Source organism: Biomphalaria glabrata, chromosome 9 (genome assembly GCF_947242115.1).
Source record: "Biomphalaria glabrata chromosome 9, xgBioGlab47.1, whole genome shotgun sequence".
Taxonomy (NCBI): Eukaryota; Metazoa; Mollusca; class Gastropoda; family Planorbidae; genus Biomphalaria; species Biomphalaria glabrata.
This window is the reverse complement of record NC_074719.1, coordinates 19,800,901-19,945,079: the sequence shown is the minus strand read 5'-3', so window position 1 is coordinate 19,945,079 and position 144,179 is coordinate 19,800,901. Positions and strand designations below refer to the sequence as shown.

At 38.3% G+C, this 144,179-nt stretch overlaps 1 protein-coding gene across 1 annotated transcript; it reads left to right on the top strand.

Annotated features, from left to right (window-relative positions):
- Nucleotides 1-56,483: 56,483 nt before the first annotated feature.
- On the top strand, nucleotides 56,484-130,742 carry LOC106069092 (homeobox protein Hmx-like). Its single transcript, XM_056040453.1, has 4 exons — nucleotides 56,484-56,920; nucleotides 75,126-76,560; nucleotides 96,740-96,968; nucleotides 128,286-130,742. The coding sequence occupies exons 2-4, from the start codon at nucleotides 75,201-75,203 to the stop codon at nucleotides 128,548-128,550; spliced, it is 1,854 nt and encodes a 617-aa protein (XP_055896428.1). The 5' UTR covers nucleotides 56,484-56,920; nucleotides 75,126-75,200; the 3' UTR covers nucleotides 128,551-130,742.
- Nucleotides 130,743-144,179: the final 13,437 nt, after the last annotated feature.

Here is a 144,179-nt window from a genome sequence, read left to right as displayed (position 1 = left end):
CAGTCATTCATCCTTGCAGTGACACGGAGGATATCAGTAAAAGTACTTCTTTCCTTAGCGATGTTAGGACTGGACATTGAATGAGATTCGCCGGACATGTCCGATGACAAAATAAAACACTTTCCACAAAAGCAGCAAAATTGAGGTGGTCAAAATGAGGAAAATCAGACAAGGTCGACATAGTATAAGATGGTGCCGTACCTTTATGGTAGATTCAAAACTGTGGACAGATGAGAGGAGGTTGCTGAGGACGTCCCTGGTGTCCGGTCTCGGTGGAAATGTAAATAAACAATTAAAATGTTTTTTTTAAATCGATATTGACAGCATACCGAGTAATTAGATAAAACACAGTAATACTATGAGCTAGGTCGTTTGTTTAATTTCTTATTCACTTATTGCATTAAGAAAGGATCACACAATTTGCGGATATCCAATTGATTATCTCATACCTAGCTTTTTAAAGTTTTATGGACTAAAAAAGAATTAAACGCCAAATTAGCTGAATCGATCAGACGCTAATAAGTCAAATCGCGGAATTCATCAAAAGTGGTAAACTCACTACTATTGTAAATTGTTACAATAATACAGCAATTGTGATACCATACAATGGAAATGAGATATATATATATATATATATATATTATATATATATATATATATATATTATTAGAGATTTTCATCTATGGTGGTACACTTAGAATTAGCTAGATTTTTACAAAGTTTATATCAACTCACTCTGCCTGTCTGTCTGTCTGGTACAAACATGGGCGTCTGTAGGGGGGGGGTGCAAGGTGGTGCAGATGCTAAAAATATGAGATTGCGCTAAACTAAAACAATATTTCCAATATATTTCCAAAACTTTCCAATCGCATAACATGATAAACTTATATTATTGTAACTCTAGATTCTAGATCAGGGGTGGCCAACCTTTTGTTATGAATGTGAGAGAGCTTGATTAAATTCAAATGCGCCACTTATAATTTTAGAAAATATGGTATTTTTATAGTATGGTCATTTCTATATATTTGCTTTGTTATACACATTTGTGTATAGTACTACATGAGTTTTAAGAAAAAGACAAACTTTTACTTATTAAGTTGTTTTTTGTTATTAACATTTTTAGTTTTCATTTATGATTTAAACTTATTATTTCTAAATGATCTATAGAAAAATTATAATTTATGCAAACTATAAGAAGTTTTTATTAAAAAAATACTCTGTAAAGTTCTTGAAAAATACGTAGGAACTACCACACAAAATATTGAAAAAGGGGGATAACTTAGATAACTAAGAGGAAAAACATATTAAATACGTAGTTTTAATGGTTGCATCCCTTTAATCATTTTTTTTCTTGTTCAACGTTTTAAGTCAAGTAAATATTTTTTAACAGAATATATTACTATATATCTTTGGTTCTAGCTTACATCCTGTTAATATTTGGGAGGGGCAAATTCTATGCATCGGCAACTTTGTTGACACACGAATAACCCATCCATTACAAAGATAAGGGAGAGAGAGAGAGAAACAATGGCAGATGTCAGAGGCATACCTAAGGGGAGGGGGGAGGGGGGAGAATATTAAGACCCCCCCTGGCCCCCACCTGGGGGGGGTCACCAAATGTGTGTCCGAAATTTATTTGTAAATACATAAATTAATATATTTGATTGACAAATAATGTCAACGGGTATTTTTTTTTCAACATTTGTGGATTAAATTTATAACAAAGACTAAACCTAGATCTAGTTCTATCAGTATGTTGACTTTGTTGACATTTTAAAAATATTTTTTCCCACAGAGATCAAAGTTTTTCTTTAAAAGTTAGTTTTACATTTTAAACTTTGTTGCCACGAATAAAACTGCATGATATACAGCGAATTCCAGGTATCTTGTTACCTTTACAAATAATAGATCTAAATGGCGAGTATTTTATGGCTACACCAATTAACCTTGAAGAGCAAAATTTACAGAATCGAGTATAACAGATCCAAAAGTTATTCTTTATAATGCTAGAATAGTCCGTTATTCGGGTTTGGCGTCTATAATTTCAGAATTAAACTTCACACTCGAGTTATTACCCTTCTATTCATCTTTCCTCAATCCAATGGAAACTCTCTTTTTATTCCCATCTAATCCTTTTGCTTTCGCACAAAACATAAACAACAAACAATGACGTAATATCATATAATATTAGCACATCCTTCCTTTTGAAGTTATTATCACATCCTTCCTTTTAAAGTTCTTAAGAGTGATATCTACTAGGAACTTTGACAATTTGTCCAATTCTGGTTGTCTTGACTGGCACAACAAGTTCTCTAGACGTTGGTCTATAACTGTCTGTTTCGTTTGTTCCAACAGTTTGCAGTTCATTGTCTTCATCGGTATTATAGTACCCAGAGATGTCTTCATCGAAACTCTTATTAAAAAGCGTTGATTTCTTCTGTATGTTTTTCCATCGTTTGTCTTTATGATGTAAGATCTGGGTGCTGAATGTTTTTTTTATGACAACTGCTTTCTGCCATGTTTGGCCTAGACGAACTCTCCGATAGAATAATCTTTAGGTAGTCTTGCTTTTGCATCGTATTTCACTTTGCTTTTCATCTGTCGTTCGTTGAGTAATGTCTCTGCATTTTCAGCTACCGATGGTTTCAATAGTTTGGGATCAGTTGGAATGATTCCCTGAGTGTTCTACTCGTCAGCAGTTGTGATGGTGAATACGGCAGTCCGCTTATCGGAGTATTTCTATACTCGAGCATAACGAGATATGGATCTTTCCCACTTTTGTATGCTCTGAATCCTTTTGCTTGCGCACTAAACAAAAACAACCAACAATGACGTAATACCATATAAGCACAGAATCTTCTTCATGTAGTGGAAAATTAAGAATTTTTTGCCTATCTTGAATTCTGGTCAAAGCTCCTACGCCCAATTAATATAGTTCAGAAGAAACTACAAAAGTCTCGACTGCATATACGGGAAGCTGCTGAAGAAATTAGTACCCTTTCATGCTTTCTGCAAAATGATGAGAAACTGACAAAAACCCAATCTATCAAAAAAGCCAAAGAAGGTAGTGGATACTATGGATTCCCTGTAATCAAAACAACCAGAAGAAAGAAAAGAGTTGATGGGAAATTGAGTTCCAATGTAGGACTGTCAATAGAACTGTAATTCAAACGTATTGCGACAGAAGTGCTGGACAGATTTCATATGGAGATGAAGGGCAGATTCCAAAGGCTGGAAAGAAAATGGATACCTTTGGGTTTCTTCTTGAACCAAGACACCTGTTAGATGAAGACACGCTTATGACAAACTGTGCTACTTTTCCTGTTTGTATGATAAAATAAATGGCAAATCGCTTTTTCAATGATGTCATTGATGCACGAGCACTTTTCATCAACAAACCAGTAATACAATCACCAATAGACATATTGAGGAAACAGGCTTCATATGGTAATTATGTGTGCTCAAACCTTGCAACCTCCTCCGAATACCGCTAACTTAGGCCACTTCTATTACGTCATGTGAGAGATCATTCTCAAAGCTCAAATTCATCAAAAACTATCTCAGGAGCACAATGACGCAAGAAAGGCTTATCATGGCTTTAATTTCAGTGAAGTCACAAATACTAGAAAGTATCGATGTAGATGATGTTATAAATTTCTTTGCTGCACAGAATGCACGACATGAAGCGATATCAATTGAGATTTGTCACTTGTGCATTATTTAACTAATAAACAACGGTATTATTCATTAAAAGAGTCTTAATGATTATTTTTTGTTAAGTTTACTGATATACTGAACCAATTTGATTTTGGGCTTATATATTTTTGCGTACATTATCTCATGTCATATGTCGAATGTCAAAATGCAAGGGGCCCCCAAAGTGGTCAATCCCTCCAGGGCCCCCAAATCCCTAGTTACGCCCCTGGCAGATGTACAGACTGACAGATATGAAGTCATAAAAGTTTTCAACGTAAATTGATTATAAATGTATCTGTATCTGTGTCTGTATCTGAATCTGAATCTGTGTCCGTGTCTGTGTCTGTGTCTGTAAATGTATCTGTATCTGTGATTTTACATCCATTGCATTTTATCAGTGAATTGAATCTGTCACATTTTCTGGCTCCAGCATACTACGGGCATGCTATTCTGCCTTATAGTGGTGCCTGGGTGGAAACTATCTTAAGAGAAAATGATTAGACTATACGGGTAGGAGTGATTAAAGGGGTACGAGAGTATTCCCATTGCACTGTGCGGGGTTGTAAAAGTGTCCCCAAGACCTTGTCAACAATCCAGCCACTGTTCCTCAAGGGGCCGTTTCATAAATGGCGAAACCAGCAAGGTTAGCCTGGTACAGAGATGGAAAATGGCGGAGATTCCCGGTGTATTCGGCCTTCGGCCGCGTCTCTCGTCCGCGATTCCGGAGTGCCAGAATCACTAGAAATGATAGTGTTAATCTAGACACTAGTAAGGTCCTCTTCAAGACATATTCTCTATTCAATCAGGCCGTTGAGATGGAGCTCTTGTTCGCTTTTGCTGGCCTAGAATTTCAAGAGCCTAAACAAAAACACACACTCACACACACATAAACATAAAAATAGTATTCCTAACATTATTGTTAAAATATCAGGAAACACTTCGTAATTGTTTGAGGTAATACGGTAAAATTCATTTCAATAGAAATACAGATAATCTAACAAACTCAAAATTTTAACAACAAAATCGATCCAATTACTTCGTATTTTTCTTACAAGTAATTTAAAGTCTAGATTTTTTTTAAAGACCAATCGAAAGAAGTCACGTGCCATTCCTCCCCCCTCCCCCCGTGGTCTAACTTAAAATTAGTTGCTGGACAACATGTGCCAGACTTCTTGCGTGCTGCTCTAGCCTGGGGGTAACAGAAACTAACCCTCAACCCATTTGGAGCCATTTCCGCCGTCAGAGGAAGACGCTTCACGGTAGGTGCTCACAGAGCGGCTAGTCAGTCATGGAGTCGCTGTGTTCAATGTCCGGTTTTCTAAACTTTGCTTTTTCACACACGGTCTGGAATTGAGGGGGGCCAGATTTATGAGTTTTAGTAGAACTTTGGAGGACTATTTAAGGATGTGATGATAAAGAAGAACTAAAAAAAATGTTTTTATTTTAATTTGTTGTTACCAAAACATATAAGTTTATTGATATATATAAATTCCATAACTTTTTGTTTGCATCCGATACATCGATACTTTCATAACATCTAGCATTACTCACCTGTAACAACCATATAGTTGGTCCCTAGGTTATACAGTTTATTTAACAATTGACTCATTTTAGTTACCTAAACATGGACAGGCACGTAAATTAGAGTATCACTTTACTCCCTCTCGAAACTCTCAACCAAAATAGTCTGTTTTTTTTTTTTTTTACTATCTGTCTAAATTTATTTAGAAACATTTGATAGGCTCTAATATATTTTTGGGCTGGTCCTTTTTTAACTTTTTATGTCCTGCTTCGCCAACCCCCCCCCCCCTTCCCTTTCTTTAAAAAAAGTAATTTTGTATCTGTTACTTCAATGGCACGGCCTGCTATAAAACGCTGCGCATCTCAACCAAATATTTTTTTTTAAATATTTAATGTTTGTGAGTGATTTATGTGTTGTCTTGGACTATGAAAAATTGTGCACAAGCGTATCCCGAACTTTCTTTCTTTCTTTAGAGTGGGGCGATTTTTTGTTTCCAAACCCTAACCCTAATACCATGTAAACTCTAAACCTAAGTATAAACACAAGCACTTGTGAGTGTATAAACTGTATATATATGTATCATCCAGAAGTCTTTCCTTGGAGGTTCTAGGTGAGGGCTTGCCATGTTATGTTTGATGCAGGCTTGCGGAGGGTGCCAATCCATCTCCGGAGTCTCTGAAGGATATCTACATCAATGGGCTGCCGCTTTGTTCTTTACCACAGTTCCTCATTCGAGATCCTGTGTAGCTAGCGGATCATAAGAATCTTCCTCAGGCAGGTGTTGATGAATACCTGGATATTTTTGTTTCATGGTGGTGATGGTGGTTCTCCAGGTCTCTGCTACTTAAAGTAGTATTGGCTTAACGATGGTGTTGAAGAGCCTGATCTTGGTGGTGGTGGCGGCTCTCCAGGTCTTTGCTACTTAAAGTAGTATGGGCTTAACAATGGTGTTGAAGAGCCTGATCTTGGTGGTAGTGCTTATTTCCCTAGATCCCCAGGTTATGTTAGTAAATTTAATACTTCCAAAGGAAGCCTCATCTCAACTTTTTTGCAGAGTCTAATCATATCGAAATCATCTCACGCTATGTGTATGTTTACACTGTAGTTGTGTATAGATGTAACTGTGTTATTAAGAGGTCACATTGCGCATAAGAAAATCCGAAATAAAGAAGTAATTGAAAAGAAAGTAACATTAAACCAAATGTGTATCTTATCTTATATGAGACAGATAAGATAAGTGTAAGTGTCGTTGAAATATGCTTTTAAAACACATTGGAAAATAAATTGTATTATTAAAATTAGTTTATTAGTTCAATAATATGCCTTTATTATTCGCGCGATATTATGACCTCTGACCTTTTTTTTAAATTTGTATCCCTGCGCGCTGAGCATGTGAGGTGGGCGTGATATTAAGAATGGAGCTTTTAAAATAAAGTCGCAGTTATGGCTACCGAATTTATGTAAAAATATTTTTGAAACACAAATTTGTAGGTACTTTTTTTTATTGAATAATGAATTGACAATATCTCATATGTTCATGTGTAAAAGAAAACAAAATGCTTTCGAAGAGTAGATCTTGGAATTAGATCTAGCCTTGGCCAATGAAAAGATTGCAAGATGTACTGCTCTGCACGTGCGTGACCTTTCGGTCGTGTCTCATGTAAACATGACTATCAGACCTAGATCCATGAAACTGTAATACTTTCATAGATTTGAGCAACTTTTTTTTTTTTTGAGGGTCTTCGGTTTGTTGTAGGGTTACTCTACATATGTTAGTTTCCCCGTTAGTATCCAAGGAACATTTATTCAAATTTTTATCAAGAAGGGGTATCTTGATGAATGTTGACATGATCATTTTTTAACTGCATTAAAAAAATTTTCACCTAGGGCTCAAGAGTCCTCAAGGGGACTAATTCAATTTATACCACCACATATTTAAGTACGATTTCTTTCCCTTGTTCAAAATACCACAAATTTGTTTTTATTAATTACCAATAATTAATTAACCAATTTTTTTTTTTAATATTTTTGTATTTTCAGGTCAAAGAAATTTCAGCGTGGGAGAGAATGACGTGTACAAACTTTTTACCAGACGGACAGACACAAAGACAGACAGACACAAGGACAGACGGACAGAGTGAGTTGATATAAGCTTTGTAAAAGAAGGCTGCCTTGATGTTTTTATCTGATCCAGTTCAAGCCAACATGCCCAATCTCCATTGGGTTTCGAACTTGGGCCCCATCAGTTAGGTAGATCACCCATTCATGACACTCTTCCACATTCACATAGTCTAGTATAACGCCCATGTATTCGGGTATTTTATAGTTACACATCTCTCCAATCTCTGTACCTCACTCATTTCTCTTTTTTTCCTCTCTCTACCACATACCTTCTCTTTCTTTGTCCCTCCACTCTTTATCTTTCTCTCTTTTCTCTTCACAAAACTTCTCTTTCTTTCTCTCTCCAACATGCTCTTGTGCTCCTAGGCCGTATCCAATGACAAAGAGAATAGTTCCAAAATCAAAAATTGGGAAGAGAGGGGAGGCGACTCACAAAAAGCTAGGGGGGAGACTACTCCAGTCATCAGTTCCCGGAAATGGCTCAGATGCCATGTTTTTCGACAAGCCATTAGCCCTTTTCTGGCACAGTTACCCGTATGGACATGGCCGTGAACCAGGCAGACGACAACGGCTATCGATTTATGCCATTTAGTACCGGTTTCGAATTCCGGGTTTCTTCAAGACTTGGGCCGTGATTTGAATAACAGACCTCGGCTCAAATTTAGCAATGGGAGTAAAACTCAAAGGTTGACTTTCAGCGGTTCTAAACATATAAACACAAAACAAAGCAGGTGGTATTTGTACTTTTGTGTGGCCGAGATCGAGGCTTACTTCTGAAGTCTTATAAAGATGTGTCTTTTTGGTGGACTGCCATGATGTTCATTAAAGTCAACACATACATAAGCCTATCTATGTATCTGTGCATCTACAAAAACATATAAATATATATATATATATATATATGTATATGTATATATAAATATATATATATATATATATATGTGTGTGTGTATGTGTGCGTGTGTTTTGCATGTGTGTTAATCGATAAGTAAAATTGATAAATTATTGATCACAAAAAAATTTAAAGAACGTGTACAAACATTTTACCACGCAGACAGACAGTGAGTAGATATAAGAGCTTTGTAAAAAACGCATTGAAGCCTGTTCCAGAGAAGTGACAATGTTATCATTTCTGTCATGACCACCAGGGGCGGCAAAGTCGGCCTTGGCTTTGAAGTAGAATTCTGGCTAAGAATTGTGTGACTTATGAAGTTATGATGAGTATCCATTTGTACCTGCCGAAATATGTTAAGTTTGATAATGCATCACAAACTGAACACCTGCATTAATAGCAAAAACTGTGTATGTAACTGTAAGCTGTTAATCTTTAATTAATTTAAGCTCTGCAGTTTGCAGTATCACATACCACACTTCGTAACATGTTCTAATTGGGTAATATATATATATATAAAAGATCTTTAAAAAAGTCTTATTCGACTGTCGGTCACGACCGTCCAGTGGGACAATTTTACAAGAAAGTATATAATCTTTTATGGGCTCTCTTATCGTTCCCTCATTAGAATTGGGTGGACACGCCGTCTTCCTATAGGACCAGTTCTAATGGTTACTTGACATTAGCTTGGGAAAAGTAAAGCTGGTTGGTCATTGTACTGGCCACACGAGACCCTCGTTAACAGTGGGCCACAGAAACAGATGACCTTTATAGCATTAGCCCCATAGATTGCAAGGTCTGAAAGTGAACTTAACTTACTTTTTGACTTACTTTTTGACTTACTTTTTGACTTACTTTTTTACTTACTTTTTTACTCAACTCATTGAAAGCAAACATTAGAGGGCGGCTCCACCGGCACATTGGAGGGCGGCCAACCGGGCATTTTCCCGAAAGCCCATATAACCGGTCTTTCTCTGATGGCCACCAAGAATCAAAGTAAAATTCAAAATAGCCAACATAACCAGCCACATGTAACTTTAGCCGCATAACCAGTCCTATTTAACGCCATTCGTTTAACCAACATAACCAGCCACATGTAACTTGAGCCGCATAACCAGTCCTATTTAACGCCATTCGTTTAACCAAAATAACCAGCCACATGTAACTTTAGCCGCATAACCAGTCCTATTTAACGCCATTCGTTTAACCAACCTAACCAGCCACATGTAACTTGAGCCGCATAACCAGTCCTATTTAACGCCATTCGTTTAACCAACATAACCAGCTACATGTAACTTGAGCCGTATAACCAGTCCTATTTAACGACATTCGTTTAACCAACATTACCAGCCACATGTAACTTGAGCCGTATAACCAGTCCTATTTAACGCCATTCGTTTAACCAACATAACCAGTCACATGTAACTTGAGCCGTATAACCAGTCCTATTTAACGCCATTCGTTTAACCAACATAACCAGCTACATGTAACTTGAGCCGTATAACCAGTCCTATTTAACGCCATTCGTTTAACCAACATAACCAGCCACATGTAACTTGAGCCGTATAACCAGTCCTATTTAACGCCATTCGTTTAACCAACATAACCAGTCACATGTAACTTGAGGAGTATAACCAGTCCTATTTAACGCCATTCGTTTAACCAACATAACCAGCCACATGTAACTTGAGGAGTATAACCAGTCCTATTTAACGACATTCGTTTAACCAACATAACCAGCCACATGTAACTTGAGCCGCATAACCAGTCCTATTTAACGGCATTCGTTTAACCAACATAACCAGTCCTATTTAACGCCATTCGTTTAACCAACATAACCAGCCATAGTTACAATCATTGAATAATTTGCTGACATGATAATCCATCTACAATCATCTTTCATTTAACCGGCACTACAAACAATCAGTTTATTAATCTATTTCTTAACAGACCATAATATGGTATTCCATTACCTTATGTAATATTCTATTTAAAAAAACAACAACTTTCTATTACCTTATTAAATAGTCTATTTAGAAAAAAAAAATTAACTGCCACTGACATCAATAATTTATAACAGCATGGCGACAATGCTATCAATCAAGCAATATTTCAACTTCTCAAATTGAATAAATTGGCGTAGAATAGTTAATACTATCAAACAAAAGAATACAAATTGCCAACTTTTAATTGAAAACTTTTCTGCACTCCTTTGCTTCACGTTTAAATTGTTAAAATAGATTGACTATTGTAGCAGCAACTGTTTGCTTGTTGAATACATTATTTTTGTGGTCATTTATTTTCATTTTACATCCCACACCCCGTGGTGCTCCGAGCGCTAATTGAAACAAATATTATCTCTTAGTGTCACATAGAGTAGTTTATGCTATTCGGACACCTATAGGCCCAAATGTGAAAGTTTGATTTTGACAGCGCATTATTTGGCAATTGTTCGACATAGAAAAAAAAAAATGACGTATCAAAATCTTCTTTAGTCTAAGGAGAATAATGATGCCTACTTATATTTGTACCCCTAACCTATATTTGTTATTATATTTAAGGTCAAAGAGGCCGTGTGTTTTCATTTAATTCGGACAAATTTGACCCACATTATTTGATTCCGGACACCATAATGTATTTCGGACAGTCTCTATATTTAGGCATCAATAAAATCAGATTTTAATTCTATATTATTATTAACTAAATTTTAAGATCCCCAGGCATAGCCCCTCACATTAAATCATTACGATGCTTTTGGATGATCTTTTGTAGTCTAGTACAGGTTAGGACTATAGCCATTCTTGCCTAACTGAATCCTCTATATTCGCTCTATATAAATCTAGATCTATCTAGTAGGTCTAGAACTAGGCATTTAACTTCATTCAATGAACCAAGCTCACTCCAAACATTTGCCCATTTATTCTCTATAAAAAAATAACAACAAACGAACAAATATAATATAAGATCATTTTTATTGATGTCAAAAACTGGCTGTCCGAAATAAACTTTGTTAAGAAAATCGTAATTTAATTCGGAGACCCTTTCAATTTTTTTTTTGTATGGAATCAAACAACTTGGCTTATAAATCAAATAAATCAGCTCCAAAAACAGAATAAATCTTGCCGGTTCATTAGTATAGACTTAGCCAATCAAAAAATATAGTCTTAACCCTAGGAAGAGGTAAAGTCATCCGGGTAACATAGGAAAAAACAACAACCTGACTAACAAATTTGAAATTTGTTTTTCTTACAGAAAAAGACAGCTAAATGAAAGGATATTGGGTCAGAATCATTGAAAAATGGACAAGCACATTATACAGCGCGCTAGTTTTATAATAAATATTAAAATAATTATTCAATGACCACAAAAACAGCGAATGTCCGAATTCATGTAATGTCCGAATTGAATAGACAACTCTATACAATGTCACTTAAAACTGAATCTTAAGGCCATATGATTCGAACAAAGACTATGGTTTGCAGTAAGTGTCTATATTAACTTCATAAGAGTCTATTTGAAAACGTCTCTATAAGAATCTATTTAAAGCCACGCTTGAGTACGGAGATTAAAAAGGAGTGCAGTCCTAGCTGTGATCTATATAGTTTGTCACATCCAGCCCAGACATAACCGTTGTCTGCAGTGGACTGTTTAGGTTCTCTTTAAGGCGTCTACGCCTGTCCTAGGCAGTAGATTTCCTTTCGGTATTAAAGATAAAAGCGTCTAAAATATTTTATTTTAAAAAATATAGATAAATAAATAAAAAATATTTAAAAAATCACAGCAAAACAAAAGTTGATCTGCATTCATGCTTTCTTTCTGACGTCCTGTCTCGGTTTATATCCCCACATTTCTGAAAGCATGCATTACAACTTCCCCAGGCGGAAATGTATGTGAAGGGAGACAATGGACCTCGTTCATCAATCGTAAACAAACAACATTTAGCCACGTGATTCTCTATATATCTTCTATGCAAAATATTTAATCCAATAAAGGCTGTCACGTGATACTTTTTTTTTTCAATGTTTTATCAATATTATCACTTGGCTAAATGTTGTTTGTTTACGATTGGTGAATGAGGTCCATTCCCACTACAATACAAATGAAGATAACTCATAATTAAAACACTTTCCCCAGCATTGATTAAGACACCAACTTATTTAAGAGGGGCGATAGGGGCGATCGCCCCCCTTCCCCCCCCCCCCCCCCCGACGACGAAATTTAGTAAAGAAATCATACAATTTGTATACGAATTTATAAGTTATATTAATAATATATGCTACTTATTTATATTTCAACCTATTTTTAGATTATTCCTCCCCCCTTTTAGTATGTTGGCCAATTTGGGGTGGGGAGGGGGGCTAGCTGCGATGACTACATCCCGCCCCCCCCCCCCCCATTAACTTTCGAGAGAGGGGGTCCAATTTATTTGTAGAAATCACAGCTTGTTAACAGAATCAATTAAATATCTAATATTAAAACTTGTTATTGTTTTTAAACTATCTTCTGTCGTTTCACTGTTAGCCGATTGGTTGGGGTGGGATCAAATACATCTGCTGCCCTTCCCACCTAAACCCTTTAAGTGGGGGGGCGGTCCTACTTTTATGAAAATCATATGAGAAATCATAGTTTGTGAACAAAATTTGTTGAATTAGTTGAATTACTATATAATTTATATCGCTACACTTCTGGTATCTTAGCCGATTCTGTGAGGTGTGTGTGTGGGGGGGGGGGGACGATTGCTTCTACTGTCCTTCCCAATTTAGCCTTCTGGGTGGGGGGGGGGGGCGGTCCTATTTTAATGAAGAAATCATAGTTTGTAAAAAAAAATTGTTGAATATCTATATAATATAAGGAACTTATTGATGTTTTAACCCATTTGTATATTATGTCGCACACAGACTCTAATCTCAAATTTTATCATTAGTAAATATAAAATGAAAAAGGGTTGTACCAGGTGGAAGAGGCGGTACATGTAATCGCCTTCCGCCCGTCAGACAAACCAATACTTTTTTCTCTTTGTATTGTAGTTATGAAATTACAAAATTTAAAAACAAATATCTCAGTAATATAACTTTTTAATGCTATAGATGAAATTCTTACATCGAGTCGCCCCATCCCCTATTAATGTCAAATGGAATCATAAAAAGGAGCGAGGATTAATCGTTTTCACTCTACCGCCCTCCCCCCTTTCCAGACGAAAACAGACGTTTTAAAGCAGAATAATCAAATATGGCGACAGAGTTTATGCAATTGCACACTAATTTATCTTAGTTATTTTAAGTAAGACTTTGTTTTGGAAAATTTAGAATTCATACGAAATTTTTCATTATAAGAGTAACAATGGAGATGAGTTCTGAATCCAAGTATTATTTTCCTAGTCGCATTTTTTCAACAATTACTCATACTGATATTTTTCTATTGTATAAAAAAATTTGAGACTATAAATCACAATATATGCTTGAATCTTAAAAATGCAAAAAAAAACTAGAGTAGAATCTAATAGGCCTACTTAATTTCTCCTCCCACTTCCGAAATGATTTTGTTTAGAGCTTTGAATTATAGTTCTATAACAAAACAAAGTTACAAATATGCCTATTGAACAAAATTTATCGCTTAGAAATGAGCTTTTTTAAAAAAAATATTTTTTCGAATATTTTTTTTCGGCGGCGATCTTCAAAGTCTAAATTTAAATATGTGGAGTATCGTATCTTTTCAAAGAACTAATCGGTTGTATTAGCAATGTAGTAAGGGCCTGTAAATTCATATTAGAATATTTTTTAAGTAAAACATTTTTCAAAAGGTAATTTTTGAAAAGGATGAACAATGAGCTGTAGATGTCAGGAGAATGCTTTTCTGCAGTGAAGAATGCAAGAAAACGCTTTTGGCGTCGGGTCTTTGCCACGGACCCCACTGGGGAAGCTTACAGCGCTCAACCAAACCCTCTAGCTTTCAAGAGAAAGGCCTCAATATGGCTGTTTTTTTTTTTTTTTTCTGTTTGATTCTTTTTTTTTTCGCCAAAGATTGAGAAACTCTGCTTTTTAAACAAATCTAATATATATATATATATATATATCTGTGTGTGTGTGTGTGTATGTGTGTGTGTGTGTGTGTGTGTATACGCGCGTTTATGCTTAGTGTTAGGGTTTACTGGACGTTAGGGTTAGGGTTTGAAAAAAAATCGCCCTCCCCCACTCCAAAGTTCTGGATCCGATAGTGGATAAAGACAATAATGTGATGTCAATAGTGTAGTTGACAAATATGTGCAGGCTAAGGGCATTATGAGAACAGAACAAACATACAAAACTAAAGAGTACAAATGAGATATGAAACATAATCAAGTTGAAACAGTTAGATCTTAATGTTCTTAATATTCCTATCGAATGTAATAACGTATGGGGCTCAACATGGGAGAGAATTCCAAATCTTTGGTCCGCACTGTAAAGATTCGTAGTCTGTAAGTTTTATTGAAATAACACGGCACAACTAGCAGCGTCCATGCAGCACTCAGATTTCTGCGGGACCAATGCAGTGATCAGTTCACTAAGGTACGAGGGGGTTTCATTGTTCTAGACGCACTGATGACAAAGTGTGTGGCCACCTTGTGATCGAGGAATCAATGGAGTGCATGCAGTGCATCAGTAGCGGACTCGCAAAACTAACCGTGCAGCGTTGTTCTGAATTCACTGCAGCCTATCGACTGTCATCTGGTATAACCGCCAGCAGTTAGCAGCATTGAAGTAGTCAAGTAATAAGAGTGCTAATAGAAGCTTCTTTGTTGACTGTGTCGTCAAATATGATCCGATTAATTAAAACATACTGTGTCCTCTATTTTATCATACTATATACGCATGTTATACAGAGAAAAAAAAAAAAACTTTTTGAAAAAGACTATACCTTCTTTATGCAACTTATTGGGCGATTGTTTTTCTCTTAACAATTAATGAATATTAGATTTAAAAACATTTTTCTTGACCCCATCCCACTTTCCCATTCTCCCCGAGAAAAAATCCTGGTAAGACGAATGTATTGATCTAGTACACCTTGTCATATTCCAATGATAAGCATTTAGATCTAGAATTAGAAGACGATGCGCAAAATTTTCCTGAACACTAATTTATTAAACTCTTGAATCAATAAAGCCTTACATTCGGAAATTCCCGAACGCGTTAGTCCTTTCAAGAACGCGATAGTCCTTTCAAGAACGCGATATTCCTTTCAAAACCGATGTAGGATCTAGATCTAGATTTAGTCTCTAGCCAAATTTACATTTATTAATTTTTACTTCGAAAAATTATAGCAAACTGGAGGTTTCCCGGTGTGGCCAACGAGCTAGTAATTCTTTTCTTAGCGATATTCATCAACTGTTAAATTTCTTGGAAAATCGTTAGAGACGTTTTTGAGATCAGCTGTCCGCCCACTCTCCTTGAAGGAGTGGCTTGAATAGCGGTATTGTAAAAGAATTCAAATGACCTCACCATTAATTCGTTCCGAAAGTAAGACGTACATATGGTACTCAGTTAGCTATGGTACATATAGTACTCAGTTAGCTATGGTACATATAGTACCCAGTTAGCTATGGTACATATCATGGGCGTAGCCAGGGGGGGGGTTCTTGGGGTTCAAACCCCCCCCCCCCCGAAATGAAATCCCCCCCTTGGGGGGGGGAGTCGGAATTTAGTAACTGATTATCTGCTTTGATTTTGTTTATTTTAGGTGAGATTTTAATACTAAACCATCACTTGCCCTAGCACAACAAAGGGGTTTTGAGTTTAAAACCCCCTACCAGGGGGGTTCGAGTTTAAAAACCCCTACCAGGGGGGTTCGAGTTTAAAAAACCCTACCAAGGGGGTTCGAGTTTAAAACGCCTACCAGAGCTGTTCGAGTTTAAAAACCCCTACTAGGGGTTTTGAGTTTTAAACCCCCTACCAGGGGTTTTGAGTTTTAAATCCCCTACCTGGGGTTTTCGCAGTTCATTCCCCCTCTTCTATAAAACAAAACAAAAAAAAAAATGCAAACGAAAATCCCCTAATTCCAAGAGCACAGTTAAGGAAGATTTTGATTTTAAAACCCCGTCTAAAATTTACGATAAACCCCCTCTTTAATATAAAAAAAAGCTAATTACGCACTCAAAATGTTATGAGCGTAGCTAAATGGGTTTTGACTCAGTTTTGAGTTTAAACCCCACTTCAGTGGGGTTTGAAGGTAAAAAATACATCTTTTTAATAATAATAAAAAAGCAAATTATACGCTAAAAATGTTATGAGTGTAGTCTATGGGGTTTTGAGTTTAAACTCCCTTCCAGTGGAGTTTGAAGCTAAAAAGTACCTCTTCAATATAAATAAAAGAAAATTACTCACTCTAAAATCTATGAGCGTAGTCAAAGGGGTTTTGAGTTTAAACCCCCCCCCCCCCGCAATCTTCAGTGTAAGAAAAAAAGCAAATTACGCACTCAAAATGCTATGAGCGTTGCCGAAAGGGGTTTTGAGTTTAAACCCCCATTCAGAAGGGTTTGGTGCTAAAAATACATCTTCAATATAAAAAAAAAGCAAATTACACACTAAAATTATTTGAGCGTAGCCAAGCCAATCGGGGGTTTTGAGTTTCTTCTATAGATGGCTTTTTTTTTAAAGTTTAAAACCCCTCCAGATGGTTTTGAGTCTAAGATCCCACTACAGAGCATTTTGAGGGTGGAAAACCCCCAACAGAAGATTTTGACGATAAAACTTCTCTTTTCGATATAAAATCTAAAGCAAACTACAGTCACTTAATTCCAAAAGCGTATTCAAGAGAGGTTACACATTTTTACCAGTGGCAGGGCTCCATTAATAAACTGCAGTGAATAGTCATCTACCGAAATCGAAAAACACTAAATGTAGCTCAACAAAGATGGCTAAGACAGATTTCAGGAGTCAGTTATAGAGATCGGATCTAAATCAAGGAAATCCTATGCCGAACTGGGAGACGACCCCTTAGTAAGATTGTGAGAGAACGACGCATGAGGTTTGCGGGACATGTTCTCCGACAAAATGAATTACGCATAGGAAGAGTTGCAACGATATCCTAGTACAACTTGACGTTACGCCACTCATTCATGGAGGTCCTCATGGTAGGTGGGAAGAGGCTTCAGACATTACCAGTGACAGATTTTTATGGAAACTGCTTTTTTTTTTTATGTCAAATGCTCCGAACGGCGTGGGAGGGTCTAAGTCAGTAAGAATAGCACATTAGGTTTTTGAAATAAAACTTTTTAATAGCATTAAAATGCACCGTAGATACCTCAGAATATGCATTTTATTGGTTTTCAATATCAGAAATAGTGCTTGGCGGCGGGGCTTCGCCCCGCGCTGGGGGAGCTCCTAGCGCTCCCCCAGACCCCTTTGCTATTAATGTCAGGGAATCTACAATTTTTTCATTAACTCATGGAAGAACCTATTCTAGGGCACAATAAACGTCTTCCGAAAGAATGAAGGGTCAGAATGCAATAAAGATTATGTACACGAACACACACACACATAAATACATATATTTTTTCCCGGGGGGGTGGGTCGGGGGGGGGAGAAAAAAATTAATTACCCCCCCCCCAAACCCCCCCCCCCCGAAAAAAAATCCTGGCTACGCCCATGGTACATATAGTACTCAGTTAGCTATGGTACATATAGTACTCAGTTAGCTATGGTACATATAGTACTCAGTTAGCTATGGTACATATGTATCTATGAATCTACTACTACATATTCGTTGTATAGTTAGTTAGGAATTGTTGAAGTGCACGATTAATAATAAATTCCCAAATCTATTTGAAATTACCGATGACAAAGTGTGTGGCCACCTTGTGATCGAGGAATCAATGGAGTGCATGCAGTGCATCAGTAGCGGACTCGCAAAACTAACCGTGCAGCGTTGTTCTGAATTCACTGCAGCCTATCGACTGTCATCTGGTATAACCGCCAGCAGTTAGCAGCATTGAAGTAATTTAACTCCCTTATTACAATATCCTCTCCAGACACTCTGTACATTTGAGTTCTACACAATATATGGCTCCTTGTGTCTCGGAAGACAATGGATGCGCCCAGGTGAATCAATGGCTTTGGTTTCGTCTTGAGACGGAGCAGAATCTGGTGTGACTGATCAAGCCGATTCTGGAGCGGCAGAGTTTGCCACAGTTCGTGCATGTATATGCATCTGAACACCTAAATAGCTGATTTCATCTCTTAGAGATAACTGCATACTCTCAGCAGGAAAAAGTAAGGACAAAAAAAGTCTGTAAAAAAAATAAAGGGCCTAAAAAAAGACAGTCTTTAAAAAGACTAACAAAGTATTTGATAAAACATGTAGATAAATTAAAGATTGTAGAAGAACTATATAACGTATTCAAATTCTTAAAAGACTTTATGCAGTGGTTCATCGTTCGCGAGGAACTCTACTCACGAAACGTGTGCACTTCAAAGCTAAAATGTCCATTAAACGTTAGTTTGATGCCCTGGATCCAATAAATACTTGCTAAAATTTCTATTATAACGTCAGTTTGATGCCCTGGATCCAATAAATATTTGACTCAACCTTTAAGTTCCATAGTACCAGACATTATGTCATTTTAGACTATCACCTTTTTTTTTTCTATCTCGAGTTTTAATAATAGTCCAACAGTTTGTTTTTTCTGCGCCACAGATTTGAATGTCAAGGTCGATCCCAAAACTATCCGGGGTACATTCTCATTTGTCAACAACTCGCTCAGTTTATTCCCCCTTTTTAATTTCCTCAGATCACACTATTATTTTCAAATTAAAATTGACCGGAAGCTGTCTGCAATAATGTGACAAATAATTTCCTTTACACGCATGCGCAACGTCTGATATCAATATTTTAAAAACTCTGGCTTTCCTTTCTCTTGCTTCTCTCCCTCTCTCTCTTTCTTTATTCATGTTCTGCCAACTCTCTCCTTTAGAGTTCTTTCTCAATTTATCTTCTAAAAATCAGTTTAAGAATCGCTTAGGTCTGGTGTGAATGATTTTAAAATTCTTGCTGTCTCTCACTCTCCTTTCTTTCATCATTTCACATTTCTTTCTATTTCCTTTTTTTTCTTTCCCTATTTTATTTTTTCTCTCTTTTCTTTTCTCTGTTCTTTTTTGACTCCCTCTCTGTATTATACTCTCATTCTCAATTTCTTTGAGTCCCATTCTCAATATCCAATCTCTATCAATTGAAATAAATCATTTTAAAGCAACATATGAGAAATCGACAAAATTAAAGACGCAAACTAACGGGTTGTTTTTTAGTTTGCCTCCACCTTCCCGCCATTTTTTTCAGGATACTCCAAGGAATTCAAGCCTAACAGCAGACGGCTTCACGCTAGAGCCCGGATGTGACGTCAGTGAAGGCAGTCTGGGAATGAGATAAGAAACTGCAATGCTAATGTCTTGTTTCACATTATTTAATCTTTGAATCTCTCCGGCTGCCACGATGATCGTTTTATAAATAAAAGAAAGCGTGTTGGATAAAAGAGAAAGTGTTAATCCAACGGACAAACACAAAATATTTTTTTTTTATTTGCAATTTTCTACCAGTTTTTAAATTGTTCTTTAGGCTTTTTTTTTTTTGACAATGCTGATCATGTAGATAAGAATCTACACCATGGGCGTAGCTAGTTTTTTTTTTCGGGGGGGGGGGTTGGGGGGATTTTTTTTCTCCCCCGCCCTCCCCCCATCGCGAAATTTTTTTTTATATGTATTTATGTGTGTGTGTACATAATCTTTATTACATTCTGACCCTTCATTCTTTCAGAAGAGGTTTATTGTGCCTTAGAATAAGTTCTTCCGGGAGTTAGTGGAAAAAGTGTAGATTCTCCGCCATTGCCAGCAAGGGGGTCTGGGGGAGCCCCGCCACCAAGTACTATTTCTGTTGGGGGTTTTAAACTAAAAAAATCTCTGGAGTTTTTTTTTTTTTTTTATTCAAAACCCCATTTAGCTACGGTAATAGAATTTAGTAACTGCAGTTTGCTTTAGAATAATATTGAAGATAGAGGTTTTCCACCTCAAAACACTCTGTATGGGGATTTTAAACTAAAAACCATCTGGAGGGGTTTTAAACTTAAAAAAAAAAGCCATCTGTAGGAGAGGGGTTTAAACTCAATACCCCATTTGGATTGGCTACGCTCAAATAATTTTAGTGTGTTATTTGCTTTTTTTATATTGAAAAGGTATTTTTTTTTTAGCATCAAACCCCTCTGAAGGGGGGTTTAAACTCTAAACCCCTTTTGGCAATGCTCATAGCATTTTGAGTGCGTAATTTGCTTTTTTTCTTACACTGAAGATGTGTTTTTTAGCTTCAAACCACGCTGGCGGGGGGGGGGGGTTAAACTTAAAACCACTTTGGCTACGCTCATAGATTTTAGAGTGAGTAATTTGTTTTTTTTTATATTGAAGAGGTTATTTTTTAACTTCAAACTCCACATAGGGGAGTTTAAACTCAAAACCCCTTTGACTACACTCATAACATTTTGAGTGTATAGTTTGCTTTGTTTTTATTATTATCCGCTGGCGAGGACAAACGCAGACGGCGAAAAGAAAATCTAAATCTACCACATGCGGATAATGCTTGCCCTGGATGTGGCAAATTATGTAGGACACAGCTGGGGCTGCGCAGCCACGGGAAATACTTAAAACTAAGTCAAAACCCATTTAGCTACGCTCATGACATTTTGAGTGCATAATTTGCTTTTTTTTATATTGAAGAGGTATGTTTTAACTTCAAACCCTACTGAAGAGGGTGGGGTTAAATTCAAAACCCCTTTGGCTACGCTCATCGAATTTTGAGTTAGTAATTTGCTTTATTTATATTGAAGAGGGGGTTTATCGTAAATTTTGGAGGGGGTTTTAACATCAAAATCTTCCTTTATTAGACTGTTTGCTTTAGTTGTATGATGCTTACCATTTCATTTGATTTGTCATAATGCTTACCAAGTTCCCACAGTATGTCATCTTTTATTCTATTTACTTTTAGATTCCATTCTTTGTTGTACTGACCATATGGTTTGATTTTTCTTTATAATAACAATAGATAGATGACAATGATAGTAAAATTAGTAATGATAATTTAATGTATATAGCGCTGTAACAAACATAATGTAGACTTAGGCCACGATGAGAACTGAACGGAATTAATATTAAGTCTTTGAGTCCGTAGATGAATGGGAATGAGAGTATTTCCCGTGTCTACGTACTCCTAATTACGATCTACCTAACAGACAATTAAATAATTGTCATCCAATTTTAAGGTTTAGGAACATTGCATGCAGTATAACAAATAACTAAGTAGTCTTTGATTTACTTTCTTGATTCACTTTCTTGATTCACTTTCTTGTTTCACTTTCTTGATTCACATTCTTAATTTACTTTCTCATTTCACTTTCTCATTTCACTTTCTTGTTTCACTTTCTTGATTCACATTCTTATTTCACTTTCTTGATTCACATTCTTATTTCACTTTCTTGATTCACATTCTTATTTCACTTTCTTATTTCACTTTCTTAATTTACTTTCTCATTTCACTTTCTTGTTGCACTTTCTTGATTCACTTTCTTATTTGACTTTCTTGATTCACATTCTTATTTGACTTTCTTGATTCACATTCTTATTTCACTTCTTGATTCACATTCTTATTTCATTTTCTTGATTCACATTCTTATTTCACTTCTTGATTCACATTCTTATTTCACTTTCTTGATTCACATTCTTATTTCACTTTCTTGATTTACTTTCTTATTTCACTTTCTCATTTCACTTTCTTGTTTCACTCATCTCACTTATTCGTATCACCCTCTAGTTCATACTGAAAGCTCCCCATCCCCACACACACACTCAACAATCAAATGGACCAGCTTCACGCTCGACTGACTCAATAATAAAGCTCACCTCTTTAATATAAAGTACAAGGCCGTTGTTGGGAATTTCTTTCTATCTCAAAGAATATTTGGTTTAATTTTCGCAATCATCAATTATTGACTAAACACAAAAACTAGAGCAGTTTGTGTGTGTGTGTGTGTGTGTAATTGTTCCTTCGCCAGAGCTAGTCAGAAAATTGCTCGTTTAGTTATTCTATCAGCCATTCAAGCCTATCATCAAACCACATGGAGGCCTCTCGATCAAATTACGTCTTACATAGAACACACAGAGTGGGAAACAAATATTAATACATATATACACACACAGGCGCGCGCTCGCACGCACACACACACACTTCAATAACTTATGTAGGAAGTTTGTTCAAATGATTCATTCTTCCGTCTGTCTTTTCTCTCCCCCCCCCCCTCTCCATTTTTCTCACTCTTTTGCTCCACTTTGTGAACTGCCTGCCCTGTCTGAACGATTGACCTGGAACTTCCTGTAATGGAGCGATTGCCGAGCTGTACGGCTCGTTGGGGGGGGGGGGGGGCGTATATAGAGGAAAACATTGCGCCAGGCTATTCCTTATAGAAGGCCTGAACACTGACCTGCAACGTCACAACCTGTGGGAAGTTTAGACCAATGGTTCCTTGCCACGTCGTACAGGCCTGTGATGGGATTGTGTCGCTGATTAAAGAACAAAGCAAAGCTTGAGTCAATCTCTTTATCTTTTTTTTTTATTTGGGAGACAAAAGAGTTGGGGGGGGGGGGAATTTTGGGAAATAATTTGGAAAACAATTTAAGAAGAGTTAATCTATTTTAAAAAATAAAATCATTTGTTAATGCTTGAACTACAGTCAATGTTCAATTTGGAATTTGTTTAGCTATTTATATAAATTGAAAATTTATCATTGGGATAAGTATGAACGTCTGTAATGTAGGAAATAAGAGCAGTTATTAAGATTGGTATTGTGAAATAAATATATAATAAGTAATGATATGATCAATTTTTTTTTTTAAATAGGAAACCTCAGAATTTGCGCTATTCAATTTTAGCTTTGTTATCATAGGAATCCTTAAGCCTTAGTCTTCTTTTCTTGGCCTCTTTTTTGGGCCCTCCTGCCTCTTTTGTGGGCTTTTTATTTATTTATTTATTTTTAATTTAATTTTTTATTTGTAAGTTCTCACATTTCACAAATATTAAATCGTAAAGAATTAAAGAGAAAGTTGTGTCCTTCTTGACACCTTCTGTATACATCTCAAGAGAAGACTTAGAACCATGGGAAACAACTCAGTAAACACCAATAGAACAAGGAATCAAACGAAGCCAACGGGGTTGGATTGGGCACACAATGCGAAGAACAGCAGTCGACATTGCGAGACAGGTTCAAGACTGGAATCCACAGGAGAAAAGAAAGTCTGGGAGACCAAAGCAGAAATAGAGGAGATTTGTAGACCAAGAGACAAAGACGCTAGGATGGACATGGGTCAAAATTTAGGGGGAAATCGCCCAGAACAGAGTCTGAAGTACTGCTCCCTTTGCTCCTGTTGGAGTCAGAAGGATAGAGTAAGTAGGTAAACACATCTCTCCCTGCCCTATATACACACACACACACACACTCATATGGAAAACGCTTTAAACGCAACAAGCGCTTGCGTCCACATAGAGTGTCATAGAGGAGAGCACCTGTCAGGAAAAGGCTCCACAAAAAGAGATATTGAATAAATACTCTTATACATTGCGCAGGACACATATACTCTATTCAAATGAAGAGCTATCGTCAGCGACAGATGAAGACAATGAAGGAGAACTTAAATGGACTTCCGAAATAAACTTAATTTGTCTGCGTTGAACGTGGAAAAGGTAGACATTAGGTTACATTTGGGACTACTTCGTTATTTGTTATACTGCATGCAATGTTAATTAACCTTAAAATTGGATGACTATTATTTAATATACGTAATATACGTCATTCAGAGTCTCTACAGGCGTCATACAAATATCAATTAAGTCTTACGCAGATTGGGGTCACGCATCGCCCTCGTTGTAATCAATTTGGCTTGGTCTTGTATACTGAAATCCATACGATGGACATATCTTATTGATAAGTTATTTTTAAAAAGTACCATTTCTAGTTTGTTATTTATGCTTCAGGGCCAGCCTTAGATAGTTGAGGGCCCTAGGCGAAGTAAATTTGGTTGCCCCAATTTTAAAAAAATAAATAAAAAGAAACAGGTAAAAATAAAATGGCATAAATTATTTTTAAAAATCTACCCACATCTAAATGGGCAAATAGCTGAAATTCATAGATCCCAATTTCCCTAGTAGAGATAAGAGTTAGCCTTGTGAACTTAGAGCAATAGTTCTCTACTCTATTCAGATCTAATCCATGTTTGCAATCTTTCTCTTTTTTTTTGTTTTGTTTGTCCTTTGCTAGGTCCCTACCGATTGGAGGCCCTAGGCGGCCTTATGGATCATAAAGATTATTATTATTATATAGAAGAACAACTGCTTGGAGGGCTGCCTTATCTGGATACCACTGCGCTGTTCCTCTCAGATAGCTAATTATCTGAACCCTCAAACATTGTAATGAGAACCCAGAAGAAGAAAATATGGAAATGGAAAGACATTGCCTAAAATTCATGTTTACTATTGTTCATGTTTACTGTTTACCTCTAAATTTAGTGTTGATCTAACGAATCGCAAACTAAAAGGCCAGTCAGCAATCGAAGACTGTGACTACAGCCGCCCTAGATAAAACTCACTTGATCCAGAACCAGTGCCCTGATGTATTGAAATGTGTTTTCTGAGTCTCGAGCCAAAGACTTTGCCTGCAGACTCGTACATCGATACCAGCGTTAGTATCGATGTCGACTACATCTATTAGAATCTATAGCATTTTCACCATGCACACGCACTTCTGTCTGACAGCTAAACGCTTTGACCCACGAACACAGGTCAGCCATTTTAGTTGTCTCTACGGTGTCATACGAAGTTTGTCACCCATAACTTTTTGCTCTTTGACCAAACTTAAGCGGACTGCCTTTTGTTGGCTTTAAGATGAAACACATCAAACCGCACAGGGCCACACATAATTAAATATGAAGCAATCTCCGCCCATGCATGTCCGCTAAATGTACACATTAAAGAGCGCTGTGTTTTAATACATTAGTGCTACCTGTCACACATTGTTCTGTTGTCCAAGACGGCATAATCGCTTACACAGGCTGGCAGAGAAGTCATGGCTTGCTACTTTTCTTCAGGACGAATTGTCAAGCCGCTCTATAATTAATTAGACTTTTTACCCGTGAAATAAATTCAATCGTCTGGGGTCGTTTTCTTTTTCTTTCTCTACCCCCTTTTTTCCCCCCACATTTAAAATATTTTAATGCGAGCTTTTAATTAAAACAATGACGTTGCTTCGGTTCAACCATTTTATTTTATTGTTTCCTCTCCTGGAATCTTAATTTTTCATTAACTTTATTTTAACATATTCTGAGGCATTTTTGATCGTCTGAACTGACGTATGGCCGCCATCTGTGTGTGTGTTGTAGAATATGACTGTAGATTATTCAAGTGAAAAAAAAATGATAGAAATGCATCCGACAAAACCTGTGTTCTCTTCACTCTAAAACAATGTTTGAATGTGGCCTGTGAATTCTAGATCAGATGAAAAGTACAAGTTAAACGCAGCCTGAATGTTGGACATCTATGAAGACTTTTCTTTGTCGGCCAAGAGATAACAATTGACTGGTTTTAATGATTAAAAAATATAAAGTTCCCCTTTCAGACCTTGCGATCTATAGAGCAGATGATGTAAAGGTCATCTGTTTCTGTGGCCCACAGTTAACGAGGGTGTCATTGGTCAGCACAACGACCAGCCGCATTTACTTTTCCCCAATTAATGTCAGGTTCCCATTAGAACTACGAGGTGAGGTGGCTGACCGGGGTCACGGGTTCAAATCCTGGTGAAGGCTGGGTTTTTTTAATTTCTGGATCTTTGTGCGACTCCGAGTCCACCCAGCCTTAATGGGTACCTGACATTAGTTGGGGAAAAGTAAAGGCGGTTGGTCGTTGTTCTGGCCACACGATAGTGTATTAGCCTATGCTGTGAAACCTGTTAAGTGTGTTAAGTTGTGCAGGCTCACTTTTATTATTTCTTACTACGTCTACTCCAATATATTAATCGAAATTATTGGGATGAAGTAGGTATCTAGGAGCAGTGGCGTAATGGGGGGGGGCGGGGCGAGGGGGGCGGTCCGTACCGGTCGACATCATGTTGGGGGTGACAACCAAGTTTGAAAAATTATAACTAGGCAATAGTAGACACATTTAAAAAGATAATAATAAAATCTCGAGATATATCTTGGAGCAGTGGCGTCACTACGGGGAGGGGGTGTGAGCGGTGCGGTCCGCACCAGTCGACACCATTTTGGGGGGTGACAACTAAGTTGAAAAAATTATAACTTGTTAAAAGCAGACACATGGGAAAAGATAATAATAAAATCTCTAGATATATGCCTAAATATGCCTTGACACATCTAGATGGTAGTGTAAGTGTAAATGATACAGCACAACGCTATACCATTTAAAGTATAACAAAAGAAACCTGTTCATATGATGTTAAGTCTGTTTATAATTTTGATTAAATATTATTGTAAAATATGCAATAAAATTTGAATAAATGTAATTAGCATTGGTACATTTGATTAAAAGTCAATAAAAGTAAATAATCAACTCACTGTATTGGTTCAACAAAAAAAAAAAAAAAGAACCAACTAGCAATAGTGTTCATTGGAACAGATTTCAAGAAAGTTGATGGGGAGGGATGACACCCTGAGCTACCTCACTAGGTGCCACGGACACTGTATCGGGAGGTTTCCATGCTGATCTTAGGTGATCACTTAAAGCTACTCTACTTATTCCAGAAGAGTTAGAAGTGTCTTATCAAAGACAAACGTGTTGCACTGTTTGCTTTTATGTGAAAAATAACGCCAAATTTCTTTAAACGATCAAAACATTGGTGAATTTGATGGGGGCCGCCTCTGAAATTGGAAACTCTCTAAGTGATCTTGTTATAAATTGATGTTCAGTAACATTTGCGCACTGTCTTCTATGTCTAAATCTAAAGGCCAATAATTAGAAAAGTGTAGAAGATGTATATATGTGCTTAGCCAGGATTTTTTCGAGGGCCAGGGGATTGGGGGTGGAAAAAATATTCCCGTTTAACTAACATCTAAATCTTTAGGATTAAACAAAACTATATAGAACACATCAGTCTGTCTATTCGCAAGTCTCTAGAGATAAAAAAAAGGTTGTCTGCTCGATTAGAAAAACATGGTCACTGTTTATTGGACATTGCAACCCAATTTGGGTGTCCATTGTCCTATCGGACTGAGAAACACAGACTAGGCCGACCATGGCGGGGCTCACTAATCGGTTAAAATCATTCCATGAAAAGGCCGCAATATTTTTGTTGTCCAGTCACCAGGCAGGTCTGATGACCTCTGTCCCCGCTCTCCAGCCTGTCACTGCTCCGTGCAGCTTTCTCGAGAAGCTTTTTTTTTCTTTTCTGAAACTGTTCGCAGAGATGCTGCCTTGTTACACGCTTCGGGAGATCCTAATCCGTAGTCTATTGAGATGGGGGGTAACTGCGACTGTTACTACAACAAACAATCACATACACACTCACGCAGTTACTGGACCTTGCCTGCTTTTCTAGAAAGGCCTCAACAGCAGTAATTCACAGTGTGTGTGTGTATGTGCGTGTGTGAAAATAGGGATGGGGTGGCGGGAGGGTGTCGCATTAAAAACTCTGTAGACAAAAGATTGTTGGGCAGGGATAGTGTTGTTTTGTTCCACATCCTTGCACGCCTCCCTCCCCTGTTTATTTCATTTCTTTGGCGAATGATGGCCTGGATGTAAAGATGGGAGGGGTACAAAACAGAGGAGCGTTGAAGGCCCCAGTGAATTGATTGCAGGTCAGTGTTTGTTGACTCAGAAAATAGTCTAAAGTTAAAAATGTCAAACTCAAGACCGAATCATCGCACAAGTCGTTAGAAGTAAACAGAATTTGGCTTTAGACTTTAAATTGGGAGGTAATGGATTGGATGGCTAGATTTAAACTGATAACAGAAGAGAGAGACATTGACGCGGTGGTGACAGAGATATTAAGACTAGCAATAGTAGGGGTTTCTTTTTCTCTCATAAATCTCAATGGTGACATGAGTGTATGTGAGCGTGAATGTTTTTTTTATGTTTTTATAGCCCTTTTTTTTTTGGGGGGGGGGGGGACATGTGAACTAAGTAAGTCTAAGACTCTAAGTAAGACTTAGTTACTTGATCTTCCTCTTTGGTCTGAATGTTCTTTATGTGCTACTGTGTCCACTATTTCGCTTTTGTAACGATTACGTAAGTACACAGATGTTTTTATCAGGCTTGATGTTCTGGTATGCTAAGTTTTCTTGGTTTAGCGGCATCGCTAAATCTCGGTTTTATTCTGTGTTACAGGGTGCCAATGTCTCCGCTCATAGAGTTGTTTCTGTTGGCTGTGGTATTGTGTTATGGTGTGAGAGGTGTCTTATCTATTCCCAAGTTACACTACATATTACAAAGTTTGATATGAACAACAGGGGCGTATCATCATTTGCATCATTTTGGTGCTGGGGTGCTTGACCTCAATGGGGGGCCCGACATTTGGCGTAATATTTAATATTTAATGCAAAAAAAAACACTCATTTGGGGGCCCACCTCAAGTGGGGGTCCGGGGGTGGGGTTCAAATTTTCCCCATTCCTCCCCCCCCCCACACACTAGCTACGCCACTGTTGTACAATGCATTGTGCTATACATTTATGTCCATGACTTGTTCTATGAAATGTTTGTTGATACAACGAGTGATGACCATTTGATTCACGTTTCTATTGGCTTACTTCAATGTTACTTTAATTTGCGCTCGTTCATTACTGCATCAGTCTGTCCATGGGGGGGGGGGGGGGGGGGGAGAGAGAGAATCCTGTTGAATTACATCCTCCCCTAGTAAAACCTCTAAAACTCACCTTGACACATGCGAACGAACAGTGGTAATTCCTCAACTATGTTTGCATGTCGGTTTCAATGCTAACAGAATAGTTAACTCGGCCATCGTACAAGTCTGTTCAGCTAATGTGAACAGAAATATCTTAGAAATGGTTAGGCGTTTAAACTGCCAATTATTGCTTTACTTGATTAAGTATATTCCCAATTGCGTTAAAAAAAAATTACCATTTTCTTTGTTTTGACTCGAACATACCAAAACATTGATGAATGAGGATTGTTCCAATAATCAAATTTCCAAATATATTAATATATAAAATATTGTATACGTAGTTGGGGGGGGGGTAGTTCTTCAGCTCGCTTCATTTGACCTTTCCCCTAAAATGGCTGCGTAGTGTCCGCGCAAAAAAAAAGGCGAAAAAACGTGAACAGTGTCCATCCCTCTGGCTCCTTCGTCGCTGTACTACTATATCTACTACTTCGCAACTACGCCATAACGAATAGTAACTTGTATTCCTTTTGTGCCTGTATCAAACCTGTTGTGTTAGGTAGGGCTGGAAGTCTTCAGTGTACAATATCAATAGATCTAAGTCGGACATTGAGTTTAGTTTTCTTAGTGATTTATTCTTCGGTGCTTATTTTGGATCAAGTTGAAACTTTGCATAATTACTGATTGTCGATGAACACAAATGAATCAATCAATAAATTTATCAAATATTAATGAATTCCTGGTAATTAATTAATTTTGTTTACATGGACTATGTACTAAGCTAACGGGAGATAAGCCTTGCAATAATGAGACATGGCAGCGATTGAACAGTGGTCTCCCCCACCCACCCAAAGCGCGAAAGGGAATCTGAACATGCAAGATAGCATAAGTTACAAGACCTGAAGACCAGGAGATTAACTAACAAAATTAATTGAATTATGTTAAGTTATGATTTATTTAAAAGTGTTACCATTTCAGTCAATTTAAACAAGGTTTCTAAAAAGTTTTTTTTAATTGCGTGTATATTGAATTTGTTGATCTGTTGATTCGATATATTTTGAGTCATGGATGTGACGTAATGTTTTTTTTTCCTTTCCCCCCGTAGTCATGCAAGAATTCTTTTTTTGTTTTGATAGTAAATAAGATTCAAAGCTAGGTCACCGCGCAGTATCTACAAGTGATTTGTATAACAAATTCTTTTCTGGAGCCTGTATAAATGGGATGAAAATCTGACACCCCTCTTGGTAATGAGCTCCAAGTTATGTATGTCTTGTCATGTTCAAAATATTTTAACAAATTAAAGAATACGCTTTTTACTACTCCAAGCAGAAGAGCAAATGTCATCTTAAATCCTATGGGTAGCTAATAGAAAAAGAGTGTGAGAAGCTTTGACATTCTTATAAGGAATATTTTGCCAAGTTTTTTATTTTATTTTTTAGATTTTCATTGATATTTCTCTGATCTCTCTAGAAAGCCAACCTGATGTTTTCATGCAATATTTGCTGGTCTCTGAGACAAAGACGTTGCATACATACAATGACATTAACTACATCGACACTTGGACCGACAAACGCGCAGGCGCAGGATCAACTCTGTTTGTAGGACAATGGTCTAGATCACATGTCAAAGGCTGCAGTGCTAGACATTACAAGGAGCTGACTGCGACGGCCAGTCAATGTCAAATTGTTTCAACCGCATTGACAAACCGCGGCTTTGTAAAGTCTGAACTCATCAACCAATCTAATTATCCATATAAAGGATACGTTCAAACATTGATTAAACGAGTTTCTATTGTGTCTGCCCTCCTAGTCACTACAAAAGTATATAAAAAAATATTAAAATAGGTCGACCTGAGGCTGGTGAAATAGCTGATATGTCGCGACTACTAATACAAAACGCTATAATTTCGCTTAGGCCAAACGTCTGGTGCTCGAAGACGTCTCGAGGCGTTCATGAATGCAGGATGGCATCATCGCCGAGGCTTTTTCAATAATAAATGAGGCGTCGCCTTCCAAGCGAAAACTTGAGAAATCAAGTAGGGAGGACGGACTGCGCATGGCAGGGATAAAGAACTATTACATTTGATCAAGTGATAGACGATCTCATCAATTTTAAAATCAATTCATCTCTGAAAAATTTACTAAAAAAAAAAACTACAAAACGATGGCTTCGATTTTATTTAGAATATTTTACTTCCATTATGATATATCATAATTTTTAATAGAATGAATTTTCAACATCGTGAAAGAAAGAAAGAAGAAAAATATTTTAAAAATAAATTTAAAAAACAAACAAACACCCATCATTAAACTTCACATATAATAAAATATATATTTTTTTAAATAATTGATTCAATTCAGGAATCAAACCCATGACTGTCAGATGCTTAAATGTCTTGAAGTTGATTGCACGCATTTAACTTTAAACCTACAGTATTGATTTTTGAACTCTGAAGATCTAATCTAGATATACTTCTAGATGGTAAATGTAATATACATTAGATTTATGTAAAATATAATCAACGTATATAAACGTTAATAAAATTGAAGCAACTTTAAATTTACTGTTATCGCATAATTACGGTATACGGCTGATTATGCCATGTTGGCTCTAGACCTAAATTTGTAACTTTCTAGTCAAATTTATATCTATTTATTTTTTATTTTTAAAAATTATAACACGCAAAATAGAGTTTTCCCCATGTGGCCAGGCCATCGAGCTAGTAATTCTTTTCTCTGCGATATACATTGTTAAATTTCAAGGCAAATAGCGCTGTATTCGTGATCAGCGTCCAACCTCCATGAAGGAGTGACATGAATATTGTAAAAAAGAAAAAAAAAAGTTGACATTTGTTACTAAGCTTATATCAACTCACTCTGTCTTGTCTGTTTGGTAAAAAGTTTGTACACGTTATTTCTCTTTCACCCAGTCTCGTATCAAGCTGAAATTTCGCACAATTATTTCTTTTACCTAACAACACAAGAATCCGTTTAAAAATTAACCAATTAGTTAATTAACTATTGGTAATAATAAACGACTTTGTTTGATATATCAAACAAAGGAAAGAAATAGTACTTGACTGAAGCTGAATTAGTCCCTTTTATATTAAGCTGCCGTCTTAGTCTAGATAAACACAAACATGAACTAGAAACAAGAGAGATAACTCTACAATCTTCCATGGTCATAGACTCTACGCTAATAGAGTGGTTACCGCCTTGGCTAGAGAAGCCTGAGAAGGCTTTAGTCCAAAAGTTCGAATCCAGGCCCTTCCCTTTTTTTTTAATACATTTAAAAAGGGATCACCCAGAAGCCCCGTTCTTTCTCCCACTTTACAACTGGTCCAGACAAGTGATAGGATCATGCGTAGTGAGAAAGCTAAAAGTATGAAATTGCGCTAAACAAAAACTATTGGTAAAAAAAAAACATTTCTAATCGCACACATTTATTATTGCTAGTCTAGATCTATTACAAATTTAATTAATTACATGACTGATCCAAACTAATTGATACACACACGGCCGGTCATAGGCCGCTGGAACCTATGCAGCCACAGTGGGCCCCGCACTTTCATAGGCCCCGCGCGAATTCTAGGTGTAAAATATTAAATTAAAACATTTTATATAATTATTAAAGGGTTCCTGGAATTCTCCTGAAATTGCAAAATATACGAAAAAAGTCATGAAAATCTACTGAAATTATTAAAAATTTTCTGAAAACTGATGCCATTCTCCTTAAAACAGACATAATTGTCATTTAGGGATGTCATTCAATATGAAAAATGCCAATTCCACTCGCGATTAAAAAAAATGGCATAGTCAGCTTTCATATAATAAAAATATAATAATAAGGCGAAATTTAACCAAAACAAGAAGTTCAAATACTTAATTTACTTTAATACTCACTGGCATATAAATATAGATCTGAATCTATCTCGAATTCTTAACAAAATACAAAAAACAAAAGGGATATTTTGCTAGTCGATAGTAAATCTAAAAGGCAGATCTGATTCCAAATAGTTATCAGCTTTTTGTTGGAAAACTACTATCTACTGTATATGGCTCGTAAAGTTAATTTTTGACAGTGATTTTGTACTTAGTAAAGTATGAATAAAATGCAAAGATGAATTTATTTTCTAATATAAAATCTTAATTTTCACTTATTATCCTTATCCCTACCCAGACTGGGCCCCGCGCAATCCTTTTCGAATAGGGTCCCGCAATCTGTAGGACCTGCCCTGGATACACATTAATATAAGCTTTGTTTTTTCAAAAGCAATATTTTGTATTGTGCTTGTTGTTCTAATATGCTTCAAAGTCCGTAGATTTCACTCAGTGGAAGTTACATTTCAAGAGAACCAGTGAAACATGAGGTCAGATTTGTACAAAGCTTAGATCAGCTCGCTCCGTCTGTCTGGCTGAGTGTAATCTTGTACACGTCATTTCTAACACTTTCCATTGTCAGATCAAGTTGAAACATAGCACAATTATTCATTATCGATGACAACACTTGAATCACTAAATTAAACAAGGAGCTAATTAATTGGTCGTAATTAAACAAAATAATATTGTTTTATAACAATATGCACTAAGTTTATGGGAGATAAACCTCGTGTAGAGAATTAGGTAGTTCGCAAAAAAAATACACTACAAAAATTCTATTTTTGTTGAAGTACTTGTGTAGCTCGGCTGGTTCCCGGATATTTCATCCCCGGTCACCTTATCCCCATTCACTTCATCCCGGTCACTTCATCCCGGTCGTTTCATTCCCGGTCATTTCATCCCCGGTCATTTCATCCCCGGTCACTTCATCCCCGGTCATTTCATCCCCGGTCACTTCATCCCCGGTCACTTCATCCCCGGTCATTTCATCCCCGATCACTTCATCCCCGGTCATTTTATCCCCAGTCACTTCATCCCCCTGTCATTTCATTCCCTGGTCATTTTATCCCCCGGTCGTTTCATCTCCTGGTCATTTCATCCCCGGTCACTTCATCCCCCTGTCATTTCATTTCCTGGTCATTTTATCCCCCGGTCGTTTCATCTCCTGGTCATTTCATCCCCTGTTATTTTCATCATCTGATACTTTTATCTAACAAATAGTAATTGTAAAAATCATGAAATGAGCAATATTTAATATAGTCATTTTTTTTATATAAATGACAAAAAGTGGTCATTTGATAAGAATAAAATTAAAAGCCAATAAAAACTATAAAACTTTAACATGTATAAAAATCTTATTTCAAGGTTGAAAATTGACGCTTATATATGACATAAAATAAAGTGAAACATAGTCGTACTTCCACCACACCTTGGCCTTTGATGATAAGTTATCAGCGGCATGGTCAAAATTATTCCATTCGCACTTCTATCTCTCAAATGATTTTCAATACTTCCACCAAACCTTGGACTTTGATCATTACGTCATGCGCAGGATAATATTATAATATTACATCCCCTACATCCAATAGAAGTGCTATAGCTTAGTACACACCCAGATGTACAGTATGTTATAAGATTTCTCATCAAGAATGCAAAGTGGAAGTGGAAACACTGTAAACGCATTATTAACATGTCAAAAAAATATCAAAAAGCATTCTACACAATCATATTTGTATATTAGATAAAATGAGGGCTTAAAGTCAAAGCCTTAACAGCACAATTAAACAATGAAAAATAAAACTTATTTAATTGGGGATGAAATGACCGAGGGATGAAATGACCAGGGGATGAAGTGACCGAGGATGCAATGACCGGGGATGAAATGACCAGGGGATGAAGTGACCGAGGATGAAATGACTGGAACCAGCTCGGCTAACGCGTCCGGCTTTTATAATGGACGTTTGAGACCTCGAAATTGAATTTATTCTCTAGCAACGGGTTTAAAAGATTGCTTTTGAAAAAGGAAGAACAGAAACCTTCTCCCAGATACCCCCCTCCCCTCAACTGATCCACAAAAGTGATTGGACCATGGCGCACTGAGCATTCTAAAAGCATAAAAGTTGCGCTAAACAATGAAAATATTTTAAATATTTCCAATCGCGCCAAGCATTATTGTTAGTCTAGATCAGCGGTTCTCAAACTTCTATTAGTTCTGGGATCCATTTACAAGCCATACGATACTAGTGGAACCCCAACGCAGCCTGAGAGATTAAGTGTTAATTTCTTTATCTGAAGTCAACTTTATAAAATAAATCATTCCTTGAAATCATACCGTAAAAGCATGAACTACTGACGGCCAATAAAACAGTGACATACGACAATCACAGGACCAAAGCCTGCTTAGCAAAAACACTATGAAACACACGTGTTCAATGCTTTCATATTATTGTATTAAATCCTTGTTTTTGTATTATTTTATCTGGCTATTATTATTTTGTCATCGTTATATGCATGGCTCTTGAAATCAATCTTTTATTTACCAAGTGTGACGTCATGTCCAATGGCAGCAAGAGTGAATAATGTATAGATATCGCAATATAAGTTGTGCAATCGAAATTCGTGCCTCGTTTTCAGAGCGATGTTAAGTTGAAAAAAAAAAAAAAGCACTAAAACATTTTATTGTACAAGAATGTCAAAACTTATAGAGTCCACAATACACAAGAAATGTGTGTATAAGGAGCAGACAAAACTATTCTATCGATACTGAACAAAAAAAATGTCTGCAAGTCTTCAGTGAATGTTGTGGAGCTCTGTTTACATCCACTACTCGAGGACATCTTGGTTTAAAAAGTGTCTATTGAAATGCACTGTTTGTCCAAAGCAATACGTTACTTAAGATGTATTGATTCCATTCTTCAGTTCCCTACTACATGTTGAAGTACTTTGAAGATGTGCTATACATTATTGAACCATCTTATCATCCTAGGTCACGTGTCAATCTTTGATGAACCCGAGAGGATACACTCTGGCAAGTGTTTATTTGTAGGATTTCCTTGCTGGCCAGAAACGTAATAGTATCATTATTTCATGTCGAGAAGTGTCTAGTTCTTACCACTCTACAAAACAGTGTGTGTGTGTTTATTCAGCAATTTAAAACTTTGTTTTAAAGACGGTATCAAATATCCATGAGTTTTTACGTTCTTCATAGAGATAGTCAACTTTTATTCGTGTAATACTTATTGTTCGAGACATTTAAGTCTTAAGGTTTGAAATTCAGTCGATCCACTCTTTTTGTGACCTTCCTCTTTTCATAAATTTAGTGAAGACGAGTGTACTCTTTTGCTGCCCAGATAGCTAAACCCAGTATATGTTTTTGTTATATATATATATATATATAATATACTGCGTTTGTATAGGAATCCAAGCCCCTGTAGCACCTTAATAGCTTTGAGTTGAATTCAATAAACGTCTTTCTAGTGCATTGTAGTCCTGTATCAGCAAGCTCTATCTCCTTTCTATATCCTTTCTATTGCTTCTATTCAACTGAGTGGTTACACCTGTTTCCTATCAGTGGTTCTCAATCGGGTGTGCCACTACATTAATTCTCTACGTATTCTTGTTTAGGTTGGAGGGGCGTGCTGGAGACACATTCTATGCACTGCCCTGTGAGATTTGTCCTCCCCCCCCCCCCGGGTCCAAGCCACGTCGTAGTTTACCACTGTGAGGCTGGGTAGATGGTCTTTAATAGAATGCCCTAGATGAAAGAGGCAGTGACTTCACGCCGTTAAAAAGATTAATGTGTGTGATCATCGTATGGGATAATGGGAGAAAAGGATGCCACCACCTGAGCGCTCGACATCCACCTCACCAAACAACTTACTAATCGCAGGGAGTGAGACTCTATACAGAGAGAGAGTTCACATCTTTGATCGACATTAGTCACCAGCTTTGTGCGCGAGAATCAAGACTAGCCGGCCAATTAATTTTTTTTCCCAAAGAGTTCGTCTCTCCACTCAAGTTTTCTGTCCGTCGCAATGTTTTCAAACACTGGTGCCTATGATATTTCTGTTGCAACAAATCGACTCCAGACAATTATGCTCCGAGAGATTGTCGAGCTTCTGGGAGACCGGGAAACAACAGACGAGAAAGGAAGAAAAATTGCAAGCTGTCCAGATAAAAAAAGCAGACACCGCTAGTGGAGTAGTTGGGAGTGGGAACAAGACTTTCAAATGAAGTTCTCGTGGTATGGGGAGAGGTAGATCAAAGTGGCGCCCTTGGAGGGAAAGACGTTTCCTTCAAACAGATTACGAGTTGTATTGTTGTATTCTTTTGTAGAAATTTGTACGATCTTTTTTTTTCGAATTCAAGACAGACTTTGAGTTGCGATTTACTCCAACAACTTAATGTCGTCTTGTGTTTAAGTTTGAACAAATTCTTCAGTCCAATATTACTTCGTGTTTCATTGGTTGTTTACATGGATTGACTCTTGCTCGGTATAGGCAGTGGCGTATCTAGGGTGTTGGAAAAGGGGGGGGGGTCCAAATTTGAAAATCCCCCTCACCTGAGGGGGGGCCCACAAATGAGTGTCTAAATTTTTTTGTTACCATAATTAAAATGTCAATGCATTATTATCTGGCTAGGCTTGTTGTTATGTAAATTAGTGACCATGTTGCTGGTATTCAACACATTAGATTTATAGGTTTATTAAGTACATTATCTCATGTCATGTCGAATGTTAAATTGCAAGGGCCCCTAAAGAGTCAAGCCCCCCCCCCCGGGCTCCCAAATCCCTTGCTACGTCACTGGGGAAAAGTAATGGGCAAAACTTATACATTTTTATTGGAGTTATCTTCTCTTCGTTTGCGCTTTAACATCTCATTTAGATTTAAAAGCAAGAGAGAAAGAAGAGAAATGAATCTGGAGAAATGAGCTGGATCTGTAATGGAAGCTTAAAAAAAAAAAAAAAAAACTTGAAATGAAGACTAATGGGAGATATTTCTAAATAGACACTTTAATCAATGTCAAGGCCTTATTGAAATATCACTGTAGCCAACGAAATAATAAACATTTCTTTGTGCTACAATGAAGGACATCTAATATTGATTCAACAGTACTGAAAACTGCTAAAAGCATTATATGGTATGGAACAAAAAAAAAAAAACTTCGTTTATTAATGCTTCCTTATTCAGTACGCCGGATAGACCAAAAAGTTGTATATCTTTGGATTTCTATCGATATGTCAAAATCACCTATAGATCTAAGAGCTCAGCGAAAATGTTAATGTCATTGTCTAAATCCGTATTCGAACTCAAACTCCCTTGACAGATATGTAATAACTTGTTTTCTATTCCGTCATATTTTAAATTGTGTGTATGATTAGAGTGGCCCCTAATGTAGAGATGTTTGTTAAATATGTAATATTTTGGAATATTAAAAGATTTCTAGAGTCTTTGTTTTCTTGTATAACTATATGAAATATTCACTTACAAAATTATACTTTTGTTTGGTAAATGAAAAGCAAAAGTGTTACTATTTAACATGTTCTCTTTATTTCAATACAATCGCGTTTTTAAGAATTACAAGTTTACAAAGACAGTTTGTGTGGAGACACAAACTCAAAATCGGTCCCCGATGTGGTCCACCCAAGAGGGTAAAAAGGCAGGTCTCAATATTTTCAGAAAGAACATCAGAAAGAAATTCTATCAAAGACAAATGATAGAGAACAATGAAGAAAGAATGTTGACGGATCTTGTGTGATGCCCCAGCGGTCCACAGATCAAAGGATAGGTGAAAGTGAATGTGAAGCTAGATGTGAACCTGGTCTAACTAATGTCTTATTGTGAATATCTAATTGATGCAATTGTTTTGTAAAGGGCAATTTTTCATATTCCTCAAGGAAAAAAAACATTTCCGAAAAAAAAAATCCTTTAGTTAAGTGTTCTATCGTTCATATCGCAGTTCACGCGATAATATAAAAAACTACTTATTAATTGTTAAAATGTATCAAAGTGATTAATTTTATGAAATTTTATGCTAAACCAGCACATTCTAGATGACCACAAGCCTGGGTGACTCGATACATTTGTTAAAAGAAAAGAAATTTTCCATTGCCAACTCTAAATTTCAGACACCGTGAAAGAACGAAGAGTCCATATTTCTTTTGAGTTGAGCCAAGTCTATTGACTCCAGCGTCACACACTGAAACCTTGCTGCTCATTGGACTTGTTCCAAAAGAAATACTATGATTCGAATACTCCGGCCCAAGACTAAGCTAGTTAGACACAATGAATGGAGCCACGGGGTACTACACTGAGAAGGAGTGCAAGGCGCTATAAGGGGCGTCTCCTGTGGCTTCCGTTGACTGGATCCTCTATTGTTCGACCCCGTTCACTGTATTGTTCGTTAAAAGGGTTTTTATTTGGTTGAAATCATTAAAGATGATAGTTCTTTTTACAGAGTGGACTTGAAAACCAGCAGTTTTGATTATTTCCCATTTTGCTTTGGACTTTTAAATAGTTTTATTTCAAAACTATTGGCTCATGGGATAGGTTAAGAACTGAATGTTCTTGTCATAGAATATAGGTCAAATGTTTTTTCCCACTAAGTCAGAGTTCAACTCTAGCTGCTTCTCTGTCTCCTTAATACTCAGTACCTTTAAGTTCGTTGTATCTTTGGGTTGATTGTCATTGTCTATTAATTGAGCAAATTTTAGGCAAGCTTGTCATTGTCTATTAATTGGGCGCATTTTAGTCAAGCTTGTCATTGTCTAATAATTGGGCGCATTTTAGGCAAGCTAACACACGTATCAAATAAACTTTCTTTTAAACAATATAATTAATTTGAAAAAATATATTTTTTTTAAAGTTTGCTTCCAGAAGATGGCAGAATACCACAAGGTCGACTCCCACAAGATCTAGAATAATAATAAATCTGTAAGATTAGAATATTATTCTTTCAATTGTTTTTGTTTAGAGCAAGTTCATACTTTTAGCTTTCTCAATCCTCTAGTAACCTATCACTTGCCTGCACAAGTTGGAAAGGGGTAGGGGAAGAAAGAACGGGGTAGCTGGGTGATCGCTTTTTAATTGTATTTATATAAATAAAAGAAAAAGGTGAACCACCTGAACTCGAACTCGAGCGGGTAAAGCCTCCTCAAGCCAATACACTAACCACTCTGCTAGCGAATCACTTATGAAAAAAGAAGGATTTGTAGTTATATATTGTTAGCTTCAAACTTTAAAGCGGCGGCCCACAAAATATTAATTTTTTGTTTTGTTTTGTCAGGTAAAAAAAATAATTGTGCAAATTTTCAGCTTGATCCGAAATAGGTTGAGTGAGAAAAAATGTGTACAAACTTTTTACTTGACAGATAGACAGACAGACAAATAGAGTGAGTTGGTATACACTTTGTCCTCGTTTATACAGCTGACCAATCTTTGTAAGCGCAATTCATTTGCTCTTAATAACTAATGAATGAAAGATTTTTAACAAGAAATTTTTTTTTAAAAAAAAAAGGTTATATAAAGTGTAATTGTGTCAACTAGTTTGAACCAGTAATGTATCTAAATATCTAGATTCTAGACTTAACAATAATAAATCTGTGCGAATATAACTATTCTACCAATGGTCGATATTGCGCAGACGCGTTTCGTTTCTTGAATCAAAGCTAGAATAGGCTGGAAGTACCTTTTTCCTTTTATACCTTTTGCAATTTTCATTTCTCTTTTTCAATTAAACTGACATTATTAGGCAAGGAATTTAAATGTAACTGATCGAAGAATAAATTCTGAACGAAAATACGAGGAGTTGGGATCAAACCCGATAGAGGCTGTAAAAAGAAAAGACCTGAAACTACACATTTACAGTACTTTATTTGATGAGTCTTTTACCCAAGATCTGTGTATTTTTTATTTTTAGGACTAGCTTATTTCAAGTACCCCTACTTGGCATTTTCCGATACACAATAACACACTGAAAAATAATTGTAGAAATGAAAATTGTCTTGATTTTAAAAATTGTATAAACCAGATCAGTCGTAAAATTAAAGTATATAACTTAAGACCTAAACATAAAAGTCTTCTTCATCATGACATCCGTTATGACGCTAGCAGCGAATTCTTTCTAGCATTTCTTTCTTTCCCACATTTCCTTCCTCGTCTTATCTTATCTTATCAAATACAGACGTTACTTAAGAAAAGAAAGGTGATGATAACGTCCTACGAGTGTTCCTAAGTCAATCTAGTCATGAATGTAAATCAATGACATAAACCCTGCTAAGTCATTGGTTATCCTGTCTGTTTCAGGCAACCCATTCTATGGCACTAGGGAAGAATGAATATTTGTACAAATTTGTCGTAACATATAGAACAAGGAATGGGCCTTAATCTTTGTGTTTTTTTTGAGTATTTTTATTAGGTTTTGTTTTTGCATTTTAAGATTATGGTTCAGTGTTTTTATGTATAATTGCTACTTTAGTTTTAAGTCTTCTATCCTGAAGGAGCATGTCTTTCCACCCAGAAAAATGTCAGTTGTTAAGAGTAACAAAAAAACTAAAACAAATTAATTCCACTTATCTTATTCAGTAACCAGTAACACAGACTAAAAACGCAAAATACCTAGGTTATAATAAATGAAAAACAGTCATGGAATCCACATACTCATGAAACTACAAAAAAATCAAACAAAGCATTAGGATTTATTAAAAGAAATTTCTATAAACCAAATAAGAACATAAAACTAAAATGTTATTTAACCTTGGTTAGGCCAATAATAGAATATGCATCCTCTGTTTGGGACTCCTCAACTCAAGAAAACATTAAGAAACTAGAACAGACACAAAATAGAGCAGTGCGATTCATAACAAACGAATATTCACATTTGACTAGAGTAACACCTTTAGTCAAATCACTAAATTTAGAAAGCCTTCAGGACAGAAGGCTCAAAAGTAAAGTAGCAATAATACATAAAACACTGAACCATAATCTTCAAATACAAAAACAAAATTTAATAAAATACTCTGAAAGACACAAAGATAAAGGCACATTCCTCGTCCCATATGCTAGGACAAATTTGTACAAATACTCCTTCTTCCGTAGTGCTATTAGAGCATGGAATGGGTTGCCTGAGCTAGCCAGGAAAACCAGTGACTTGGCAGAATTTAAGTCATTGGTTAATATGCATGACTAAATGCATGACGCGTAGGACGTAATCATCTTCTTTTTTGAAGTAACGTCTGTATTATATAAGATAAGATAAGGTTCCTAAATTTAATGAATTTTTAAAAGGCGTTACTCTAATGAAATGTGAATATTTGTTTGTTATGAATCTCACTGCTCTATTTTGTGTCTGTTCTAGTTTCTTAATATTTCCTTAAGTTATGGGGTCATGTTTTCTCCTAATGTTTATATTTGATGTCTCCTTGCCTTTGATAGACATTGGTCTAAAAGAATGCTATTTATTATATGCTTATGAATAAAAAAAAATCTCATGGCTGCATTATGATTCACCTACAGTGTTAGCTAAATGAATATTGTATATTACTACGTAACTAAAAATAACTCTTTGTATAAATAGACATACTTTTCATTATTTCTGTAAGACAAAGTCATGTGACTACTCTTTGTTTGTAGTACCTTTAGTCTAGATAGGAATAATAAATAGAATTATACAGGAATAATAATGCATAATTATTTTTATTTCTAATATGTTAGAAAGCTTGACTGACAAGACTATAAAGAGTGTTTTTGCACAAATTTAGAGAGGTCACACTATCTGTCAGTCCACCAACTTGAATTGTTCAGAAATGAGTGTAAATTAGGTCTTGACGTTGAAAAGTATATCTAGAAGTTCATTCAATAGTCAATATGGTATAGATAGTGTATCTACTGAGTCTGATCTAGACTAACTCTAGAATTTTTCTAGATCTATAATATAGAATAATCTAGATGGTAGATGTATTAATAAATTTAATTTCTGATATTGAAAGCCAACAAAATGCATATTCTGAGGTATCTACAGTGCATTTTAATGCTATTAAAAAGTTTTATTTCAAAAACGTAATGTGCTATTCTTACTGACTTAGACCCTCCCACGCCGTTCGGCGCATTTGCAGTCAAGCTGTTTCTACAAAATTCTGTCACTGGCAATGTCTGAAGCCTCTTCCCACCTGCTCTGAGGACCTCCATGAATGTGTGGCGCCAAATTGTACTAGGATGTCATTGCAACTCTTCTTATGTGTAATTCATTTTGTCGGAGAACATGTCCCGCAAACCACATGCGACGCTCTGTCACAATCTTACTAACGGATCGACTCCCAGTTCGGCATAGAATTTCCTTGATTTAGACCCGATCTCTATAACTGATTCCTAAAATCTGTCTTAGCCATCTTTGTTGAGCCACATTTAGTGTTTTTCAATTTCGGCAGATGACTATTCACTGCACTTTATTAATTGAGCCCCGCAACTGGTAGAAATATGTAACCTTTCTTGAATACGCTCTTGGAATTAAGTGATTATAGTTTGCTTTAGATTTTATATCGAAAAGTGAAGTTTTATCGTCAAAATCATCTGTTGGGGGTTTTAAACTAAAAATTCTTTGGGGTTATGTTGTTTTTCAAAACCCCATTTAGCTACGATCATAGAATTTAGTAACTGTAGTTTGCTTTAGAATAATATTGAAGATAGAGGTCTTCCACATCAAAACGTTCTGTAGGGGTATTTTAAACTCAAAACCATCTGGAGTTGTTTTAAACTTTTAAAAAAGCCATCTGTAGGAGAGGGATTTAAACTCAAAACCCCCAATGGTCTTGGCTACGCTTAAATAATTTTAGTGTGTAATTTGCTTTTTTTTTATATATTGAAGAGGTATTTTTTAAGCATCAAACCACACTGAAGGGGGGTTTAAACTCAAAACTCCTATTGGCAACGCTCATGGATTTCTGAGTGTGTATTTTCTTTTTTTTATATTGAAGATGTAATTTTTAGCTTCCCTCCACTTTAACTCCACTGGAGGGGAATTTAATCTCAAAACACCTTTGAATATACTCATAACATGTTGAGTGTATAATTTGCTTTGTTTTTAATATTAAAGAGGTATTATTTACCTTCAAACCCCGCTGAATGGGGGTTTAAATTCAAAACTGAGTCGAAACTCATTTAGCTACGCTCATAACATTTTGAGTGCGTAATTTGTGTTTTTTATACCGGGTATTGAAGAAGTATTTTTTTAGCTTCAAACCCTACTGAAGAGGGGGTGGGGGTTAACTCAAAACCCGTTTGGCTACGCTCATAGAATTTTGAGTGAGTAATTTTCTTTTTTTCATATTGAAGAGGGGGTTTATCATAAATTTTGGAGCGAGTTTAAAAATTTGGCGGATTGTCGTTTGCATTTTTTTTGTTTTGTTTTATAGAAGAGGGGAATTTAAATGCGAAAACCCCTGGAAGGAGGGTTTTAAACTCAAACCCCCCTGGTAGGGGGTTTTAAACTCGAATCCCACTGGTAGGGGGTTTTAAACTCAAAACCCCCTTAACCCCCTTGGCAGGGGTTTTAAACTCAAAACCTCCTTTGCTGTGCTGGGGCAAGTGATAGTTTAGTATTAAAATCTCACCTAAAATAAACAAAATCAAAGCAAAAAATCAGTCGATAAATACCGATCCCCCCCCCCGCAGCAGGGGGGGGGATTTCATTTCGGGGGGGTTTTGAACCCCAAGAACCCCCCCCCCTCTGGCTACGCCCATGAAATTTTTATATATATAGATCTTAATATACTTATATAAAGTCTTCTTTTGGTGAGCTAATTGGTGGTCGACGTAACAGAGGAGCCCCACAGAAACGCTTTAAACATCAGCTTAGGCGCCAATTTGCCTTAGCTGACATAGAAGAGAGCACCTGTTGCATGCGGCCTCAGAACGAGACAGCTGGAGGTCACTCACAAAGGCCGCGGGATACACATTTGAGACCAAAAGAAAATCTGATGCCGAGGTTAGACGCAGACGGCGAAAAGAAAATCGTAATCGACCATCGGCGGACAATTGTTATGCTTGCCCTGTTTGTGGCATAATATGTAGGTCACAGCTGGGGCTGCGTACCACGGGAAATACTGCATTCCTCGTTAATCTTCGGAACCGAAGACAAGCCTTATTATTATTAAATAGAGATGTTATTTAGATCTGCACGGAATTAGCGAACAGCGTTACACAAGAAACGAACCTGGGTTTTTCTAAATTCTGATACTTGGTGTGTAATAGTAAAACAGCATCTACCTAAATAAATCGTAAACAGAAAAAAAAACAACAACATCTTATGTTTATTGTAGTATATATATAGGTCTGTGGTTTTATATTATATAACTTTTGTAACTTCTTTAATAGAGAAATAACTTTTGTAATTTCTTCGACTAAAAATTTGGGCTATTCCATAGACATAAATAAATATAGACTGGCCGATAAAAGAGTTTTATGAAACAAAAATTTGTGACTTGCAATTTTGTGAACTTTATTATACAGCATTTATGAGCAGTATAGTTTTGTTTAATCTCTAAAACTGAAGATCATGCAACTTTTCAGAATTCGGAAATCCGACAACAATAGATATACATGTTTTCAAGATACATGAAGTTGCCGGTATTTCCTTTTTCCAGTCTACATTTATTTATGTCTATGGGCAGTGGCGTAACTAAGGGGGGGGGGAGAATTTTAAAATCCCCCCGGGCCCCCACCTAGGGGGGCCCCCAAATGGGTGTCCGAAATTTATTTGTAAATACATAAATTAATATATTTGATTCACAAATAGTGTCAACGTGTGTCTTTTTTTTTCAACATTTATGGATTAAATGTATCACAAAGACTAAACCTAGATCTAGGTCTATCAGTACGTTGACTTTGTTGACATTTTAAAAATATTTTTTCCCACAGAGATCAAAGTGTTTTTTTAGGTTAGTTTTACATTTTAAGCCACGAATAAAACTGCATGATATACGGCGCATTCTAGGTATCTTGTTACCTTTACTAATAATAGATCTAAATGGCGAATATTTTATGGCTACACTAATTAACCTTGAAGCAAAATTTACAGAACCGAGTATAACAGATTCAAAAGTTATTCTTAATAAAGCTAGAATAGTCCATTATTCGGGTTTGCCGTCTATAATTTCAGAATTAAACTTCACACTCGAGTTATTACCCCTCTATTCATCTTTCCTCAATCCAATGGAAACTCTATTTTTATTTCCATCTAATCCTTTTGCTTTCGCACAAAACATAAACAACAAACAATGACGTAATATCATATAATATTAGCACATCCTTCCTTTTGAAGTTATTATCACACCCTTCCTTTTAAAGTTCTTAAGAGTGAGTGATATCTACTAGCAGGGCCGGCCTTAGCATTTGCGGGGCCCTATGCGAAACGGATCGCGCGAGGCCTAGTCTGGGTAGGGATGAGCAAAATGTCAAAATAATTTTTTTTTTTAATTAGAAAATAGGCCTACTTTCGTCTTTGCAGTAAATTTTTATCAAATGAAAGCTCGCAATGCCACTTTTTATTTATAGGCACCCAAAATGTCAATTTCGTCTATTCTTCAGGAGATTTGAATAAATTCAAAAAAAGTTCCGGACTTTATCGTATATTTTGCCTTTTCGTGAGATTTTCTGGAGGCCCTGGAAAATCAGGAGGTCGCGAAAACCCTGTTATTTTATATACGTTATAATGGTTAAATTTAATAATGTACACTTAGAATTAGCGCGGGTCCTATGAAAGCGCGGGGCCCACTGCGACCGCATAGACTGCAGTGGCCTAAGGCCGGCCCTGTCTACTAGGAATTTTAACAATTCGTCCACTTCTGGTTGTCTTGACTGGCACAACAAGTTCTCTAGACGTTGGTGTATAACTGTCAGTTTCGTTTGTTCCAACAGTTTGCAGTTCATTGTCTCCATCGGTATCATAGTACCCAGAGATGTCTTCATCGAAACTCTTGTTCAAAAAGCGTTGATTTCTTCTGTATGTTTTTCCGTTTGTCTTATGATGTAAGATCTGGGTGCTGAATGTTTTTTTTATGACAACTGCTTTCTGCCATGTTTGACCTAGACGAACTCTCCGACAGAATAATCTTTAGGTAGTCTTGCTTTTGCATTGTATTTCACTTTGCTTTTCATCTGTCGTTCGTTGAGTAATGTCTCTGCATTTTCAGCTACCGATGGTTTCAATAGTTTGGGATCAGTTGGAATGATTCCCTGAGTCTTCTACTCGTCAGCAGTTGTGATGGTGAATACGGCAGTCCACTTATCGGAGCATTTCTATACTCGAGCATAACGAGATATGGATCTTTCCCACTTTTGTATGCTCTGAATCCTTTTGCTTGCGCACTAAACAAAAACAACCAACAATGACGTAATACCATATAAGCACAGAATCTTCTTCATGTAGTGGAAAATTAAGAATTTTTTGCCTATCTTGAATTCTGGTCAAAGCTCTTGCGCCCAATTACTATAGTTCAGAAGAAACTACAAAAGTCTGGACTGCATATACGGGAAGCTGCTAAAGAAATTAGTACCTTTTTCATGCGTTCTACAAAATGATGAGAAACTGACAAAAACCCAATCCATTGAAAAAACAAAAGAAGGTAGTGAATACTATGGATTCCCTGTAATAAAAACAACCAGAAGAAAGAAAAGACTTGGGAAGTTGAGTTCTAATGTAGGACTGTTAATAGAACTGCAATTCAAACGTGTTGCGACAGAAGTGCTGGACAGATTTCATATGGAGATGAAGGGCAGATTTCAAAGGCTGGAAAGAAAATGGATACCTTTGGGTTTCTTCTTGAACCAAGACACCTGTTAGATGAAGACCCGCTTATGACAAACTGTGCTACTTTTCCTGTTTGTATGATGAAATAAATGGCAAATCGCTTTTTCAATGATGTCATTGATGCACGAGCACTTTTCATCAATAAACCAGTAATACAATCACCAATAGAAATATTGAGAAAACAGGCTTCATATGGTAATTACGTGTGCTCATACCTTGCAACCTCCTCCGAATACTGCTAACTCAGGCCACTTCCATTACGTCTTGTGAGAGATCATTCTCAAAGCTCAAGTTCATCAAAAACTATCTCAGGAGCACAATGACACAAGAAAGGCTTATCATGGCTTTAATGTCAATGAAGTCACAAATACTAGAAAGTATCGATGTATTTGATGTTATAGATGTCTTTGCTGCACAGAATGCACGACGTGAAGCGATATCAATTTAGATGTGTCACTTGTGCATTATTTAACTAATAAACAACGGTATTATTCATTAGAAGAGTCTTAATGATTACTTTTTGTTAAGTTTACTGATATACTGAACCAATTTGATTTGGGGCTTATATATTTTTGCGTACATTATCCCATGTCATATGTCGAATGTCAAAATGCAAGGGGCCCCCAAGGAGGTCAATCCCCCCGGGCCCCCAAATCCCTAGTTACGCCCCTGTCTATGGGCTATTCACGTCTGACACATAATTTTTATATTATTTTATTTGAACACATTTCATGCTTTTACTTTTCTCAATGCGATACGACCCTGTCACTTGTTTGCATCATTTGGGGGCGGGGTGGGAGAGGGTACCGTTACCGTGATCGTTTTTTTAAATGTATTTCATAGTCTTTCAAAAGTTGTACGGCTGGAGGCCGAACTGGAGGGCTCAGCCTACTCAAGCCTACTCAGCCTACTCAAGCCTACTCAAGCCTATTGATTTTGTTATTTTTTTTTACAAATCTATTGTTAGTTTCAAACGGTAAGCTACAACCTAATCCTCTACTCTATGTATAAAGGGATCTAACTTATGTCATCAAATCTGTTAAGTACGATCTATTTACCTTGTTCGATACCAAACAAAATAATGTATTAGCGATAGGTAATTAACTAATTGTTTTTTTTTTTCTCTTTATTCTTGTTTTGTCAGGTAGAAGAAATAATTGTGCAAAATTTGTCAAAATTCCAACTTGACCCGAGACTTGAACTTGTCGGAGAAATAACGTGGACAAACTTTTGACCAGACAGAAAGGGAAGGAAAGTACACATAAGCTTTGAAATAATAAAAATGGAAAAACAAAATCCTGGTTAAGCGAATATTTAGTATATAGATATACTTAGCGTTAATACAATTCTAATAACAGGCCTGTAGAGCCAGACTGAGAAGACGATGAGCAAATTGTTCCCTAAAGTCTATCTAGTTATTTTACTCTTTTTTTTTTTGTAAAGGAAACCTCAGAATTTGCGCTATTCAATTTTAGCTTTATCATCATAGGAATCCTTGGGCCTTAGGCCTCTTTTCTTGGCCTCTTTTTGGGGCTTTATGTGCCTCTTTTATGGGCCATCTTGCCTCTTTAGTGGGCTTTTTTTTTTAATAGGTTTTTATTTGTAAGTTCTCATAATTCACAAGTATTAAATCATAAACAACTGAAAAGTGATTAACCTAAAAATATAATAATAGTAATAGAAATATTATTTAATATCAAAGACATACTACCTAACTATTGAAACCACTAGAGACAGAAAATGATACAAGTATCCTCTACCCCAGAACAATCAACACAATATCAAATATCCCTGACCCAAAACACACCATTTCTAGACTACTTTTTTAAAGGAAACCTCAGAATTTGCGCTATTCAATTTTAGCTTTATCATCATAGGAATCCTTGGGCCTCTTTTCTTTGCCTCTTTTTTTGGGCTCTATGTTCCTCTTTTATGGGCCATCTCGCCTCTTTTGTGGGCTTTTTTTTATGTTTTTATTTATAAGTTCTCATAATTTACAAGGCCGAGCCTAAATCTAATTGTTGATTTTTTTCCATAATATAGCTAAACTAATTAGTTCTAGATTCGTTTAGTACAGTTTACATTTTAAATAAGTTTCTTATCATCTCAACTTTTTATGATTGTTTGTGGAAAGACTGTTTCGAGATCACGCAAGGTCAATCACATAAAGTGTTACATTTTGATTTGTAAGATCCTGAAGTAATAAAAATAAAATAAAGTAGTAAAAGAAGAGAAAGAGATATGGGGAATTGTAGTGGTAACATGATGGAACCTAAACAAAAAACGTAATAAACGGAAACAATAAATAAAATGGCCAAAAGAAAAACAATGTTCATGACACTACATTGTACGATCACTGTTGTCAAATAATACTACTACCAAATGTATGTTAAAACTTAAGCGAAAGCGCTAAAAAAATTGACTCAACAGTTCTGAAAATTGGGGGAAAAAAAAGATCTATTTGTGTTTAAACATGACTGATGAAATCTTCCGTTATCTGCACACCAAGAAACTTGTTTTCATGCATTTTCCTACATTTATGAAAGTCCTCCATTCGTATTCCTTAGTATATCTTTCGACCTTACACTCTACCCGTGTGTACTTGTGTGCAATGGCTTAAGTGATCACGTTTAAATGTAGGCTGCAACGGAAATGAAGAGTGCATGAGATTAAACCCAATGATTGGGGAGACAGTTTCTAGAACTTTTGTATTTAGATCAATGTAGTACACCAAACGATCAGCCCGTCCAATGTTGGTCACCAACAGACATCTGTAGGCCAAAGGCCACTCAAGGAAAATATTCCCTTATATGCACCACTACAGCCCACCCCCAACCCCAAACACACAGGCCACTCATCGGCTGGTCACCAGTAATGGATGTTCACACACGATCTCATTTCTATGTCAATAAGGTATCGGGTGGAGCACCCCACCCCCTTTCTTTATGTCCCTTCGCTTCTGAATGAAGATGTATCAACCGGTCAGTTCGGTCAGTTGCTTCCAATCATTGGCCTGGGTCATAGCGAATTTCACGCGGATTTGCACAGGTGAGCCACGCCAGCTTCTCCTCCCTCGCATATCTTACCTAACAAAACTGGCCTACCATCGCCTGATCTACTCCAATATACCATCACAATATCTTACCTTAAGCAATGGACTACCATCGCCTGATCTACTCCAATATACCATCACAATATCTTACCTAAAAAACTGGCCTACCATCGCCTGATCTACTCCAATATACCATCACGATATCTTACCTAAGAAACTGGCCTATCATCGCCTGATCTACTCCAATATACCATCACAATATCTTACCTTAAGCAATGGACTACCATCGCCTGATCTACTCCAATATACCATCACAATATCTTACCTAAAAAACTGGCCTACCATCGCCTGATCTACTCCAATATACCATCACAATATCTTACCTAAAAAACTGGCCTATCATCGCCTGATCTACTCCAATATACCATCACAATATCTTACCTTAAGCAATGGACTACCATCGCCTGATCTACTCCAATATACCATCACAATATCTTACCTAAAAAACTGGCCTACCATCGCCTGATCTACTCCAATATACCATCACAATATCTTACCTAAAAAACTGGCCTATCATCGCCTGATCTACTCCAATATACCATCACAATATCTTACCTTAAGCAATGGACTACCATCGCCTGATCTACTCCAATATACCATCACAATATCTTACCTTAAGCAATGGACTACCATCGCCTGATCTACTCCAATATACCATCACAATATCTTACCTTAAGCAATGGACTACCATCGCGTGATCTAATCCAATATACCATCACAATATCTTACCTAAAAAAACTGGCCTACCATCGCCTGATCTACTCCAATATACCATCACAATATCTTACCTAAAAAACTGGCCTACCATCGCCTGATCTACTCCAATATACCATCACAATATCTTACCTAAAAAACTGGCCTACCATCGCCTGATCTACTCCAATATACCATCACAATATCTTACCTAAAAAACTGGCCTACCATCGCCTGATCTACTCCAATATACCATCACAATATCTTACCTAAAAAACTGGCCTATCATCGCCTGATCTACTCCAATATACCATCACAATATCTTACCTTAAGCAATGGACTACCATCGCCTGATCTACTCCAATATACCATCACAATATCTTACCTAAAAAAACTGGCCTACCATCGCCTGATCTACTCCAATATACCATCACAATATCTTACCTTAAGCAATGGACTACCATCGCCTGATCTACTCCAATATACCATCACAATATCTTACCTAAAAAACTGGCCTACCATCGCCTGATCTACTCCAATATACCATCACAATATCTTACATTAAACAATGGCCTACTATCGCCTGATCTACTCCAATATACCATCACTATATCTTACCTAAGAAACTCGACTACCATCGCCTGATCTACTCCAATATACCATCACAATATCTTACCTTAAGCAATGGACTACCATCGCCTGATCTACTCCAATATACCATCACAATATCTTACTTTAAGCAATGGCCTAACATTGCTTGATCTACTCCAATATACCATCACAATATCTTACCTAAAGAACTGTTCTACCATCACCTGATCTACTCCATTATACCATCACAATATCTTACCTTAAACAATGGACTACCATCGCCTGATCTACTCCAATATACCATCACAATATCTTTCCAGAAAAAAATGCGGCTAGTGTGGGGTGGTAATGGCGGTGCATGTTTCCAGGCAAATCATTAAGCCTCAGAATTTCACAATTGGTATGATCAGTATGTCTTGTCACCTTTGTATTGATATTGTGAAGAAAAATTCTCTTGACATATAACATTCAGATTAAATTTAACCAGGGCCGGATTGAAGTAGGTGGAGGCCCCTACACTCTTTCGAAAAATGTAATAAAGATCCACTTATCAATAAAAATAGTTATATCTAAAAGCAAACTATATTTTAGAACCCAGTTTGCTCTCCGCTATGGTTAACATATTTAGTGTATCGTACAATTAATGTCACTTTAATTCACCCACTGGCGCTGATTGCATTTGCGTTGCTTCAACCTATACATGCTTTATAAAATAAATGTTAATATAATGATATAATTAATAGTAATAGTGGTTATTCTAAAAATAAAATAATTAGAAGAGGGTCCTCGTAAGTATCCATTACATTGGGCCCGCAATTCGTAAGGCCGGCCCTGTTAATAGGGGTGTTATGGGGTCAGTGCCCTGTTCGGGCCTCTTGAAGAAACATGCAGTTGTGATGGACATGGTCAGCATTCTCTGGTGACACTCCACAAATTTCACTAGTGCCGGTATTCAGTTTCCTGAACAAATTTTGTCTCATTCTGTTGTGTCCGTAATAGTCTAATATATGTTTTTGAAACGTGGCAAGACATTCTAAAACCTTTACGTGACAGAAAGAACTTAGCACACTCTGTGTAAGAGAGAAACAGCGTGCTTTTTCTAACGTGACAGATAGAAACAAGCACATTAAGTGTCAATGAGAAATAGGAAGCTTGACTTAGTGACAGCTACAGCCAATCACGTCACGTGACAGCGGGACTTAACGCAGCAGAAGGAATCAAGTGCACCAACAAACAAATTACATTTTTATTTTGCGACATTTATTTGCCTCCAAGGACGAGATAACCCAGTCCTCTAGTTGTGGGGAAATCTTTCAGTCAAAATAATTATCATAAAATTTGCCTTCAGTGTATTGATTGACATTAGGAAGGTGGGGGGGGGGAGGGAGGGGGTTTAGACGGAACCCTTTTGGGCTAGTCTTCAACTTGTAGACAGGTCGGTCATCAAGTCTAAGTTTTGCTTAGACGCTTATGACGTCATCGCGTTTATAGACTTGTTGATTTGATTCTGTCACCTTATTCGACTTCTCAACTAATCACTTTCTCGCTGTCTTCACGCTGGGAAGGGGGGGGGGGTGAGAGAGAGCAAGCCGATGGTTCTCAAGTTGTGTTAGATGTAAGATTGTTTTGAACTGTGAGAGCAATAGAAATTTAAAATCAATAAGATGAGAACTAGGGGGTCGTGGTGAAGAGTGGTGAAGTGCTTGGCTTTCGAACTGAGGTGGCCTCGAGTTTGAATCCCGGTAAAAACTGAGCGAATTTATTGGGGGACGCCCCTGAGTCCACCTAACTCTGATGGGTGCCTGACTAACGTTGGAGAAGTAAACACGGTTGGTCGTTGTGCTGGCCACATGGCACTCTCGTTAACCGTTGGCCTTAGAAACATCAGCTGTCCCATAGATCTCAAGATGTGAAAGACGTTTTATTTGTTTTACCCTCTATATAACATATGCGACTTATTTAGAGTTGATGACTTTAGAACAAAACTAATTTGTCTTCCGTGACACTTGGATGCAGATGCTATTAGATTTTGGCGGACTCTGGGGCTTTCTAAAAATACCGAATCAAATCCAAGTCTTCATGGAGATTTGAACTTGCGACCTCTCAGTGCAGATATAAACAACTTTACCACTCGGCAACCAGGCTCTAGGTGACATTACATCTTGTTTGTAGAAATAGTGTGCTTTTTTTTTAGTAATAACGTTTGCATAGCTTAAGTTTAAAAGATGAGAACAGCTTACTATTGTTTCTTGGATCAGTCTGCAAAAGAGCTCACAGCTCAGCAGCAAATAGCTGGCTAGAAGAAGAAAGAAAATGTTTCACTCTCAGGAGATCAGAGGAAGCCGTTGCACCTGTTGTTGAGCACCATGCTGGCGATGGGGAAATCTCAAACTTTGGACATTTTAAAATGACAGACAAAACGACAATTTTTATTTGAATCTTTTATTTGTAAAGCATTTTTTTTTTAAAGTGATTCATCGCTGAAGTCTCATGCCTAAACTATTTTAGCAGACGTGACCCATTAAGCCTTCCCTATGACTTAGAGAACTAGGAAGTCTTCCCGCTAGCCCGCTTTTTCAGACACTGCCGCCAAACAAGAATTGCCTAGATTTAAAAAGTCGAAATAACCCAAGTTTATTTCCACGTTGGTTTGTTGTTGTTTTGTTGGCTCTGCCTAAAAGATATTGAATGTCCCTTGAGAGACTATGTTTCATTGTTTATTTCAGTGATGCTCAAACTACGACTCGCGGGTCGTATCCGGCCAAGGCAGCATACCATCCAGACCCTCGAAATGTCTGCACATAGTGCATAAATGCAGCTGCAAAGGGTCATTACCATCGGACTAGACCATTTTTTGTGGGGATCCGCTCCTGACACGTGGATCGGAAATTTATTTGACTTCCTGGCTCAGACTCTCTAGCTCTTTGGCTCTCAGGCTGTTTGTCTCTCAAGGTCTTTGGCTCTCAGGCTGTTTGTCTCTCAAGGTCTTTGGCTCTCAGACTGTTTGTCTCTCAAGCTCTTTAGCTCTCAGACTGTTTGTCTCTCAAGGTCTTTGGCTCTCAGGCTGTTTGTCTCTCAAGCTCTTTGGCTCTCAGACTGTTTGTCTCTCAAGGTCTTTGGCTCTCAGACTGTTTGTCTCTCAAGGTCTTTGGCTCTCAGACTCTCTTTGGCTCTCAGACTCTCTTTGGCTCTCAGACTCTCTTTGGCTCTCAGACTCTCTTTGGCTCTCAGACTGTTTGTCTCTCAAGGTCTTTGGCTCTCAGACTCTCTTAGGCTCTCAGACTCTCTTTGGCTCTCAGACTCTCTTTGGCTCTCAGACTCTTTTTGGCTCTCAGACTCTCTTTGGCTCTCAGACTCTCTTTGGCTCTCAGACTCTTTTTGGCTCTCAGACTCTCTTTGGCTCTCTGTCTCTCACACTCTCTGGCTCTCTGTCTCTCTTTGACTATCAGGCTCTTTGGCTCTCTGTCTCTCACACTCTCTGGCTCTCTGTCTCTCTTTGACTCTCAGGCTCTTTGGCTCTCTTTATCTCACACTCTCTGGCTCTCTGTCTCTCACACTCTCTGGCTCTCTGTCTCTCACACTCTCTGGCTCTCTGTCTCTCACACTCTTTGGCTCTCTGTCTCTCACACTCTCTGGCTCTCTGTCTCTCACACTCTCTGGCTCTCAGACTCTCTGGTATGAAAACGTTGAACACCACTGGTGAATCAGGTATACAACCTACCAAACAGACACGATGAAGGAATAACTGCAAGCTATACAAAAAAAAGTGTCCCTAGAGAGGGGAGGGGAGGGTGACACTGTCTCTCTCTCTCTCTTTCTTCATGGAATGGAACTCAAATCTTTTAATAGCAACAAGCAAGCTGTGAAAAAAAACAGAAATGTACCGAAGCTCCGAACCACCGCGGCGGCAAAAATTATCGATCGATGTCCACCTTTTTTTTTCCCTTTTCAAATCTCTAATCTAAATCGGTGTGTTTGGTTGGTCATTTCGACGCACCGATAGCCCCGCCTCTCCGTGGGCGTGGCCGCCCTGTCAAACCCGTCGACTTTATTGTCAATGTCAACTCGTTAGGCCGCTTAAAGGCCGATGAATAGATCTGTGGGTGGGAAATGGGAGACATATTTTTTTTTCTCTCTCTGATTCATCTGCACACCCCCCCCCCCCCGTTCACTTTTTTTTTTTCAATACTTGAAATTTATTTAATTTTTTTTTCTTTGCACTCAGTAATATGGGGTAAGGGCGGGGTGTTTGGGGAGGGGGGGCATCCGAAACGAAGACGCTGTTTAGGAAAAATGTTGGCTATAACTTTAGTTACAAATTTGATACATTTACAAAACTAACCACTGGGGAGGATAACCCTCATGGACCCGACATGTTACATGATAAGTTCTTGAGTACGCGAGGGTGGTAATCGCAGGATCGGAATATTAGTGCTAAAACTTAGCACCGGTAATTGGAGTCGGTAGCCAATGCAATTCTTGGCAGCTTTTTCTCATTAATTGCTAATAATTAAATATTTACGCTTGGGTTGGCCGAAAGGGGCCTGATAGAGGGGGGAGGTCAGTGTTTTTTTTTCTCTCTTCTTAATGGAACGGACATCACTGAAAGTTGTCACTTTCCAGGGATATAGCCGTGTTGACCACTAGTGTCCAGTCCTCAGAGCTTGTTGGATTCAGAGAACAGTTACACTATCTGAAAACAAAAACAAGGTTTGTATGGTGCTTTTTTTTTTTTTTAAATATCTATTATACTCAGTTATAGTAGGTTCTAGATGTTTAATTTTTTGTTCAATGATTGCTACATTAGCAAGCAGGAGTTGATTGACTGCTGTGTTTACACAAAGATCGGTATAAATTTATAAGAACAAAACATAATGAAAGGAGTTTGTGTAGTACCAACTCGTAGGCGGCCCTTGCGAGTCCGTTGTAGTTTCATTGTTGTTGATAATTGCAATGGTTGTGGATTAATATCCGGTGTCTTAAAAATCTTGTTTTAAAATTAGTATACATGTGTGTGCATACAAATATGTAAAATTTGTTTTTAAGAAAGCAAATGTGTACTTTTTCAGAGATATCAAATAAATATTTCTTTTGAAAACACAGACTTAAAACATTTAGAAAACAATTTTCTTTATTTTATCATTGACCAAAATGCTTAAAAATGACACATCTACGTTTCAGAATGGAAACCATTTAGCGTGTCACGATTGTCTAACTTAAAATTGTTTCTTATGTCAAAGCTTTATTTAAACTTGCACGGAGACTCAGTTCCGTTTTATAGAAACATTATTGTCTTTTCTTTAAAAAAAAAATTACAGGAAAAAAAAAAGCATAGCAACGAGATAAATACTTCCCACTCTTATCTGTTCTAGTCTAGTCGTACACATCGGAGAAGAACACGCTACTACGTGCTCTAGAGCACTTATTTGATTTTGTCTCTGTATATGGAATAAGAAAAGTGCCTTTATCTTTGAGTTTGTTAAAGTATTTTATTGTGTTTTTGTATTTGTAAGTTAGTGTCCATTTTTTATGTCTTATCTTATAAAATACAGACGTTACTTCAAAAAAGAAGGTGATTGCGTCCTACTTGTCATGCATCTAGTCATATATGTTCACCAGCATGGCCGGTCTTAGACCACTGCAACCTATGCGAGCGCAGTGGGCCCCGCACTTTCATAGGCCCCGCGCGAATTCTAGGTGTAAATTATTAAATTAATCCATTTCAACTTATTATTAAAAGGTTCCTGGAAATCTCCTGAAATTGCAAAATATTCGAAAAGGTCATAAAAATCTCCTGAAATAATTCACAATCTTCTGAAAACTCATGCAAATCTCCTTAAATAACAGACTAAATTGTCATTTCGGGATGTCCTTCAATATGGAAAACGCCAATTCTACTCGCAATGAAAAAAAAAAAAAAAAAAGGCGTTATCAGCTTTCATTTAATAAAAATGTAATAATATGGTGAAAATTTAACCAAAACAGGAAGTTCCAAATCTTAATAGACTTTAATAGTCAGCATGCAAATATAGATCTAGATCTATCTCGACCTCTTAAAAAAACAAACCAAAAGTTATTTTTTACTAGTCGATAGTAAATCTAAAAGGCAGATCTGAATGTTTATCGGCTTTTTGCTGGAAAACTACTAGCTACTGTAGATATGCACGGCAATTCATGTTTGTTGTCTTGATTTGAGAGTTTAAAACAAAGGACGAATATTCTAATTTTGGTCTAAGCATGGTTGAATAGCATTTAGTTTATGTTTTTGTTTGAATTATTGTGTTCTTTTTTTTTTTTAAATAATTTCATAAACATGTCTATTCCGCGCCTATAACCCACAATATCGTATAACATGAGTTCCAATTCAAGTCATTCAATTTTTATGTATGACTGTATTTAAAAAGCGATTACGGAAACATTGGCTCATATACTCCCTTCTCCCCCCCCCCCTTTTTCCTAAATGGTCCCGACAAGATCATAGCGCATTGAGAAAGCTAAAAGCATGAAGTTGCGCAAAACAAAACATTTGATAAAAATATTTCTAATCGCACAGATTTATTATTGTTAGCCTAGATCTATTACAAATTTAATGACATGACTAATGCTAGCTATTCGATACAATTACACTAAATGTAAGCTCTGCTTTTTTTTTTGTTTAATTGTTCTATAAATTCTCAAATCTTCTGCTCATAATTTCACTTGTCTACCCTCAATAGTCTCAGTTGAGTCGGCCCTATTGATGGCTGCCTGGTCGTGCGGTTTGCGCGCTGGACTGTCGTTCAGATTTATCGATGGTCCAGAGTTCAAACCCTGCCCGCTCCCATCCCCCGTCGTCCTGCGGGAGGTTTGGACTAGGAAGTAATTATCTTCAACTCTGAAGGAACATCCGAAACATGTAAAACATTTTACAAACAATGCGATTAGATTAGTTGGTGAATCACTATTCAGTTTCACCACCTGCTGTTCAATTTCATGCTATAGTGAACACACTGTATCTCACGACAAGAAATAAATAGAGACTGAATGCAAGAGTGTTTTATATTTGGAATGAAACCTTCACTTTTATCTAAGGACACTCCCCCCGCCACCCCCACTATACAAAGATGTTTATACACACTATTAGCATGACATTAGTAGAAGACTAAGTTGTCTTTGTATGCCAGTAGAAATAGACTAGCACTTGCTCTGACGCGAACCATGTTTTAGAAAGCAGAACTTGAAGCTCTTTGTCTTAGTATGTGGAACAAGAAAAGTTTGTTCGATTTTTGTTTTCAATAGTTGAATAAGTTCTTGTTTGGAAAGATGTTGATCTCTTAAGACCAGAACTAAACCTCTCACTCTCTGTTTCTCTGGTTCAAAGTTGTATAAGTTCTTGTTTGGAAATATGTTGATCCCCTTAGATCCGAACTAAACCTGTCACTCTGTTTCTCTGGTTCAAAGTTGTATAAGTTCTTGTTTGGAAAGATGTTGATCTCCTAAGATCCGAACTAAACCTCTCACTCTGTTTCTCTGGTTCCCAGACGTTTTAGACCGAAAGGAGGGGGGCATAGAAAATTTCAAACACGCATGACTATCTGATAATCAAATGACAAAATATCCAGATAAACAAATTTACAAATAATTAAAGCATTTAGAAAATCCAATTACGTATCATCAAAAATTGTCCATATAATCAAATTACCAAATGTTTTAAGTATCTAAATAATCCAATGGCATAACACCGTAACTATCCAGAGAGTTAGATTATACAATATATAAACTATATAGATATTTCAATAACTTCATATTTTTTTTCTTATTTACAATTAACAATGACAAATGTCATAATGATTATCACAAAAAAAATAATGTAATTATTTTTATTAAAATTATTATTATTATATTATCATGGTTATATAAACTATAATTTAAAAAAAAAAAGTAAAGTTCCCCTTTCAGACCTTTGTTATGTAAAGGGCAGATGATGTAAAGGTCATTTAATTCTGTTGCCTACGGTAAACGAGGGTGTCATGTGACCAGCACAATGACCAAGCGACCTTACTTCTCCCCAACTAATGTCAGGTACCCATTAGAGCTAGCTGGACCAAGAAGTGTCATAATGATACCGAAAATAAAAATCCTAGTCTTCACCAGGATTCGAACCAAGGATCCCCGAATCGGAGAGCAAGCGCTTTACCTATAAAGTTAAGTTTAATCTTGTTTTCAATCTTTATTTTTGTATCAAGCTTTACCCGTAGTCTCGTCCCCCTTCCCATCATGAATTTTTTTTAAGGGGGGGGGGGGGAGTAAGGTTGATAGTTTGTTTTTATATAATTGAGGATGATGCTAAAGAGTTTTCTCCAGACATATTGAAGTAACGCAATCCGAATGTTGGATTTTTTTTTTTTTTTTTTGGGGGGGGGGGGGGAGGAATAATTGGAGTATGTTTAAAGATGCTAGCTAGGTCAACACATCGAATACATCGGTGTTATACTATTCTACACTTTATATTGTACAAAACGTAATTCATCACTCCTTTTTTTTTTTTTTTTAAATATAAGATTGCTGAAAGACCAGTTCTTTGTGGAACTCGATAACACAACTTGAGAAAATAGCCTGGCCCAACACTTTTACACTTAGAGGTCATTTTCATTATGTGTCTCTAGTCATATCCTGGTAAAAGTGTGTATAGAGTGTATGATAATCCTAAAGACATTGTACGATCCTTTCCTATATTTACGTTGCAATATATAATGTCATGGTATTTGACAGAATTTTTTGAGCATTCTGAGTAAATGGTGACTCAGTTAGAACTCGTGGAAATCTCATTTGTAGAGTGTTCTAAATATTTACAGTCATCCTCTGTTGGGGATTTCCCCAATTAATGTTAATCACACGTGACTATAGTCAGCTCGTTGTGTACAGTTCTATTTCCTGATCCGGTCTATTTTCTTTAAAGAAACAAAAAATCTAAACAGTATTATAGAAAAAAAGAATGGAAAGGAACTTTGAGAAATGCAGTAGTGATGAAAGGGAATGTTAAGCAAATCGTTGGAAGCTCAAAGGATGAAGCTTGGGATAGCTTTCAAAATAAAACAGAGAAAATCAACAAAGTCAAAGTCGTAACATGGGAATATAACTGTGGTCAAATAGTCATCTCCAGAGTAACAGTGGATCTTTGTAATGACTCGGCTTTAGTACCGCTACAGTTGTTATGTATTTGTACGTGTTAAGTAGCAGCCCTGGTATTCAGCTTACTTCTAATCAGTCATCCATAGTGACACCAAAAGAAACATTCACTGCCGCGGACAGACGTAGAAGGTGAGAAAGTGAATCTATATCGACCATTGGCGGAGAATGATTATGTCTGCAATGGATGTGGCAAAATATGAAGCTCACATAAATAATAATATACGGCCTCAAAGACAAGCCAAATGATTTTATTATCATTATTTTTTAATCCAACGAAAGAGTTAAGTAATTAGGTTCCCTAAGGTCAAACTAGGATATACCTTTGAAAAGAAACAAATAGGTAAACAAAAACATCTACATAATTATCCGCCGAGCATGAACATTAATTGTTTACATTTTTAGTTTATCTTCCACTGCATTCAGCACGAAGAAGCCATGACGTCAAGTCTATTAGCAGACATGACGCCAAGTCTTTAAGCAGGTAGAAAACATGACGTCAAGTCTATTAGCAGCTAGAAGACATGACGCCAAGTCTTTTAGCAGGTAGAAGACATGACGTCAAGTCTATTAGCAGCTAGAAGACATGACGCCAAGTCTTTTAGCAGCTAGAAGACATGACGCCAAGTCTTTTAGCAGCTAGAAGACATGACGCCAAGTCTTTTAGCAGCTAGAAGACATGACGCCAAGTCTTTTAGCAGGTAGAAGACATGACGCCAAGTCTTTTAGCAGGTAGAAGACATGACGCCAAGTCTTTTAGCAGCTTGAAGACATGACGCCAAGTCTTTTAGCAGCTTGAAGACATGACGCCAAGTCTTTTAGCAGCTTGAAGACATGACGCCAAGTCTTTTAGCAGCTAGAAGACATGACGCCAAGTCTTTTAGCAGCTAGAAGACATGACGCCAAGTCTTTTAGCAGGTAGAAGTGACGCCAAGTCTTTTAGCAGCTAGAAGACATGACGCCAAGTCTTTTAGCAGGTAGAAGTGACGCCAAGTCTTTTAGCAGCTAGAAGACATGACGCCAAGTCTATTAGCAGCTAGAAAACATGACGCCAAGTCTATTAGCAGCTAGAAGACATGACGCCAAGTCTTTCAGCAGCTAGAAGACATGACGCCAAGTCTATTAGCAGCTAGAAAACATGACGCCAAGTCTATTAGCAGCTAGAAGACATGACGCCAAGTCTATTTGCAGCTAGAAGACATGACGCCAAGTCTATTAGCAGCTAGAAAACATGACGCCAAGTCTTTTAGCAGCTAGAAGACATGACGCCAAGTCTTTTAGCAGGTAGAAGTGACGCCAAGTCTATTAGCAGCTGGAAGACATGACGCCAAGTCTATTAGCAGCTAGAAAACATGATACTAAGTATTAGTATTTAGAGGACATGATGCCAAGTCTATCAGCAGCTAGAAAACATGCAGGTAGCAAACACGCGTGTCCAAACTATTTTGACCCCGATTGGGGGGGGGGGGGGCATATACATTTTATAGCACCAAAATAAAAAGACGAAACCAATGGAAGAGATTTTCTACGCCCTCATTATTCACTTTGGGCCAGAAAGCACTGCGTCAAAGGTCGGATATGGCCCTGAGTATGTGGGTTGGGCCTCTCTGCTATAAGACATGACGTCAATTTAAAACTTTTTTTACTTGTGTAAGTTTTTTTGGTTGAAGTCGTAAACTTCTTTAATGATCCAACATAAATATACTTTGCATTCACTCTCCGAAACCTTTTTATAATTTAATTAATAAATCAAAAAGTAATCAATCATAATTTTCCCATCAAATCTAAACCCAAGTAAATTTTTCGCACACGGGTAATAGCTTTGAATAGCTTCAATTTAGCGAAGCTTTCACGCTAGAAAACATGACGCCAAGCCTTTTAGCAGGTAGAAGACATGACGCCAAGTCTTTTAGCAGGTAGAAGACATGACGCCAAGTCTTTTAGCAGGTAGAAGACAAGACGCCAAGTCTTTTAGCAGCTAGAAGACATGACGCCAAGTCTTTTAGCAGCTAGAAGACATGACGCCAAGTCTTTTAGCAGCTAGAAAACATGACGCCAAGTCTTTTAGCAGCTAGAAGACATGACGCCAAGTCTTTTAGCAGCTAGAAGACATAACGCCAAGTCTTTTAGCAGGTAGAAGTGACGCCAAGTCTTTTAGCAGGTAGAAGACATGACGCCAAGTCTTTTAGCAGGTAGAAGACATGACGCCAAGTCTTTTAGCAGGTAGAAGACATGACGCCAAGTCTTTTAGCAGCTAGAAGACATGACGCCAAGTCTATTAGCAGCTAGAAAACATGACGCCAAGTCTATTAGCAGCTAGAAGACATGACGTCAAGTCTATTTGCAGCTAGAAGACATGACGCCAAGTCTTTTAGCAGCTAGAAGACATGACGCCAAGTCTTTTAGCAGGTAGAAGTGACGCCAAGTCTATTAGCAGCTGGAAGACATGACGCCAAGTCTATTAGCAGCTAGAAAACATGATACTAAGTATTAGTATTTAGAGGACATGATGCCAAGTCTATCAGCAGCTAGAAAACATGCAGGTAGCAAACACGGGTGTCCAAACTATTTTGACCCCGATTTGGGGGGGGGGGGCATATACATTTTATAGCACCAAAATAAAAAGACGAAACCAATGGAAGAGATTTTCTACGCCCTCATTATGCACTTTGGGCCAGATAGCACTGCGTCAAAGGTCGGATATGGCCCTGAGTATGTGGGTTGGGCCTCACTGCTATAAGACATGACGTCAATTTAAAACTTTTTTTACTTGTGTAAGTTTTTTTGGTTGAAGTCGTAAACTTCTTTAATGATCCAACATAAATATACTTTGCATTCACTCTCCGAAACCTTTTTATAATTTAATTAATAAATCAAAAAGTAATCAATCATAATTTTCCCATCAAATCTAAACCCAAGTAAATTTTTCGCACACGGGTAATAGCTTTGAATAGCTTCAATTTAGCGAAGCTTTCACGCTAGAAAACATGACGCCAAGCCTTTTAGCAGGTAGAAGACATGACGCCAAGTCTTTTAGCAGGTAGAAGACATGACGCCAAGTCTTTTAGCAGGTAGAAGACATGACGCCAAGTCTTTTAGCAGGTAGAAGACATGATGCCAAGTCTTTTAGCAGCTAGAAGACATGACGCCAAGTCTTTTAGCAGCTAGAAGACATGACGCCAAGTCTTTTAGCAGCTAGAAAACATGACGCCAAGTCTTTTAGCAGCTAGAAGACATGACGCCAAGTCTTTTAGCAGGTAGAAGTGACGCCAAGTCTTTTAGCAGGTAGAAGACATGACGCCAAGTCTTTTAGCAGGTAGAAGACATGACGCCAAGTCTTTTAGCAGCCTGAAAACATGACGCCAAGTCTTTTAGCAGCCTGAAAACATGACGCCAAGTCTTTTAGCAGCTAGAAGACATGACGCCAAATCTTTTAGCAGGTAGAAGTGACGCCAAGTCTATTAGCAGCTGGAAGACATGACGCCAAGTCTATTAACAGCTAGAAAACATGATACTAAGTATTAGTATTTGGAGGACATGATGCCAAGTCTATCAGCAGCTAGAAAACATGCAGGTAGCAAACACGGGTGTCTAAACTATTTTGACCCCGATTGGGGGGGGGGGGGCATATACATTTTATAGCACCAAAATAAAAAGACGAAACCAATGGAAGAGATTTTCTACGCCCTCATTATGCACTTTGGGCCAGATAGCACTGCGTCAAAGGTCGGATATGGCCCTGAGTATGTGGGTTGGGCCTCACTGCTATAAGACATGACGTCAATTTAAAACTTTTTTTACTTGTGTAAGTTTTTTTGGTTGAAGTCGTAAACTTCTTTAATGATCCAACATAAATATACTTTGCATTCACTCTCCGAAACCTTTTTATAATTTAATTAATAAATCAAAAAGTAATCAATCATAATTTTCCCATCAAATCTAAACCCAAGTAAATTTTTCGCACACGGGTAATAGCTTTGAATAGCTTCAATTTAGCGAAGCTTTCACGCGTATAACATTCTCGAAGCGCAAGGGTCCAATCAATGATCTAATCAAGGAAAAAGACTGATACCATTACTGGGTCACGGACTGCTGGCTGAGAACCGCTGCTTTAAGGAATCCATTACATGTGTAATGAGTGACTAGACTACCCCCGCTCCCGAATCATTCTATACGCCTTGTTGAAGGTGTGACACTTGTTTTCTTCTCTAGATCTAGTATTAGCATAATACAGTGAACTGGTAGGGAAACAACTCACAAAGGTCACATATTAAAGCACATTTAAAGAAAGTGTAGTCTCAAGAATGGAAAATGAAAAACAACCTGGGAGTCAATGCTGCCCCCCCTCCCCCACTACTTGTAGTTTTAATGAGCCTGTAAGAAAAGTGTGTCACTTCTGCATTCATTTTCTAGACGTCTATTGTTAGCACTCAGGCCTCAAACTTTTATTCACAACTCTACCGCTTTCTTTTTTTTTTTCTCTCTCTCTCTCATACCGATTTCTATTGTCTTTATTCCTTGTCATTGCATTCTCTCTCTCTCTCTCTCTCTCTCTCCATATATACATGTATCTATATATCTATCTGTCAGTTTATTTGTGTGTACATACATATCTATCTATCTTTATAAATATACACACAAATAAACTGACAGATATATATATATATATATATATATATATATATATATATATATATATATATATATATATATATATATATATATATATTGTACTATATTTATTTATCTAAATAGGAAGATAAATAGACAGATAGATAGATAGATAGATAGATAGATAGCTAGAAGCAAGGGAGAACAACTGACTAATGCATTGACTTTGACATGTTTAAAATCTGACACTATTATGGTCTGCCTGAGTACCCTCCCTTTGATTCTCTCCCTGTAACATGTTCTAACATGTCACTGCTAATAGCCCTTTAAGGGGACTTACTAACATTAATGTATACTGACGTTCTATAGGTGCATTAGGAGGAGGGGGGGAGAGGAGGCAGTAGGAACATGGAGACTGGGAGTGGGGTGGCGTGGCGCAGATGTTCAAACTGAGACTATGATATAAGCTGTGAGTTTATTTATGCTAATACTTACTTAAACTGATTAATGGGGCTCCCATGAATATATTAGCGTATGTCATTATTTTAAAGGCTAAGCAGGAACACACACAAAATAATGATGTAAACCAGAGTTTATGTCTGAAGTTTATTGATGGGATAGTTTAGAGGATGACTTCCCTTTGTCCTCAACTCGCTCGCTTTCAGAAGTATTAGGCCCATGCAAAAAAAGCAAGAACAAAGATTGAGTTACCTCTCTTTGTTTTAAACAAAGTAACTCACTCCGAAGAGTTTTAGTGAGTTGGTCATTTCGTTGTGCTGTCTTTATTAACAATCGATGTGTGTGTGTGTGTGTGTGTGTTTGCACCGCGTAACTTAAACGATCCTATATTAAATAATAGTGTGTGTGTGTGCATGTATAAAAGATAGGGGTGGGTACTGCTTAGAAAGGAGTGAAAGTTTATTGACAATTTACGTGGGTAATGAGGTGGTGGCCGTGCACAGGGTGGAGGGCGGGGCAGGGAGTGCTTGTTTAATTTTCAGAACAAAAGAAGACAGGAGACTCGCGATTCTATTAAGACTGATATCTATCATAGGACAACGACGTGTAACATTTCCTGGTATTATGTGTCGTAGGGAGCAAACTGTAAAAGACAGATAGGAGTGCTTGATAATGGATTGGAGAGGGGACACTGATCAGTGTATAAGCTGAAGGATATACATGATACGATACTCCGATCATGAGAGGTTTAGGGGCTGGAGACGTACATGGACGCCATATTTATTTTCATTTCATTTCGCCTTTTTTTTTTAAAGAAAAATTGAAGATACTTCTCTCTATGACTTTTCTCTATGACTTCTCTCGATGACTTCTCTATATGACTTCTCTCTATGACTTCTCTCTATGACTTCTCTCTATGACTTCTCTCTATGACTTCTTGTGTAAGCATTTACCGTTCAGTGCAAAATGCAATGTAGCTTCAACACCAAAAGAGCTTTTAATTATGTTGATAAAAACAGAATACATTCTAGTGATTCTACTGGTAGACCTCAGTATCCACACATTGAAAAAGCAAATTGAATATTACTGATACGACTAAGTTTAAACCTTTTCAAAATAAAATCAAAACATTTATGGTTGGTCTTCTATTTATCACAATTAAAGGGTGATGCCAAGGATTACTCTTGAGTCTATTACATGCCAATTTCTAGAAATAAATGTGGATTCTTACCTATTACGTAGACCAAGTTACACTTACTTAGACTAACCTAGACTAACCTTAACTTACTTAGACTTAATTAGATTTACTTAAATTTACATAGACTTAGATTCTCCTGTGACGTTTAGCGCTTCGGGCCGCAAGATGACTCCATAGAAATAGGTCTTCAGCAATGTTTGCAACCTCTTCCTTGCTGGAGTCCATTGCCCTGAGGTGAGGTGCCAAGTTAGGCGATGACGTCCCTTTTTGGGTCTTCCTCTCTACAGACTCCTGGTTGACATAGAAAAAAAAATATCATTCAAAAACATTCCTCTTTTTACCACAGGCAGGATTCTTAACAAACTTAAACTTCTAGCCAGACTTAATTACTAGCCATACTAAGCAAAATTAAATTCCTAGCCATATTTAGCAAATTTTAATTCCTAGACATACTTGGCAAACTTTAATTCCTAGCCATACTTGGCAAACTTTAATTCCTAGCCATACTTAGCAAACTTTAATTCCTAGCCATACTTAGAAAACTTAAATACCTAGCCATACTTAGCAAACTTAAATACCTAGCCATACTTAGAAAACGTAAATTCCTAGCCATAATTAGCAAACTTAAATTTCTAGCCATACTTAGCAAACTTAATTCCTGGCCATACTTAGAAAACTTAAATTCCTAGCCATACTAAGAAAACTTAAAAAATAAAACTTAGCAAGCTTAATTGCTAGCCAGATTTAGCAAATTTAATTCCTAGCCATACTTATCTAACTTAACTCTGGCTAAACTACACGTTATCTAATCTTCTCTTAAATAATATTGACGTTTCTTCAAAAAAGAAGACGATTACGACCTATGCGTCATGCATTTAGTCATGCATATAAACCAATGACCTAAATTCTGCAAAGTCACTGGTTTTCCTGGCTAGCTGTAAGGTTAAACTGCTCTCCGTAGCCATCTTAGTTAGACATGAGAGTGCCATATGTTATGGAGTGTATCTGTGTGTTTGTGTTTCCAAGGTGATGATGAAGAAAGGGAGCATTAATTGTTAATCTTATACAATAATGCAAGATAAAGGGCTCTGTCATAATCTATGTTTAGAACGAGAGACGACGCCCCCCCCCCCACTTTTCCCGTTTAATGACGTGTTTTTACAATGAGTTAGCTTCTTTTAAATATGAATTTATTTCATTTTATCTCCAATTGAATTTGTCTACATTCTAATACAAATTATATTTAGTTTTGTTCGCAAAAGAAGTTTATTCAAGTTAGTTCAAACTTTATAATTTAAATTTAGTTGTTTACTAGCAATCTGTTCAACGACGGTCATCCACACCGTATTATTGTAAGTATATGTAGTATATGTAGAAAGAAAGACCGTTTCCTTCTATCTTCAATTAAAGAAGCATATCTCTAGTTTATTCTGAACACATGGACACATAGTTGGTGTCTTTGAAATAATGAGACACGCACCCAGATGATTTGAAGTAAAAAACATGTACCCGGATTATTTTGAATAAAGAGCCTTACAGAGGATTATTTATAACAAGATTACAAAGATGGATTGTGTGGATACACAAACTCAGAGTCGGCCCACAAAGTGGTCTAGTCAGGCAGGTAAAAATGGCAGGACTCAATAGTTTCTATCATTAAAATCAGAAACCTTTGAACAACAAAATATCAATATCCACTTCCCAGTCTCCGCTCTATCTTTGTTAATACAAAAAGATTGTACGTATCGAAACTGTTGCTGATATTATTGTTACCAATGTACCGATGATTGTGAATGTGAGCCTGACCAAACTGATGTTATCAAATGATTATCTCATTGATGCTATTGTGAAGAGCCAATTTTGTTTGGTATCTCGATAAAGAGAAATAAATTGTACTTGACTGATAAGGTGGCATAAGTTGAATAAGTCCCATTTATTTTTTTTGTAAACCAATTTTCCTGAGCAGCCTCCCTGACACAGTGGCTACCGTATTGGCTTGAGGAGGCTGAGGAGGCCTTAGCCCTCGAGCCCTCGAGTTCGTTCTCAGGTCGCTCAATTTCTTTTTTCAATAAATACATTTTAAAAACGATGACCAGATACCCCCCCCCCCATCCCATTGCAACTGGTCCAGACAATTGATAGCGTATTGAGAAAGCTAAAAGGGTGAAATTGCGCTTAACAAAACAATTGTTTAAAATATCTCAAATCGAACAGATATATTGTTGTTAGTCTAGATTTCTTACAAATTTTATGACTGATCCAAACTAATTGATGCAACTACACTTGGTATAAACTTGTTTTTTTTTTGTTTTTTTTTTTGTTTTTTTTAAGAATGTTTTTGTATTTTTTTTTTCAAGCTTTATCTAGGAAAAACGTGTGAGGCTATAGTAGGAATTGAAATACAAATACTTTTAAGATTTATTTCAAGGAATAACCTCAATAGCAAAAGACAACACTTGAGCCATAGAGTCTTTTGATACGTCACTTTCATGACTGAGAAATCTGTAAAGCGCTTTATGACCATGGAGTATGTAGGGAAACTTAAATGAAATAGCAAAATATTAGAAAAGTCTTTTTTTTTTTTTAAACAAAACTTATCTAAGGAGAAAAACGCATAATCACTGCCATATAATGCAATACTCCTGGAATGAGCTCCCTTTTTCTGTATACAATAAATTATTTAATTACCACTAATTAATTAAATAATTGCTTTATTTTTTAAACTGGTTCATATATTGTCATCGACTATGGATAATTATAGAAAATGTCAAATTGATCCGAGAATGAGATAATAAAGGAAACAATATCAGACACATCTCTCAATAAATAGCATTTATTTCCCTTTATCGATACAAAAAAAATTAATTACCAAAAATTAATAAACTACTTAGTTTTTTTTTTTTTTATTGATTCATGTTTAATTAGGTACAACAAATAATTATGTTATGTTTCAACTTGATCCGAGAAAGCGTGTGGGAGAAATAACATGTACAAACATTGTACCAGACAGACAGACAGACTGACGGAGTAAGCTGATATATAAGCTTTGTTAAAAAAAAAGTTACATTAAAAAAAAAAAAATCCGACCAATCGATGGGTAAAAACCCGAAGGCAGGTTTCACACAAAGTTAAGATGAGGCGTTCCCCCCAGAGCATCAAGTCATCAATTGACTGAACACATAAACGTACGTAGCACTACCAGGTCGCACGTCACCCTGGTCCAAACGTGTCGCTAATCAAGCGAGTCACTTGCCACAATTTGCACATCCAGAGAAATTTGTTCTGCGCCTCGGTGTCTCTTCTCTCGGCAAAACGAGGTGTGAAACTTATTGAACGCTTAAGTCAAAAATAACAAATGCGACAATGTTCAATTTAAATATGATTTAAAAGCACGTTGTTGTTTTTTTTAAAGAAATACGTTGCATACATTTTTTTTTTAAATAGTGGGGTCGTAAGTTTAATGTTAATCAATTGAAAGCCCCTCCTCCCATGTTGAAGATGAGTACAATCTCTTTTCCTAGAATTAGCTCGAAGATGACCGAGGAGTTTGAACTAAACTTTCAAAAGCCGATTACATTCAATGCACAAGGTATGTTGGGTGAACTGATAATTTGTCTGAGTTTTTACTTATTTATCTTGTTTCTCTTCTTTCTAATCAATGAAGTTGTGATTTCATCTAATGACTTTCCAGAATATTTAAAGTATAGCAGCTTTTTTAAAATGAGGCAACTCTATAAATATATAGCTTTATGCTGTTCCCAGATTACAGAATGTTGAATATTTTGGCAAGCTAGTTGTTATCTAAAAGTATAACATAGTTTGTGTGTACCTCACTAACCTATACGCTATTTCGCTTGTAGCGTAAATTAATTTTGATTTTGTAATTAGAAACAATGATATTTATAAGCTTGGCATTGGTACATTATTTTATTTAATTGAAGCTAATTATTTCACCCACACACACCAACACACATATTTCTGCTCATGAATTTATGTTCTCTTGTATTTCTCTCTTATTGTATTTTACTAGTTAATTATTTCGGCATCTTTTGACTATAAACCTGATTAGAAGACCCTTAATGTTAACTAAGAACAGATTACTATAATTCACTTAATTTAAAAAATTTCTTAAAGAATCTTTAAAATATTTATTACTAGACAAAAAAAAAAGTTTCCTTTAAAACAAGGTTGTTTTAAATGCTGGTGAAGCGTAGTAGCGCTCCAGATTTTCGCTACGATGGTCCCAAGTTTGAATCCAGATACCATCTCTTAGCGTCTGAGCTAACACGTCATAATGTTCTTTTCTGAAATAACGTCCTAGACTTAAAATCATTTAATAAGACATCTTTGAAATAAGGTTTCTCAATGGTTTCAGATTTAAAGTGAGGTCTACTTTTACTATTATTATTGAAAGCTTATATCAACTCACTGTCTGTTTGTCTGTATGTCTAGTGGGATTCGTTTACACCATTTGTTCTACCACTTCCAATTCTCGGATCAAGTTATTCATAGTCGACGACAGTACATGAATCAATTAAAAAAATCTATCGAATCATTTAATCAATTAGAGGTTATTAATTTTTGTATTATATAGAAAAAGGGGGATAAAAATCGCCGTATTGAGAGATATGGCAGTGATTGTGCGGTGCTTTCCCGTATATAAGGTTTGTTTTGCTTGTTGCTTGTTGTTTCTAGTTTCATTGTAAACAGTATTGTTTTAGCTGCTCATCATTTTATAAAAGGAATTAACTAGACCTACTTCAGGAAACGTCTCAGTGGAGTGTATACAAGTTTGATCTCAATCGTATGATGACTTACGGATACATCAAACCACCATCCGTCTCCTGCTTTTAAAAGACAGCACCCCCACCCCACACATACACACATATAAATGCTTTATTGATAAAATATAATAATATAGAGTTATAGCATTTGAAGGTAGAACTATATACAGTTGAGCTAGGCTACGCTACAATCAATGATATCAAGTTATCTAAATTTGTACGGAATTACAGTTGTAGGACATTAGTCTTAAATCATTTCACGAAGAACTAACTCTGGAACGACTAGAGTCACATATACCATATATATGGATGCTATTGACCGGTTGAGTCTCATGTCACTATCAACGTAAGTAAGCCTCTAAGTCAAGCATTTTCTGTTTTCTGTAAGCAGCAGACTTCAACGTCTTCTGCGACATTTACATATTCAATCAGAGTAGGAAATGACGAGGGCGAAGTATGCCGGGAGGGGGGGGGGAAGACAGAAGCCCGCCATGAAACGTTGAACGGAGCTAGCATGTTAAGGCTTAAACACACACACAGTCTCTCCCACACGCACACACAGTCTGTCCCACACACTCACACACAGTCTGTCCCACACACTCACACACATGCTCTATCGACCCGAGGACACCGCTCACATGTCATCAATGGATGCTCAAGATCCTAACAACTCTGATTTTTATTGCTCCCTCACACGAGAGGGCCGCAGGCTTCGCTAAGTGGGCAGCCGCTCGGGTTACCAGTCTGTGTTGAGCTGTTGTTTTGAAACGGATTGAACATAGGCACAGGCATGTCAAACATGTGGCCAGCGGGCAGCATACGTCTCTATGAGTTCTCTGTGGTGGCCCGCTCTTCAAGATAATCTATTTGGTTAATTACATTACAAAAATTTAAAATAGATTAAAGTGTAAAGTTAACAAGTACAGCACACGTTTTTGTACCCTCTAGGGAACAAGTTTTTGTACACCCTTATAAACAAGTTTTTGTACACTTTAAGGAACAAGTTTTTGTACACTCTAAGGAACAAGTTTTTGTACACTCTAATAAACAAGTTTTTGTACACTCTAAGGAACAAGTTTTTGTACACTCTAATAAACAAGTTTTTGTACACTCTAAGGAACAAGTTTTTGTACACTCTAAGGAACAAGTTTTTGTACACTCTGAGGAACAAGTTTTTGTACACTCTAATGAATAAGTTTTTTTACACTGTAAGGAACAAGTTTTTGTACACTCTAATGAATACGTTTTTTTACACTGTAAGGAACAAGTTTTTGTACACTCTAATGAATAAGTTTTTTTACACTGTAAGGAACAAGTTTTTGTACACTCTAAGGAACAAGTTTTTTTACACTGTAAGGAACAAGTTTTTGTACACTCTAATGAATAAGTTTTTTTACACTCTAAGGAACAAGTTTTTGTACACTCTAAGGAACAAGTTTTTGTACACTCTAAGGAACAAGTTTATGTAAATTCTTATCATCATGAAAAAGTTGTTTTTTTAGCCTCCTTTGTACACACTTTGTGTATTGATTACTTGGTGTCGTGCTGGCCCTTCTGAGGGTGGTGAGTGCAATTCTGAATTTCTAAGCACAAGGTTTAGTGACTCAACATCCAAGTTTAGCCGGGGAGAGTAGAATTAATGAAACAAAGAGTACTAAATTCTCTTGAAGGGAAGAATAATTGACCGATACAAATACTACAAATTGAAACAATAGAAATCATACAAATACATATAACATACGACTATGTACAATAATTGAATTGAATTCAATGACAACAACCAAATCCACAAAAATAAATTATTTTTGACTTATGGAACGATCTCTTTCATTGACGTATATATCTACTTTTATGAAGTAACGTTTGTAATTTATAAGATTTTCTTTTCCCCCCTTTTTGTTTTAGCTCCCTTGAGCTATTTTTTGTACTTCCGAAATTTGTAAGTGTATTTTAGAAAAGTAAGTAAGTTTTTTTTTTTGTAGTTAAAACAATTGAAACAAACTGGACCCGTTTTTTTTACGTTACAACAGCTTAGTCAAAGTAAGTGTGGCTGATCATTGTCCACGTTTTAAAATTATTGTTAGTGTTGGCTTTCTTCCAGTGTAGGACGACCATGGTTGATCTCCTAGGAATGCGAATGAAAGCCCGGGTATTCACTATGATTGGAACTTTCATCATTCCCACACAGCAGTTGCCCGTTCTTCTCGTAGCTGATGTGTTCAAGAAGCGATACAGTTTACAATCAGCGAGGCAGCATCGTCTGCCAGAGTATAGTTGCGTTAGGATCACGGGCTCCTTTTTTTTCCTTCCAGAAGCCTTTCAGTGGTTGTGTTTAGCAGCAAGGTAGCAGAGGTTTGAATCCAGAGAGTATATCCTGATATTGGATCCAGCAGATAAATAGAAACAGTCAAAGATAGACAATAGACAAATAGAAACAGTCAAAGATAGACAATAGACAAAAAGAAACAGTCAAAGATAGACAATAGACAAATAGAAACAGTCAAAGATAGACAATAGACAAATAGAAACAGTCAAAGATAGACAATAGACAAAAAGAAACAGTCAAAGATAGACAACAAACAAATAGAAACAGTTAACAGACAGTAGTGATGTGAGATGTTGTGCTAGGACTAAATCTACAACTTAAACACAATCTAAACAAACTTAAATCAAGTTTCTGTTGTTTAAATTTCAGATTCAAAGACAGCACACGAGGATGTTGCCACGTGACCAGGCGTGATTGAGAGTATCAGCAGTGAGAGACAAGAAAATGCTGACCTCTAGAGTAGTGAAGAAAACCACCACGGCGACCACTCTGTCCGAAATGCTGGACGACGACGTCGAGATCAGCGCCTTGCACCCGGATGGCGACGATGCGGACAAATTGACCTGCTCCTCGCCTGACCACAGCTCACCGTCTAACCAGGTATCAAGCAGAAAGTGTGAGACGAAAATGGGTGACGATGCCTCGAGTGTCAACCAAGTGTCGAAGTATTCATCAAGCCACAAAGAGAAGCGCCCTCAGGTTGAAGCGTGCAAGAAAGAGAAACACTCTCACGTTGAAGCGTGCAAGAGAACCAGACTAGAGTCTAACAATGTGGAGCATAATGACAATAAAAGAATAGAGCTTACTTCCAGCGTTCCAGATCATTCACAATTGATTTCTGACGACGCTGAAGTTACATTATCGTCATGGCCGTCAAAAAAATCTTGTGATCCAATGCATTTTCTCTCAAATCCATTTGAGGGAGTTTTAAGAACTTCCACATCAAATCTACCGCCATATTTTGCCAATAATGACAATCACGATGTTTCATCAGCTGTGTCCAGCAAAAGGGATTCTGTGGATGGACACAGTCGGACATTTCCTTTCTCGTCTTCCACTTCACCTCCGTCCACATCGCCAAGCCGAAACGACGGAAATCTCGAGCCAACACCTGTAAATTTCAGGTTAGGTTCTTCGTCGCTCGGGCTCTTCCAGTCGCCTCATCTGAATTTCTTTCAGCGTGATCCTTCCAGGGAAAACCCTGGCGCCGAGCCCAGCAAACTTTTCTCGTACACCTCCAGCAGGCGAGCAGAGTCAGAACATGAGATATTGATCAGTGACTCCGCGAGGCGTTCGTCTTCTTTCTCGTCTGAAGACTTCAAGGACAGTTATGAGGAAAGACATGTAGAAGAAGGTGATTACCAAAGAGGTACTAGACTAATGTCTAGTCCAACATCTTCTTACCATCGCTTCACTCAGCAACAAAATAAGTCCAGTGACCGTCCCTCGGATATTGCGCAAAAGAAATCTCCTAGAACATCCTTCCTGATTTCTGACATTCTTGGAGATAAAGAGAATCCTAAAGACTCAGCAGTACCAGAGCCTCGCACGGAGCTCAGATTTCCTCCTATAAACCTGGGAGGACGCTTTTCCAATTTTACTCCAGTAAGACCTAGTTTATTTCATGCGTCCCCGTTTCTCCCATACCCTGGGGTCAGCTCACGGACTCGCGAAATGCACGCGGCAGCGGCTGCAGCTGCTGCTAGCTTAGTGGGAGACACCATCTGCCATGACGATGAGATGAATGGAGACAATGAAGATGATGATGATGATGATGGCCGAGACCATGATTCAGCCAGTGAAAGTAAGTAGACTTTAATGCCACTACTTAGAACTAGATTAACAAGGAGCGGCTTGGTGTAACCAATAGTCTGATGCTGGTTACAGAAGGTAATCCAGTTTTTAGGTATCTCTAACTTTAAGGTCCACCTAGGTGAGTGGGTGCATGCTACGGAAACAATGACTAGTTTATTTATGTGTGTGTGTGTGTGTGTGTAGCTATTACACTGCTCATTGCAAAATTGTCTTTTTTATGTCTTAATTTTAAAACAAGAAAAACATATAAAAATTTAAAGAATGACTGAATGAATATATGTCTTGTTTTTTATATGAATTTTTCACATAAAAACAAATATACTTGAATCCTATTTTAAGCATTTAATCATAATCGTCTACACTAATACATGCTAGTAAAAAAAATAAATTTTTCTTATTAATATTTTTAAAAAGAGTCTATTAAGATACTCTCAGAAATATATATATATATATTGTCATCAATTTGATAAATCGTTTTATCTCACGCCATCTGTCATGTTTTTTATATTTTTGATGTCCATCTAACAGCAATAAGATTTCTTAGACCATGTTATGCCTTCGTAAGTGGCCAAACTTCTCTAGTGAATGTTACACGCAATGTTCATATTTCCAATCGATGTCATGAAAATTACTAACAAATACATTTTTTAAAAAGTTAAAAAAAAAAACGCCTATATTAAAACACAATATAATAAGGCTTGTCTTCGAGTCTGAAGATCAATGAGGAATGCAGTATTTCCCGTGGCTGCGCAGTCCCAGCAGTGACCAACATATTTTGCCACATTTAAAACACATTAACAAGCGGAAAATCCGCGACCCCTTAGAAGGACAAAGCTTTTAGAAAGATAAATGTTTACTCTATATTATTTTCGCATTTTACTTTAATAATTTTCCATAACTTTTTCCATTTTGTCTTGGAACTTTGAGAGCGTCAAATCTTTCACGTTTGACTGATTCATTCCTCTTTCGCCTTGTTTTCTTTTCCAATAAATTAAACCTTTACACCAGGCTCTTCTACCCAGGACTTGGGACATTTTCTATATAAAAATAATTAATTACGACTAATTGATAAACGTGGTGGCTAAGCGGTTAAGCGCTTGGCTTCCGAACCGGAGCCCCGGGTGTTCGAATCCTGGTGAAGACTGGGACTATTAAGCTCGGGAATCTTGGGTGTACCCATCTCTAATGGGTACCTGACAATAGTTTGGGAAAAGTAAAGGCGGTTGGTCGTTGTCCTAGGACCATAGAAACAGATGAACTTCACATCATCTGCCCCTATAGACCACAAGATCTGAAAGGAAAACTTTACTTTTTTTTTCTTTAATTGATAAACTATTTAGTTATTTTCTTTTAAATTGATTCATGTGTCGTCCCCGAGCAAGAGTTCTACAAAACTCAATGACGATTATATGAGTATTTTAACAAGACATTGCTTTTAGTCAGACATAAAAACATCTGTACTACCATCTTACTAATTATCAATGAAAATGAAGCCCTATAGCAGTACAAAGTCAAAGCTGTTTTACAAAACAGGCTACAGGAGCTTGGGTCTACTACTACAATAGGACAATAAACTACAGCAGTACGGCACCATGCAGAAAATACTACTACAAAACTGTACAAGCTACATCAGTACTGCCCATAACAGGCTGAGGCTGTACAAGAGAACAATAGGCTGCTGCTTTACAAATCATAACAAGCTACAGCTGTACAAATCATATCAGGCTACAGCTGTACAAATCATATCAGGCTACAGCTGTACAAATCATATCAGGCTACAGCTGCGCAAGAGAACAAGAAGACAGGCTTCAACATTACAAGAATACAGTCTATTCCTGTGCCTATTCCTGTGTCTATGCCTGTGTCTAGTCCTGTGTATATTCCTGTGTCCAGTCCTGTGTCTATTCCTGTATCTGTTCCTTTGGCTGTTTCTGTGTCTTTGTCTGTGTCTATTCCTGTGTCTATTCCTGTGTCTGTTTCTGTGTCTATGCCTGTGTCTATGCCTGTGTCTATGCCTGTGTCTATTCCTGTGTCTAGTCCTGTGTCTAGTCCTGTGTCTATGCCTGTGTCTATTCCTGTGTCTATGCCTGTGTCTAGTCCTGTGTCTAGTCCTGTGTCTATGCCTGTGTCTAGTCCTGTGTCTGTTTCCGTGTCTATGCCTGCGTGTATTCCTGTGTCTATTCCTGTGTCTATTCCTGTGTCTATTCCTGTGTCTATGCCTGTGTCTAGTCCTGTGTCTGTTTCCGTGTCTATGCCTGCGTGTATTCCTGTGTCTATGCCTGTGTCTAGTCCTGTGTCTGTTTCTGTGTCTATGCCTGTGTCTAGTCCTGTGTCTATGCCTGTGTCTATTCCTGTGTCTAGTCCTGTGTCTAGTCCTGTGTCTAGTCCTGTGTCTATGCCTGTGTCTATTCCTGTATCTGTTTCTGTGTCTATTCCTATGTCTATTCCTGTGTCTATGCCTGTGTCTAGTCCTGTGTCTGTTTCCGTGTCTATGCCTGCGTGTATTCCTGTGTCTATTCCTGTGTCTATTCCTGTGTCTAGTCCTGTGTCTGTTTCCGTGTCTATGCCTGCGTGTATTCCTGTGTCTATTCCTGTGTCTATTCCTGTGTCCTTCTCAAGCAAACGTCTTGGTGAATGAACACTTTAGCCCCCCAGCGTTGCCCCCACTCCCTGTGTGTCTCTGCACGACCAGGTCTTGCTACGTGTGAAACTATCTACAACACTTACAGCTCAGTCAGACGCTCGCTAATGACATTCGCCTGTTGGGCTGGCATGGGCGCGACATGAATTGTCTTGAGGTCTACAGATGCTGAAGGTCTCATGTTCCTTCAACGTTTACAGTCCGCCCCTGGAATGTGTGAGACTGTCATCAAAGTCAGCCGCTGATCGGGCTAAGATTTAAAAAAGCGAAAAAAAAAAGACTCTCCAACAATGAATGGGAAAAGTTGCAGCGGTGTGTGCGTGTGTGTGGAAAGGGGGGGGATCTTTCCGGTCTTCGCTGCAGAACTGCCGAGGACCAACCTGATGTCTGGCTGTTTTTCTTTTAATCGCTTGTTTCGTGGAACGTTTATAACCCTCTCTTTCCCCTGTATGACTCGACTCCTAGTTTTAAATGTGGTGTTTAAAGTCTGTTTGTTTGGTGTTTATTTCAGGTGTTCATATTACATGCTGCTTGTAGCAAGAGCCCGATAACTGGTTGGTTTAGCATTCAGTGGACAGCTCCATTGTTCCTATGTAAATAGCTGTTTGAATCGAAAAAAAACAACAAAAAAAAAAACAAAAAAAAACCAGCTGACCAAGTTAAAACTCAACTTAAGGTGGGGGATAGAAAAGACCCATTCTGATTTATTTTTTTTGGAAAGAAAAAATAAAATGTAGATTTAAATTTCATAAAGTATATGTGACCGGCCCTATGTGGCTTAATACTTGGGCTCTCTTGGGGCAGGGTGGGGACTAATGATATACTCTGATATCATGTGGTTGGTCAAGAAACATGGCGTTGTAATTTTTCCAGACATACTTGAGAAAAAGTTGTGAAACTGTTTAGGGTTATTGTAAATTCTGTCCCTACACTAAACCCACAGCCTGAGACCAGGAATCAAGCCTAGTTAAACATTGTTTTTGATAAATCATCGAAAAAAATGTTTTTTTAAATCTCTGAGATGATTAGCGTTCGATTGTAAACGAATGTTTCATGTAACTTGCACAACACTCAACTCTTTAACTATCCACTCGGGATTTCATACTTTTGAAGGATTTTCGTCGACGGTCCGAAACTCCTGAAACCTCGCGTCCCCTGCTTTGTAGACAACTAAACCGCTGTAAGCGTATTATATCTGAACTTGTTGTGACAAGTCAAAAACTCGCTGTCAGAGTCACTCTAAATTATCACGGCATTAATTATTATTTTTCATTATTTATTTATTTTATTTTAATTATTTCCCCATCCTACCCCTAAATCATTCACCCGCCACACCTTTTCCTCTCCAGGCTAGACTTAGTTGACCACATTGGAGATAGCTAAGGCGCGTCCTTTCATTTATCTGCCCTTGATCGGGGAAAGGTAGACACACAATCTCTTTTGTCTTACCGCCGGATGTCTGAAGGACGATCGCGGTTGACACCACCTTGGTTTGAATGCAAGCTAATCCTTCTCCCCCCCCCTTCTCTCACGTCTCTCTTTGATCTAAGAGATTACCCTGGTCAACACACCGCCTGATATCCCATGTGCCACTCCCATCTCAAGTCTACTTCACCCACGTGTAAGATAATTCTTAGCCTAGGACATTTCCGGTGTCCGCCCACACTTTTCAGGCATATATATATAGTAAACCAACTCAAATCACCCTCTCTTTCGCATTCGAGCTGAGCTATCGAGTCTGGACTATATCATTTATTCTCCCTCCTAGAGGAATACCTGGTGGTAAGCCGAACTTAATCACAAGTTCCATCTTAATTACTCTGTGTATATTTCAATTGGATTTTTATCATGTGTATTTTGCTTAGTTCATTTATATTTAATTAATGCATTGTGTATTTCTCACTGGCGTAAGTAGAAAACATAAACATGTCCTATATATTTAATTATGGACTGCATTAATCTATTAATGCTACGTTGCTCAATTGATCGTTGATGCAACCATGTATATATTTGTACATCTTATTTTATTTCCTTTATCTCGGTTGGCCGCCTTGATAATCTTACTAGCGCACTAATACTGCGTCTAGAAGAGAGATACGAGTTATCTCCCCTGTAACGAATTATCTCCCCTTTACTCATTTTACTCTAACGAGAGTTGCGCCCCTGGAATGGACACCCTCACCATTCAAGTGCGCTCCATTGTTCTCGATCGACGGTCATATGTAAACATACCGTCAGGATCGCTGACCACCGCCCATTTCACTCCCCCCCCCCTTTTTCTTTCTCTATCCACCTGTGTTGTTTATTTGAGATTATTATTTCCCCTTCTATGTACATTCTTATATTATTATTTCCCCTTTTATGTACATTTCTATATTGCTACTATCTGACATCTATTTTCCAAATCCCATTTGTCATCATCTCCCCTTTATGCTCTAAAGCAATTTTACCAATCTGACGAATGCACCTCAGTCGAGGGCATCGATAAGATGTATGAGAGACATGTCCTAACTTGTCTTTATTTATCCGCAGCCTCCCTTAGGTGTCTGCCTATTTATCGGGTCACTTACCTACCTATTTGCCTACTGGCCTATCTATGTGCTTAGTGCTAATCAGCGCTGCACTTGCCTAGTTGCCATCAAGAATCACCTATTGCCTAGTTATTGGATCAACGATCTATTTACCTGCAGTTGTGCTTAGTGCTATTCAGCGCTGCATTTGCCTACTGAGATCTACTCAGCTCTACTACTTGGCGCTATCGGCATTGCCCGCCTATTCGACAGCCCACCTGTCAAACTATTAGGCGCGACGTCCCTATAGAGTCAGATCTGTGCGAGACGTCATAGCTACGCCAACCCTCTGCAACTCACTGGACATATCCTGTTACTCACACTGCCCACGGCAGATCAGCTCTGCCCGCAGTAACCTTGTGCCCACGGTATCCGGCCACCCGCCATACTGTGCCCACTACAGATACTAGAACTTGGGACTGAGACTCCACAAGAACTATATCGCCGGCGTCCCTCTATCCGCTAGAGCGCCACCTCCAGCTGCAGAACCTCAAGCCAGGACACAGCCAGCTACGACATCAACAGGAAAAACCAGCTAAGTCAGAGGACAAAGTGACATACTCTCATTAGGTGCAAGAGTGATGATTAAACATAGAATATACTAGAGATAGATGCAAACCCTCCCCCTTTTTATTATTATATGTATATTTATGTAAATAAATATCCTTTATTTTAACTTTTGTATCTATCTTTCATTGCTTTGTCTCGTTGCGTGTCTGCTCCCGATTCATATGCTGATAAGTGGGGGTGTGATAGCTTTAAAAATAATCATCCCCTAGACATAAAACGTGCCAAATACACGTCACATTTCCCCACCTGTCACATTTTGGCGAGCCCGTCCGTGGATTTAACCCATTAGTACAGCAGGCACGAACAGGCGGCAATAACTAAAATTCCATATCAATATTTTTTCCTTAAAATATTTATAAGTATCATCACTTCGCATTAACAAGAGTGTCACTTCTGTCATATTTTATATTTTATATTTATTGCATTTTATTTGTAATATCTCATTGCAGGAATTTGTGATTAACATAGGCAGACACCACATTCCTTTCGCACTCTTTCCTATAACCGGCGACTCACTTTCGCTAACCCACTTTCTTTAAGTCTAGCTCAATCCCATTATCCATTCTATCTGCCCTTCCACCATCCCAGCACCCCTCATCGCCCACCCCTCATCATTATGGCCAGCGGCACACGCTCCAAAGCGGACTCTGACATGAAGCAGAGAATGGCTGAATGGAAAGATGCCGCAGCCTCCATATTTGATGATGAGGCAGAACGGAAAGAATTTGTGAGAGCACGATTTGAGGCGTTTGAAAGGGAGGAACGGGAAAAACTGGCAAGGGAGCATGAAATAGCTATGGAAAGGGAGAGAAGGGAAACAGAAACAACTAAAGAAAGAGAAAGAAAGGAAGCTGAAATAGCTAAAGAAAGAGAAAGAAAGGAAGCTGAAATAGCTATTGCTAAGGAAGTCACAGAGCGAGAAAAGGAAATAACTCTGAGGGAGAAGGAGAAAGAAATAACGGCGAGAGAAAAGATAGCCGCGGACAAAGAGAACGAGGCCGCCCGCCAGGCTTCTTCTGAGTCTCGCCCAGCTAGCCCAGCATCCTTTCAAAGTTCCTTGAACGGTCTACCCCACATGCCAATGGAGCACTTCGACGACAAGACAGAGAACATCGAAGTTTATCTTGTCCGTTTTGAGGAAGTAGCACGCTTCTACGGTCTGCCAGAGGAGAAATGGTGCTTCCGGCTATCCCAATGCCTCCGAGGCAAAGCCTACGAAGTTTACTCCAAACTTCCCTCCGGCCAGCGAGAAGATTACGCAGCCCTCAAGCAGGCGCTGCTGATCCAGTTCGAGCTGACTGCCGAGGCCTACCACAAAAAGTTCAGAGGGTCGCGCCTCGAACGCAGAGAGACCTACGTAAACCTGTGCGACCGGCTGGACAAGTACCTTACTAAGTGGCACGCCCTCAGCCAACTGCCGGAGACATTCGACGGCCTAGCGAGCCTGGTGCTCTCGGAGCAACTGTTGGAGTGCTTGCCCCCAGAGGTCAAAGTCTATGTAAGGGAACAACAAGCCACCGCACCTCACGATATAGCTTCCGCCGCTGATAGGTACTCAACCGCCCGTTCTGATCTCAAGGTGAAACCTCCGGCGCCAGACAAACAATCCGACAAGCCTTCCCTCGGCCCCAGCAAACACGCGCCCCCACATAAAAACCAGAAAGCTCCCCAACCCCAGCCGCGCCACCAGGGCAACCATCTATCCATTCCGCCCCGACAAAACAGATTGTCTTGTCGCGTTCACGGCCTATGCGGCCATGAAACCAAGGACTGCAGGTCCCTAATTAAATCCTCGCGACCAGTGAACTCTATCTGTGTGCATGATGTGCCCAACTCTGAGCCACACACCATAGCTGCGATAACCCACAGCTCTGATCAGCTGTCACCTCCAGCTAATGTTGAACAAGTTCTGGTCAATGGACAGATGGTCACCTGTCTCAACGACACAGGTTGCCAGGTGGAAGCCGTGGTGAAGGCCTCATTGGTGCGCCCTGGCGACTTCCTCGACAAGGTTGAATATCTCCAAATGGCGGACCTGGAAAGTCCCCCGAAGGCGTTCCGAAAGGCTAAAATTGATGTCGAATCAAGATATGTTAGGAATCGCATTGAGGCCGTTGTGATGGAAGCTCCAGCCTATGACCTCATTCTAGGGTGTAGTCACGTTTACTTAGGCACGCCCCCCTATCCGAATGTCTCTGCTCCGGTGATAACGAGGGCCCAGGCTAAGGACCAAGAGGGCTGCCCCTCCGAAATCAACCCCACGCCCGGGGAGATGAGAAGTGCCCAACGACAAGACCCTTCGCTCCGCAAGTGTTTCGAAATCCAGGAACGACCAGGACAGTCAACTGAACCAGGCACCTTCTTTATCAAAGAAGGGCTCCTCTACCGACGAGGCAACGATCCGGACGCATCCAACCAACTAGTGGTCCCTGAGCGATTCCGAGATCAGGTCATGAGTACGGGCCACGCCTCATCCCTAAGCGCCCACCTGGGTCAGGACGCTACTCTTAGCAGAATCGAGGTCCACTACTACTGGCCTGGCATGCAGGCGGCCATTAAGCGATACGTGTCCTCATGCCCCCAATGTCAGAAGACTTCCCCGCGACATAGAGTGCTTCCGGTTCCGTTAGGGAGGACTCCGTTAATTGATACCCCTTTTAAGCGAGTGTCGGTCGACCTACTAGGTCCCTTGCCCCGCACAAAAAGGAGGAACTCCTACATCCTCTGCGTCATCTGTCAAGCCTCGCGATGGCCAGAAGCGGCCCCACTGCCCAGCATCGATGCTAAACATGTGGCAGATGCGTTGTTCACCATCTTCACGAGGATTGGATTTCCAGAGGTGATTCTCACCGACAACGGTTCCCAGTTCACCGGGAAACTGATGAAAGAGGCCTACGCCCTTTTCAACTCAAAACACTTGCGCACGTCGGTCTATCATCCGCAGGCGAACGGGCTGGTCGAGCGGTTCAACCACACCCTGGTAACCATGCTCCGACGCCTCACTGAAGGCAAGCCAGAGGAATGAGACGATTATCTCCCGGCTGTGCTGTTTGCGTACCGTGAAGTGCCCCAGGCCAGCCTAGGGTACTCCCCTTACCAAATCATTTTTGGGGCTCATCCTCGAGGGCCCTTAGAAATCCTCAAGCAAACATGGACCAAGGAACATGTCGAAGAGGAAGCCAAAACCGTGTCCAAATACGTCCAAGATCTTCAAGGAAGGTTACAAGAGATGAGGTCCATAGCTCGGGACAATCTCCTTAAGGCCCGTAAGAGGCAAGAACGGTATTATAACCAGAGAGCCAGAGAACGAGCTCTCAAAGTCGGAGATAAGGTACTCCTGTTGTTGCCTAAGAGCACTAACAAACTCCAACTCTGCTGGCAAGGTCCTTTCGAGGTGACTAAGAAGGTCTCCCCCACCAACTACGTAATCCGAACAAGGCGCAAGGAGAAGATGTACCATGACAATCTCCTCAAGCTCTACGTGGAAAGGCCCTCGCCAGACTCCGCACAGAGCTTGATGGTGATTTCCGTGGCCGAAGAGGTGGAAGAGCCCAGGGAGCTGGTCGAGTATCCTCTCCTTCCCAGAGAGACATATCGGGACGTAAACATTTGCCCACAAATGGAGGACAGCCGGAAGGCGGAGGTCGAGTCCTTGATGGCCGAATTCCAAGATGTCCTCTCGGACAAACCTGGAAGGACCACGCTGGAACGGTTCTCGATGAAGCTCCTCAACCACGAACCGATAAGAGCCAAAGCCTATCCCCTGCCACATGCCAAGGCCGAAATAGTCCGGCAGGAGGTGGAGGAGCTATTAAAAGCTGGAATCATCGCGCCATCTTTATCGCCTTATAACGCACCACTGGTACTGGTCCGCAAACAGGATGGTGGCCACAGGATGTGCATAGATTTCAGGCGACTAAATGCGGTGGCTGAATTCCAAGCCGAGCCCCTCCCAGACCCCTCAACCATCTTTGCAAAGTTGGGTAACGCCCGGTACTTTAGTAAGTTTGACCTGAGCCGGGGGTACTACCAAATTGAGGTGGACCCTGAGTGCCGCCCCATGCTAGCCTTCAGCACCCCCCAAGGCCATTACGAGTTTCAGACTGTCCCATTCGGACTCAACAACTCTTCCAGTGTCTTCAACAGAATGATGAGGAAACTGTTGGCCCCGATCAGCAATCCAGGCATCCAGAATTTCATCGATGATATTCTGATAGCCACGGAAGACTGGGCAGAACACGTGAAGCTCATCTCGTCGCTCTTGAGCAGGCTTCGAGAGACCGGGCTCACGGCCAGACCCACTAAGTGTCTCATTGGATTTGATCGGCTTAGGTTCCTGGGCCACACCATTCAACTCAACCGGCTCCTACCCGATGAAGGGAAAGTGGCGCAGCTGCTCGAGGCCCCTCGGCCCATCAACAAGACGGGTGTCAGATCGTTCCTGGGAATGTGTGGGTACTATCAGAAATTCATACCGAAGTTCAACTCCGTGGCGGCTCCGTTGTCGAATCTCACAAAAAAAAGTCAGCCCGACAAGGTAATCTGGACTGAAGACTGCGAGGCAGCCTTTCAAAAGCTTAAGAAGTGCCTCACGTCCACCCCTGTGCTGAAACTACCGGATCTCTCTCAAACCTTTGTGCTCAGGACTGACGCCAGCGGCTCCGGCCTTGGGGCAGTTCTTATGCAACCAGAGAAAGGATCGGGCGACACACTCTTCCCAGTGGCATACGCCAGCCGTAAGCTTAACCAAGCGGAATCCAACTATGCGGCCATCGAGCTCGAGTGTCTGGCCCTAGTGTGGGCAATCGAAAAGTTCCAGGCGTACCTCTATGGCAAACATTTTGTTCTCCAAACCGACCACAAGCCCTTGTCGTATTTATCATCCAGCAAACATCTAAATGCCCGGCTCATGAGGTGGTCACTCCTCCTCCAACCGTACTCATTCCATATAGAGCACGTTCCAGGGAGCGAGAACTCCGCCCCCGACTTCCTCAGCCGCCACCCACTGCCAGAGTTCACCGAGCTCAATCTCGCCCAATCTACTCTCCCGAGCAACCCCAAATGTTTCACCCAGGTGACTACATAATCAGGGACGGGAAGTAGACCACGGACCAACTTGGATAGACTCTCCTCCTGACATGGCTATCCCTTTTTTTTTTCTCAGATTTTTTTTTCTAATGCTGTGATAACAACTGATCTTAAAGTTAGAGTGACATCAGTCTGCTCGCACTTTATGGATCTTCTGCGATAGATCCATCTTGGCGGCGGCGTATGTGACAAGTCAAAAACTCGCTGTCAGAGTCACTCTAAATTATCACGGCATTAATTATTATTTTTCATTATTTATTTATTTTATTTTAATTATTTCCCCATCCTACCCCTAAATCATTCACCCGCCACACCTTTTCCTCTCCAGGCTAGACTTAGTTGACCACATTGGAGATAGCTAAGGCGCGTCCTTTCATTTATCTGCCCTTGATCGGGGAAAGGTAGACACACAATCTCTTTTGTCTTACCGCCGGATGTCTGAAGGACGATCGCGGTTGACACCACCTTGGTTTGAATGCAAGCTAATCCTTCTCCCCCCCCCTTCTCTCACGTCTCTCTTTGATCTAAGAGATTACCCTGGTCAACACACCGCCTGATATCCCATGTGCCACTCCCATCTCAAGTCTACTTCACCCACGTGTAAGATAATTCTTAGCCTAGGACATTTCCGGTGTCCGCCCACACTTTTCAGGCATATATATATAGTAAACCAACTCAAATCACCCTCTCTTTCGCATTCGAGCTGAGCTATCGAGTCTGGACTATATCATTTACTCTCCCTCCTAGAGGAATACCTGGTGGTAAGCCGAACTTAATCACAAGTTCCATCTTAATTACTCTGTGTATATTTCAATTGGATTTTTATCATGTGTATTTTGCTTAGTTCATTTATATTTAATTAATGCATTGTGTATTTCTCACTGGCGTAAGTAGAAAACATAAACATGTCCTATATATTTAATTATGGACTGCATTAATCTATTAATGCTACGTTGCTCAATTGATCGTTGATGCAACCATGTATATATTTGTACATCTTATTTTATTTCCTTTATCTCGGTTGGCCGCCTTGATAATCTTACTAGCGCACTAATACTGCGTCTAGAAGAGAGATACGAGTTATCTCCCCTGTAACGAATTATCTCCCCTTTACTCATTTTACTCTAACGAGAGTTGCGCCCCTGGAATGGACACCCTCACCATTCAAGTGCGCTCCATTGTTCTCGATCGACGGTCATATGTAAACATACCGTCAGGATCGCTGACCACCGCCCATTTCACTCCCCCCCCCCTTTTTTCTTTCTCTATCCACCTGTGTTGTTTATTTGAGATTATTATTTCCCCTTCTATGTACATTCTTATATTATTATTTCCCCTTTTATGTACATTTCTATATTGCTACTATCTGACATCTATTTTCCAAATCCCATTTGTCATCATCTCCCCTTTATGCTCTAAAGCAATTTTACCAATCTGACGAATGCACCTCAGTCGAGGGCATCGATAAGATGTATGAGAGACATGTCCTAACTTGTCTTTATTTATCCGCAGCCTCCCTTAGGTGTCTGCCTATTTATCGGGTCACTTACCTACCTATTTGCCTACTGGCCTATCTATGTGCTTAGTGCTAATCAGCGCTGCACTTGCCTAGTTGCCATCAAGAATCACCTATTGCCTAGTTATTGGATCAACGATCTATTTACCTGCAGTTGTGCTTAGTGCTATTCAGCGCTGCATTTGCCTACTGAGATCTACTCAGCTCTACTACTTGGCGCTATCGGCATTGCCCGCCTATTCGACAGCCCACCTGTCAAACTATTAGGCGCGACGTCCCTATAGAGTCAGATCTGTGCGAGACGTCATAGCTACGCCAACCCTCTGCAACTCACTGGACATATCCTGTTACTCACACTGCCCACGGCAGATCAGCTCTGCCCGCAGTAACCTTGTGCCCACGGTATCCGGCCACCCGCCATACTGTGCCCACTACAGATACTAGAACTTGGGACTGAGACTCCACAAGAACTATATCGCCGGCGTCCCTCTATCCGCTAGAGCGCCACCTCCAGCTGCAGAACCTCAAGCCAGGACACAGCCAGCTACGACATCAACAGGAAAAACCAGCTAAGTCAGAGGACAAAGTGACATACTCTCATTAGGTGCAAGAGTGATGATTAAACATAGAATATACTAGAGATAGATGCAAACCCTCCCCCTTTTTATTATTATATGTATATTTATGTAAATAAATATCCTTTATTTTAACTTTTGTATCTATCTTTCATTGCTTTGTCTCGTTGCGTGTCTGCTCCCGATTCATATGCTGATAAGTGGGGGTGTGATAGCTTTAAAAATAATCATCCCCTAGACATAAAACGTGCCAAATACACGTCACATTTCCCCACCTGTCACACTTGTCAAACTTGAAATAACTTGAGTAACTTCTTTTGTAAACAGTACGAAATAGAACTTGAATGACAAAATAAACAAAATCAACTTGAAATTTAATGACTAAATGACTAAATATCAAATGGTATTTTGAATAAAATCTCACTAACTACGAAAATCACATCTTTTCAGTCTCACGCTCTGGTGTCTCCCCACAGTTGACGACAATGCGACATATCTTGTATCACTCAGAATCGCTAACCTCTTCCCATCGTCAACATAGAAACACATAAGCGCACACTCCATAACAAGGACATAATGAGGTGGAGAGAGAGAGAGATAAAGAGAAGAGAGACATAGAGAGAGAGAGAGAGAGAGAGGTTGGGCGGGTATTAAGAGCTGAGTAATAGTTTGATAAGCAGATAACTTGGAGCTCTAAGAGTGACAAAGCTATTGAGATAGAACGAAACAAAGAAAAGAAAAAAAAATGTCAATACATATATTAACAAGAACTTGTCTGAACAACAGCACCAGCACAGAATAAACAAGGTTACAAAGACAGTTTGTGTGGAAACACAAACTCAAAATCGGCCCCCGAAGTGGTCCAACAAGACAGAGAAGAATGGAGAAAGAAGGCTGACAGATCTTGTGTGGTGCCCCTAGCAGACCAAAGGATAGGTGAAAGTGAATGTGAAGTTTAATGCGAACCTGGCCTAAATGATGTCTTATAATGAATATCTAATTGATCTAATTGTTTTGTAAAGGGTCAATCTCTTCACCAAATCCTAAAATTTAAAAATACTGAAACATTTCCGTAAAACAATAGAAAAAAATGAATTGTAATTCCTTTTGTTCAGTATCCTATTGTTAGTATCCTAATTAATTGTTGTTTTAAATTATGTCTAACTTATATGCATACTAAATAGATTTTTTTCTTTAAAAAACTTTAAAAATATTTTTTTTAGTGATCCATATCTTGTCAGGTACAATGAATAATTGTGCAAAGTTTGGTAAATGTAGTAGTTAGTAAGACAGAAATTACAAAACGTAGCAATACAAATGTAAAAAAAAAATAATATTTTTTTAACAAAAAATCAAAAGCCATATGCATAAATGTGTTGAAAATATGGTTAAATCGGCATCTCCCCTACTAAAGAGCCTCCCGTGTTTGTTACTATTAATAGTAAATAGGTGTAAAAGTGGTGTATTTTTTATTAAAAAATTGCTTGCATAAGGGATTTAAAAAATTAGATTTCTCACTTTTAGAAAAGAAAAAAGTAGCCGTTGCATCAGAACTTTGAATGGACTAAAATATTATGATGTCGGATTTTCACTATCTTTTCTAGTTTACGAGATCTAAACGGGACGGACGGACGGACTGACGGACAGACGGACAGACATTTCACACAAAACTTATAGCATCTTTTCCCCTTTTGGGGACCGCCAATAAAAACTTAAGCAACATACATCAATCGGTGAATTAAATTTTGAAAAAAAAGTCAACCTCCATCCAGGACATAAACAATGGACCTCCAACAAAGCCAAATGTTCTTGGTCGACACCTCTGTACTTGACACTCGCCTTTATTAGCATCTCGCCAAGTACCCCCACGCGAGGGTTGTGATATTTTGTATATCTTGTCTACACAGTTACTTGCCCTTTAAATGCCAGTAGCTTCATTAAATCCTACACTCTCCCCTCATTAATCTGACATGAACAGAATAATCCGTGAATCAAATCTCATAAACACAACATAGTCTGAAACATAAACACAAAAACAACGAGGGGGGGGGTATGGAGCAGCTAAGAAAAAAAAGTGATGAATTGAGAACCAGAAGTGATTAAAACAAGCAAAAGAATAAAAAAAAAAGATTATTTTTTAAAACAAAGTTTATCTTATGGGAAGAACCGCTAATTATATTTATTTATTTATATGAAAATGACGTGAGTTAGCTCCCTTTCAGCAATGTAAAAAAAAAAAAGTAAATTATTCGTACTAATTAATTAAATAATTAGTTAATTTTCTGTTGTTTCGTGTAGTGTGATGGACTATGAATAATTATACTAAATCTCAACTTGATCTGAGAATTATTTGGAAGTGAGAGAAAAAGTGTGAAAACATATCAAAGGGATTAAATCCATATATACAACCGCATCTCTCATTAAGCAGCATTTATTCCCTTTATTTCGATATTAAACAATAATTCATTAACTAATTGGTTAATATTTTTTTAGTGATCCATATCTTGTCAGGTACAATGAATAATTGTGCAAAGTTTCAACTTGATCTGAGAATGGGAAAAAGTAGAGAAAAAAAAACGCGTTCCAACTTTTTAACAGACAGACAGGTTGAGTTGGTATAAGCTTTGTAATAAATGCCTTAAAATACAAGAGACGTGAGACTGGCAGGAGGTGGTCCCTCCCCTCCCTTTTTTTCTATTCTTCCTCTTTGATATTTGCTAAGAAGTGTGTATGTGTTATATGTATAATCAGTAAGTCTAGATAAATATATATGACAGATTTTTTGAAGTTCAAATTATTTTATTTCCTACTTGGAATCATAAAACAATGAAGCCCACAATATCATTTCATTTCAATAATAGCTTCTCAAAAGTAGACTTAACATGAAGTTTGTAGCACTGGCGGATCCAGAACTTTGGTGTGGGGGGGGGGCGATTTTTTTCCAAACCCTAACCCTAACGCTCAGTAAACCTAACCCTAATCCTATGCATAAACGTGCGTACGCACACACACACACACACACACACACATATATATATATATATATATATATATATATATATATATATATATATATATATATATATATATTCGATATATGAGAATAAAATAAGACTGTTTATCAATCTTCGGCGAAAAAAAAAACAGAAAAAAAAACAGTCATGCTGAGGCCTTTCTCTTGCAAGCTTGGGGGTCTGGGAGAGCGCTGTAAGCTTCCTCAGTTGGGGTTCGGGGTGAAGCATTTTTCACTGCAGAAACGCATTCTCCTGATATCTACAGCTCATTATTTATCAGTGGGGTTCGGGTCGCAGCCCCGACGCCAAAAGCGCTTTCTTGCATTTTTCACTGCTGAAACGCATTCTCCTGATATCTACAGCTCATTATTCATCAGTGGGGTTCGGGGCGCAGCCCCGACGCCAAAAGCGCTTTCTTGCATTTTTACTGCAGAAACGCATTCTCCTGACATCTACAGCTCATTATTTATCAGTTCGCCCCGAACGCCAAAAGCGTTTTCTTGCATTCTTCACTGCAGAAACGCATTCTCCTGACATCTACAGCTTATTATTAATCAGTGAGGTTCGGGGGAACCCTCGACACTAAAAGCGTTTTCTGGCATTCTTTACTGCAGTAACGCATTCTCCTGACCTACAGCTCATTATTCGTTCTATTATAAAGGACCTTTTGAAAAATGTGGAAAAATATTCTAATATGAATTTATTGTCCCTTAATACATTTTAAATAAAACCGATTTGTTCTTTGAAAACATAAGATACCCCACATATTTAGATTAAGGCTTTGAGGATCGCCGCCGAAAAAAAAAATTCGATTAATAATATTCAATAATAAATAAGGTATAAATTGTGAGTTCTAGTCCTAAATTTATTTAACTAGAAAAATATGAGATAGAGTAAAGGTTGGAAAAAGTTATCTGGCTTTTGAACTCATCTCAACTGTGACTGTTATATTGAAAAATTTCGTTTGAATTATAACTTTTCCAAAGCAAAGTCTTTCTTAAAATAGTTAATGCCATCGCCCCCTCCTGACCCTACCAAATCGGCTAACATACTAGAAGGGGGGGGGGGCGAAATAATCTAAAAATAGGTTGAAATATAAATAATTAGTATATATTATTAACATAAGTAATAAATTCGTATACAAATTGTGTGAACTCTATACTAAAATTCGTCCGCCCCCCCCCTTCGGGGTGGGGGCGATTGCCCCTACCGCCGCCCCCCTGGATCCTCCAGTGGCTTGTAGCTTATTGATCAAAGACGTCAATATATACTTATTAATTATATCCTCTCTAAATAGAAAGGATAGAACCAGAAACTTTTATTGAAAAGATCACTCTTATTTTTAACTCCCTTTGCTATTTTAAGTTTTATTGGAAAATTTCTTTTTTTTTTCTCGGAATGTTTAGATTTTGTTTATTTTTTTACATAACTAAAACAACATTGACACTAAGTATTAGGTGAAATATTTTACGCCTCCAAGGGAGATTAGATTAGCTGCCAAACTACTTCTTAATGAGAGATGTGAATATATACAGACACCACACTATACAGAAAGTCCTCAGACACCACACTACACAGAAAGTCCTCAGACACCACACTATACAGAAAATCCTCAGTCACCACACTATACAGAAAGTTATCAGTCACCACACTATACAGAAAGTCCTCAGTCACCACACTACACAGAAAGTCCTCAGACACCACACTATACAGAAAGTTATCAGTCACCACACTATACAGAAAGTCCTCAGACACCACACTACACAGAAAGTCCTCAGACACCACACTACACAGAAAGTCCTCAGACACCACACTATACAGAAAATCCTCAGTCACCACACTATACAGGAAGTTATCAGTCACCACACTATACAGAAAGTCCTCAGTCACCACACTATACAGAAAGTCCTCAGTCACCACACTATACAGAAAATCCTCAGTCACCACACTATACAGGAAGTTATCAGTCACCACACTATACAGAAAGTCCTCAGTCACCACACTATACAGAAAGTCCTCAGTCACCACACTAAACAGAACGTCCTCAGTCACCACACTTTACAGAAAGTCCTCAGTCACCACACTATACAGAAAGTCCCCCACACCACACTATACGGAAAGTCCCCCACACCACACTATACGGAAAGTCCTCAGACACCACACTATACGGAAAGTCCTCAGACACCACACTATACGGAAAGTCCCCCACAAGACACTATACAGAAAGTCCTCAGACACCACACTATACAGAAAGTCCCCCACACCATACTATACAGAAAGTCCCCCACACCATATGGCTAACCTCACACGCACCATTAAACAGTATCCTACCACACAACACTCCCACACACTTGTCATTTCTTTCACCATGTGACTAATTTACTATTTTTAAATGCGCTCTTTCAATTTACTTAAACATTTTTTTAAAAATCCGAACTAGAACATTGTCTTGTTGAAACAGTGATCTATATGTTTTGTTGAAATGATTTAATCAGGTGTTACAAATAGACATTGAACAGTCTACATCCTCCCCCCTAAAGTCTATTGATTCCTTATTTTTTCTTCTATGTAATTGAGTTGGTCGCAGAGACCACTTGAATTTCAAAAAGCTGTGTATCATTTCAAACGGACACACCTGCGCAATGGCTGCTGAATACTTACCTTATAGCGACCAATAAGCTCATAGCAAAATAGGTCGAGATAGTTCACATACAAGAATACCTTGTCTTATATGACGCAATTAAAATTTTAAGATTGACCATGTATGCGTAATTAAGTAGATTTGCTATCATATTATTAGCAGTGAACGCATCGCTGAAATATCCAGGTCTTCGACATTGATAAATATTTACGTGTGCTATGACGTTGTTTTAGAGACAGCTGTGTATTGTCTCCACAATCATATGACATACAAGGTGCCTTTAAATATTTCTATAACACATGACTAGTAGACACTGAAGAAACGCGATGAATAGTTTTGTTTAAAAGTTTAATGCGAAAGAATTCAAGATTTAAATCCCAAGAATAACTTGCTGACCTAATAGAAGTAAAATAGAATACAGGGAAAGTAAGGTTGATCTAGTAAAAATTAAGCACACTAAATAATCCACCTGGATCAATAACTAATGACTTGTGATTGACTGACCTCTTGCTATCGCAAGTATCATATTTTTATAGTAGCATATATCTCTCCCTCTGGACTCTGGATAGTGTCGGACACTGATAGAACCATCACCATCCCATGATTCCATTTTTGACCATACATCTAAGTTATGCAAGACAATCTGCATTTCCATTTGTCCATGCACCCGTAATACGGCCAGAATAATAAAGATGGTAGATGGTCAGCTGGTCAGCTGATGGTATGTTGTCAAGCGTCACATACTTTACACACATGTGACAACGGACTTTATTATTATTTATTTACAATCTTTATTTTTATTATTTCGGAATACAAAGAATCAAAGACAAAAGATGTTGTCATGTTGTTAATTATTAAGATGTATAGATTCCATATGAGTTTGTATATATGACACTTGGAAGCGTATCAATGAACCACAGTTTTTATATTATTTGACCTGTCTGAATGTTATTATAACGAGCCCATTTAGTCTATTACTGAGCATTGTATGAGCCACACGTCTCAACATTGAACAATGACCTAGTTCTGGACAGGCATTTTTCCACAGTTCGTGTAAGAGTATTTACATAACTTAGGGTTGCCAGATTGGGCAGCTTTCTTCCTTTTTCACTTGTCTAAGACTGACTCAGTCCTATTGCTTCGGGTCATTCCTGACTATTAAGTCGTGCGGTAGATTCTTCGGACTCATGATGGTCACGATGGTCTCTGGCTTGAAGCAATGCAGCCTTCATTTCCTGGCGACCTGCAGGAGGTTTACAATCGGACTTATAGTCTTCCTATCTGATGGGACGCTGGGAACGTAAGAAAGAAAACAAACTAGCAAACAAAACCCGTCTTTGTGCTGTATGATTTTGGGCAATTTATAAACTCTCTCGTACTTTCATTGATAGCTGTAGTACTGTTGTCCCGCTTACAGACATAGCTATTGTTAGTTGTAAATAACGCAAATAAAGTATTTTGTTTTTTAACTTCGGAAGCCTCTTTCTAAGTTTATTTAGAAAACTTATTATCACAAGGTAAATGGTGTGTTTTTTTTTTTTTTTTTTTTTTAGAAAGTTTTGATCATGATCTTAACGGCCAACATGGAGACCTCGGCTCCTCCATGGGTTGCAAGTCAAAGAAGCCCAGAAAAGCCAGGACTGCCTTCACTGACCACCAGCTGTCTGTCCTGGAGAAAACGTTTGAGAGACAGAAGTACCTGAGTGTCCAAGACAGGATGGAACTGGCATCTAAACTCAACTTGACCGACACGCAAGTCAAGACATGGTACCAGAACAGAAGGTAAGCAATATACCCCAGCGATGGTTAAATTGACATGTCTTTATGACCTATTTGGTCTGGGAATGAGAATAATCGGATAGTAATGTTAGCATACCAAATGTAAGTAGCAATGTTACGTCCCGACATCAGTTTAAGTGTAAGAGATAGCAGATAACAACACCTGGAAGTTGGACAGATAAAGATGGCAAGTCATTGTTCTGGCTACACAGTTCTGTATTTATGATGTTAACAGAAGGACGAGAAAAGCATTGGTCAGTTTTGTATTCAATCTATGCCAGCTATCCGTCTAGCAACAAATACAAAATGTGTGACAAAAATACCAATTTTCTTAATTTTCATTCATAACAGTACAAAAGTAAAGTAACCTTTTCAGACCTTACAATTCCATGCTGAAGGTAGAGACAAAAATACCAATTTTCTTAATTTTCATTCATAACAGTACAAAAGTAAAGTAACCTTTTCAGACCTTACAATTCCATGCTGAAGGGGATGCAAAGATATCTGTTTGGACGGCAAACGGGTTAACGAGGATGTCAAGTGGCCAGCACAACGACCTACTGCATTTACTTCCCCCCAGTTTAATTGAGTGTCCATAACAACATCTTGTTTATTGTGAGAAATCCGCCAATCAAATCAGATCTGCTAATGTTTATCTTGGAAATGTTTGAAACTGACAGATTTTATGTTTTATACATGCTTTATTTTATTTTTTGTTATTTTGATCAAAATTTAAATATTTTCGTCTTACAATTTTGATAAAAGTGAATATTCTAGTGTAAACAAAGTCCAATTGAAACTGCTCAACATATGCTAGTACTGTTGGTATTGAAGGTAGAAAGTGAAATAGTCTGCTTGTCTTGTTTGGTTAGATTGTATCCAACTATTGACCTGGAAAAGGAATGGGGGGGGGGGGAGGCTGATCTCAGTATTTGAACAACGCTGTAATTCTGTCTGCTACAGAAGTGAACCTATGAATGGAGCTAATGGTAGGGCAGAGGTTCAAGTCTAAACATTGGACAATGAAATCATTTTGAACACATACTTCAACGACTGTGTTTTCTCTAACTGTTGAGAATAGCGAAATGATTTCTATTGCTTTCCATTGAGCTGTCTTTTCATAGTGAACTGCTCATATCAACCATAGTGAACTGCTCATGTCAACCATAGTGAACTGCTCATATCAACCATAGTAAACTGCTCATATCAACCATAGTGAACTGCTCATATCAACCATAGTGAGTGTATCAACGTTGATAGGAGTGAGATCAATCCTCCTCCGAAAAACAAAAAATAAAATCAAGATGGGATAAATTTCTGGCATTTGCTTTTTAAAAAAAAATAGGTTGTCACTTTCGAAGTATCGATTCCTTAGTTTCTATTTGAATATTTTTTTACGAAACACACAAGAGGAAGAATACATTCCTGGCAGCTGTTGATTGGTCAAAGATTTGTTGAATCAAACACTGGTCTTTATGTATCACTGGCATTGTTATTTTCACTTTTCATGAAGGATGCCTTTCCATAACACACATGATTGTTAAAGACAATTGCAGCTGTAACATCAGATCTGAACGAAGTGGTCATCTCCTCTCCAGAAGCGAAAAACATTTACAAACTCCTTCGTTCCACTTTCAGACAGTGTTGCATCGTCATCTGTGGTCACCAAGAAGGACATAGAAGTCTCTAATTCATAAAGTGCTGCTTGTGTGTTTTGTGTGAGAAATTGGTTCGTGTTTGTATCTACATTGTTGCTTCCGTAGTTATGCTAAGGTTGACTATTGTAGTTATGCTAAGGTTGACTATTGTAGTTATGCTAAGGTTGACTATCGTAGTTATGCTAAGGTTGACTATTGTAGTTATGCTAAGGTTGACTATTGTAGTTATGCTAAGGTTGACTATTGTAGTTATGCTAAGGTTGACTATTGTAGTTATGCTAAGGTTGACTATTGTAGTTATGCTAAGGTTGACTATTGTAGTTATGCTAAGGTTGACTATTGTAGTTATGCTAAGGTTGACTATTGTAGTTATGCTAAGGTTGACTATTGTAGTTATGCTAAGGTTGACTATTGTAGTTATGCTAAGGTTGACTATTGTAGTTATGCTAAGGTTGACTATTGTAGTTATGCTAAGGTTGACTATTGTAGTTATGCTAAGGTTGACTATTGTAGTTATGCTAAGGTTGACTATTGTAGTTATGCTAAGGTTGACTATTGTAGTTATGCTAAGGTTGACTATTGTAGTTATGCTAAGGTTGACTATTGTAGTTATGCTAAGGTTGACTATTGTAGTTATGCTAAGGTTGACTATTGTAGTTATGCTAAGGTTGACTATTGTAGTTATGCTAAGGTTGACTATTGTAGTTATGCTAAGGTTGACTATTGTAGTTATGCTAAGGTTGACTATTGTAGTCAAACCGAATTTCCATTTGTTTGGACCAATGAAATTATCCTCTATGTGAGGAAGAACCGTTTCCCCCATTATTGGTGAGACTTGTGATAGCCACATAACACCGTGGTCAACACTTGGCCAGAGTCAAATGGAACTTACATTCGTCAATTGAATTTCTTGTCATTCCATTGCTGTTTACCTGCCATTCCATGGCTGTCTACCTGTCATTCCATGGCTGGTAGGTTTCAAGTCTAAGTTAAGTGCAAGTATCTTCCTTTCATCTCAGGCTTCGTCAACCACATTATCATTTCTTCACTTTATCCACCCAAAACAGAGTTGACAAAGTGGGCACTTAACGCAGCCTCCTGCATTATCTCTAGGCCTCTTGGGAGAGGGGGAAAGTGTTTTCTCTCACAACCCTCCTGCTGCCTGGTTTTCATGAACATTTAGGTGGGGGGGGGGAATAAGGCTTTAACCCTTTAAACACTGGTTGCGGCAAACACTTGTATCTCCTTAGAAGGAGAGTTGTCGAGACGCTTTTATAAAGCACGCTTATCTCTAGCTATCTGTCTACCAAAATGTCTATAGATCTGCCTCTCTGCCCATCAGCATCAGTCACCTCTCCCTATGACTATACATTTGTTTTTCATCTCTGTTGATTGTTTTAAACACCTAGTTCTAGTTTAGTCTTGTAAGTTAAAAATAGATTTCAAAATTTTACTATTTAGCAATTCTAAGTGCATTCATCTTACCCGCTATGCCTTCTTGTGATCACATTAATGATTCTCTTTTTCTCTTTCATTTAGAAGTTTCTAGATCTATAATCTAAAAACAGAAAGGCAACACCGTAGGCAAATAGTACTTGAAATATTCACTGCTCTAAGGGGACATTAGAATAATAGAATCAAGCCGTTTCGGTAGGGACCTATGGCAATGGGGTAGAATGAATGAAATTCCACCAAGGGCCGCGCGTTCAAATCTTGTCAAGTCGTTGTACAACTGTGTAAAAGAGATTCGAATAATGTGTTCATGTATTTCCTTAATATCATTTTAGTCATGCACTCATACATTTCTCAGCTTTTTGTTGGAGCCATAACTCTCTAGTAGACAACAGGCTCCTGCATCCAGTCGACTCTAACTATATATGATATATACACTCCACAGTAATGACGTGAAAATACTTTGTACTAGCTGCTGTTAAGATTTGCAGGTTGAGTGATGTAGAATCCAATGTCTCTTGTTTTGACCTCGGTCAAGCTAGACACTTTAAGAAAGTCAAAGTTCACCACAGACACATATGAATTTAACAACGTGTTCTGTTTTTTTTTGCATTTTATGATCAAAGACAGTCAACTTACGTATTTCAGTGTACATGTTTTTATAGACCTCATGACCTCATGACCTATCTATAAGATATATTTATCGGTCACTATTTGGTCATTTTTAAAATACGAACCCCATTTGACCCGCGGCCCTTAGTTTGTGGATCACTGGTGTTAAGATTGGATTTAGATCTATGTCAAACCTGGCGAGATGTTCCCTTGACACTTTTAATTTCTACTCATTGAAAGTAGACTATGAAAATTGGGTTTACCGGTTTAGCCGACATTTTCATAGATAATTTGTCCAATACTTTCGTTCTTCAATAGAGATATTTAGGGGCTTTAAATTTAATTTTAGACATTTATCACTTTGATATTCCAAACTGGATATTGAACGCTTTTATGCATGGACAAACTCAGATCATAATCACGCAGGAATCCATACTAATGAATGAGCAACTACAGAAATATGCGTTTATGTAACTTTTTCACTTAGGGGTCCGTGGGCACGTTTAGTCTGTATAAAGGGGTCCCCAGGTCAAAAACATTTGACAACTTCTGGCATACATACATTCATACATACATACATACATACACACATACATACATACATACATACATACATACATACATACATACATACATACATACATACATACACACACACACATACATACATACATGCTTACATACATACGCCTTACATTGTGTTTTGTATACTAAATTATATAATGATTATTTTCCGTATAATTCCTGATCTTAAGTATTTATATATTAGGTCCATCCCTTATTTACTCTGCTACGTTTAAAGATATTTGAATCTCATTTCCCTTACAAGTAACGCCACAGCCATTGCGTGCTCCCAAACTTTGTTTTGACTAACTATCCCGATTTTCTATTTAATTTCTCGTATTGATTCTAATAGATATCAGACGAATAGCCCAAAAACGTTTAGATTATTAATAGAGCGGTATCGTTAATTGAGCACCCCTCCCATCTCTGCGTCAATATAGGCACACACATTAAGACACACACAGAGAGAGGCACACTCGGGGGGAGACTCTCTATCGCCACAATCAAAGCCAGGCTCCACCAAACAAGAGTTGGCCCTCAAGTTCTCCCGTCAAACGGCTCGAGTGCTTGGCCAAACTTGCGAAGCACTGGGCGACGCTCTTTCAGTCCGACATTACGCTACCGTCTCGAGTGTTGATTCTTTCTATTTGGCACTGTGGTGGGTCTTCATAAGAACTTCTTTTTCTTCTTTGCTTTTTTTTTTTTGCCATTCTGTGTGTGTAAGTGTGTGTGTGCGCGCGCTCTCTGTCACAGTTTTTCAGATTTTTGCCCATACTAAAAAAAACCCACGTGGTCATTTAATATGCCCACAGGTACATTAATCTTATTGTTAAATATGAGTATGTTTTATAAAATGTACTTTTGAAACCGTCTTAAAAATACTTTAATATTCCTGTACCAATAATTAGCAATGCTAGGAGACACTAGATAACACTTTTCAACTATTAGTGGTCAATTATTACCTTAGTAGCCTATTAGATTAATAGGGCCTACTTATAGTACTATATTATTAATATATTACTTCGTATCAATGAGGGGCAGAAGGTTCTCAAACTCCGAGAGCATTCTATTTCGTAGTTAAAAAGGGACCCATAACTAGAAGACAAAAAATCTAACAACAATTTGAAGTCATATGTGAGGCGGGGTCGCATCGGCTTCAACACGGCTCGAATACCTTTAAAACAACTAAATATGTGTCATTTGTTGTATATTTATTTTAAAATATTTTGGCGAGGGTTTTACATAAAGTTATTTAAATTTTAAATGTACTATAAACCATTCCAACCTATGCAAGAGCATTTAAAGCCTACGATTCAGTATTTATGCCCTCCATAAAATAACCCGTAGAAGAGGGTTTTGAAGGGTTAAAAGTGTTTTTCTTCTCGTCCTGGGTCTGGGTGTATAGACGTGACAGGAAGAAATTGATAAAATGGCGCAAAGTGCCCGAGAGGCTTTGGAGAGGCGACAGAGTTAAAGGATCATTTGTCCAGCATCCGGCACCACGTGACTAGTCAATTATGGCTTTTGATCTTTTTCTGTCCTGACGTCTGCTCTTGGGATGGTCACATTTTTGTAGTTTAGTTTTCAATTAATGGATTCTCTCCACTGTGCTTTTTTTTTTTTGGGGGGGGGGGGGGCGAGGGGGGGGGGAGAGAAAACAAGACAATTGTCAATTCGTGTTGTTTTTTTTTCATTGATACGCCCAGAAGAATTTTGTTTGATGGACATTTCAGTGAATTCTACTATCAAGAAATGGACATTTCTACAAGGCTGACATAATTGACAACGAGGGAAAAGCATCAAAGATTGAGGTTGAAAAGTGGACACTGTCAAATGTTTGACATGTTTCGGATGTTTTTTTCACATTTAAGATAAAATTACTTCCTAGAACAAACCTCCCGCAGGACGACGGTGGATGGCAGTGGGCAGGGTTTGAACCCAGGACCATCGAGAAGTCCGAACGATTGTCGAGAGCGCATACCACACGACCAGGCAGCTATCCAAGTCATTACTGGTCTGTTGTAGTTCTAGTCAGGCAGCTATCCAAGTCATTACTGGTCTGTTGTAGTTCTAGTCAGATAGCTATCCAAGTCATTACTGGTCTGTTGTAGTTCTAGTCAGATAGCTATCCAAGTCATTACTGGTCTGTTGTAGTTCTAGTCAGATAGCTATCCAAGTCATTACTGGTCTGTTGTAGTTCTAGTCAGATAGCTATCCAAGTCATTACTGGTCTGTTGTAGTTCTAGTCAGGCAGCTATCCAAGTCATTACTGGTCTGTTGTAGTTCTAGTCAGGCAGCTATCCAAGTCATTACTGGTCTGTTGTAGTTCTAGTCAGATAGCTATCCAAGTCATTACTGGTCTGTTGTAGTTCTAGTCAGGCAGCTATCCAAGTCATTACTGGTCTGTTGTAGTTCTAGTCAGATAGCTATCCAAGTCATTACTGGTCTGTTGTAGTTCTAGTCAGATAGCTATCCAAGTCATTACTGGTCTGTTGTAGTTCTAGTCAGATAGCTATCCAAGTCATTACTGGTCTGTTGTAGTTCTAGTCAGGCAGCTATCCAAGTCATTACTGGTCTGTTGTAGTTCTAGTCAGGCAGCTATCCAAGTCATTACTGGTCTGTTGTAGTTCTAGTCAGGCAGCTATCCAAGTCATTACTGGTCTGTTGTAGTTCTAGTCAGGCAGCTATCCAAGTCATTACTGGTCTGTTGTAGTTCTAGTCAGGCAGCTATCCAAGTCATTACTGGTCTGTTGTAGTTCTAGTCAGGCAGCTATCCAAGTCATTACTGGTCTGTTGTAGTTCTAGTCAGATAGCTATCCAAGTCATTACTGGTCTGTTGTAGTTCTAGTCAGGCAGCTATCCAAGTCATTACTGGTCTGTTGTAGTTCTAGTCAGGCAGCTATCCAAGTCATTACTGGTCTGTTGTAGTTCTAGTCAGGCAGCTATCCAAGTCATTACTGGTCTGTTGTAGTTCTAGTCAGGCAGCTATCCAAGTCATTACTGGTCTGTTGTAGTTCTAGTCAGATAGCTATCCAAGTCATTACTGGTCTGTTGTAGTTCTAGTCAGATAGCTATCCAAGTCATTACTGGTCTGTTGTAGTTCTAGTCAGGCAGCTATCCAAGTCATTACTGGTCTGTTGTAGTTCTAGTCAGGCAGCTATCCAAGTCATTACTGGTCTGTTGTAGTTCTAGTCAGGCAGCTATCCAAGTCATTACTGGTCTGTTGTAGTTCTAGTCAGGCAGCTATCCAAGTCATTACTGGTCTGTTGTAGTTCTAGTCAGGCAGCTATCCAAGTCATTACTGGTCTGTTGTAGTTCTAGTCAGGCAGCTATCCAAGTCATTACTGGTCTGTTGTAGTTCTAGTCAGATAGCTATCCAAGTCATTACTGGTCTGTTGTAGTTCTAGTCAGATAGCTATCCAAGTCATTACTGGTCTGTTGTAGTTCTAGTCAGATAGCTATCCAAGTCATTACTGGTCTGTTGTAGTTCTAGTCAGATAGCTATCCAAGTCATTACTGGTCTGTTGTAGTTCTAGTCAGATAGCTATCCAAGTCATTACTGGTCTGTTGTAGTTCTAGTCAGATAGCTATCCAAGTCATTACTGGTCTGTTGTAGTTCTAGTCAGATAGCTATCCAAGTCATTACTGGTCTGTTGTAGTTCTAGTCAGATAGCTATCCAAGTCATTACTGGTCTGTTGTAGTTCTAGTCAGGCAGCTATCCAAGTCATTACTGGTCTGTTGTAGTTCTAGTCAGGCAGCTATCCAAGTCATTACTGGTCTGTTGTAGTTCTAGTCAGATAGCTATCCAAGTCATTACTGGTCTGTTGTAGTTCTAGTCAGATAGCTATCCAAGTCATTACTGGTCTGTTGTAGTTCTAGTCAGATAGCTATCCAAGTCATTACTGGTCTGTTGTAGTTCTAGTCAGATAGCTATCCAAGTCATTACTGGTCTGTTGTAGTTCTAGTCAGATAGCTATCCAAGTCATTACTGGTCTGTTGTAGTTCTAGTCAGATAGCTATCCAAGTCATTACTGGTCTGTTGTAGTTCTAGTCAGGCAGCTATCCAAGTCATTACTGGTCTGTTGTAGTTCTAGTCAGGCAGCTATCCAAGTCATTACTGGTCTGTTGTAGTTCTAGTCAGGCAGCTATCCAAGTCATTACTGGTCTGTTGTAGTTCTAGTCAGATAGCTATCCAAGTCATTACTGGTCTGTTGTAGTTCTAGTCAGATAGCTATCCAAGTCATTACTGGTCTGTTGTAGTTCTAGTCAGGCAGCTATCCAAGTCATTACTGGTCTGTTGTAGTTCTAGTCAGATAGCTATCCAAGTCATTACTGGTCTGTTGTAGTTCTAGTCAGATAGCTATCCAAGTCATTACTGGTCTGTTGTAGTTCTAGTCAGGCAGCTATCCAAGTCATTACTGGTCTGTTGTAGTTCTAGTCAGATAGCTATCCAAGTCATTACTGGTCTGTTGTAGTTCTAGTCAGGCAGCTATCCAAGTCATTACTGGTCTGTTGTAGTTCTAGTCAGGCAGCTATCCAAGTCATTACTGGTCTGTTGTAGTTCTAGTCAGGCAGCTATCCAAGTCATTACTGGTCTGTTGTAGTTCTAGTCAGGCAGCTATCCAAGTCATTACTGGTCTGTTGTAGTTCTAGTCAGGCAGCTATCCAAGTCATTACTGGTCTGTTGTAGTTCTAGTCAGATAGCTATCCAAGTCATTACTGGTCTGTTGTAGTTCTAGTCAGGCAGCTATCCAAGTCATTACTGGTCTGTTGTAGTTCTAGTCAGGCAGCTATCCAAGTCATTACTGGTCTGTTGTAGTTCTAGTCAGGCAGCTATCCAAGTCATTACTGGTCTGTTGTAGTTCTAGTCAGGCAGCTATCCAAGTCATTACTGGTCTGTTGTAGTTCTAGTCAGGCAGCTATCCAAGTCATTACTGGTCTGTTGTAGTTCTAGTCAGATAGCTATCCAAGTCATTACTGGTCTGTTGTAGTTCTAGTCAGATAGCTATCCAAGTCATTACTGGTCTGTTGTAGTTCTAGTCAGGCAGCTATCCAAGTCATTACTGGTCTGTTGTAGTTCTAGTCAGGCAGCTATCCAAGTCATTACTGGTCTGTTGTAGTTCTAGTCAGGCAGCTATCCAAGTCATTACTGGTCTGTTGTAGTTCTAGTCAGGCAGCTATCCAAGTCATTACTGGTCTGTTGTAGTTCTAGTCAGGCAGCTATCCAAGTCATTACTGGTCTGTTGTAGTTCTAGTCAGATAGCTATCCAAGTCATTACTGGTCTGTTGTAGTTCTAGTCAGATAGCTATCCAAGTCATTACTGGTCTGTTGTAGTTCTAGTCAGATAGCTATCCAAGTCATTACTGGTCTGTTGTAGTTCTAGTCAGGCAGCTATCCAAGTCATTACTGGTCTGTTGTAGTTCTAGTCAGGCAGCTATCCAAGTCATTACTGGTCTGTTGTAGTTCTAGTCAGATAGCTATCCAAGTCATTACTGGTCTGTTGTAGTTCTAGTCAGGCAGCTATCCAAGTCATTACTGGTCTGTTGTAGTTCTAGTCAGGCAGCTATCCAAGTCATTACTGGTCTGTTGTAGTTCTAGTCAGGCAGCTATCCAAGTCATTACTGGTCTGTTGTAGTTCTAGTCAGGCAGCTATCCAAGTCATTACTGGTCTGTTGTAGTTCTAGTCAGATAGCTATCCAAGTCATTACTGGTCTGTTGTAGTTCTAGTCAGATAGCTATCCAAGTCATTACTGGTCTGTTGTAGTTCTAGTCAGATAGCTATCCAAGTCATTACTGGTCTGTTGTAGTTCTAGTCAGGCAGCTATCCAAGTCATTACTGGTCTGTTGTAGTTCTAGTCAGGCAGCTATCCAAGTCATTACTGGTCTGTTGTAGTTCTAGTCAGATAGCTATCCAAGTCATTACTGGTCTGTTGTAGTTCTAGTCAGATAGCTATCCAAGTCATTACTGGTCTGTTGTAGTTCTAGTCAGGCAGCTATCCAAGTCATTACTGGTCTGTTGTAGTTCTAGTCAGGCAGCTATCCAAGTCATTACTGGTCTGTTGTAGTTCTAGTCAGGCAGCTATCCAAGTCATTACTGGTCTGTTGTAGTTCTAGTCAGGCAGCTATCCAAGTCATTACTGGTCTGTTGTAGTTCTAGTCAGGCAGCTATCCAAGTCATTACTGGTCTGTTGTAGTTCTAGTCAGATAGCTATCCAAGTCATTACTGGTCTGTTGTAGTTCTAGTCAGATAGCTATCCAAGTCATTACTGGTCTGTTGTAGTTCTAGTCAGATAGCTATCCAAGTCATTACTGGTCTGTTGTAGTTCTAGTCAGGCAGCTATCCAAGTCATTACTGGTCTGTTGTAGTTCTAGTCAGGCAGCTATCCAAGTCATTACTGGTCTGTTGTAGTTCTAGTCAGATAGCTATCCAAGTCATTACTGGTCTGTTGTAGTTCTAGTCAGGCAGCTATCCAAGTCATTACTGGTCTGTTGTAGTTCTAGTCAGGCAGCTATCCAAGTCATTACTGGTCTGTTGTAGTTCTAGTCAGGCAGCTATCCAAGTCATTACTGGTCTGTTGTAGTTCTAGTCAGGCAGCTATCCAAGTCATTACTGGTCTGTTGTAGTTCTAGTCAGATAGCTATCCAAGTCATTACTGGTCTGTTGTAGTTCTAGTCAGATAGCTATCCAAGTCATTACTGGTCTGTTGTAGTTCTAGTCAGATAGCTATCCAAGTCATTACTGGTCTGTTGTAGTTCTAGTCAGGCAGCTATCCAAGTCATTACTGGTCTGTTGTAGTTCTAGTCAGGCAGCTATCCAAGTCATTACTGGTCTGTTGTAGTTCTAGTCAGATAGCTATCCAAGTCATTACTGGTCTGTTGTAGTTCTAGTCAGATAGCTATCCAAGTCATTACTGGTCTGTTGTAGTTCTAGTCAGGCAGCTATCCAAGTCATTACTGGTCTGTTGTAGTTCTAGTCAGGCAGCTATCCAAGTCATTACTGGTCTGTTGTAGTTCTAGTCAGGCAGCTATCCAAGTCATTACTGGTCTGTTGTAGTTCTAGTCAGGCAGCTATCCAAGTCATTACTGGTCTGTTGTAGTTCTAGTCAGATAGCTATCCAAGTCATTACTGGTCTGTTGTAGTTCTAGTCAGATAGCTATCCAAGTCATTACTGGTCTGTTGTAGTTCTAGTCAGATAGCTATCCAAGTCATTACTGGTCTGTTGTAGTTCTAGTCAGATAGCTATCCAAGTCATTACTGGTCTGTTGTAGTTCTAGTCAGATAGCTATCCAAGTCATTACTGGTCTGTTGTAGTTCTAGTCAGATAGCTATCCAAGTCATTACTGGTCTGTTGTAGTTCTAGTCAGATAGCTATCCAAGTCATTACTGGTCTGTTGTAGTTCTAGTCAGGCAGCTATCCAAGTCATTACTGGTCTGTTGTAGTTCTAGTCAGGCAGCTATCCAAGTCATTACTGGTCTGTTGTAGTTCTAGTCAGGCAGCTATCCAAGTCATTACTGGTCTGTTGTAGTTCTAGTCAGGCAGCTATCCAAGTCATTACTGGTCTGTTGTAGTTCTAGTCAGGCAGCTATCCAAGTCATTACTGGTCTGTTGTAGTTCTAGTCAGATAGCTATCCAAGTCATTACTGGTCTGTTGTAGTTCTAGTCAGATAGCTATCCAAGTCATTACTGGTCTGTTGTAGTTCTAGTCAGGCAGCTATCCAAGTCATTACTGGTCTGTTGTAGTTCTAGTCAGGCAGCTATCCAAGTCATTACTGGTCTGTTGTAGTTCTAGTCAGGCAGCTATCCAAGTCATTACTGGTCTGTTGTAGTTCTAGTCAGGCAGCTATCCAAGTCATTACTGGTCTGTTGTAGTTCTAGTCAGATATTGAATCATAATAGCACCAGCTCTAACGGAAGTATGTTATAAAGCTTATATCAACTCACTCTGTCTGTTTGTCTGTCTGTTTGTCTGTCTGGTAAAAAAGTTTGTTCACGTGATTTCTCCCACACCCAATCTCGTGTCAAGTTCATTGACATAGACAAGACATGAGTCAATTTAGAAAAATAACCAATTAGTTAATTAACTATTGGTAATAAATTATTTTGTTTGATATTTCGAACAAGGAAAAGAAACTGTAATTGACCGCATTAGTTCCCTTTATAGGTCGTCGTCTGAGTCTTAGTGAACACAAATCTGAAAAATAGGTCGAGACTATAGAAACTATACAAACTTCCATGTTCATAAGCTCTCTACTAGCAAAGCATTGCATATTACACACTATACTGAAGGCTTGAGCCATGAGTTCGCTCCCCCTTTTTTAATTTAATTTTTTTTTTATTGTTAGTCTAGATCTATTACAAATTAAATGACATGACTGATCCAAACTAATTAATACAAGTATGCTTAATATAAGATTTGTTGTTTTTTTTTTTTCCCAAAAGTTATTTTCTTGTTTATAGTCTAGATCTGTCAAATATTTTTTTCCGGAACTGACGATCTTTCTCTTTCTCTTTTGCCAAGTGCTTTTTCTATCTCTCTCTCGCAAGCTCTCTTGCTCTCACTCTCTCCATTCTCTCACCCCCTTTTCCCCCCCACCCCGAAACTTATCCTCCTTACAATTGTACCTGGTGGTGCTTTGCCCTGACTACCTCAACAACAACAGTGACCTCAACAACAACCGCGACCTCAACAACAACTTCCAACTTCTGTGACGTTAACGATGGCACTAGTCTATTGTAACAGGATCTCTTTTCTTTCTTCTGTCTCTCCTTTTGTTTGTTACAAAGAACTCCTCAACACATAATATAAATGTGAAGTTTTGTTGATATATAGAGACTGTGAAGTTCTATGAATGTTTGGTTCTAGGAAACGATTTCTTATGACAGTTTAGCAGCTGTGGAGTCATGGAACACATTTCTTGTATTAACCATTGTGTGCCTTATTATGTTCCTGCTATAATGGTAATGAATGCGATCAATGCTTTTTTTCGCACATTTCATTCCGTATGTCTGTGCAATCATTGCTTTGAAAAGACGATGACAGTTAGACTGAGATCTCTTACACAGGCTGATGTCTCTTACACAGGCTGATGTCTCTTACACAGGCTGAGGTCTCGGTCTCTTACACAGGCTGAGGTCTCTTACACAGGCTGAGGTCTCTTACACAGGCTGAGGTCTCGGTCTCTTACACAGGCTGAGGTCTCTTACACAGGCTGAGGTCTCTAAAACAGATAGTTTGTTTTTCTTTTGTGCCTTTTTTCTGCTAGAGCCCGCCCAGTGCGATCTGTTGGCGGATTTTAGCTCAAGTCTCCTTAATAGATAGCCATTCAGCCACACATCCAACACTGTTGATTGGTTAGGGACTTACTTACAATTGAAGCATTGTTAAGTCAATAGAGGCTTTACAGTTAGGCCATAAATAGCTGGCTAGATGCTTAAAATTACAATTTGACCATACATACACACACTCACACACATTGGCCTCCTTCAGTCGTAGAACGACTATGGTTCATCTCAGAGCAAGTGATGTCGCCCACCCAGCAGTTCCCCCCTCTCCGCGCAACTGATGTGACCAAAGGAACGGAATATCCAATACAGTTTGGGGTCAGTAGCGCCGCAGGATCTGCCAGGCTGTAGCACGGTGTGCCACAGTCTGCCTAAGGGTCACCAGCTCCTGATTTTTCCTCAGGGTTGTCTCCCGAAGCCTTTCCCGTGTTTGGGTATATCCGCAGAGCAGCGGAGGTTTGGATTCAGAGTCTTCCTTCTCCTAGATGGGTAGCCAACCAAGGCTAACGAGCCCCTCCTGCCCGAAGCTTACCATAGATGGATTGATAAAGGTTTAAAATTCTACTTGGGCCATAGTAAAGTAAAGTTCCCTTTTCAGACCTTTCAGACCTATAGGGCAGATGATGCAAAGGTCATCTGTTTCTGTGGCCTACTGTTAACAACCAACCGCCTTTACTTTTCGCCAACAAAAGTCAGGTACCTATTAAAGCTGGGAAGTCTTAGAGGCGCCCAAAGATCCCGAAATTAAAAATGCCAGTCTTCAACCGCACTCAAACCCGCTTTACCGCTGAGCCATTATGCCTCACTTGGACCAAACATGGCTGGCTAAAGGCTTCAAATTTCAGCTGGACCATTGATGGCTCGATAAGGGTAAAATTACAGTTGGACTATAGACGAACGGCTAAAGGTTTAAAATTGCAGTTGAGCATTGATAGCTAAAGGTTTAAGTTATAGTTCATCAATAGGCACAAGTTACATTTGGGAAAAGATCTAAAGTTACAAGAGCAATTATAAATATAGCAGCATATATATATATATATATATATATATATGTATATATATATATAATATATATATATATATATATATATATATATATATATATATATATATATATATATATATTGGGGAAGACAATACGTAAAATCAGTCAAAAAGTTTCATGCTTCATGTTAAGTCTGCTTTTGTGAAACTATAATTGAAGTTAATATATATACTCCTAATAGTGTGCACTTATTTATGTTTATATATATATATATATATATATATATATATATATATATATATATATATATTGGGGAAGACAATACGTAAAATCAGTCAAAAAGTTTCATGCTTCATGTTAAGTCTGCTTTTGTGAAACTATAATTGAAGTTAATATATATACTCCTAATAGTGTGCACTTATTTATGTTTTATGATATATACTTTAATAGTTACATTCTCTTATTTCGTAAAGAGCATTGTAGATTTTTCCCCCTAAAACTATAATAACAGGCATACCATTGAACATTGGGTCATCAGATTTAACTTCTGAAATTACAAAGACTAATTCACCACACTAATCCATTACGACATTGACATCTCTCTCTTTGTATCGCGTGCCTCTCTGATCACGTGGTTCCCGTGCACGTCATGGGGCATTGGGTCTAGCCTTAAGAAATCAATTCACACTTTTGTTTCCACATACAGTCACCTGCTAACCACGGTCAAAATATGTAAACTCAAACTCTATGGACACATCACAAGATCCTCTTGGCTCGCTAAGACCTTCCTTCATGGAACAGTACCAGGAAGAAGAAGACGAGGAAGAAAGAGAAAGCGACGGGAAAACAACATTAAAAAAATAGACCGACCTGTCAGTGAATGAAATTCTATCCAAGGCAAAAGACAGAGATGTGATGGAGATAGACCTGTGACAGTTCTTGTATGGTGCCCCAACAGACTAAGGGATAGGTGAAGTCATTTTCAATTAATAATGAATAAACATGAAAAGTAATTACATTATATAGTACCACACAAGAGTACAAATCAGATTAAGAGAAGGTGAAACAATATGGTGAAACATAGATCAGCTCCGATGGGCTTCACGAACATCCGATTTGGTCACATGACCTAGCAGCGATAACAAAGGCGACTATACCTTGACAACACTGTCTTGTTAGACTTTTCATTACCTGCAATACAACGGGTCATTATACTAATAAAAATTTATGTACCATATGGGTGTAGGCTGGGCCCCTGAACATTTACGAAACACGTATCAATTAACCATCACAAGATAATTAGGTCTCTCATGTCGATGCCTTACATTCAAATGTATACTATTGTCTAACTAGCCGGATGTTTTCCCGCCAAGAGAGAAGTGCCAGACACGCACCAATCAAATGAGCAGATACAGTCACTCGGGCCTTAGGGGAATACAGCTCCGCACCAAATAATTGAGCTATAATCGCCCATTATCATACATTTTTAATCCACCATGGCTTCTGCTGGTGAATAGCAAATAGCCCAATTTCTCAGAAACAAAGTCACCAACCCGGAGCAGTTTCTTCATTGGGAGCTCATTAAAGGGCTATAACTCCCTCTGATCAAACAGATACCCGCCTATCAGATCCTCCCCCCCCCCTTCTGGTTTGTAATCTCGCGTCGCCATCTTTACGCAATCTGCCAGGTCTCCCGTTCAGGTCGTAAGTTCAGTCGCTTACTGTTACAAGAGAGTTTCTTTTTTTTTTTCTCCTCGTCAAGAAAGCGACAGATTTCCGAGTGCTCTTCTACTGCTCTCACTGACTCCCCCGCATTACCCCCATCAGCATCGGCGCCCTCGCGCGTTTAATAACCGTGGACTGGTACCTCGCACTTGGTGAGTTCTTCTGTCTGATAGCTCATACTGCCTTCCAAGTTCTTCGCCCCCCCCCCCCCCCATGATACCAATCTCAGCCGAAAAACTAGTGGATAGAAGAAAAACAACTGGAGATGGGGGGGGGGGGGTATTTCATGCATTCTTTTCTTCCTTGCCTTGTTGCGACATTAATTTATTCATGAGGAGGATCCTCCTGATTCTGTGGCTATTTTTTTTCCTATACACCTCCCGACCCTCCCTCCCCCCCCCTCCAATTTTTTCTTTTCATTTACTCACTCTTCTACGGTCCCTTAGGGTTGAAAGGTCACGGCGTTAATTTCTCCTTAAGAGTTCTTCCGGAGGCTAAAGTAAGATAGCAGTGCTCGAGTTAACACCCTTGAGTTGACAGCATTACAAGATCTTGCCCAGATTATGTCCCCTTAGTAATACGTGGGATGACGGAATTAGCCTGTGATGAGTGCCACTGAGTGACTGGACGCGACAAGCGACTTGGACACAGCAAACAAGATGACATCTCTTGAGGCCTCGAACAATTAAAATACACAATGAAAGCCAAATAAAACGATATTGTAATGTGAAATTATTATAATTATTCATAAATTCTATGAAATAATTAACTACAGGACTGTTCCTGCTTAAAAGAAAACAGGAAAACCATAGAATACAGTTGTAATTTCTTGTACTCACATATAGGTCAATTTTATTTAATTTTATTTATTAGTTTTGTATGGTCTGTCTGTCCTTCCGTCCTTCTGTAAATTTACAGCGCTATAGCTAGAAAAGATATTGAAAATCCGATATATGATCTTATATATCTTGAAAAAATATGGTGAAATGACTACTATTGCTGAAAGTGAACCGTTTAATTTTTTTAAAAATTAAATATACCATCTCTTTTTTAATATAATGCTCCAGGGGAGGTAAGTCTTTATACTAGTTCACAGACTTCATTGATAACTCTAACTTTATTGATGGATTCTCTCAATGGTAAATAAATGCATCTAAGGTCACAAATCGAAAAGATCTATCGTTGGATTTTTTTTTTTTTAATGCGATAATTGAGTACATTAAAAGTTCCTTCAATTTTAATGAAATTTATAAGCTTTCCTTATATTTTTATGTAAATCTAAAAGAGATAACATCAAGCTTCTAAATATACCGGTAGATTTAGGCTAGATCGTAAGTGTTTACCATTTAAACTTCCGTACTAACGATATATCTAGATGTTCATACCATGTACCTACCAATACATAATAGCATACCTTGCCCGCTGGCTGAATCAGAAAAACCCTGCCTTTAAGGAAAAGGAAATGGATCATGTATCAAACATAGTAGAGCACACTGACTCTATGGTCCAACTTTGTCTATTAGTCGATTTAGATATAGATTTTAAAATATTGCATAATTTTTTTTTTTTTTCATTTTGGGGCCGTTAAATTCGCTTCGCCTAGGGCCTCCAATTATCTTGGGCTTCTCTAACACCTCCCTTCAACTGGTTCACACCAGAGATTGGACCGTAGCGCACTGACCATGCTATACACATGAAAGTTGCGCTATACAAAAAAAAAATTAAAACATGTTTTTTTTTTCCAACTGCCAAATTGATCCTTCTACAACTATAGTGGAAGCGAGATATTGATTTGTTTAGGTCTAACATTTATAGCAATGTGGCTCCTGCAGTGACGTGTCTTCCGTCTACACAGGGGGCACTATTATAACCACAAAAGTCTCAAATAATGCGTTTTTTTGTCCATTAGTTTTATGTTATCGGTATGTCTGTCTGTCTGTTACAATTCTAAAAAACAAACAAACATAGAAAACCTATTTGAAAGCATATTTCTCCTTTTGTCAAATAAGTAAATAAATAAATGTAATGTAAATCAGAAATCTCATTATCGATATTATGTTGTTCAATTAAAAGTTAAAAACAGTACCAAATAGCTATCTGTAATCGCTATTCTGAATTATATTACATATATTTTTGTGGCCAAAATGTCTTGATAAAAGCTTGATCAGATCGTTTTCAATTTTTAGCCGCCCCCGAAAGGGGAAAAGACGCTATTAGTTTTGTGTGGAATGTCTATCCGTCCGTCCCGTTTAGATCTCGTAAACTAGATAAGATACTGAAAATCCGACATCATAATATTTTAGACCATTCAAAGTTCTGATGCAACGGTTACTTGTTTCTTTTCTGAAAGTGAAAAATCTAATTTTTTAAAATCAGTTATGCAAGCAGTTTTTTTCATAAAAATACACCACTTTTACAACTATTACTTTATCCATGGGCGGATAACACAAACTCACTTTCGATAAAGATATAATTTTGAAAAACAAAATCGCGATGTAAAGATTTTGGGTTCAGTCTGTAGGAAAATGCTAATAAGTCGAAAGATATTAAATAAACAATTAGCTGTATTGTATCCAAAGAGAGGTCAAACCTTCTCGTTAATCAAGGACATAACCTTTTTTTTTTTAAACAAATATCCCTAGTGCAGAACGCAAACCTCAAAACTTAAAAACCAAGGGGACATTACTCCGTTTTGCTAAAATAAACTGAAGACAAGTTAATTATCTTGGTCACGTGGCTACGCTTCAAACGGATGTAGCGAAAAGAGGAAAATACTTTTTTTTTAAGGCCGGCTGTAACACGAGCGACAAGGGCGCCGTCCCTCAGCCTTAACTGCACGGGCAGCATTAAACCCTCAGGGCAGATTTGTGATAGGAACAGAAATATCGTATTTTTTTTATAGGTGAGGACATTTGTAACTCATTTTTCAGTGTTTCCCTGTTCCCATTTGCACGTCAAAACTGGACACGCCTTCTCATAACTCACTTTTGTTGATCAACCGCTAGGCGATATTTCCAACTAGAGGAAGAGGGAAACGGCTTCCGGCACCTTATCCCAAGCCTCCTCCCATGTTGCCTCCCGCAACATCTCTCCCTCTTTTCTTAACTCTTCATCTTGCGCGCGCCTCCACCTCCCATAGAGGAAAACGAGAATGAAAAGGTCTTGCACTACACCCCTCACCAACGATGTCCATCAGCACACCCTCTCACGCGATGTCGTCCGGGGTTCAGCAATTAACACGATGATGCTAATAAATTAAGAAGGCGTCGGCGTCGGACAACTAAGAAATGTTTTTTTTTTTTTCGACCTTTGACCTACCAAACTTTCCCCCTCCTCTTCCTCACACACCTCACATAACAATCACACACACCACACACACACACATTCACAAAGTTTCACACATACGAATCAATCTCACATCCACCAGGTTTCACCAACGCAGCGTTAAGTCTCAAGTACACACACACAATCTTCCACATCCAGTCTTACACTCGAACACACTTACGTTTCACACACAAATGTCATATACACACACACGTCATATGTACACAAATCTCAATCACACACACACACTTATGTCTCACACACATGTGTCACATACACACACACACGTCATATGTACACAAGTCTCATTCACACACACACTTATGTCTCACACACATATGTTGCATACACACACACACGCGCGCCATATGTACACAAGTCTCATTCACACACACAAACTTATGTCTCACATACTAGTCTCATTCACACACACACTTTTGTCTCACACACATAGTCTCATTCACATACACACTTATGTCTCACACAAATTGTCTCATACACACACACACACTTATGTCTCACACACATAGTCTCATTCACACACACACAAACACACTTATGTCTCACACACATAGTCTCATTCACACACACACACATGTCTTACCCACACATGCATACCCTTTAAAAGTCTCATTTTCCCCCAAGCTTTTTGTCTTGTAGTAAGTGACGAAAGCGCCCCCCAGCCCCCCCCCCCCCTTTTGAAACACACATAAATACAATAAATACAGATATTATTTACCGTACATCAGGTGAGTCAAGGCTGAAACATCAATCGTTGAAGTGAAGTCCATCTGTCTTTGTGAGGGCTACAGAATCATGCTCTTTTATCTTATATAACACAGACATTACTTCAAAGATGGTTATGTCCTACGCGTCATACATCTAGTCAAGCATGTTAACCAATGACTTAAATTCTGCCAACTCACTGCTTTTTCTCTCATTATTGTAACAGTAACCAAATAGTATTAAATTATCAGACACACCTACATCAATGTCGACAATGTAATGGTTCTCGATCACTTAAAAAAACAAGGTTACAAAGACAGTTTGTGTGGAAACACAAACTTAAAATCGGCCCCCTAAGTGGTCCTCCCAGGCTGGCTTCAATATTTTCAGAAAGAACATCCAAATGAAATTATATCAAAGACAAATGAGAGATAAGAATCGAGAAAGAAGGTTAACAGATCTTGTGTAGTGCCCTAACGGTGCAGCAGATCAAAGGATAGGTGAAAGTGAATGTAAAGTTAGATTTCAACCTGGCCTAACTAATTCCCCTTTCAGACTTGTGGTCTATAGGGCAGATGATGTAAAGTTCATCTGTTTTGTGGTCTACGGTTAACGAGGGTGTCATGTAGCCAGCACAACGACCAACCGCCTTTACTTTTCCCCAACTAATGTTAGGTACCCATTAGAGCTGGGTAAACCCAGAGACGCCCAAGGATTCCGAAGTTGAATATCCCAGTCGTCACCAGGATTCGAACCCGGGACCCTCGGTTCTGAAGACAAGTGCTTTACAGCTCATCTACCGCGCCTCTCCAGGCCTAACTGAAGTCTTATAAATAATTTAATTGTTTTGAAAAGGCTCAATCTCTTATTCGAATCCTCAAAAGAAATTAAAAAAAAAAATAATTCCGCAATAAAAAAAAATGTATAAGAAAATAAAGTTTATAACATTACTATTCGTTTTAAGTTAGGTCTAACTTATAATGCATACTAATTAGCTTTTTTTCTTTAAAAAACTGCTTGCATAACTGATTTTAAAAATTAGAATTTTCGCTTTCAGGAAAAAAAAAGTAGCCGTTGCATCAGAACTTTGAATGGTCTAAAATATTGTGAAGTCGGATTTTCAATATCTTTTCTAGTTTACGAGATCTAAACGGGACGGACGGACAGACTGACAGACATTTCACACAAAACTAATAGCGTCTTTTCTCCTTTCGGGGGCCGCTAAAAATTATTGTACTCAAATTCTGTTGTTGTTTTGTTTTTACCAATACTTTTTTTTTTCATTCTTGTTAAAATGAATCACAATTACAAAGCTAATTGGGATCACCCAAAATAAACTTAGATCTGAATATACACAATCATTGTTACTATGTCATTAAAATGTAAAAAAACAAACTCTGAAAAACCCAGCCAACAAGCTACACTAAGAATACAAATTTGTGCTTCAAAGATAAAATTTAAAGAAAAAAAAAGTTAAAAATTCGATTCAAATAACGAAACAAACCAAAAAATATCGGCCCAATGTTTGTGACTTTTTGTATTCAATGTATACAGATGGGCATTGAGGGGCAATTTTCCTCCATTTCCGTGGGCAAGAAGCAGAGAGAATAGGAGATAAAGAGAAAATGCGAAAGATATTGGGGAATAATTATCCCTGAGACTAAAGTGGGGTGGAGATTGAAGGGGAAAGATGTGTGGATAGCATTGGATACAAAGATTGACAAACAGGAACCGGCGGCCATCTTGAAATCTAGCAATTCTCAAGTGGCCAATCAAGAGAGACTCTCGTGAGTTGGGCGCGACGGGGCGAGAAATTCCGAGAGCGGCAATACAAACATGGCATCAACGGGCGTTACGAGTCGTCTGCCGGGAGAAAATTGCGGACTTCATTGGCATTCATGGAGTGGAAACGAGGCGAAAATGGCCCGTCGTTGCGATAGAGAGCTGGCCTTTAATGAACAAAATGGAGTCGTTTCCAGTCCATCAGTTTTTGAATGCTGACCTCGACCAGGCAGATTGTGGCTCACTGGAAGTGAGTTGGTGAATCAACTTTGTGATTTGTTTTGAGCCAGATGTTTGGGAAATAAAAAGCACCACAACACTTTACTGATGTTTACATTACAGTCATGTCAATGTACATTTAGATGTACACATCAGCTAAAATAAAACGAAAAATCTTTACATTAGAGCAGTGATGCCTAATCTATGGCACGCGGGCCCGTTCCGGCCGGTGAAGCAGTACTATCCGCTCCCTATAAACGTCTGCTTATATTTCACAATTCAAGATGTTCAAATGAAAAAAAAAAGGAAGAAACAGTATTGAATGGATCCATGAGACTTGTGTCAAAAATGTATATGGACATCTGACCAAACAAAAATTAGCCATCACCGATTCAGACATTCAGATTTCGTCAAAATTTTGTGTCAGACACATTTTTGTCAGTATTGTCAAATGTCGACTGCTAGTTTTCTGATACTACTCCCCCCTTCCTTCATTTTTTTGTTAATCATAGGTTACTGCTAGAGATCTATACAATTTCTTTTGCATTTTTTTTTTGGTGGGGGGGGGGGAATGGTTGAAAGAGTTTGAGTAGGGATTAAAAAGAGAGTGGATTCTAGTTGAGAGCACTCTTCTATGTGGTCTGTAATCTTACGTAGAGCATGGCGTATCGGTTCTGTTGACTGTGCCGCTTGTTTGTTTCTACTATAGAATGAAGGATCAGGACAATGTCATACAAGAGTTTCGCTTTCTTGTCAAACCTTGGCATTGAGATTTCCCTGTTTAAGATGAGATCATGCTTAATTAAAATGCTCCATATGTTTATGACAATCCGATATACGCACACAAAAACAAGCAACAACAACACATGAACAGAAACGAAACGAAAGGATAGGATACACCAAGAAAGCGGGAGGGAGGGGAGGAGAGAAAATTCATAGAACTGAAACACGTTCTCCATGCCACACATTTGTCAGAGAAACAGAATACAGAGAGCAATAACAGACTGACATGGTTTTAAACTCGGACCAGCTTTTTGTTTTCTTGACGTACAAAGCACTAATATCAAAACACATTGAGATGCTGAGTCAACAGATGAAGTTTAGTCACGATCTCATAGAATCTTAGACCATATTCTCGACCAGGGAAACATATTATATCCTCGGCCAGCGGTTCTTAGACCTCATCCTCAACCAGGCTCACTTTAACATCCTCGGCCAGCGGTTCTTAGACCTCATCCTCAACCAGGCTCACTTTAACATCCTCGGCCAGCGGTTCTTAGACCTCATCCTCAACCAGGCTCACTTTAACATCCTCGGCCAGCGGTTCTTAGACCTCATCCTCAACCAGGCTCACTTTAACATCCTCGGCCAGCGGTTCTTAGACCTCATCCTCAACCAGGCTCACTTTAACATCCTCGGCCAGAGTTTCTTACCTCTCATCCTCAACCAGGCTCACTATTACATCCTCGGCCAGGGAGTCTTATCTCTCATCCTCAACCAAGGCTCACTATTACATCCTCGGCCAGGGAGTCTTATCTCTCATCCTCAACGAGACTCACTATTACATCCTCGGCCAGGGAGTCTTATCTCTCATCCTCAACCAAGGCTCACTATTACATCCTCGGCCAGGGAGTCTTATCTCTCATCCTCAACCAAGGCTCACTATTACATCCTCGGCCAGGGAGTCTTATCTCTCATCCTCAACCAAGGCTCACTATTACACCCTCGGCCAGAAAGTCTTATCTCTCATCCTCAACCAAGGCTCACTATTACACCCTCGGCCAGGGGCTCTTATCTCTCATCCTCAACCAGGCTCACTATTACACCCTCGGCCAGAAAGTCTTATCTCTGATCCTCAACCAAGGCTTACTATTACACCCTCGGCCAGGGAGTCTTATCTCTCATCCTCAACCAGGCTCACTATTACACCCTCAGCAAGGGAGTCTTATCTCTCATCCTCAAAAAGACTCACTATTACACACTCGGCCAGAAAGTCTTATCTCTCATCCTCAACCAGACTCACTATTACATCCTCGGCCAGGGAGTCTTATCTCTCATCCTCAACCAGGCTCACTATTACATCCTTGGCCAGTGAGTCTTATCTCTCATCCTCAACCAAGACTCACTATTACATCCTCGGCCAGTGAGTCTTATCTCTCATCCTCAACCAAGACTCACTATTACATCCTCGGCCAGGGAGTCTTATCTCTCATCCTCAACCAAGACTCACTATTACACCCTCGGCCAGGGACTCTTATCTCTCATCCTCAACCAGGCTCACTATTACACCCTCGGCCAGAAAGTCTTATCTCTCTACCTCAACCAAGGCTTACTATTACACCCTCGGCCAGGGAGTCTTATTTCTCATCCTCAACCAGGCTCACTATTACACCCTCAGCCAGGGAGTCTTATCTCTCATCCTCAACCAGACTCACTATTACACCCTCTGCCAGGGAGTCTTATCTCTCATCCTCAACCAAGTCTCACTATTACACCCTCGGCCAGGGATTCTTATCTCTCATCCTCAACCAGGCTCACTATTACACCCTCGGCCAGAAAGTCTTATCTCTCATCCTAGAAGGCTCACTATTACATCCTCGGCCAGGGAGTCTTATCTCTCATCCTAGAAGGCTCACTATTACATCCTCGGCCAGGGAGTCTTATCCCTCATTCTCATCTATGGAGACTTAAACCTAGTCCTCGGCCAGGGGGTTTTCTGTCAGAGAGTTTTATCTCCGGTTCAGTTATCTAAGATTATCCCAGGTTATCTTGAAGATGATGTTACATTCTGGTGACGCACTAATTAAAGATAGCGTGGGGGTATCTATAGCCTCTTACCACAGACACGTCTCCTTGCTTCCATCACACTCTCATCAGTTCACTTAACTACTAGAGACACACACACACACACTTGAAATCTCAAATGCCGCCTGTGTTCCGGTAGTGAACTAAATAGCGTCACATTATCTCACCTTGAGAAGAAAGGGGAGGGAGGTGCTTACTTGTCTTCGATAGTGATATTGAGATGGGGGGGGGGGGACGAGATGGCGGGCGCGTTAAGAGGTTTACAAATACCATTACACGTAGATTTTAGCAGTGGAGTTGTATGACCACCGTTTAAAAACTATTGGGACATTTACTGTCGACACCCAAAACCAGAACGCGCTCAGCTGATACTTTGACAAATGGGAAAAGTGTTAGATCGTCTGCTAAACTTTAATTCTCCTAAAAAGAAAAAAAACATAACATATTTCTGATACTGTTAGAGAGTTTTTCTAGTTCTTGTTGCTACAATGAGTATTTCTTACATTATGTACTAGTTGTACTAGGCATGTTAAGTGCTATCCATAATGTCAAGCAGTATACATGTATCCTCCTTCGTGGAGGGCGGTATACACAATCTCATTACCTAAGAGTTTGAAGATGGCTAAAAAAGAGTCCAATCTTTGCTCTGAGAAGCATACAAGGCACAGGTAAATACCTTTTGAAGCAATACAAATCTTAATGGCTAGACTTTGACAGAGTCTAAAGAGTGACAGAGCAGTAATCAAAGTATGAACTGTGTATAAGAAAAAAAAAGTTATGTAGACTGTGAAACTTCTTCTACAATCCAACCGCCATCTTGTTGTCTGCTAAATTTAATTCCCTAGTTACTTCCTTTTTTTTTAACTCGCCGAAACCAAGTCAGAACAAAATCAAATTTAGCTTAGTCCTAACTTACACCCACAAAGTATAATATAGAATAATACTTTTAGTACTCTCACACATTTCAATTATAAATTTCTTTTGTCAGTCTCCTGATTTTCCATGTTTCAGGAAAACTCATGAAAATTTCCAGAAAAATAGACAAAATTGTCGTTTTGGAGTGTGATTCAATCAAGAAAACGCCAATTCGACGCTCGACATAAAAAGGCGTTATCAGCTTTCATTGAATACAAATGTGTTAATAGGGCGAATTTTAATCCTTTACTTTATTTAATATAAGAGTCACTGGCATTTATGTATAAATCTAAATCTATCTCGATCTCTTAAAAAAAAAATCAAAAGTGATATTTGTTAAACTTGATCATGATTTCATACACAGTAAAGAATGAATAAAATGCAAAGACGAATTTATTTTCAATTACAAAAACTTACTTTTCACTTAAATTTTACCTTTTTATTTTTTTTTAACAATAATTGATTTGCTTGTACTTGTCCATAGCGCCAACGCAGATGTATAATTTTAGAACAAAACCTTTAGAGACAGCTTTCATTATAATTCATCCCATAAAGAATGTACTTGTCAAATAGAGCTAGTAATGAGAATGCCCCATAGCTTCATACTACTGAACGCGCAGGATTCAAATCTCGAACCGTCTCCTTGGATTATTCAAAGCACTTACACCACCAGAGGCGAAGAATCCCTCATACTTTCGGAAGCTATAAAAACCTTGATGACTTTGACAGAGTCAAACATTTTTAATGCCAAGGATTAAAACAACTAATATGATAAGATTAGACCATTCATGAAATTTTGTCTGACATTCGCTTCCTTCGTGACGCCGTGAATCAGGCGACATTGTATACCTTCACTTAATTGCTGGATTGTCTTTTAGCGGCGACACAAAAGTGCCGAAACAAAAGAGGGGCAGAACTCCAAGAGAATATCAAGTGTATTGTGACCAGGAGGGAAGGGGCGTTGCACCCAGGAGACGATATCCGATAGCTCCTGTGAGAGGAACATTCCAGCGCTACCAGTGTCGAGCTGAGGTCTACGCGCTAATGATGTGACGGTAGATCAAGATTCAAGGTGTGCCGTTTACACGTGTGGAAGAATGTACCAGCAGACGATAGCCTATTGGATTACGTTTAGCCAGCTCTATTGTATAAGCTTAGGTTCGGAAGATTATACCTGGTAATCTACATTTAGCAGACTATACATAAACAATAAGACAACGTCATGCAGACTATCCTGGACCTATCGTGGGTCAAACTTCTTTGGTTCAAGTAGAGCAGTTTCTAGATCTCAATGTTACGCAACTAGCGGATAGGGGACTAGAGAAATCGTAATTCATTTTACTTTATTCGATTTATTGTAAACTTCATTAGTATGTACTTACTATTTGCGACTTTGAAATTGTTGTGCAGGATCACATAAAAATTATTCAAGACGCTTGGTGTATATGCCGCCATGTTCAGTTCAAGCCTGATTGTAGAAGGAACAAGTATGGCCCTAACGTTAACTCCTAACATCGCTTGCTCCAAGTTTACCATCTGTACTATAATAGTAGTGGGATCATTGGGGAATATTTTTAGAAAGCTTCTATTACCTAACCCAGTGGTCCTCAACGGGGGCGATATCGCCCCCTAGGGAGCGTTTTCGAGATTTTGGGGGGCACTGAGAGCCAAAGGGGCGGTAGGGGGGCGCTGAGCACAAAATGGGGCGCTAAGGGGGCGCTGGACATAAAGGCGGAAAGAAGAAATTTAAGGTGCTCTGAAACAAAACAAATTAAAAAATTCTTCAACATTTAAGCTGGGAAACTAAATATAGACAAATTATAAATAACTTGCTTCTAATTTAAGAACAGAAACAGCGTTAGAAAAGGAGTTCGGGAATCCCATTTTCTATTTTTAAATTCGTACTCTTTTGCTGTGATTGGAGAGTATTAATGTCCTTGGATCTGGCGCGTATAAACGTTGAAGATTTGATAAACAAACTAGGTAATACGCCTTTTAGATTATAGTTTATTTCATCTACATATGTCAATATATTGATATGTAAATGTTAATTGCAAAAAAAAACCATCAATACTGGTACATTAAATAGAATAATTTAACTTTTTAAAAACAAAAAACATTGATAAAATGTTGTTACGAAATCTCACTGGTATGTCATGTAATATTTCCTTGAGATTTAGTGAATCGCCACTAGAAAAACAGTATGTTCTACTTTGATCGCATTTTCAGATGAGGTTATGAAACCAAGTCGGCTTCACGAACATAAAGCGATATCCAGAAATAATTTAAGAATATTCATGAACAATTATAAAAATCTACTATTAAAACAATATTAAAAACAAAAAACGGCAAAGCAGGATATGCTTTAGTGGCTTCTTAGAAAAATGCATAGCTTTTTGAAAATTCTTATAATATTGTTGAAAATTTGATTAAAACTAAATTTATTTTAAAACATATGTAACACAAAAATACTTTTTTTTCTGTTAGAGATGAAATATTATTTCAAAATTATCTAGTTATGTAGCTTCTGAGGACATATAGGAAACCATCAGTGGTTGGACGCTACAATGACTTTATAGGTAATATAGAATAAAGAACAAATCTATTCACTATTCACAAGAAAAGTTTAGCCCGCAACTTCATTTCTATTTGAATTTAATTATAAAACTGTAAATAAAATACAAACCCATGCCGAAAATTAGCGCATCTTTCAACAGTTTTATGAAACAAATGATGAAAAAGGTGTTAGACTGTTAGACTCTTGTTGTAAACTGAAGTTCGCTGGACTTCGAAAGGGGTTTGTTAATTGTTATGGCTCGTTTTTTTCAAGCTCTTAAATATTTTTTTTTTGAGAAACAGGAAGGAAGATTCAACAGTTGGCGATGACTTAAAGCAGGCTAAAAAAAAAGTTTTCCATGCTAGGCATCTAACACAAATGAATGAAACGAACCTCCAACTGCTAGGAAAGAAATTGACTTTTATTGATGATATCATTGTCTCTTTTATCGAGATATTAAATCTATTTTAAAGAGTTTTACAATCTCATATAACTTGTTTGTGGACAAATGAATTACTGCCCAAGGACACCGATATCTATTCAATTCACATAACAATGCTCTATGAAGAAATTAAGATTCGCTTCTAAAATTAAAAGTATATATATATATTAATGACAATTATTAAACATCTGTTACTGACGTTCAAATCGAGTTGCATGAAAAAATAGATTTACAAAACTATGTCTTCAGTAAAAAGAATGTAAACATAGGAGGCACTCAGTGGCGTAGCTAGGGTGGGGTGGGGGGAATTTGAAAATCCACCGTGCCCCCATTTAAAGGGGGGGGGCAAATTAGTGCTTTTTTAATTAATTAAATTAAATATTACGCAAAATGCAGCGGCCCCTAAAGATGTCAAGCCCCCTGGCCCTCCAAACAATGGAAATTCCTAGCTACGTCCCGGAGGCACAACAGAGATGTGGCTGCATTTAAATGTTTCATTAAAATTCCAAAACTGTGGTCGAAATAGGAACAATATTTTAGCTTTTCAGTAAACCTACATGGTTAACCTAATTTAGTGCGTAACAAAGTTAATGAATAAGCAAAGAAATAGACAGGATGTAGCGACTAGAGAAGACCTTCGCCTTGCCTTGGCTAACTTAAAGCTTGAAATTTCTAATATTGTCAGACTGCAGGAAGCACAAGGTTAGCTTAATTTCATTTTGTAGTGAATTCAGCAATAATAATATTTATATTAAAAAAATAACTATATTTACAATTAAACCTAAAAACAGTAGGCCCTAATAGTCAAAAATTTAAACGGAGACTATTCTTAGGATTTGAAAGAAAGTCTTTACAATTAATTTTTGTGTTTAATCCCTGCAAATTATTTGACATAAGTTTTTGCATAATTATAATATTGGCTGTTTTTTTTTAAATTTAATTCCGAAGATTACGGCTTAATAATCCCAAACTGTGACCTACATATTTTCCCGAATTTATGCAGACAAAGCCTTTGTATGCTGGTGTTCTATTTAAGTTTTCTTTCCGTCTTTTGCACCTGTCTTCAATAATGGCTTTTCTTTGAGTATCAAATGTTAGTCCCGCAGTTTTTGTAAGAGCTCTCGAACTGTTTCTCTCAGAGGCTATCTGCTGCCAGAGAATGCTGCCAGGTACTTTCCTCTATGCCAGTGAGAGCGAAATGAATAAATCTTTATAGCGTTCACCGGGGAGGGGGGCACCTCTGTAACTCAGTCCTCCTCAAGGCTCGTCAGTCATAGGCCAAGGAGTTCACAACAATCGCCTTTGGCATGCGGTCGTCTCCCAAGCGGGATAAGTGTTATTGACAGCATAACAATTAATAGATAGTTGATATTTTGTTCAAATTTGCCTTCTCACGCTTCTTTATAACTGTTTTTCTTAGAGGGGGGCGCTGGCGGATTTTTTTAAAGAAAAAATTCGAAAAGGTGGCGGTAGGCCAAAAAAGGTTGAAGACCACTGACCTAACCGGTCCTAACTTATCTATCTGTTTTGTTTTATAATTCTGTATTTTGTGTATCATTTTCAACTATAGTATCTTTTTAAATTCTCGGATTAAGTTCTAACTTTCCAGTTACTCATTGTAGGTGACATATATATATATATATATATATATATATATATATATATATATATATATATATATATATATATATATATATATATATATATGTATATATATACATATATATATATATATATATATATATATATATATATATTCATTAAAAAAAACAAACAATTATTTGATTAATTAGTGATAATTAATTAACTAAGAGAGTAATATTGTAGCAATGAGAGATAATATTATAATATTATAACTTTTATATAGCGCTACTTTCATGCTAATAGCATTCTCAGAGCGGTATGCTCCAATCTCATTTGTGGACCTGTGGGGAAGAGGGTATCTGGGAGAAGGTTTTCCGCGCTGTCTTTATGCCTTTATGCACTCAGTAAACACAACTCTGCTCGAGTCGGATGTCAAACATCGTGCCCCCTTCAAATAAGCCAAGTTCAAGCGTACTTAACCCTTCGACCACGCTTCCCAGATAAGGCTGTAAATGTGCAGTTCTTTCCCTCATATATGCTTTTGTTTTTTAAAAAAAGTATAGTTTTTATTTTGATAGCTTAATTTTGGTGATAGCTTGTTCTGAAAGTTGTCACGGCAAGCTCATACACACACACTCACTGTTCATGCTAACACGTTCTTTGTTTCCTCTATTCCTAACGTAGGACCAAATGGAAACGTCAGACTGCAGTGGGACTCGAGCTGTTGGCCGAGGCTGGAAACTACGCCGCTGTCCAGAGGATGCTTCAAACTAACCCTTACTGGGCGTCCTACCACCCTCACGCCGCCGCTCTTCTCTCTAGCATGGACTCCCTGTACTACAGGCACGGCGTGACGTCACTTCCCATGACCAGCAGACCCGTTCTTCCGCGCATGCTCCTGCACAACATGCAACAACCTGTGGCCCCCTTACCGCCACCCCACCATTAGTATTTTATCATTTTATTGTATACATTACATTTTTCTTTCGCAATTTTAAATGTACATAATGTATAAACTTTATTTTTTGCCTATTTATTTCTCCGAAGATTACTGTTTTAGACAAGTCTTAAATAGATCTATATATGTTACAAATTACAATGATCATTTAAAATATCGATAAAGTCAAAACATATTATATCGTCACATAAAGTTAATACACATTTGAAATACTCAAATGTCCTTTTAAGACTTAGTGGTCAGTGCAAAGAGGACCGGTTGCGGTGGTCAACGTTAAAAGTAATTTCAGCAGTCTATATGTATGCATTATAGTATGTTGCTTGCATGCTCCGCTGATTATAACTTAGTAAGAAGAACAGACTAATCCATATTTATTCTATTTTAGCTTGAGCAGCGCTTGCATAAAACACAGTAAAACAAGATTTTTAAAAGTTTTTTTTTATAATTGGTTACTTTGACTGCATGTGGCAAAAATGGTTAAAGTAACAGATAGTAACATACTGTTCGGCACACGATCCAAAAGAGAGGTAGTGCCTAGCCAATCAACTTTTTCTTCCATTTTGTAAACAAAATATTATTTATCAACATATGTATAATAGAGCTAACCTTCGTTCCTCTTTGTGGTTATATTGTCCTAAAGCTTAATAATGTATTATGGCGCAACTTTGTTCCGTACATTCAATCTGTGCAGAATGGATTATTATCAATGACAAACATAAGGTTATATTATGGGATCTTTATCGTGCATTTCATTTAAGTTATAAGAAAATGACGTTTTATAAGTAACGTCCTTTGTTGTTTTTTTTTTGTTTTTTGTCATAATAAAAAAATGTTGCTTTGTTTTTTTTTAATATTTGTAAAATATAGTATTTTATATTAAATATTTTTTTAAATATGATCAAAGTTCAACGGTTAGGTAATTTAGAAAAATAAAATGCTAAATAACATTGTAAATACTGACTGTTAGGCGACATCTTATTATGACTAGATATATTTCTAGACTTGACTAAATATATTGGGGGGAAAAACACTTGTTACAGTGTATCTATTTAAATATTTTTAAGATGTGTTTTTTTTCCAATGTTTTCTGTCAACTTTGTACGGTCTAATCTTCTATTCTTATATCTAATTAGGCTCCAGCTTATTATTATAGAATGTTCTATTCTCAACTCGAAATCTGTTCGGGTTAAAATATCAGTCTCGTTTTTGTTCGATTCATAATAGACAGAAACCAATGGCTGACAAGATGTCTGCTTGTGGAGAACAAAATTAGGGAAAAAAAAACTGAATTAAAATAAAAACAATAATTTCAGAGGACTCGCGAAACAATTACAAAATCCTGTTTGTTTGTTCTGGCAGTTAGATGGGTAGACAGCAGTTCTTTAACATCATACTTCTCTTGGACGATCCCAGCACATTTTATGTTCTATCATATCTACTCAGTAAATGTTGATGTAGATTTATTGTTTATATTTCATGCTAAACATAAAGTTGGATTGGAATCTGAAATGCAACTGTTTGTTTGTTTGTTTGTTTGTTCTCACTCAACATTCTTGCCATCACTACTTTGTAAATACATTTGAATAAAGACATGAATATTCAACACGTTAGACATGTTATGTTGTGTCTGCTGTTAGGGTCTTGTGGATGTTGTGTCTGCTGTTAGGGTCTTGTGGATGTTGTGTCTGCTGTTAGGGTCTTGTGGATGTTGTGTCTGCTGTTAGGGTCTTGTGGATGTTGTGTCTGCTGTTAGGGTCTTGTGGATGTTGTGTCTGCTGTTAGGGTCTTGTGGATGTTGTGTCTGCTGTTAGGGTCTTGTGGATGTTGTGTCTGCTGTTAGGGTCTTGTGGATGTTGTGTCTGCTGTTAGGGTCTTGTGGATGTTGTGTCTGCTGTTAGGGTCTTGTGGATGTTGTGTCTGCTGTTAGGGTCTTGTGGATGTTGTGTCTGCTGTTAGGGTCTTGTGGATGTTGTGGCTTAGTGGTAAATCACTTCCGGACCAAAAGCTCCCTAGTGTCCCGATGAAGTCAAAAATGTTTAAACATTGGGATTTTATCACGTGACTTGGGTTAAAAAAATAAAGGTGGTCGGTCGCTGTGCTGGTCACATGACACCTACGTTTATTATGTTATTATTTGTAATGTTGACTTTGTAGCACTTGTGAGAAAACAAATACCATTATGAGTCCCCACCAAACAAAGCTTCTGGTCAAAGTTTTGTGAACGTAATGTCTCCCACACCCAATGTCGGATCAAATTGAAACTTGCCACAATTATTCATTGGCATAGACAAGACATGAATCAATAAATAATTAGTCAATTTACTACAGGTAATTAACTATTTTGTTTGATACCAACAAGGGAAATTAATCCTTCAGTATTCATAGATACGTAGTTAATTGAACACGTTATTTCTCCCACATACAGTCTCGGACTAAGTTGAAATTTTGAATAATTAACTTTTTGTACCAAGCAGAACATGGGTCATTTAAAAATTTAACCAATTATTCAATTAGCTATTGGTAACTAATTATTTGTTTGGTATCGAAAAAGGGAAATACCTTATACATTTTTAGAGATATAGTTGTAAGTGTCAGAATTAATTATTTGTTTGGTATTGAATAAGGGAAATACCTTCAACATTTTTAGAGATATAGTTGTAAGTGTAGGGTTCTTCCCCTTAGATAAACTTTTTTTAAGGAAAAAAATATTTTGCTTTGTTTTCATCTTCATTACATTAAATAATAAAATTACAAGAGGTTTTTGATTTGAACATTCGCTTATATTGTAAATCTATAAAAGGGATTACTCTTTTATGGCGCATACAAGGCAAAAAAAAAAACAAAAAAAAATTCCATGTAATCAGATATCTCATTATCGAAAATGCGTTGCTAAGATTTTGTTCAGTTTCTTTGACATTGTTCTTGTGACTTATATTACGTTTAGTTTTCTTACCAAACAATCTAAAAGTCTCATTGCTGATTGTCCAGTTTGTTTTCAAGAGAAAAAGGAGGCCAAAAGATTCTTTGAACTTTAATAATTTAAACAATGGAAACAAGACCATTACTTGAATAATTCTTCTACATTGGCTGATTCGGCGGCGGCCGCCTTTGAGTTTGTATGATAGCACAAACTCTCTTTGTAATCTTGTTTTCTATAGCCAATATCTAAAAAAAAAAAAAAAAAAATGACACTTCTTGTTCCGAATCGAAGACTATGTGTGATTGACAACATAGAAGCCTTGTAACATTACAGTAACATCTTTCACTTTTACTCGTATCCAAAGAATGTATAGATTCTATTCTCTGTACCGCGATCGCTGTATAAAATATAAAAGGCAAAACAATAGGACGATTGAGTTGCAGAATGAAAGATGGCTAGCGACACCATCCTGCGACATTTTGCTGCGATATTTGCCTGCGACATCTCCCTGCGACATCTGCCCGGCATTAAAGCAAAGATAAAGTAAATCATTTACATCATTGGTCTCTTGGTCAGTACATTCAAACATTTCTCTCTCTTAGAAAAATCTCTTCAGAAGTGTTGGATGTGTGAAATAATTACAGAGCCAAAACCTCAGCAATTGACGCCATCTTGTCCGAATCCTTTCCCCTCTTCATTTTGTAATTATCTCATTCAAGGGGGAGCATTCTTCTCTGAACACGTGATTAAAAGATCTCCGGCAATTAAGTGCATATCTTCTAAATTCATTTAGCCACCACGGGACAAAAGAGACTTCTGCTCCCCCCCTCTCTCAATTTCCCCCCTTTTTCCAAGCCTCCGTGTTCACAAGAGTATTCAAAAAAATCCTTCAACAAATTGTCTTTCCCTGACTTTTTTTGTCTTTTAGTTTCCAATTTAAAAAACAAAAGGGGGGGGGGGACTTAATCTAATGAGGTAAACGAATGGATACTGAAGAAACAGTTTGAAGAGCAAATGAATGAAGAGTTAACGTTCTTGGATGCTGGGAGAATAAAGGAAACTGAGAAGGGCTGGGGGGATGAAGGATAGTAAAAAAAAAAAAAAAAAAAGAGAGGGAGATATTTTTGCCCTATACTTTGGTCCAGCATCATTGTGAAGTCTAAATCGGAGCCTGAATTCTGGAGTCCTTCGAAGGGCTGGACCTAACGAGCCGAAGCAAAGCGAGTTGTTAAATAGAAAAGTGGGAGATGAAGGCCAGACCGCATCACCGTCGACCTGACACCCCTACTTGAAGATTTCACTGGAACTGGCCGCGAAACATTTGGAATAAGGGTCTTGGCTGCGGCGAGAACTCGGGAGAGACAAAGTGAATTGGATTGAGCCGGCAGGGAAAATGTAATGAGTTCGAATTTGGTCTGCGCTCACAAAGACTGTATTTGATGGCGGGGGGGGGGGGGGGGCTTTCGTCACGGCTTTCGCCTCTTCTCGGGCAATCTCGTAATCCAATCAAACTCGTTCTTTATCTCAAGATGATCGGGGAAAGGGGAAGCTATTCCAACCTTTAAAACGTGTTACCGGATTCGATTTTCTTAGTCCGGACTTGTGAGGAAAGCAATGGCATTGAGCAACGGCATTCAAAAGGGCAATTTCCATCTTGATTTCACCAACATCTTTTTAATATCGTTTAGAGAACTTCAACTTGATATAAAGTCTTCGCCTATTTCTGAAAAACCTGTTCTCAGTATTTTACATAGAAAAAAAAATGTATTTCCGATTCTCTATATTTAGCTACTACTCTTTACCAGGCACAACAGAACTATTCCTAAACCTCAGAATACTCTGAAAGAAAATCTTTTCCATGTCTTTTATGATTTCAAGAAAGCTTTTGACAGAGTATGGCATGAGGCACTCTGGGCGACAATGGAAAAGAACAACATAAATAAAAACATAATCAAAGGAATTCAGAATCTCTTCAAGGAGGCCACTAGTGCGGTGCACTTCAACAATAAGAGTTGGGACAGGCTTGGAACCACAACTGAAGTAGACAAGGCTGCCTCGCCAACTCTCTTCAAAAAAAAAAAGGTGAAAAAATCTAATTTTTAAATCCGTTTGCAAGTAGCACAATTTTTACAAAGCTTATTTCAGCTCACTTTGTCAGTCTGAAAAAAGGTTTGTACACGTTATTTCTCCCACACCCAATCTCGGATCAAGCTAAAATTTTGCTCAATTATTTCTTTTACCTGACAACATAAGAATCAATAAAAAAAAAATTAACCTATAAGTTCATTAACAATCGGTAATTAATTATTTTGTATCTCGAACAAAGGAAAGAAAATGTACTCAACTGAAGTGGTGGTATAAACTGAATTAGTCCCCTTTATAGGTCGTGGTCTGAGGCTTGATGAATACAAGCCTTGAAATATAAACAATAGATAACGATACAATCTTTCATGTTCATACGCTCTTCGCTAGCAAAGTTGTTACCGTGTTGGCTTAGCGGCACTTTAGCCCACGAGTTTGAATTCAGGTTCTTCACTTTTTTAAATAAATACATTTAAAAAGCGATCACACAGATATACCGTTCTTTCTCCACCTACCTCTTTCCAACTGGTCCAGACCAGTGATAGGATCATAGCATAGTGAGAGAGGCTAAAAGCATGAAATTGCGCTAACAATTGGTAAAAATATTTCTAGATTTCTATTTAAATCAGATTTATTATTGCTTGTCTAAATGTATTACATATTTAATTACATGACTGATTCAAACTAATTTAGCTGTACATGTTCTTGTCTTACACACTATTGCACTGATCTTTTTCAATTTTTGTTTTAAATAATTAGTCGGCAACACTGATATTTTGTAATAGTTATAGCGTCCTTGAAATCGTTTAAAATATATTATGCATCGTGAAAAACAGCCATCATATTTAAAGTCATCTTGATTAGTGTTATTTTATTTCTTGTCTTCTTATAAATCTATTTCTTATTATCTCTGGCTACAAACCACATTCTCACGCAAAAAGGTCTAAAAAAAAATTATCTCCCCTTTTCGACTCCTCCCTCCGGCATAGCAGTGTAAGAGAGGAAGTTAACATTCTTTTATCAATGAATTGTTAGGACTATTATTAGATAATGAAGCATACAAGCGTAAGTTGTCCTGATTGGGTTGTTCCTAAATCATCTCCAGCCGCCCCCCCCCCCATCCCATTGGCACCTCACCTTCTGATCTATTTTTTTTTCCTAGTTCCTTCCCCCCCCCCCCCTTTCAATATTTCTTTCAACAAAGATGAAAATCATAGACCTCGTCATAACCGTCTCTTCTGATTCCAACGTCATTGCGACAGAGCGCTAGGACTAATTTGAGGATATTCTGCGATTTTGTAGCTAATGCGTATTGATACAATCCTCGCATGCGGCGGAATTAATAAGCTCCTATGGCACTATTGCCAAGCACCCAGCCGAACAGGCGGCCCCGAGAGGTAGAAACAGTCGCGATTTCCCCGAGACGCGTTACCGCTTTTGTCCTGATCCTGATGGGGAAATTATGTCAGGCAGCGCGATTGGACTCACTCCAACAATGGCGGCGTTTTCCATCCTTCCGGTCCTCGGCACTCTCGCGTCATCACGCACATTCACGTTCGGGCTGGGTCTGTCATGGCCGACACAAAATGGCGACAAACACGAGAAAGCACGGTGTGAATGGAGACGTGATGTCGAGTGACTCAAAAAATCACGCCCAAAGTGGTTTTAATTAAAGTTCGACAACTCTGCTCAAGCTAACATTTTTTTTTCTCTCCCATTTTATTTAATTCCTTTTTTTTCTCGCTGTCTACTTTCGCTTTTATTTTTTTGACGTTTAGATAATGGTTTAATGATGGGGGCGGTGAGAGCGACTGTTGGGTTGGATTAGTCCAGTGACTTGGCTAGGGACAAATTACGACATGACAGATAATTGACATTTGACACCACGAATGATAAAAACAGCTTGGAGATTAACTGGACTGGAAGGGTGGAGGCAAATCCGATTCTAATAGATTCACAAATACATTGGAGGTCCGAGCCAGATACAAGTGCATGAAGTAATGGATATTGACACACATAGCTTAGATAGTACTTTAAATTGAAACTTGAAGTAAAAAGTAAAGTAATCTTAATGAGATGATAACTAAATTAACTATTTTCAAATGAAAATATTTAGTCACCTTTTTTATAACTCAATTTCACATGTTCCTAACAAAGATGTATGCAAACGCGACATACCAACACATATGACAGACACTAGCAGCTGGTAACAAGTAGCACTGGATAGATCCACATGGAGAGAGAGAGCAATAAGAGAAGGGTCACGGATTGCAGATGCCATACACAACAGAAGCAGAAAGAAGGGTGAAAATGCAACTGCGCCTGGTGATTTCATATGCCCAATTTGCAACCGCAGCTGTGCATCAAGGATTGGCCTCTTTAGTCACACAAGAAGTTGCAAAGGGAAAAGATTGTCTCTCGAGACGTAAAATGCCACAGAGTAACAAAGATAAGAGCACCAAATTAGTCTGTCGCGAATATAAAAGTACATGGAAGAATACGTATTCTAGCTTTTATAGAATCAATTGTATATACAATTATAAGACAAGTAGGTGGACAAACTGAATCCATTAGAATAGGAAAACAAGTTGATGTATAATAAGTCCTTGATGTCAATTTATACTACACCTATCAACAACGCGATTAACAGACTGGATAAATATACAGTAAGAAAGCTAGAAACAACATGATTAAATATTGACAATGTTATTTCAATAAATCAATCTAGAAAAGCGGGTCTTTTCAAAAAGTTGATTAGAGCAGTCTTTCCATAACGATTGCATAGAATTATGATTAAAAACCCTTCACTCACGCACCCAGTCACCACCTGAGATGAACTCCGATTGGTGACAACCCAGTCACCACCAGACTCACACACCACAACATCTACACTTACGCGCTCACAATCACACACACACACACAAAATCACCATCTCAGCCACCAGTCACACACCCTCATAGTAACACTGAAATCAACACACTCACCCATTCTGTCTCTCAACCACCTAGATACACCCACACTCACACAACATCACACTCACAAACTAACACTCTCGCTCTCTCACACCCACCCCCTATCCCCAACATACACTCCATCCCACTAACAAATTAGACTCTCACACACTCTCACATTTATCACCGCCACTTACACGCAATCACACAACCTAACACCCAAAAATACACCATCACACTCACCCCCCCCCCCAATCCTCACTCAGCTTCACAATCACCCCCTCACACACTTACCCCCACAGACGCCCACACACACACACACATTAAAGACGAACGTTATTGAAAAGAGAATGCAAATTGAGTGTTTGTTATTGTTGGTCATTTGCGAGAGAGAAAGAAAAAAACAAACAACGGATGAGCAGAGATCGAAAAAAAAAAAAGAGTGCAAACCCAAGTGATAACGAGGATTACAGGGAGGAGCCCCAAATTGGAATTCAATCCGTTCGCGGTTGGGTTGGTTTCATTGTAGCACGGAAATGAGGTCTTGAATAAGGTTCGAAGAATTAATTACACCTCTAGGCCTAGTGCTAGCCCTGCGGTGTTACAGTACGTGATGGCCAGATTTTCTCGGCGCCAAACGACGAGGGGACAAAAAAAAAGCCAAACAAATATGAGTTAACATCTCATATAATAATTAATATTTCTTTTGGCTCATTTCTATCGAAGATACGCAAAAATATATAGACCTATAATTTAGTTTTTCTTATTTCTCATGCTTTTTTTTTTTTTTTGGGGGGGGGGGGTTGTATTTCGTTGGAACTAAAATCTAATTATTTTATATCTTTTATACATTAGAAAAATGAATTCATTCAATCTAAAAATAAATGTATAAAATAATGAATATATTAGAGCAAAAATAACATGAAAATTCTAATTTTAATTAAAATTATTAGATTTTTTTTTAAAAATATTTCTCTTATGCCAAGGTCTATGTCTCTATGTCTCTATGTCTCTATGATGGATTACAAACAATGAACATTTCTTAGGCCATATTTTTTTTTTTTTTAAAGGTCTCCGTTCTAACACTCCGTTCTAACACTCCGTGCTGACTCTCTGTGATGACTCTCCGTTCTGATGCTCCTTTCTGACTCTTCATGCTGACTCTCCGGTCTGACTCCCCATGCTGACTCTTCATACTGACTCTCCGTTCTGACTCTCTGTGCTGACTCTCCTTGCTGACTCTCTGTGCTGACTTTCTGTGCTGACTCTTCGTTCGGACTCTCGGTGCTGACTCTCCGTGCTGACTATTTTGCTGCACTCTATAATCAAGAGGCGATGTGGCTGAGTGGTAAGATGCTTGGCTTCCGAACCTAGAGGTCCCTGGTTCAAAATCACAGTCTTCACCATGATTCGAACCCAGGAAGCCTGGCTCGGAAGTGAAGCGCTTAACAATTCAACCACCGCGCCCCCATTAACGGTCACATTAGAGTTCTTTCAGTGTGGCCAACGAGCCAGTAATTCTTTTCCCAACAATATAGTGGTACTGTACAAAAATAATACTGATGCACCTATTTTGAGATGCAGGCAATGGCTTAAAGTTGTTGAGATCTTAACGAGATAAGCAGTTTGAACGGCGGCGACTGTTCCCCTAGGAGTAGCTGCTAAAGCCTACGTTAAAAGATGTGGTTGTGTAATACATACTACCTCTAGTGTAAACTATGTTGTAACATCTATTATAAGAAAGTTATTGTTTGTTTTTAAAAAAATCAGTTTGTGACAATTTAAAAAAATATAGTTGCCCAACGATGAACTTTCTTCTACAGGTCAGACACTAATTCGTTTGGGTTATCTGCGGTTCAGTTCAAATTTGTAGTTTTTTTTTGTTTTTTTGTTTTTTCAAATTTCTCCACAGTTTGATCATTAAGGAGGCGCTGAAGCTGAGCGGTAAAGCGCTAGGCTTTTGAACCAGGGGTCACGGGATCGAATCCTAGTGAAACTGGGATTTTCAATTTCGGGATCCTTAAAGCGCCAGTGAGTCCACCCATCTCTAATGGGTACCTGACATTAGTTGGGGAAAAGTAAAAACGTTGGTCGTTGTGCTGGCCACATGATAACCTCGTAAACCGTTTGTCATAGAAACAGATGACCTTTACATCATCTTCCGTACACTCTATATCAAAGAAAAAGTTACTATGGAGAACACGGAGGTAATAAGATACACTAGATCACTTTTGTAAGTAAAACGTTGTCTCTATGTCCACGACTGCTGGTGTCTTCTTAGCGAGACAAGTGGAAAGCCTTGGTTTCTTTGAATTAGTTATTTCTGATCATTACTCCACGTGATCTAGAATCTACCTCCATGAAAGTTTGTTCATAGCTCCGGAATTTCGTTTTCCTGGCAGACGAAACAAAACTCGTTTCCGAATCATTTCCTGGTCCCATTTTCGCATAGCAGAATAACCAAAACTTGGGGATCCTTTGAGATGTAAATGTCCTTGACTCGTTTTCATTCTCTAGGGGTGTGACTGTGACAGGTTGGGGAAAGTGACGTGTATTTGGCGCGTTTAATGTCTAGGGGATGATTATTTTTGAAAGCTATCACACACCAACCCGTAAGCATATAAATCGGGAGCAGGCACGCAACGAGATAAGCAATGAAAGAAAGATACAAAGTTAAAAATGAAGAATATTTATTTACATAAATATTTACATAAAAGAATAAAAAGGGGAAGGGATTGTATCTATCTCTAATCAATGATATATCTAATCATCACTCTTGCACTTAATAAGAGAGTATGTCACTTTGTCTTCTGAACTTAGCTGGTTGTCCTGCTTGGGTCGCAGCTGGCTGTGTCCTGGCTTGAGATTCTGCAGCTGGAGGTGGCGCTCTAGCGGATAGAGGGACGCCGGTTATTCAGCTCTTGTGGAGTCTCAATCCAAAATTCTGATATCTGTAGTGGGCACAGTAGGGCGGGTGGCCGGCTACCGTGGGCACAAGTGTACTGCGGGCAGAGCTGATCTATCGTGGGCAGCGTAGTGAGCAGGATATTTCCAGTGAGTTGCAGGGCTTGGCGTAGCTATGACGTCTCGCACAGATCTAGGTCTATAGGGACGTCGCACCTAATAAGTTGACAGGTGGGCTGTCGAATAGGCGGGCAAGGCCGATAGCGCCAAGTAGTAGAGTTGTGTAGATCCACGTAGGCAGTAGATGATACTCAATAGTAAGTGGCAAGTGATCCGATAAATATGCAGATAATGCCAAATAAATAGGCAGATAAATAGACAGGTGATCCAAACAAATAGTTGGGTAGATCTCAGTAGGCAAGTGCAGGGCTGAATAGCACTAAGCAAATAGGCAGACACCTGAGGGAGGCTACGGATAAATAAAGACAAGTTAGGACATGTCTCTCATGCATCTTATCGATGCCCTCGACTGGGGTGCATTCGTCAGATTGGTGAATTGCTTTTGAGCACAATGGGGAGATGATGACAAATGGGATTTGGAAAATAGATGGCTGATAGTAGCGATATAGAAATGTACATAAAAGGAGAAATAATAATATAAAAATGTACATATAAGGGGAAATAATAATCTCAAATAATCAACACAAGTTGGAAGAGGAAAGGGGGGGCATGGGCGATGGTCAGCGACCATGACGGTTTGTTTACATACAACCGTCGGCCGAGAACAATGGAGCGCGCTTGAATGGAGAGGGTGTCCGTTCAAGGGGCGCAACTCTCGTTAAAGTAAAATGACTACATGGGAGATAATTCACTACAGGGGAGATAACTCATATATCTTTTCTAGACGCAGTAAAATTATCAAGGCGGTCAGCCGAGATAAAGGAAATAAAATAAGATGTACAAATATATAAATGGTTGCATCAAAGATCAATTGAGCAACGCAGCATTAATAGATTAATGCAATACATAAATAAATACATAGGACATGTTTATGTTTTCTACTTACGACAGTGAGAAATACACAATGCACTAATTAAATATAAATGAAATAATAAAATACACATGATAATATCCTTTGAGAAATATGCACACAAAGTAATTAAGATGGAACTTGCGATTAAGTTCGGCTTACCACCAGGTATTCCTCTAGGAGTGAGAATAAATGATATAGTAGTCCAGACTCGATTGCTCAGCCAGAATGAGAAATAAGAGGGTATGGCTTGATTTAATTTACCTTATATATAGGCCTGGAATATGTGGGCGGAAACAGGAAATGCCCTAGGCTTAAGAATTACCTTACACGTGGGTGAAGTCCGACAAGAGTCGCACCTTGGAGCGTCACGAGGGGTGTTGGTCCTAGCAATCTCTTTGATCAAAGAGAGACATGGGAGAGGGCCGTCAGACATCAAAGGGACTGTGTGTTTATCTTTACCCTGGTCAAGGGAAGATAAATGAAAGGACGCCAAGGTGGCGGACCAAGTCTAGCTCGAAGAGGTAAAGGTGGGACGGGTGAAGAAAGTGGGGATAGGACGGGAAATAATTAAAATAAAATAAATAAATAATAGTAAATAATGATTAATGCTGTGATAAAATTGAGTGACTCTGACAGCAAGCTTTTGACTTGTCACAGTGACGTCGGCGTTGTTTACAGGTTTGGAGTTGTCGGACTTTATAGTTTTCCTCTTGTGATGAAGTGAGTTTGTGTGTGTGTTTGTATGTGTGTTTGTATGTGTGTTTATATGTTGGCTGATGTAATAGTTAGAAAGATTGACACCATGTGAGTGTATGAGATGTGAACAGTTCATCAAAGGAGACAGAGACAGACTTACGTGTGTTTCCTGTATGTCTAGCAAATTTTATTTTGGGTTCAGATATATTTTTTTAAATTTGTTATTTATGATTTATTTGTGCTTCCTGCATATTTCTCTACTGAGATTGAAGGAATGTAAATATTTGTAAATAAAAATACAGTTTTTATTTTGTTAAAAAATGATTCAAGCTTTCATTCCAGTTTGTGTGACGAGTCCTAAAGCTACAAGCTGAGCTATCTGGAGCTACATCTCAACACGGGCCCTACTTTGCAACTCTTTCTATTGTATCCCTTGTTCTAATTTGTCTGTACTCCTATGTACCTGAAAGCATTGTGCCTCGATAAAGTTAAAAATATCACGATCTGATTCTACGGGTTGACTCCATTCAATTTGTAGCTGAAGCTGACTGAATAAGTTGTGGACATAAGGGTTATACCAATAGGGTTTGTTGGACTAGTCTGTTTCGTTTCTTTGATTAAAAAGTATTGGGCCGGAAGTCGCTTTTTTTCCTAAATATCTTTGTATTTTTCAGTTCTCTTTTTAAATTAAACTGACATTATTATGCTATAATTTTAAGTGTACCTGATAGAGAAAAAAATTCTGCACAAAAATACGGGTAGTTGGGATATAACCCGATAGAGGCTATAAAAAGAAAAGACCTGAAACTAGCGCGTAAAACTACACATTTACAGTACTTTATTTGATGAGTATTTTACCCAAGATCTGTGTTGTTTTTTTAGGACAAGCTTATTTCATGTACCCGGCATTTTCCGATACACAATTTCATACACAAAATAATTGTTGAAAAAAATTTAAGTGATTTTAAACTTTAAATGATTACTTAAAAAGGTGTTACTCTAATCAACTTTGAATATTATTTTGTTATGAATGTCACTGTTTATTTTGTGTCTGTTCTAGTTTCTTAAATTTTTCTTGAGTAAAGGGGTCATTTTTCTCCTAATGGGTATACCTGATTTCTCCAAGCAGCCTTTGTAAAATATTGGTCCTAAATAATGCTATGTTTATAAACGAAAAATTGCATTGCTGCATTATGATGAATGTACGTGTAAGTTCAATATATTTTATATTACTAGGTAACTATAAATAACCGCATAAATAGACGTAAGTTTAATTTTTTTTTCTGTTAGATAAAGTCATATGGCAAATTTTTGTTTATATCCTAATTCTAAAAAGGAATAATAATAGAATTATACAGTAAAAATAATCACTAAGTTTTTCTTTTAATAGTTTTGAAAGTCTAACTGAGTTTGTGTTTTGCAGATGTACACAAGCTACACTATGAGTGAGTCCATCTCTTCTAATTGTTTAGAAATGAGTGCAAAAATGTAGGCTTCGATATTTTTAGCCTGAATTTAAGAAGTTACAAACTTCAAACAACTAATATATTGCCTCTTCCATAAAACTTTGTACTTCAAAAATAAATTGATCCAATGCTCGAAATCCTGCTTGTATACTTAGGCCCTATTAAAATCGATCCGGTATCAATGTATTAAGTAGCAATAACCCCGCAAAAAAAATTAAATGAAAGAAGATTGAGATATACATATATTTTTGTGACGGTACGTGTCAGGTGGGTTTTGTCCTCGCGCTCATCTAGGGTATGATGTACTTCGCCGGGCTCCTCACCTGAACAGTGTTTATTAACTTTATGCCGGGGTTATAATTTAGCCTTGGCTCGTCTGCCTGGGCACCCCTAACAGTCTAGCAATCAATTTATGCAATAAATATCTAGGAACGAATAAACCAAATATTAACGTATACTAGTGAATAACAATATTGCATATAACAACAAAGGTTTAATGGGTTAATGATATATATGATATTATGAGGCATACATTATGAATAAATATCAATAGCAATTACTGATTACATTCAAAGGGCTATAGCACACCTTAATCTCAGTGCCATAGTCAATCAGGCTTCACAACGCCAACACAACGCCAACACAACGCCAACGGGCAATAGTCACCTACCACGCATACATCTCAGACTTGACTCCAGCAGAGTCCCAAGCCTGCGTCCCTAGATAAGAAAAATACACTCTCCTTTGATACCGCCATTCTCACGATTATTAAAGAAACGATTGTAAAGCTACGACATGTAGAAGATAGTAAAATAAACTGACTTACCCAATACTGGGGAATAACACCACACAGATAACTCAATCTCAAGGCACACCAAGAGACACACCAAGAGACTCATCTCAAGGCACAACAAGAGAACAATGACACCAATATAGCGCATCCTTAGAAACAGAACTAATAAGACCTTATGGTGCTCAAACTAAAATACCCTACCAGATGCGCACGACATCCCCCCTCTCCCCCTAACTGGATCTTGCGAAAACAAGTCCAGTCTTCAAAAAAAAAAATTGAAAACTGAAGTATATAAACAGCAAAAGAAATTAGGACACATTGCCCAACATTGAAGCCGAAGAATACAACCTTCATAAAGTCGAAATTACAGAATTATTCACATAGATGATGTCGCAAAGAACAACATCCATCCTAAAACTATTATACCATTACAATGCATAATAAACACAAGCAGTACATATTACATACATATTCATACATATCAAGCAATAGCTATAATAAAATAGTCTTTTTGTGCGAATCACACCAGTCTTGAGCACAAGTCTGCAAGTATATTGTCCTCTCCTTTTATGTGACACACGTCGAAGGTGTAGTCCTGGAGCATCAGCGCCCACCTCGTAACCCGGTGGTTCGTAAAGTTCGTGCTCCGAAGATAAGCCAAGGCCTTGTGGTCCGTCTGAAGGTGAAACGTCGTTCCCCTAAGGTATCTGTCCAGTTTTCTAATGGCAAATACAATAGCCAAGCCTTCTCTCTCTATGATGGAATACCTCTGCT

Coding starts and splice junctions, on each gene's coding strand:
- LOC106069092 (XM_056040453.1), top strand. CDS start 75,201: ATGCTGACCTCTAGAGTAGTGAAGAAAACCACCACGGCGACCACTCTG. Junction 76,561..96,739: donor CCATGATTCAGCCAGTGAAA/GTAAGTAGACTT, acceptor TTTTTTTTTTAG/AAAGTTTTGATCATGATCTT. Junction 96,969..128,285: donor ACATGGTACCAGAACAGAAG/GTAAGCAATATA, acceptor TTCCTAACGTAG/GACCAAATGGAAACGTCAGA.